The sequence below is a fragment of the Antechinus flavipes genome, chromosome 4 (assembly GCF_016432865.1).
Source record: "Antechinus flavipes isolate AdamAnt ecotype Samford, QLD, Australia chromosome 4, AdamAnt_v2, whole genome shotgun sequence".
NCBI classification, from domain to species: domain Eukaryota; kingdom Metazoa; phylum Chordata; class Mammalia; order Dasyuromorphia; family Dasyuridae; genus Antechinus; species Antechinus flavipes.
Genome location: NC_067401.1, coordinates 219,427,723 through 219,571,901, shown reverse-complemented (window position 1 = coordinate 219,571,901; position 144,179 = coordinate 219,427,723). Strand labels below are relative to the sequence as shown.

The 144,179-nt window shown below is 34.8% G+C and overlaps 1 protein-coding gene across 4 annotated transcripts; it reads left to right on the top strand.

Annotated features, from left to right (window-relative positions):
• The first annotated feature begins 67,571 nt into the window (after positions 1 to 67,571).
• Positions 67,572 to 142,171, top strand: GCLC (glutamate-cysteine ligase catalytic subunit). 4 transcript variants are annotated; one of them, XM_051997163.1, is made up of 17 exons: positions 67,572 to 67,725; positions 103,357 to 103,469; positions 104,633 to 104,815; positions 110,367 to 110,480; positions 113,123 to 113,181; positions 113,350 to 113,483; positions 124,871 to 124,945; positions 125,464 to 125,580; positions 126,960 to 127,098; positions 129,649 to 129,761; positions 130,740 to 130,832; positions 131,476 to 131,580; positions 134,218 to 134,317; positions 134,398 to 134,501; positions 134,592 to 134,712; positions 137,291 to 137,550; positions 140,574 to 142,171. In XM_051997163.1, exons 1-16 carry the CDS (start codon positions 67,576 to 67,578, stop codon positions 137,500 to 137,502), a joined length of 1,932 nt encoding a protein of 643 aa, XP_051853123.1. In that variant the 5' UTR covers positions 67,572 to 67,575; the 3' UTR covers positions 137,503 to 137,550; positions 140,574 to 142,171. The 4 variants fall into 4 exon arrangements, with proteins under 4 accessions (XP_051853123.1, XP_051853122.1, XP_051853124.1 ...); XM_051997162.1 differs by lacking the exon at positions 137,291 to 137,550 and having other exon boundaries at positions 140,313 to 142,171; XM_051997164.1 differs by lacking the exon at positions 140,574 to 142,171 and having other exon boundaries at positions 134,218 to 134,299; positions 137,291 to 139,152.
• The last annotated feature ends 2,008 nt before the right edge of the window (positions 142,172 to 144,179 follow it).

The window sequence follows — 144,179 nt, the reverse complement described above, 5'->3', positions numbered from 1 at the left end:
GGGATCAACAATCAGCCTCAGTGATATATAAATCCAAGTGGACGAACTACATCATTAGTTGCATGTCCTTAATCAAGATACTCATTTCCCATTCTATTCATTAATTTTGCAAAAGTTTTTGCTGAATGTCAGATCTGATAATGTCATTCCTCTACTCAATAAACTCCAAATATTCCCTTTTGTCCCTAGGACAAAATACAAACCTGTATGTTTGGCTTTTAAAGTCCTTTCTCATAGCCTGATTGTGCAATACCCCCCTTTCTATTTTCTAAGCTCCAAACAGGTTTTTTCTCTTCTTCACACACCTTAGAGTCAACTTCTACCTTCTGTCTCTACACCCTTGTACTGACCTAGAATTCATTCCCTCTTTACTTCTATCTCCACATCCTTACTTAGGTACCAACTTCTACATGAAGTCTTTCTTGATCCTCTCATCTGTTAGTGACCCATCTCTTGAAATATTTTGCATTAATTTTGTTTTTATTCCATAATATTTAAATATGTATATGTGGTTTACCCTAGTAGAATCTAAGTTCATTGAGGACAAAGTGTTCTTTCAATTTTTCTTTATATCCCCAGTATTTAGTATAGTATCAACACATAGCAAGCATTAAATAAATGTTTATTGATTGATTAATTGATCTTGTTACCACTGGGGTCAACACACTGATTTCCTAAATTGAAAAGTGATTCAGAAGGCCCACCAGCACTAACCCCAAATAAAAAGACTAACTAAATATTGTTGTCTCATTCCCAGAATCCATCCATATCAACTGGGAAGAAAACTTGACATTAGTGTTTCCCTCCACACTTGCATTTTTTTAACTATTTTTCCTTGGTGAAAGCCCAGATTCATGCTGTTTAATCCTGGCAGCCCATCCAGATGATTGACTGCTCATACCAGTTGGATGAAATTTTATTCTTTCTAACTAGATGGAGGACTATCAGGACTGTTCTGCCTCTATACCTTCCACCCCATAGCACTGTCATTTGACCTATTGATATAATCTAAGGACTCTTCAATCTTACCATTAAGGGTTTTATCATACTCCTGAGATTTGCAAGCCTTTTCATTTGTCCAGAAGCTGAATTTTCTTTTACAAGCTACTTCCCCCAATTAAAATGTAATGTCCTTGAGGGCAGGGACTAGCTCACTTACCTTTTTTGCATCCCCAGGGTTTAACTCACACTTGACACATAGTGAGCATTGGAAAAAAAAAAGCTTTACTATTCTGCATTCATTCATTGAACACAGCAGACTGCCCTGAGGTAAAAGGTCCTTCCAGGTATGAGTGTAGTAAGAGATTTTGAATGAAGGCACACATGAAGATCCATCAACAAAGACTCAGAAAGATCAGGTCATTGTGCTGCAATGAATATATGATACAAGATTCCCTATTTAGTTCAAATTCACAGACTACATAAAGATATGTACTAAGAATTGACTCTATAAGACCCTCTTGTTTGCATTGATAAGACCAATAGTATAGTTAGGTGTGATTATAAAGCACAGAATTGGAAGGGACTTGTAGTACAGTGGAGAGAGAGCTGGGCCTTCAGTCAGAAAAATTTTGAGTTTGAAACTGACCTCAGACACTTACTAACTCTGTGACCCTGGCTAAATCACTTAAGCATTGTCTGCCTCAGTTTCCTCAACTGGAAAAACAGGGATAATAATAATACCTACCAACCTCATAAGTTTGTTGTAAAAATTAAAAGAGATATTAGTCGGTTTGGTTTTTTTTAAGTGCTCATCACAGTATTCAGTACATGTTACTAACTATATTAATGCTAGTTAGTCTTATAAATTGAGGTAATATTTGTAAAGCATTTAGTAAAGTACCTGGAACAGAATAGATATTCTATAAATGCTTATTCTCTCTCTCTCTCTCTCTCAACTTCTTCTTCAGATATTTTTTAGTCCAATCCCCCATAACATTCTTTTATTGAACTAGAATCAGCATTCCTCTAACTGCCATCTATTGATCACTGTTCTTTCTTGAACCAAACAGGTTGCTTAGTATTAAAGTATGGTACTTTTTCATAATTATATTAACTAGTACTTACATATCACCTTAATGTTTATGAAATACTTTATGTATACTCTCATTTAATCCTCACAACAACCCTGTGAGGTAAGTATTATTGTTCTCCCCATTTTATAGATAAAGAAACTGAGACTAAGAGGTTAAGTCAGTCAACTAACATTTATTAAGTGCAGACTATGTGCCAAGCACTGAACTAAGTGCTAGAAATACAAATAAAGGCAAAAACAAGCACTCACAAAGCTCACAATCTGATGGTGGAGACAAGCAGAAAAAAAACTATGTACAAACAAAAGTTATATTGTGTAATTGTGGGTAGTCTCAGAGGAGTGTTGCTAAGATTAAGTAAGACTGAGAATATTTTCTTGCAACAGGTGGGACTTTAGCTGAAACTTGAATGATCTCAATGAAGCCAGGAGACAAGATGAAGAGAGAGAGAGCATTCCAGGCTGGGGAACAGCCAATGGAAATGCATGGAACCAAGAGATGGAGTGTTTACTTTCTCAGGTTCATACTCCTGGTATATGAAGCAGGATTGAAACTCAATTCTTCCAGATCTGGGATCCTATCTACTGTCCCACCTAGTTGCCTTTATCTATTCCAGAATAAAATGTATAGATAATAAAGTGGATGGCCCAACTAAAATCCCTTCTTTTACAAGAGGCCTTTCCTAATTCCTCTAAATTCCAGTGCCTTCCCTCTGTTAATTATTTCGTGTATATAACTTCCTTTGAATATATTAGTTTGCATGTTGTTTCCCCCCATTAAATTATAAGCTCCTGTAAGGTACAGATTGTCTTTTTTTTATTCCTTAGCATAGACTGGCACATATAGCCACTTAATAATAAGAATAGGCACTTAATTGATTGTCTTTATATGGATCTATTTCATTTGATCCTCAAACTATCTGTTAAAATATCTCTAGATCTCAGTTTCTCCATCTGTAAAATGAAGAAGTTGAATTGGCTGATCTTTTAAGGTCATTTTTAGTTCTAAATCCCATGACTAAAAAAGTCAATATTGCATAGTGGAAACATCTCTTGATTTAAATTTTGGGCGTTTGGGTTTCTGGTTCTGTCACTTATTAGCTACATGACCTTGAGGATATGTCTTAAATTCTCTGAACCTCAGTTTCTCCATATTCAAAATGAGGAAAATAGTGTCTGCTATTACTGACCTCACAAGGTTATTACAAAGATCAAATAAACTACACACACACACACATACATACATGTAAGTGCTTTGTAAAATGTAGAGCACAACTAAGATTTATATGCCTTTTTTTCCCCCTTTCCCCTCCACTTTAAAAAAAAAAAAAAAAAAAGATGTTTTCCTAGTAATAAGTGGTTTAAAGGGAAACCATTAAGGAAACCACAAAAGAAGATTGGACTTGCCAACAAAGAGCATGGGAAATCCCAGTGGCCCAGAGGGTGGTGGCAATGACTCTGCAGAAACAGCTTGTTTTATCAGAAGCCAAAATATCTCTCAGTCTCTTCTTCCATGGTGAATACGCCTTCATCTCCTTCCACTCCAGAATTATAGGAAGCTTACTTACTTGAGCCCCATACTTTTGACAACCCCAGCCTCCTTCATCATGCAAAGTCTCCTTTACCAGTCAAGAGACCCATATCCAGCCCTATACCTGTAGTAGCATTCTATCTTGTACCTAACTCTTTACTTTGATGCAGTCCCTTTTGTATCTTTATCTGTTTCTCTCCCAGGCATCTTTGCTCTAAATGAAGTTGACATAAGAGGGAGAAATAGGAGAGGCAGATTGGCAGATTATAAGAAGACACACTCACACATATATAAATCCAGATCTTTTTCTTTTTTTCCCCTTCACTACACCACTTTTCCTCTTTATTTCCTAAGAGAAGTAGAAGGGATCTTAGAAATTATCTAATGCACCCCTATTATTTTATAGGTAAGGGTACTGAGACCTAACAGGCCAAATGATTTGCCTAAAATCATATAGGTAGTTTAGTAGTAAAGCAGGGATTTGAACTCACTCATTCTGATTACAAATCTCAAATTGAAATTGTTGTGGGGGTTTTTTGTTTGTTTGATTAGTGATATTAATTATATTAAGTAAACCAGATTATGATAGGGTAAAACCAAATTTGTGTCCAATTTTCATGTGAATAACCCTACTGAAATTGAGGATTAGAAACACAAATTAGCACAGAATTTAAAGATGATTTTTTTTTTTCTGCTCAATTGAAGGTTTAAAAAAATGACCTTCTAATTTAGATTCTACCATAATAATAATAATAGCTAACATTTATATTGCATTTTTAATGTTTACAAAACTTTGTATATATGTTAATTCTCACAATAACTCCATGAGGTAGGCATTGTTCTCTCCATTTTGTTGATGAAGTAAATTGATTTGCTCAAGATCACATAACTAGCTAATGAGACAAAAATTTGAACTCAGGTCTTCCTGACTCCAAATTCAGCATTCTGAATCACCATCCCTAATAGCCTCCAAGTATTTATTGTGTGCCATAATGGTTATTCCACAGGGAATAAGAAGAGGGAAGTGACCTGGATTTGGAAAGATGAGGAGGAATTGGATTAGCAGTTGAGAAAATAGAGGATATTCCAGATAGAGTTAAGACCATGAGCAAAGAGTACAGAGAAGTAAAAGAGAACCATGTATTCAGAAGATAATAAATACACTACCACTTTTATTCAGTCCAATTAATTTCAATTCAATTCAACAAGCACTTATTAAATGGTTGCTATGGAAGAACCATTAGGAAAGGTACTAGGGATTTTTTTTTTTAAATGAATATTTCCTGTTCTCAAAGAACATACAGTCTAGTGGGGATTTCACATGTACACTACAAAATAGGTATACTGCAAGGTGGATTGTTATAGGAACAGAAGAGAGCCGAAGTGATCTACTATAAGAAATTTGTAAGGAAATTTTTCTCTTTTTTTTTTTTTTTTTTTGGGGGGGGGGGGCTGGGGAGGGAAGAAAAGTTTTCCTGATGAATGTGCCATATCTAATGGACATTGAATAACAGAGATTTGAAAAGGAGATACTTAGAGAGTCTTCCAAAGATACATAATGACATAATGTGACCAGAGAAAGGGATCTGGTGATTGGATTAAGGTTGGTGAGATAAATAAATTCAATTATGCAGACACTCATTTAACCTCTTTCTGGCAAGATCATGGAAGATTTGGCATTTGTGACTTGACTAGTAATTTCATTCTTCAAAAGAGTAGAAAAATCAATAATAAAACTAATGATAACTAGCACTTATAAAGTATTTTAAGATTTGCAAAGTGCTTTAAAAATATAATCTAATATAATTAATATGGAAATTTAAAAAAATTAATTCTGACCAAAAAGGATCTTGTTGATGAAGTATAAACTCTTCTTGGAGGTGAGTAACTATTCTATTAGGAGAACAGAGAAACAAAAAGAGGCAGTAGGGACTCTGATTTTTGCAATAGCTCATTAGAGAGTTCATTTGAGAGTTCTCCTGAGCAAATTCCCCAGTTGTGCTGGGGAATTCAGTCTAAAAGGGACAGAGACAAAAATAAGGGATAGAGAACTCACAAGAATAAAATTTTGAAAAGTCAAGCATAAACAGTTCTGCTAAAGAGGAAAGGGGGAGCATCTAAAAAATCTAAATATAGCTATATTGGGATTTTAATACCTTTCTTTTCCAAAAACGATACCTTCCATTCCTAAAACATTTTAAAATTATTGCTTAATGAGAATTATTAGAAGAGAAGAGAATGTAATAACTGGTCACCATGAAGTTCATTCTTCTACTATTTCCTGTTACACAATAAGATGGGAGAAGAATCATGGAATAATAACTACAAGATTAGCCTTGGAAAAAGAGAGAGATTCATGTCATGCCTCCTATTAATATATCATCTGTGTGACTAGGGGCAAGTCACTTAGCCTAAGATTCTAAATTATAGATGAGTCATTGATTTTCATTGATGGAAAGAATTTCTATATTAAGAATTGTCTACATTAATAAAAATCTTTAATTCACACACACACACTACCTCAAAACAATAATAAGGCAAGTGTTTGGATGATTTATTTACTTATAACAATGGTAATATTTACTAAAGTCCTATTTTGATGTCTCGTCTTGGTGTGGCAATGACCCTGAATTCTTTTTTTTTAATATTATTTTATTTTTCCAAACATATGCAGATATTTTTCAACATTTACCTTTGTAAAACCTTGTATTCCAAATTTTTTTCCTTCTCTCCCACTCCCCTCCCCAAGACAGTAAGAAATCTAATATAGATTAAACATGTGCAGTTCTTCTAAATATATTTCCTTATTCATCGTGCTGTGTAAGAAACTCAGATCAAAAGTGAAAAAAAATGAGAAAAAAAAAGTGAAAATACTCTATTTTGATCCACATTCAGTCTCCATAGTTCTATCTCCATATGCAGATGACTCTTTCCATCACAAATCCATTGGAATGGGCTTGAATCACCTCACTGTTGAAAATAAACATATCTATCACAGTTGTTCATAACATAATCTTGTTGTATGCATTGTCCTTTTCCCTCCTTTAAGATCTCTTTGTGATATAAGCCCAGTAGAAATATTGCTGGGTCAAAGGGTATGCACAGTTTAATAGCTCTTTGGGCATAATTCCAAATTGCCCTCTAGAATGGTTTAATCAGTTTACAACTCCACCAACAATGTATTAGTGTTCCAGTTTTCCCGCATCCCCTCCAACATTCAGCATTATCTTTCCCTGTCATTCTAGCCAATCTGACAGGTGTGTAGTGGTATCTCAGAGTTGTCTTAATTTGCATTTCTCTAATAAAGAGTGATTTAGAGCATTTTTTCACATGATTAGGAATATGACCCTGAATTCTTAAAGACCTATGTGGGAGTAGTACTTGTACAAGTACAAGTAGGACTTGGATAGTCTCCACCAAGCTAGAAAGGCTTCCAACATGGGAGTGATGGTAGAATACATGTCTCAAGTCCAAGAATCAGCTAAGTTGGGGAAATCTCAAAAGCTGAACAATTTTTTGCTCATGCAACTCTTAAAAACCACCTAATAAATCACAGAAGAATTGTGACTTTGCATCACTGGAAGGAGTAAAAAAACTGATGAAATCATGAGGATTATAGGTGTCTTATGTTATGAGTAAATACAGTAAAATTAAATGTTTACATTTATCTAAGTCAACAGGGTACAATATGTTCCGCTGCTGGTATTGTATCTGCTAAAAATAACACTAGTACAATATTGGGATCCAAAGCTCTAAGATTATTCAACTCCATTCACTTCAGTGGGCATTTATTTTTATTTATCTTTTAAATTTTATTTTTTGCATTGACAAGCACTTGCTTTTTTTTTTTTCCTTTCCACCTACCACTCTCACTAGAAAAAAAAAGGAAAAAAACAAAAACAAAATCTTTGACAAATGTGTATGGTCAAGCAAAACAATATGACTCATTCTAAATCTTGAGAATCTCAAATCCCTCCCAGGAGCAGAGTGCATGTTTCATTATCAATCCCCCAGAAATGTGGTTATTCATGGTGTTGATCAAAGTTCTTAAATTTTCCCCAGTTATTTGTCTTTTTATAATCCTGCTATATAAATTGTCTTATTAGTTCTGCTCACTTCCTATAAGTCTTCCAAGTTTTCTCCATCATCAGTGTAGTAGTACTGTATTTATATATCATATACCATAATTTGTTCAGCCCAATACCAATTGAAGGATGCCACACTAGGTTTCCAGTTCTTTGCCACTGCAAAAAGACATGCTTTAAGTATTTTTCTACATACTGATTCTCTTTCTTTGATCTCTGAAGTAATAGGGTTATTAGTGGCATCTCTGGGTTAAATGATATATACAGTTTTGTAACTGGAGCATAGTTTGTAATTTGGGGCATAGTTTCAAATTGCTTTCCAGAATGGATGGACCAATTCACATCTTCATTAATAATGCAATGAAATGTTCACTAATCATTATATAAGTACTTGTTATGTACCAGAAAGTAGTTCTGGATTTTGGGAATACAATAACAAAAATGAAAATAATTCCTTCCCTCTAGGAATATAATTCTCCTGGGAGTGGAAAAGGAAGATCATGAAGAGAGGAGAGGTAATATGTACATAGTTAAGTAAATACAGTATATATTTTAAATAATTCCAGGAAGAGAGAGAGCTTCATGAGCCTTAACACTCATGAGGGACCCAGAAAAGTTGTGAGTTCCCAAGATGACAAAGTGCATTCATTAGTAAAGGAGTTGGGAATAGAACAGAATTCTCCTGATTCTATCTACTATGTTTTACACAATCCCATGCTAACTCTCCCAATTAAAGGAGAATATCAAAAAAAGAATTTTATCTAACATTAGTCCCCAAAGAAAGATAAGCCTTTCTACCTTTTGCTATGAGGCAATATTTAATTGGTTTACTTTTGGGGCTGTCATTAATAAGGAAGGAACATAATATTATGAGGTAATGATGCTTCCTTCCACAGCTCCCTGCTTTCTTAAGTTATACTTGGCATTTATATTGGAAAAACACCTAGAGTCTTGAATTTTTTTATTCAGTACTAATTATAGTGGCCCTAAGGAAGCAATCCATAAAAGTCATCTATAAAATCCAAGCCTGTGATTAAGGAATTTTAGCTATGTAGTTAGTACATCTGGCTCAAACAAAAGCAAGTTTGAATCTTTCACAGACTTAGAGTTGATGACATCTGCTTTGCCTAAAGTGCCCCATCCAGTTTATAAAAGAGCCTTTCTAATAGTAGAAGACATTTTAGTGGTTAAGATTTTGTTAATTCATTGTGATGTTGAAAGTTCATTCCAAACAGAAAAGAACTTTTGAGGGGTACCATGGTGAAATAGTATTGGGATTAGAATCAGAAAGATCTAAATTCCATATCAGTAATAATTAGAGAAATCCTAATTAAAACAATTATTAAAATGAGAAATGTTGAAGGGAGTGAAGGAAAAGAGTCAAATCAATATACTGGTGATGGAGCTTTGAAATAATCTATTTTGAAAAGTAATTTGAAACCATAACCCAAAAGTTATTAAAATGTGCATCCTAAATCAACAAAAATACTAAAACTATTAACCCCAAAGAGATCAAAGAAAGAAGAAAAGATCCATATTCATAGTGCTCTTTTTGTGATGACAAAGAACTAGGAACTAAGGAGATGCCCATCAACTGGGAAATGGCTAAACAAATTATAGTTTATGAGTATAATGGAATGCTATCGTAAGAAATGGTAAGAGGGATCTTTTCAGAAATACCTAGGAAGACTTGTATGAAGATAGCAGAGTGAAAAAATCAGACAAAGAACAATTTATATAATAATTATGACATTATATAGACAAATAATTTCGAAAGACAAGAACTTTGATAAACACAATGACTAACCAAAATTTCAAAGAACCTTAAAATATTATCCTTCTCCTAAAAGATAGATGATGAACTCAAGGTAAAAAAATTAGATCTAAACTATTCAAAAATGACCAATTTAGTAAGCTTTATTTGATTATGCCTATTTTCAGTAAGGATTTGTTAATATTTGTCTTTTTTTTTCAAGAAGAGAAAAGAAACAAAAGACATTTGATTTTTGTTCTTTGAAAAATTAAATTTTTAAATGATTCTTTAAAAAGATACAAAACATTCATATTTTTGAAACATTTTTAAACATTTCAAAACACATAAAATTTTTAAAAGTATTAAAATGATCATAACTTTTCACTTCATTATCCTGCCACTAGGCATATACCTCTAGAAAGGTCAAAGAGAGAAGGAAAGTATCATTATACAGAAAAACACTCAAAATAGCACTTCTTTTGATGGCAAAAAGAAAAAAATGAAACAAGGTAAGTATTCATTCACTGGAGAAGAGTCAAACTAATAATAGTAGTTAAAGGTAAGAAAATGGTAGGCAGTTGGGGGATATAATGAATGGAGCTCTCAGTCTAGGATGAGGAAGACCTGAGTTCAAATGTGACCTCTAACATTTACTAGTTTTGTGACCTTGGGAAATTCATTTAATTTCTATCTGCCTCAGTTTCCTCAAACAAGGGTATAATAATAGAAAGAGTGTAATAATAGAAACTACTTTCCAAGGCAGTTGTAAAGATCAAATGAGATATTTGTAAGGTATTTAGTGCATAGTTGACATTTAATATTTGTTTCCTTTTTTTTCCTGTAATACAATAAAGAATGATAAATATAATAGCTAATATTTGTATATAGTACTTTAAAGTTTATAAAGCATGCATTATATTTTATCTCATTTGATTTCAAATTATGTGAAGTAAATGCTATTTTTATATCCATTTTGCAAGTAAGGTTACCAAGGTAAGAAAGGTTAAATTAGGTGGTACTGTGGGTGGAGTGCTGAACATGAAATGGGAAAGAATTTGAGTCAAATTTGGCTTGTCATTTAACTTTTGTATGCCTCTGTTTTCTAATCTGTAAAATAAGTATAATTATCTATTCTTCAAGATTTTTTGAGTACCAAATGATATCAAATCATATATATAATCAAAATTATATGTATAAAGCATTTTGAAATCTTCAAGCTATATAAATTCACTTCCTCCTTTTCTTCATCTAATTTCCTACCTAGTTTTAATTACTTAATGGTCATTTCTTCCATCAGACCAAGATCTCCGAAAGTCTCCCATTGCATTTGGGACTATCTCATCCTGATGTTATGATCCTCTTTGAGAATGAAGGATAAACAACATAAATTCAGAGAAAAATCTAAAGTAGGTATTCATTTATTTTAAGTAATTATAATTTTAAATAATTAATTTTAAAGTAATTTTAAATAATTAAGTAATGAGGTCAGTTTGGAACTTAGACTAGTTCTTTAGCCTAAGGCTATTTTAGCCCATTCCAATAATATTTCTTGGTTGGAACTGTGGCTATTGCACTGGGCTTAATTAAATCTACAATGAAAAGTAAACTTATGCATGCAACCATCAGCAACAACTTTACTCCACCAGTAATTTATAAAAGGGTTCATTAAATACTTAGGTGTAGTCAAAGTCTGATGGTCCACTTAGTCTTGCTTCCTTTGTCATTTTGCATTATGTCATCTAGATCTGGATATGGACTTTATACATATAATCCAGATAGCTGGGTTTTCTTTGATAATATAGCAATTAATTACTATTGCTTTTTTATTCTATGTGTGTACCTCATATCATTTACTAAATTTTTTTTAAGGATGTATCCTCTAAAATTACATGCAATTAATTTCTGTTTTCATCCATGATGGGAGGAGATGTGGAATGGAAAGCTGAATCGAATTCTCCCTCTGACACATGTTGGCTGTGTGGTCCTGGGCTAGTCATATAACTTTCAGATGTAAAGAGAGTGCCAACCTGAGAAAAGTTCCTCACCAATAAAATCACAAGTCCAGTCCTTCTTAGTACTTGGTTGGTATAAAACAATTTACATATTGCACAGAGCAAGGTAGAAGAAGGAAGAATTATAAATTTATTATCTACTGTGCTCCAAATACTAGGTACACAAATACAAAGTGAGACAGTTCTTATTCTGAAAAAGCATGTATTCTAATGGGGAAGACAAAAAATGGAGAATGATGGTCGGATCTATTAATAAGTGAACTGTCCTGGGGTCACGCAGATAATGTCTAAAGCAATTTTCCTAGCATTCTATTCAATGTGCTACAAGAAATTTGCATAAGGGGTAAAATAAATGGCACCTTTTAAAGCTTTGGTCTAAGTCACAGAGATGGCAAGTGATTTAAAAGTCAATCAACTGGCACACCTTCTCCAGTAGCAATGGCAGTTGTGATTTGATTGCTATTTCCAGAACAAGAGGCAAACTATGGTGAGATGAGAGTGATAATACATGCAGAGTGGTAGCAAAAATGGAAACATGCCAGGATCGGCCAAGGAACCTGGTGGATGGATAGATGGGACATGGTACAGAGCAATAATTCCCATTTTTAAGATGGAGAAATGAAGGCAATAATTATACTTGTCAATTCACCACTAAATTTAGAGTTTAATAAGTTAGCATTTAGTCATCCTCATGTGTCTGATTTCATAGTAAATCTATGAAAGCCATAGCTTGTTTACTAAATTCCCCTGAATTGAAAATATTCTCTGTCTCTTCCAGTCCTTATAAAGTACCAGTGTTCTCTGGACTTCTATCTCTATCACAGTATTCAGCACCTAGTAAACAATTAATAAATGCTTGTTGCCAATGAGAGCTGAATTTGAAATTAGAGAACCTGAATTCAAATCCCAGCTTTGCTACTTGTGTGATCCTGGACAAGACATTTGGACTTATTTCCCAAGTGGGCCTCGGTTTTCTTGGTTTCTCAATGAGAAGGTTGGGCAGAATGGCCTCTGAAGTTCATTATGGATCAAAATCTACAATCTATGATTCATCACCCATCCATACACTTTGATGCAAGAAATTTGCTGATTTTGTATCAAAGGAAAGCCTCTGTTTTCGGTTACTTTTGAGACTAAAAAAGCAAACAGAATTTGTGGGGGCTTTCTCTTTAACTGTGATTCATATGAAACCAGTTAAAAATAACATGTTTTTATGTAGATTTATTTAATATTTCACATTTTAGATTAGCTCCTAAGGCACGACAGTTTCTTAAGGGGATGAATATGCCAAACCAGAGTAATTACCTTCGAAAATTCAATATTCTCTACTTTTGAAAGAATGAATTGTGCTATTTGTTGACAGATTTCATGAATGTCTCTTTTAGTATAAGAAAACTCCAATTCCTAAACCAGAAAGTAAATTGAAGCTATCAGATCCAAAAATCTACTTTTGAAAGAAATTCTGACTTTATATGTTTTCTGCTGGTTACTACCACTTTCATGTAAATATCTTTAAACTCCTAGTCTGTATTGTTCAATACAGGACCATTTCACCTTTAAAGAATTTGTATATCATCAAATGGGATGTCCAAAGTCTACTTTGCACCACAGAACTAGTTCTAGAAAAATCCAACATGGTATTCTACTCATATACATTGTCCATGGATATCCATGTTACTAGGCAATGTACCAACATAGAGAAATTATTTTTAACTCTATTTTACTCTATATTTACTTTGAATGTTGGCATAAATTAAACTATAAGTTCATTGGCAGTAAAAATTGTTTCTTTGTACTTGGATTCACAGTACCAAACCCAGTGGCAGGCACATAGTAGGTACTTAAAGCACTTAACACAGTGCCTGGAATACCGTAGGTACTATGTACATGTTAGCTATTATTATTATTATGTGATTATAATATAATTATATTGTATTAACATATAAATAATTGCAATATTTTTGTAATACATTACAATATATAATATAAAATTATTATAATATGATGATAAATATTTAAAGGTTTTATTCATTGATTGACTGATAGTTTCATTTCATAGGCTAGGGAACTCCCAGTAATGAAACTCTTCCTACCAATCCATGTCCTCAACTGTTCTGAAACTCTGTAGTATTAAAGAGCCATCTGGGGAAGTGAGAAGTTAAGGAACTTGTTCAGGGTCTCACAGACAACATGGATGAGAGTTGGTATTTAAATCCATGTCATATTAACTTTTAAAGCTCTCTACTCACTGTACTTCTCCCCTACTAATCTATTAATCTTAAGTATAAATACATTGTAAGGTTATATTTTCAATGACCCACATAGTATACTCCACTTATTGTCATAACACTTAAAGTCACCCTATACAGTCAAATACATTGTTTTGTTCAGCTTTGACTGAGTTTCCCAAGAAGTAAATACAGAACTCTCATGGAGTCACCTGAAAGACTTTAGTCAAATTACTTAATGTCTTTGATCCTTGGTTTGTACCCGTCAACTCCCCTAGGAAACTTCTTAGATTTTTTGCCTGCTCTAAATGGGAAAATGTGAACAGAGACCCTGTGATTCCAAAACTATCACATTTTCCACTGAGCCATCTAAAGTTCTCTATAGACACCTGATCACAGTATAGAGTAAACTTTTTTTTTTAATTTTTATTTAATAATTACTTTATATTGACACTCATTTCTGTTCCAATTTTTTTTTTCCCTCTCTCCCTCCACCCCCTCCCCTAGATGGCAAGCAGTCCTTTATATGTTGGATATGTTGCAGTATATCCTAGATACAATATATGTTTGCAGAACCGAACAGTTCTCTTGTTGCATAGGGAGAATTGGATTCAGAAGGTATAAATAACCCGGGAAGAAAAACAAAAATGCAGATAGTTCACATTCGTTTCCCAGTGTTCTTTCTTTGGGTGTAGCTGCTTTTGTCCGTCATTTATCAATTGAAATAGAGTAAACTTTTTTATCCTGGTCTGAATATACCTGGTGAGATGTAGCCTCACCTTTTGGTTCTCATTTACAAACATTAAATACATACATAAATACATTCAAAAAATACAAACATTAAACTTTGTGGATGTGGAGAGGAGGAGGATGTGTTCTTGCTCTTTCTCTAGGCTATTTCTTATTTTTTAGACAGTGGATTTTCATACATCCATGGTCAGTCCCCATTCATTTGGGGAAAAGTATAAATGCTTTTTCTCAACTTTGTCTTGATATGTGTACCCCTTGGACCTTTACTACTCTACTAAAATACTTCTGAGTAGGTTATAACCCTTTGTGTTATTTTGCATGCTGCTTTCATGAGACTGTAAACATACTGGTTTCCTTTTGATGTTTAGCTTGCAAATAATTTCAAGAAATAATAATAAGAAAGACAAAATTATTTCTCCTTGATTTTTTTGAAGCAAACTATGAACATATTTTATTTACCCTTTCAATACTGCATCTCAACAAAAATAGAAAATATATAAGTATATATTTGTGAGTGGGTATATATATATATATATATATATATATACATACAAACATAACAACCTTGGGGAGTAAGTGCTATTACTAACCCCATTTTATGGAGGAAAAAATTGAAGCAGACATAGGTCACACTGCTAGTAAATTCTGAGACTGGATTTAAACTCAAGTTTTCTGACTCCACATCCAGCACTCTATCCATTGTGCTACCTAGCTAGTTATTAGCCATGGGATAGTAGGAAAATTTTATTTATAAAATAATTTTATTAAAGATATATTAAAAGTAATCCTCACACCCAAAAAAATTGGGAACCACTGCTGCAAAAGAAGGAACACTAAATTAGGAATCAGAAGATTCTTGTTCTAGCTTCATTACAAATTCATTGCTTATCTTGAGACAAGCCACTTCACTTCATATTAGTCAGTATATCATCTGTAAAATGGTCAATATCTTATCTTCCTTACCTTTTTCACAAGGTTACTTAGAGAAGCAGATGATTAAGGTTTTGAAAAGTACAAGGCTAAATAGGAATAATAACCCTGTTCAAGGCTTGCTTTATGGAAGAACTGTATTTTGAAAACATAATTTAGAAACCTTCAGTCTCCAATTTATAGACCTCAAGCCTCAGCCATTTGTGCATACATAAATAAATTAGGCTTCAGTCTCTGCTCTAACAAGGGCATAAAAACAAATCAAGGAAGGCACTTCAGAAAAAATAATGCTCAAAATGGGAGAAAGAAAAGGAAGGGAAAAAATATGAGAAAATCTGGAAAAAGGCTCAACTGAAAAGACAGGCAGTTTGTGCAGCCCTATATAACAAGATAGATGACATACTCCATTAAAATGCTAGCTGTTAAAGACTAGATACTATGTTTTGTACATTTTCTTGATCCAAAGTTAACACATTCTAAAAGTGTTATACATTTTTAATAATAACTTGCTGTCCACTTCTGACCTATTTCAGTTTCTCTTTTCAATGAAGCCTCTTGGTTTCCTTCTGGTGTGTAGCTTGCAAATAATTCCAAAAATCTATCCAAGATAAAGAAAATCAGTAGTTCCTTTAGTGGTTTAAGTAAGGAATGAAAACTCAAATTGAAGAAAGATGATATATACAAAATATTTATTACAGTTAAATTGATTGGCTTACCTATAGGAGAACCAAACAGCAAATGGCTGACAAGAAGGAAGGAAGAACGGAAAGAAGAAAGGAAGGAAGGAAGGAAGGAAGGAAAGAAATATTTTGATTATAGAAGATGGCAAAACATTTTATATATAAATAAAAATCAACATCAATGCCACAATAATGCAAGATTTTATGATCAACTATGATAGACTTAGTTCTTCTCAGCAATACAGTGATCCAAGACAATTCCAAGTCTTGGGATGGAAATTGCTATTAGCTTTCAGAGAAAGAATTATGGAGATTGAATGTGGATGGAAGCATCCTATTTTCATTTTTTTCTTTTTGTGAATTTTCCCTTTTGTTCTTATTTTTCTTTCCCAGCATGGCTAATGTGAAAATATGTTAAAAATGATTGTACATGTATAACCTGTCACAGATTGCTTGCTGCCTTGGGGAGGGGGGAGGTAAGGCAGGCAGGGAAAAAAATTTGGAACTCAGAATCTTACAAAAATGAATGTTGAAAATTATCTCTTACAAATAATTGGAAAAATAAAATACTATTAAAATGAAAAACAAAACATCAGTGCCAGTCCATAGCTGCAGTCACTTTTCTTCAATTCTTATCCCACATGAGGAATGTCTTTCTATGGCTAACATTTGCTTCATGATTGATGATTCATCCTCTCTCTCCCCCTCCCTCCTCCCTGCTTCTCTTTCTCTCTCCCTCTCTCTCTTCTTCTCTCTCCTCCTTCTCTCTTTTCTTCCCTCTCCCTCCTCTGGCTCCCACACCCCAAGCAGAACAGAAATAGAAAATAATTATTGTTTGAGAAAGAGAGAAGGACTGTGAGCTAAGCTCCCTTTAACAAATTGAAGGTGGGAGGGGTGTAGGAGAGCAGGTTAGGAAGCCAAGGAATACCTGCTATTCACTTTTATCCAATGTAGATGATTCAGACTCCCAGTCCCCTATTCTTTGGCTTGACCAAGTAAACACAGATTTTCTTCATATTGCTTTCCTGCATCCTGAACACCAAGGTCACTGATATAAGTCTTACGAACTCTGGGTAAAACTCTGAGTTGCCATGGTTACTTCTAGCATTCTGATTCTCCCTGGTAACCAAGCTGGGGATACATATAGGTATCAAAACTTTCATAAGAAACTAAATTCAATCCAAAAATGCATTTATTCATCATCTTGTACCATCTGCAAAGCACTGTGCTTGATGCTTGGATGGAGGGGAGAACTAAGAGAGAATTTTAAAAAGGGAAAAATTCAGTATTCTACTCAGTAGAAAGCAAGCATCATGAGGATAAGTACGGCATTTACTTTTGTATTACTGATTTTTAGTACAGAGACAAACACACAATAGATGTGTTTCAATTGAAATTCTCATTGAATTCTGAGAAGTCATTGTACAAGTCAATTGGCAGACTTTCATTTTTTTTTCCCCAAAGACTTTTAGGATCTTTGGAAAGCATTTATACAAACAAAGTTTTATGTTAAGTATAAAAGGCAGTACATGACTTCTAGGTCATATAACTCACACGACAGAAGAAGAGATTTTCTCTAAACCCTATGACCTCTTAAAATTCTCCAAAATGTGAATTATATGCCAGAGATAAAGCAATTCCAATTATTTTCACAGCCTAGGTCACCACAAACAAAAAAGATTAAAATCCCATGAGTCCCATAATGTTTCCCATCACTCACAAGGCTCCCAGCAATACCTCAATCCACCAATTTACAAAAAAAATTCAGCCTCACCTCCAGTTCTCTTTCCCCCATCTCTTTCTAATGCCATAGAGTTCCAACTCAAAACTGCAGAAATTTTCTAATATCATGGAAGGATTGTAGAGGACCTGAGGAAATGGGACATGACACATATCTGGACTTGTAATAAAGCTCACAACTTAACTACACTGTCTCCTCCTCCCTCAACCTTACTTATCACTATCTTATTAGCAGCAGAAGAATGTATGGTCTCCAGAAATAATTAATGAGTTCAGGCATCTCTGAATAAATATTGTAAAACAAAGGAAAATAATTCAACATTTGATGAGGACCCTGTGGAACTTGAGGGGAACATGAAACCACAATATATTGTTGTATATGAATTAAAAGAAAAAATGAAAATTATGATAGCAGAATATATGACCTGTAGAGCAGAATTAAATTTGAATTAAAAAACATGAATCCACAATGGTAAGACTCACCAAGAAACAAATTAGAAGACAAATGATTGGGAATTCAAATACACAGGAATGAAAAGCAGTTTAGAAGAAGAGAAGCAAAAGGCAATAACATTAAAGGAAAATATACTGTCTATACAAAGCAGTTTGATCTTAATGACAACCTAAGATTCACTAGAAAAACATAAATCAAAAAACCTAAACCTCACAATACAAGAAAATGTAAAGAAAATTACCTAGAAATTCTAAACACAGAAAACAAGTACCAATTGAAAGAATCCATAGATTGCCTATAGAAAAAAAGAAACCCAAGGTTGGAACTCCAAGACACATATTGGTTGAATTAACAATTCCATGAAGAAAAAACAAATTCTGCAAGGAACTGGAAAAGGCTTTCAAATACAAAGGAAAGGAAATTTGAATAATACTTGAAAATGTCAAAGGAAGTGGAATATGTTCCAAAGAGCAAAGGAGCTTAAGATTCAAGGTGTTCTACCCTTCAAATTGGAGCTTAACCATAAATTTTAAAAGATGAATGTTCAATAATAATAAATAACAAAAAGGCACCCAAAACATCATTAAGGAACCCCTATTTTTTTTCAATGAAGGCAAATAGAAAAGATATTATTTGCTTTGCAAACATCTCAGACAACAGAAAAGAGGCTAACTAGCCAAAGACAGCAACAGCAATAAAGTTAACAACAAAGAGATCTTTAATAGTGTAAGTGTACTTAAAGAGACAGGGATGAAAATGAAAGTTAAATAGTAATGATAATGGAGAAGCCAGCCTGAGGCATTATGGACTGAACCACAGAACACATCATCTAGAAGTGGTGCAGAGAGGGGTTTTTGTTTGTTTTTACTTTTATGAAAGAAAAAACAAAACATACATATTTAACCCAGTTTGACTGCAAATTCCTTAGCTTCTACCTTTTCCATCTTGGTAGGACAAGTCACTAATTTTGGACTCAAAACATTGCCAATGATGAGAGATCTCTTCTTATCTGTTATTGTCATTGATTTTGATGCTGTCCTTGTCTAGCCAGGTTCCTTTATCTTAAGGTTAATTCCTATGAAGGCAATGCTTGTACAGATCTTTTTGTGAACTAAGCCATCCCACATGACTTCACCTTTCATAATATATTAAGGAACCCCTATTTTTTTTCAGCTGAAGGCAAGTAGAAAAACTTAAAAGTATCTGAAGAGACATAGTGCTATATTTACAATAAAGGGGGGGTAATCTTTTTTTTTAATCTTTAAATGTGAATAGATTAAACAATTCAATGAAATGAAATAGAATAATAGATTGGTAAGAAATAAAAATTTCACAGTCTATTGCTTATGAGAAACATATTTTAAAAACAAAGACATAAACAGAATAAAACTAAGGAACTGGAGGAAAAAATACTTTCCATCAGGTAAATCCAAAAAAGCAAAAGTTGCAATCAAGCTGACAAAGCAAAAACAAACATTCAAAAAATAAAATAAGAATAAACAAAGGAACTAAATTATTCTGAAAAGTACCATGAGGTAACAAACCAATATCAGTATTAAACTTAGATGCTCCAAATGCCCTATTATTCAAATGAAGGAAACATTACCTGAGCTACAATAACATATAGACAGCATTACTTGATAGTGACAAGAGATTTCAATGGTCATCTCTCAGTTTTGGATAGTTAACAGAAAAGTAAACAAAAGGGAAAATATAGAATTAAGCAAATTTCTAGAAAAACTACAGTTAAAAATATTAAGGCATCTTCTAAATAGGATGGTAAAAGGAGATACATATTTTTAACATCACATTTTTAAAAATTATTTGGTATTAAAACAGATTTTTCAAACAAATGAAAAAAAGGTAGAAATAATAAATACATACTTTCAGACCATAATGCAATAAAAATAGTCATTGGTTCAAGGACCACAAGCAAGATACATCCCCATATGGAAACTTAATAATGAAATCCTAAATAATAAATATACCAAAGAACAACTGATAAAAACAGTTAATATTTATGTGAAAGGAAATTATAATGATGATACAATATCATCATATTTCCTGGGATGCAACTAAAGCAGTTTTCACGGAGGAAATCATATCCTACAAACATACATTTATAAAGAGGAAAAAAAAGAATAATTAATTGAATATGCGCTTTAAAAAATTAGAAATTCAGCAAATAAACAAACCTAAGATTCAGTGACAAAATACATATACCTCCTCAGAAACCCTTGCTGGAGAGCCCTTCCCTTTCTCTAATTAGAGAGTATGGCAGGAGGCTTTGTAGAGCTCATTCCAGATTTTCCACTCCTTCCCTTTTCAGTTTCTTTGTGTGTGTGTGTGTGTGTGTGTGTGTGTGTGTGTGTGTCTGTGTGTGTCTGTGTGTGTCTGTGTGTGTCTGTGTGTGTGTGTATGCGTGTGTTGTCTTCCTCTATTATATTGTGAACTCTTTATGAGTAAAGACTGTCATATATATATGCCTAGCACATAACTGGTGCTTAAAAAATATTTATTAATTCTGACTAAGATGCCTTATAAAAATAAAGAACAACTTAACTAGAAGAATATTCAGTATTCATAGTTGAGCCCTGATAATATGATAAAAATGGCAATGCCAGCAAGGCTAGTTCACATTTTAATGCTATACAACTAAAATTGCCAAAGGGTCATTTTATAAAGTGTGATTAAAAAATAAAAATAATTTTATTTGGAAAAATAAATAGAATATCAAGAGAAATTATGAAATTATAAAAAGAGGTAGGGATTATGAAGAAATAGCACTTCCATATCTCAAACTATATTATGAAGTAGCCATCATTAAAACCATTTGGTATTCACTAAAAGTAGAGTCTAAAAAAAAATCATTGAAATAGCATCAACAAAAAAATAAAAATCTAACATTTATATTGGGCCTATATTGTGCTTAGTGCTTTACAACTGACCCTCACAATAACCATGGGAGATAGATATTATAATTATCCCCATTTTACAGAAGAGAAAATTGAGGCAAACAGAGGTTAAGAAACTTTCCTGGGGTCATTGTACCTACTTATTACCTGGGCTAGGCAAGAAAAAGAAACAACAAACTAAATGATCCAGTGTTCAATAAAGCAGAAAACATAATTTATCTAGGAAAGCAGAAATTAGGCTTAGACCAGCACCCTACACCATACTCGGCAATCTAAATGGATTCATGACCTTAATACTAAAGAGCATACTATTAGAAAATTAGAATCATATTCCTCCCACAAGAGATATATTCTTAATCAAAAAAAAAAAAAAAAGGATAGAAGCAATTTCAAAAGATAAAAGAGGCAAATTTGAAGACATGAAAGTGAAAAGCTTCTGCACAGACAAAATTAATGCGCCTTAGATGAAAAGGGAAACCATTGAATTAGGGGGAAAATTGCATCATTTCTCTGATAAGTGTTTGATGTCCAAAATATAGGACCAAAAAATAGCAGTGTGAGACTCCCAGGAAGGAGTTGGGGAAATTTTTTATTTTTTGTTTTTACTTTGGTAGTGCTTTTAACTTGGAGCTTTATACTGATAAAGATCTAGACAGAGGAGTCCAAAGATAGCAAGGATTGATGAGGGAAAGCTAAAAGATTTTTTGTTACTTCAAAATTAGATGGATTCTTTTTAAATTAAATGCCAAAGCTAAAATTTAAATCTTGAGAACTGTTTTTGTCTTCTTCCTGCCAGAATATATCAAACATCAAGGCATTGTGTTTAAAACTGTACAAAATAAGCTTTTTTGTCTTTTAATACATTTTGATTGGGATCAGGGCTTTTACATCATAGCTTTGAATGCAATCACTTTAGGATTTCAGTGACTTTTAAATATATATATGTGTGTGTGTGTGTGTGTGTGTGTGTGTGTGTATACATTGTAAAAGCCATTTTCTCTTTTATGAGGATGTGAAAGAAATAAAGCTCTTGATTTGTAAATTATTAAGTCTCCATAGATTCTAAAAGGTACAGAGAAACGGGGGGAAAGTGATGGTGAATATGATTTTTAATTTTAAAAAATTGTCAAAAATGTATTAGGTATATACTGCAACATATCTAACATATATAGGACTGCTTGTCATCTAGGGGAGGGGGTGGAGGGAGGGAGGGGAAAAATCGGAACAGAAGCGAGTGCAAGGGATAATGTTGTAAAAAAATTTACCCTGGCATGGATTCTGTCAATATAAAGTTATTATAAAATAAAATAAAATATTTTTTTAAAATGTATTAGGTAGGCAGTCAAGCCTTTGTAATGGTTTTGAAAGATTAGGAAAGAGAAATAAAGGCTTGAATGAAAGTCCATCTTCAGATGGTTTAAGCATGTTGAGAGGGAGTAAGGAAGTTGTTTTAAGTAGAAAGACAGAATAAAAATCTTGTAGCTTAATTTAGAAAGTCAAAATAGAGGACATCTCATAGCCAATTTCTATTATCAAGATAGGCAAAGAATGAAAATTTGCTATTGCAATACTGACTTATTAGTTGCTAGAATAATACTAAGGCAGCTAAATTACTGTAACAATCTGTAAGTGGAAAAGATCTCACTGTTTTGAGCTGAATTTGTTGTCATTCCATGGCTTAGGCAAGAGTTAAATCAATATTTGAACTTGTCATTTATAAAGGATTCATTTCATGAAATATCCCACTTTTTCAGAATGATTTGAGTATAATTAGACCAGGGATGGGGAAAATCCAATCCTCAAGTCACATAAGGCCCATAAAATCATTTCTTAAGACAACCTCAGTAAATGATGAACTGAAAATTAGGTATAACAAGTTACCATTGCTTGAGTTCTATAAGTTGATAATTTTGTATGACTCACAAATGATATTATAAAATCAAAATGGCCCTTGCAGGAAAAAAAAAGGTTCCCCATCCCTGAATTAAACAAGCAAATTAGTGAAACAATGGTGAAAATTTATTAAGTTGTGAGGTTTTAAGGAATAGGATTTCAATATGGACAGTTATGTTAGTGAAGAGTAATAATTTATGTCTTGTGTCATCTTAATGGGATTTATGTTTGTTATTTGATCTGGAGTTCAAACATGTAGAATTGCATGTAAATACTTGGATTTTAGGAGCAGTAATCTATATTTATGTTCCTTAGAACATGATTAATTGAATATGTTTTACTATAGACAATTTTTTCACAAAATCTGTTCCTTATACAATTTAGAATTCTTATATTTATACATCCCAACATCTTAAAGCAAAACCATTTGTGTAAAGTTGAATTTAAAATCATCAACTTAAAACAAACACTAGCTAAATCAACATAAGTTGTGAATTTTCTGTGGTGAATCTTTTTCTGTTACTAATATAAGATTATATGGTCAATCTAAGATATGTGATCTCCAAAAGCTGAACCCACCTGAGGCTCTTATTATTGGAACTTGCTATTTTGGAACTTAAAGAACTATTAACAGATATTCTGTGTCTGACTCCAAATATGATCTTCAAAGAATACTTTTCAGACATGGATCTGTGATATCAACAACCCTATGGGATTTTATATCCATAAACCATAGGTGGAGATGGGAAAAGTTAGGAGAAATGACTGTTGACATAAGCTGAGATAAAATTCTCCTGACTCAGTTTCCCCAATATGACATATCCCACTAATTTACTTAAATCTGGTTCAATGCAATTGGCCATTTACATAACTTTTGCCCAGAACTGACATCCAAATAAGAGAATACTTTCTCTTATGTCCCATTCTTTCATAGCAAATTTCTACAATCCCTCTTGCCCCCTCATGAAATCCTGATCAGGAAGCCCAAGAATTCCTTCCAGAACCACCTCCTTATCAAGGTCCAGACCTTATATTCAAAATATTTCTTCAACTCAGTTTCCCATGGGTCTCCTGTACCTTCATCTCTTAAGCTGGATTCTAAAACCTCCCAGCCCCTGCTCCTCAGTCTCATACAAAGAGGGGGATCCCTTTTTCTCTCCTTTAGAATCCTGATTCAGCCACTCATTCTAAACTCTTCCCATTGAAAGAAGTACTATACCATAGAGGGAAAAGAGAAAATTGGGGATCTAGCCCAGAAATTTGGAGATGATATGACTAAGTCCTCTTCCTCCCTTGGTAGATAACTACAGGGACTATTGCTATCCTAATGACAAACCCCTGGTGGGATTATTAGGAGGGAAGCAGAGTCAGAGAGTTATTTTCTAATTTGTCTCATTGAACACATGAAGAAGGGAATTAAGAAGCAGATTAATTATGAAAAACTTAGGGAAGTCAGTTAGGAAAATTCTGCACCTTGTAAGGGCACCTTGTAGGCTCTAAAGAAATACACAACCTAGACCCCACTTCTCCAGAGGGGACCACTACCCTCAGCATGCATTGTATTGATCATTCAGAAGAAGCTGCAGAGGTTAACCACCGGTCCTCAAACTCCCCACACACAGCTGTAGGAAATAGCCTTTGGAGTTTTCAATAATAGGGATCAATCTCCGGCAGAGGACAAGAAGGCAGAGCCCAGGCTCAAATTTTAACTGCTGCTGTATCTCAGAACATGTGCCTCAGATGCCACACCCAGAGCTATAGGTCCTTAGAGGAATCCCCCAGGCCCATGCCCGAGGTGCACATAGGAAGGCATTGGAAGGGAGACCCCTGTAATAGGGTCAAGGGCCTCTCCCCAATGCCCTGTCCTCTGGTCTCCTCAGGACCAGAAGCGACGGTACCCAAGATTTGGACAAGTTTCCCCTTCTTCCATCATGACGCCTGAACCAGAGAAACTTTGGATGTGGCAAGTAAATCCACTGACACAGGGGAGGAGGGGGCACTTGTATTTCATCTTACTCCAGTACTCTCATAGGGTGATGAGAATTGAAGGAAAACTTAGGAACTGTTTTGAGATCTTCCCTCTGTCTTGTCAGTATGTTGACCTATTATTCAAACACTCTTTTCTGATCATTTCCTTCTTTCCTGGCCTTTATTTGGGGCTTGACTTAATGATGAAATTGGGGACTCAATTTTCCCTTCTCAGACTTCCAGATGCACTTTTTGTGCTTCTCTCAAAGCTCTCCCATATTCCATCTGAAATCTAGGAGGACGCAGATTCCTCTCTTTGTGACCAAGGAGGTTACTCATGCCCCCCAGCTTTAGTGCACCTCTGGGATGCCAGTGTGTTCCCTCATAGGCACCCAGTACCCAATGAAGCCAGAGGCCAGAGAGGGATTACAATCCCTGATTGAAAAATTTCTTAAGCATGAGCTTTTAGTTCCTTGTCAGTCTCTCCTGTGATACTCCTGTCCTCCCCATTAAAAAATTAAATGGGGAGTTCCATATGGTACAGGATGTCTATTCAAGCCCTGACACACTTCCCTTGGACTGGGGCCCTGATCAGGCCAAGGCTTTTAAAACCCTGAGAGCTAAAGTGACCTCTACCCCCATCTTAGCCCTCCTTAAAACCTTGTACTCGGTATGTTGATGAAAGGCGGGAACAGGTCCTGGGGGTCTTGACTCAATTCTGATCTGATCCCAGGTCTTTTGCTTACTTCTCAAAACCACTTGAATAAGTATCCTTGGGGTGGTCCTCCTGCCTTAGAGCAGGAGCTGCTATAGCCCTTTTAATTAAGGATACTTCACTTTCTCCAAGTAAATTACTTTCTCTCCCACTATTTGTGAGCTTTGTATCTTCCAGACTCCGGCCATGAACTTCCCAACCTATCACCGGCTACCTAATGCTGACTCAACACCCCTTGAATGCTGTTGCTATAACCATCAAGTGCCCCTTCCGCAATCTGAACCCCTCTGGGCAGGGCCAGCTCTACACCCCTTGTCAGCCTGAAGCAGCTCCAGAAGATGAGACCTTTGTCCCTTTGTCCCAAGTGAATTTAGATTTCTATTGTTTGGGGGGAATAATAAGATGTAGTTCCTGGAGAGAATGTAGCAACTCCTGAGAAACCCTAAGGCTCTCCAGCCATAGGAGTGCCGCAAACAATGCTGGCTGTCAGAGAACAATCTGTGAGTCAGTCAACCATAGAATTCAATGGTGAAAGTTGCTCTACCTTTAAGCCATAGAATTCAATGATGGGAATTGCTCCACCCTTATGACTCCTCAATTGTACCTCTAAGCCACAAAATTAGCCTATCAGTAACTTGAATGTAATCTTTATTTCTCTTTCCTATAAAATTACCTTCTTACTTTTGACTTTTGGAACTTTAGCCTTCTGTCAAGCAGCAGGATAAATCTTTCCTTCTTAATTTGGAGACAAACTGAGTTTGCAAATTCTTTCTTTTGCCATATTTGTGATACCAACCTGTTAGTGGAGCTGTGAATTAGTACATTTCAGAAAGTTATTTAGAATTAGGCAAACAATCTTAACTACAGAATAAATATTCAATGACTTAGCGATTCCATGACTGAGTTTATATCCCAAAGAATACTTTGATTAAATAAAAAAGATCCCCATATACACCAAAATATTTATAGCAGCAATTTCTCTTACTAACAAAGAATCAGAAATAAAGTAGATGCCCATCAGCTGGGGAATGGCTAAACAAATTGTGGTATATGAATAGATTGAATATTACTGTGATGTAAGAAATGAGAAATGTAATGAATACAGGGAATCATAGACAGATTTAAATGAAATGATGCAAAGTGAAGCAAGTAGTAGTGAAGCAATATATATAATTAATTATATATATTTATATAATTTATATATATAGTGAATTATCTACACTGAATATAGTTATCAGGTTTTCCTTGTGTCTTCTTTTGATTAAGCAAACCCAATATTTTAAAGATTTCTTCATAAAAACTATTTTCCATCATGTGGATGACTTGTTTTTTTAACCTTCAGTTTTTCTATCTCCTTCTAAAAATATACTAGGGACCTAATGGAATTATAAATTTGGGAGAACCAGATTTTTATTTAGTACAACCAGCATCAGAAAAATAACCCTTCTAAAAGCATCCCTGGGAAATGATCATCAGCCACTAGAGGAAGAGTTCCACAGTTGGAGAACCCACTATCTCAGAAAACAATCCATTAGACTTAAAGAATTCTAATTGTTAGAAAATTCTTAAGAGACTGGAACTTAAATCTGTCTACCTCTCAAAAGGTTCTTGAATGTTAATTAATTAGAAGTAACTGCTCTTTTTCTGCATATCACTATACAATGGTCAGGATTTCTGAGCAATAATCAGTCTTTTATCTCTTTGAAATGCAAATGAAGTGATTAGCCTGTGATCACAGATCTTCAATTCCTCTTTATCAGGAAAGCTTTAGCAACACAATTCTGAATGGAATAACCACTGTGATGATCAATAGTAGGAACATTACTTTCTTCTAGGAAACAAACTTGTTAAATACAACCCCATACTCAATCTGAATAAACATCAACAATTCTTATTTTTAACTTTTAAGTAAGCTATTACTACCAACTCTTTTTCTCTGTAATTGTCTTCCCAATTATTCTAACAAAACATTCCCATCCAATAAGTATTTGTTAAATCTGGTTCTGTTCAAGGCACTAAGCTAAGCTTTAGGGAAACAAAGACAAATCAAAACAAAATAATAATAATTCCAATCACTCTTTAAAAGGAGATTGTGAAGAAGGGACCCCAAAACTCTAAAAATCCTTTAAGGAGAAAATCTCCTTCAACTCTGCCTCAGTGAGGGACCCCACCCGAGGTAAACAAGACAAACAGTTTCATTTTATTATCTAGGTGGGGTTGGTTTGAATTTCAACCCTATTCAATTAAAGAAACTCAATTCTACTCAAATTCCAGCTCAAGCTGAAACTCAGCTTGTAGATGAGCCAACTTGGGACTCCTTCCATGAACCCCCTTCAGCTTGTAGCCAAAACTCCTATTATAAAAGAGCCAATCTAAAATCCTCTCTTTGCAGAGGTTCTAAACATGTCATGCTATGCCAAGAAAGCTTCTGCCCACTGGAATAATATTCTTTTCCAGTGTTATCCTATTTTTATCCCCACCTAGTTCCCTAACCAGACTTAAAGCCCCTCTGTCAGGATTTCAAACCTTACTTCCCAATCCCTGTAATAAACCTCTTTTATCAGTCTAGGTTTTCGGATTTATAAATTCCTTTACAGAGAATCCCTATGCCAGAAGGGGGTTCCCCAAAATTCCCTATCCTTGTGCTGAATCTTAAGGGGTACAGGGGAGCCAAACCTCTCCATTTGGTTCTCTGAACCCCAAACCTGCCACTAGACATTATTTAACTCCCTGACCACCAGAAACCCTAATCGCATTTTGTTTCCCTAAATCTAGAGCTTATCATTTGATTCCCTACTAAAGGAAACCCCAAAACCTAAACCTCATCATATTTTTGGTTCCCATACCGGGAGCTCCAAAAACTAGAGGTTCACCTCATCAATTGTACTAAGGAGATATAATATATAAATAAAAACAAACTAAGTTGAAGAAGTAAAGGAACAACATTTAGGGATACCAGATAAGGCTTTCAGTAGAAATCAATACCTGAGTTGAACATTGAAGAAAATTAAAGATTCTCAGAAGTAGAGAACATTTCAGGCATAGAGGTTATACTAAAAGAGAAAATGGAATACTAAGTTACTAATAGAGAATAGGCCATTCAGGCTGGAATGTATCATGCGTAAAGGAAATTAATATGGATTAAACTGGGACAGTATACTAGAGAAGATTCTGAGTAACTTTAACTGTCAAGACAATTGTATTTTTTTTTTTTTTGGAGGGGGATTATGTCTGATTCTTTGTGACCCCATTTGGGAGTTTTCTTGGCAAAGATACTGAAGTAGTTTGTCATTTTTTCTCCAGTTCATTTTGCAGAAGAGGAAACAGGGTCCAGGGTCACACAGCTAGTGTCTGCAGCCAGATTTGATTTCTTCTTGACTCCAAGCTTGGCACTATATCCACTGCACCACCTAGTATTAATAGGAAAATGCTAATACCTTGAGTAGAGAGTGAGATGCTTGGATTTACAATATAGAAGATGAATTAGAAAGAAGAGAATCTGGAATCTGACATTTTGATTAGAAAGCTATTGTAATAATCCAGACAAGGAGTGATAAGGACCTGAATTAGAGTATTGTCTATAGCTTTCTTCTACATTTCTTGTGTCTTATTAAGTTTTTCCCCAATTTGGAATTGCAATGACAACTAATTGAAAAACAATTCAATCGATATGTTTCATTGTCAGAGAGATAACTAGGCAAGAAAAAAGTCAATAAGTATGTATTAAGAAACAGCTATATTCAGATACTATGCTAAGTGTGAGGAATGCGAAAAGAGACAAAAGAAGAAACTCACAAGCTAATGGGGGAAGTCAACAAAGCAAACAAATATGTACGAACAAGCTATATAAAAGGAAAATGCTGGAAAAGACTTGCTAAAGACTTCCTGTAGAAAGTGGAATTTTAGGTGGGACTTGAAGGAAAGCAGAAATGAAGAGGTATATAGCATTCTACATATAGGGGATAATAAAGGAGACTGCCCAGAGCAGAGAAATGGAGTGTCTTATTTGTGAAAAACAAGATTTGTGTCAATGCTGAAAGTATATGTGCTGAAGAGTAAAGTATAAGAAAACTGGAAAGGTAAGGGGAGTGAGAGTTAGGTTTAAAAAAAGTCTTAGAACACCAATTTTCAAAAAATTTTATCCTGCAGGTGACAGGGAGTCCCTGAAGTTGCAAGTCTGGGGGACTAAGGGAAATTTGGAATAGTGTAGGGGTGATGATAATGAGTGTGGTTTTGGACTTGTTGAGTTTAAAATATATAATGGATATTCAATTCATTATTATGAAAAGGCATACTGATGTGAGATGAGACTGTGAGGTCAGATGAGGTCATTTAATATGAGCCCCTTACAGCAGGGGAGACTCCTAAGATCTCTCTTATCCCTGTGAAATTCTGGCATGATCCCAGGGAATAGTACAGGAGCTGGTTCTGCTAGCTCAGACCCACTCTTCTATTCACCTTACCTTACAAAGTCAGCAAGATACAGAAACAGATTCATCAAGGAAACCTTATTCTCTGACCATGGAGCCAAGATCATTAATTCTGATTTATTTTGCCCCAATAGAAGATAAATTCATTAATGACAGGGATATCTCTAGTTATGATCTCATCAGGATTAAACATAGGAGAATTAATCTTAGATTTCCTATGTGGTGTACCATTGATTTATTTCAGTATCACAGGTATTTGAACTTTCAACATGGCCACTTCCTTCTTAATTCATGCTTAACGTTGGTTAATCCAAAATACCAGCGTTGTTTCTTGCTTATGATTGAATGTACTTGCAGTTTTTGCTCTATGTACATCAACAACTACCTATCAAGTATAAGGTTAATTAACTGAAGTTATGTCATATTTATGATGATGTCAACAAATCTCAAATGAATAAAGTTTCAGATATTTGTTCTATATTTAAATTTTCTATGATAAAAAAGTTTAATACAAAATGTATTGAATGTAATGAAAATGTAATGAAAAATCTTCTTTCTGAACATAAAGATAACTTTGATAAACAATACTCCAGTAGGGTTTGGAGTTTTGCTTTTAAAAAATTCATCTCTAAACATGTTGTAAATAGCTTGAAGAATAATTTTCAGTAGCAATAAGATAATATTTCATAGCCAAGGGAAAAAGAGAATGGTCTCATTTTTCTGTTAAAGAGCTTACTAGGTATTTAATGAGGTCATCCTTTCATACTGCCAAAGCCTCATTTTATCCTCAACAAAAAAATTCTGTCCAGTCTTGTAGCAAATGCAAATGACCTATTGTACTTGTCACAAAATATTTCTGAGTTGTGCAAGCATGCTTTGGAAATGAGAACACATTTTTCAGACCAAAGAAACTTCATTTTTAAGAAACTGAACCTTTAAGTCTTGAAAAGTCTTGTTAGTATATGTTAAGCATTAGTTCATTAAACATCACCTATTGTGTAGATCTGGGAAAGAAAATAATCCCATGACAAAACAAGAATAATTTCATCTATAATCTAGGAAATCATTTCAATTAAATCAAGGTAATACCAGAACAATGACTTGTTCAACTTGAGGTAAAGCATTTATAAGTTAATTGTATGACAACAATTGAGCTCACCCAAACAGTAACAAAAGATCAGTGATGAGTGTGAATATGGTTCTAGTAAAGCTATGATTTCTGGGAAGAATCACAGTAAATTCATACACATTCAACAATAATAAATGCAGTATCTTTTCACCATACAAGATAAAGATATATGAGTATACACACATCTGAAGAGTTATATGAGTTAACTCTTCCTTTAACATCAATTTGCAAATATTTCAGAAACCAAACAGAATTTACCTAATTTTGTAGCATTTAAATAGAATAAATTTTTGAAAAATTTAGTACAGTAATAAGTATATTGAAATGACAGTACATTAGCTAAAATTCTGTGCAACTAGGTGGCAAAGTGAAAAGAGCACTGGGTTTGAAATTAGGAAAACTCATCTTCATGAATTCAAATTTGACCTCAAACACTTACTAGCTTTGTGACTCTGAATAACTCACTTATCCTTCAGTTCCTCATCTATTTAACAAAAAAAAAAAAAAAAACCTAGAGAAGTAAATGGCAAACTATTCCAGTACCTTTGCCAAAAAAAAAAAACAAAAGGGTCATGAAGAGTCCGACATGACTTAAAGAGCTGAACAGCAACACAAGATTCTAAGATAGGAAGCAATCAATCATTCAGTCAAAATTTTCACATAACTATGTTAGAATATCAATACAAAAATTAGACAGTTCTGCCTTTATGGACCTTACATTCTGCTATGATACAGAGAATTCATTCTAATAACCTAATCCTAGTGAAGTCCCTAATTCCTGTCAGATCAATTCAACAAACATTTATTAATCGAAGGAGACAACAGATATAAAGCACTTTGCAAACCATAAAGCATTATAAATGTCAATGCTGCTACTGCTGAGGAGGAGGAGGAGGAGCAAAAGGAAGAAGAGGAGAAGGAGAAGGAGAACAAAGACAAAATAAATAAATAAATAAGACAGTACCTACCTTCAAGGGGCTACATTACTGAAAGAAACTATAGAAATCGAGATCAGCAAATACAAAATATATACAAAGTTAAATGATTTGAGAGGGAAGATACTAAAAACTGAGGGAACAGGAAATCACCTGCCTCAAAGGAAGTGTAGAATATTGGAGGGAAGAAAGAGGCTAGGGCTGTGCTAGAATAGCAGAGCCCATCCTTGCCACTAAAGTTCTAGATGACTGCTATAATTGTCCTGAGTGGCTTTGAAATTTCAAACTTCATCTTGTTCAGACATAGTAGCCAACTTTTGCAGAACAATAGTAAATAACATAGAATTGAATCATTTCCCCACCATATATTTGCTTCACTCACATCCCCTCCATTACTTCATTATGGTGCACATGGGACACTGATTCTTAAAAGCTATACCAATAATGTACAAACTGTGGAAGGAGCCTGACCAAGTTGAAAAGACTTTAAAAAATTAATTTAACTGATTGTGGTTCACAACATAGTATTTTCATCTTTTTTGTTTTCTTTCTCACTTTTTTTTTCTTTGATCTGACTTTTTTGTGTGTGCAGCATGATAATTCTGGAAATACGTATATATATTTTGAAAATAAAAAGCAATTTTTTAAAATATAACTGGGGAAATAGTAAATTAAAATTTTTTAAATAAAAAAATTTTAACTTATTTATTTTACTAATTTATTTTAATTATGTTTTATCAATTGACAAAATCTATCATCTTTTTCTCCCAACACCACTCCACTTTGGAGAAAAAAAAACAACAAAGCTTATAATAAATATGCATCATCAAGCTAAATAAATTCACACCTTGGCCATGTTGAAACATGTACATTCCATTCTGCACTCTTAGTTCATCATCTCTTTGTCAGAAACTGAGTAGTATACTTCATCATTAGCCTTCTGAAATTAAGAGGTTTGTTCACCTGCTTTTTCAGCTTCCATATTGCCTTCCCCATAGAATGCAAGTTCCTTGAGGTCAGACTCTATCTCTGTTTGTATTCTCAGCCCTTAGCACAGTGCCTGGCTTAATAAACACATGTAGACTGACATTTCTTAGCTTCCCTCCATTCACCTTTTCAAAGTGGGAATCTATTAAACTTGTTGGTTTCCAAACTAATTCAATTTTCTGCAGCTGTCCCTGACAACAGGAGAGCAATACTGGACAGCATCAGTAGGAAAATAATGTGCCAAACATTGTTCTTGGTTTCTGTAGCAACTACTAAGACCAGGAGGAAGCAAAAGATAATGGTGGAGGTTTCCGGCCAGAAGCATTTGTGCTGAAGCAATTTATTCACAGACACCGCAGAGGTAGCCCTGTTGCTATCACTTAGGCACTTTGCTCTATTCTAGGGGATGAGGGATGGAGAGAGAGAGAAGATTGCTTTTAGCGAGGAGAAGGAGGAAGAGGGATGCAAGATCCCTATTTCTCACCTGTAGTTCTGGAAGTCTCTTATCCCAAAATTGTATATCACCCAATTGTTTCATAGCAGGCATGTATGAGCTGCTAACCCTGATACCAAATAAACTAGCTGTCTTTATATTTTAACCTTATTTTGCTGACTCAATTAATTCAGTATCTCCAAGGGTAATGAAATATCTGAGATATGCCAACTCACATGTTTTATGACATGCATACAATTCCCCTACTTTTACTATATCATGTCCCTCTCCTACAAAAGATCAGAGCATCAGAATACTCCATAAAATGCCCCATGTGAAAAAGTATTTATTTGCTTTTCACTTTTCCCCATCTCAAGAGAATTGAGAACCACGTATTGTGTTTTTTCATTATAGGACTATTACTCTGATGGATTTATAATCTCTCTCCTTCCAGTAAAACAGATTACAATTCATCTGTACCTGCCCCATCCTATGTAACTCCCACCAACATTCTAGATATCTTTCTCATTTTATATTGATATTGAAGAATGTCAATGGAGCTCTAGTTATATGACAGTCTAGTATGGGAGAGAAAGCCCTGGCTCTGCCATGAGATGACTTGAATTCAAATCCTACCTCTGTTTACTACCATGTAATTTTAGGCATGTCACGTCGCTTAATTCCTTGAGACTCAATTACCCCATCTGTAAAATAAGAGATTTAGCATGCATGGCCTTTGACTTCTTATTTTAAAAATAATAATAGCTTTTTATTTTTCAAAATACATGCAAAAAGTTTTCAACATTCACCTTTGTAAAACCTTGTGTTCCAAATTTTTCTCCTCTCCTCACCTACCTTCTCCTCTAGACAGCAAGTTATCCAATATAGGTTAAGCATGTACAATTGTTTTAAACATATTTCCACATCTATCATGTTGCACAGAAATCAGATCAAAAGGGGAAAAATGAAAAAAAAAACCCCAAGAAAACAAACAAAAAGGTGAAAATACAATGTTATGATCTACATTCAGTCCACATAGTCCTCTCTATGGAAGTAGATGGCTCTCTCTATCACGAGACTATTGGAATTGGTCTGAATCACTCCATTGCTAATAAGAGCCAAATACATCAGAATTGATCATCATATAATCTTGCTATTGTATTGTATAATGTTCTCCTGGTTTTATTCACTTTATTTAGCATCTATTCATGTAAGGCTCTCTAGGTCTTTTTGAAATCAGCCTGCTGATCATTTCTTATAGAATAGTAATATTCCATTACATTCATATACAATAACTTATTCAGCAATTTCCCAATTGATGGGCATCCACTTTGGCCTTTTAATTCTTTTCTTGATCTTTGAACCTTTTACTAATCTATCTTCTTTTTTTCTTCATACACATGTAGGGAAGTTGACCTTTAACCAATTGTTCTCCCTTCTCCCATCCAGCAAACCCAGAATATAATCACTGAAAGTAAAGGTCAGATAATGAGATTTTAAACTAACTGTAAAAGTGAAGCCATTCCTGGTGATGTTTTAAATGAAGAATGAGCAGGGTCCCTGACTTAATTAAAAAGAGAGGCTGACTAATGGTAAGTCAATGACTAGATGGGCTCCTGGGGCACTCAAAAAATAATCAAACATATCATGCGATTTAAAGTTGGGTGAAATCTCATTACATATCTAATCCAACCCATACATGAAAAGAATCCTTCTTATAACATCTTGGGCACTGTTTAGGAGGAAGATCCAATTAGCCGGGGCTGGAAGCAATCTATGATCTTTGCACCTAAACTATAGGGCAACATTGGAGAATTCCTTTTTCTCCTCCTCTGCAGTCAGTCTTGACATCTAGGAGCAGAACTGCATTTCTAGTTGGATACACCCTATTCAGCAATTGAGAAATTATCAGTTCAAAAGTATATGAGTCACAATGAAAGTACAGACATAGAGAGAATGATTTGGGGGAGGATGTGATTTCAAGGAGAGTGATCCCTGGCAACAAAAAAGAGAGAGGATCTTGGATTCAGGGAAGAACTACCCTTGGTAAAATGTCTAACTGAAGAGCAAAGTCTGGAACCCCAGAAGAACAAAAGAATTCTAAGCAATGCTATACCCAGGAAGGAACTTTATGATGACTCATCAAAGAAAGGATTACCAACCTTGACACATTCAATATAGTACTTTGAATACATATTTGTTTTATTGAATGATTAATAATATATTTATATAATACTTTAGTGTTTTCAAAATGCTTTATTCACAATTATGTAAAACAATATGGGATAAGAGTACTGGAATCAGAAGATTCACTTATAAATCCAATTTACTACTCCTATGACCATAAGTATTTTACTAATCTCTTGGGTAAAATGAAGGGATTGAACTAAGTCTTTCTAACATCCATTTCAATTCTAAATCATATGATTTAGTTAGTATAAGAATCATTATTCTCATTTTATAGATAAGAAAACTGAGGCTAAGAAAGCTTTTTAATTGACTCAGCCAAGGTCACAGAACTATTAAGTGGTAGGGATCCATATCTTTTTATGTGGCCACAATGCTTTTAGGTTCAATATATATGGTATTAATTTTGTTTTTGTTATTTTTCCACATTCTAAATGATTGATTTATGTATATTTGGTCTAATCATTTTTACTATTTTGAATTTTAAATCTTAAAAAAAAAAACTGTTAAGAGATAATCCGAACACCAGGATCCTGTCAGTTCAGATTCAATATCAGAAGGAAATGAAGAAATTGAAAGTCAATGAACAGTTTTAAAAAGGTCATTTTTTAACCCAAACACAGAAAGGATATGCAAAGTATATAGTGGCATTTAGTTCCTGCCTATTTCCCTATAGAAATGTCTAATAAGCAAGGCAGGATATAATGATTAGAATGATCTTCCAAAACCTAGCAAGCTATAGGCTGAGACTAATCAAGTCTCACAGATAGCTTTGTGTACTTTTGGGGAAAATTAATTCCCATGCCAGGGAAAATGGGAAACCTTGGTCTTACCACAATAACCATTATTTTACAAAATAGTTTTTCTTTTCCCCCATGTACTAAATTTCCTTAGATAGATGTGTCAGCTCAACAGTTCCATTAATCTATCCACTGGTGAAACTTACAATCTGTTAAAAACTTCTTTTACTTGACTTATCTAGCCATAAGTTTTCCATAGATGCTCTTGTTCTTTTATTATCTAAACTAGACCAATGAAGTACTATGATTATCTAACTATTGCTTCTCATTCTTGCTACAAGCCCTGTTAACCTCCCTCCCTAGTCTTACTTTTTTTACATATATATCTATACTATATCTATTGATAAATAGATATAGTTATAGATATCTTTTAAACCACCTCTCATCAACAGATCATTATTTGTAACATGCCATAGCCTTCTCATTCCACCATATCTTTTCATTTTCCTTTAGGCTAAACATTACTCTGGCCTCTTAGTCTTCCATAAAGCTTATAGTCACATAGTATTAAAAGATGTGCTTCTGTGGGAACAAGCAGGACTTAAATTTTTTAAGAGTCATGCTTTCATTAATCATGTAACAACATGTTAACTGAATTTAATTGGGAAGCGATTTTTAACAGCTGTGTTCAATTAAATCAAATTTTTGGAGACTTACATTAGCCACCTTTTTCCCTATAAAATAAACTTCCTTATAATTATCTGGATGAAAAAATATGCCAAATCTGTAGGTATTTAGACTCAACAGCACTGGAACAGAACTTTTCTTTACTTGTAAACTCCTTCCTTTTTTGAACTTCCCTATTTCTGTTGAAAGGGTCACTATTTTTCTAGTTTCTCGAGTTCTGAACCTAGAAAATCCAATCTTACTAGATCATAGATCTAGTCTAATTACTTAATTTTGTAGATAGTGATTTGTTAAGTGTTTGTCCAAAGACCCAGGGGTAGCATAAGAGGCAATATTTAAACCCAGGTGTTCTCAGTCTAGAACTTGTATTCTTTCCTCTGTGTTATTCTGTCTCCCTGGGAATTATTCTCAATTCTTTACTTTCCCCCACCATTAAAATCAGTCCTCAAATCTTGGTGATTCTGCCTTCACAATATCACTCACATCATCTTCTCCCAATTCACATGGGTCAGTGCTCTAGGTCAGTACCTCATTATCTCTTGCCTGAACTATGATAATAGTATTGTAATTAGTTTCTCTGTCCAAACTTCTTCCTTCTCCAATCCATCTTCCATTCAAATGCCAAATTGAGATTTCTAAAAGATAACTCAGACTATGTGATTCCATGATAAAATACAAACTCCTCTGTCTGGCATTTAAAGCCCTTGAAATTGTGACTCCAACCTATTGTTAATTTTTTCATTTCCTTCTCCAACTCACAGATGAAGAACTGAAAGCAAAAAGGTTTAAGTGACTTGGTCATCATCACAGTAAATGGATGAGAACAGATTTGAACTCACAAAAGGTAAATCTTCCTGACTACAAAAAAAGCCTGCCTGGCTTTCTTCATATATTATTATCTTCCATCTCCACGGCTTTATACAGACTATTCCTCCAACCCCGGAAAGTGCTCAAAAGGGCCCCTGAGGAAATTGTTATGAAATACTTTCTCAGTAGTTGCCTCTGGAGCACATACATAAAAATTGGAACAATACAGAGATTATGAGGATTACATTCAAGTTTTTGAGTGTTCCATATTTTTCTTTAAAACACTCAAGAACACTGTGAACTGACCCAACCGTTCTGGTGAGTAATTTGAAACTATACCCAAAAGACCATCAAATTGTGCATACCCTGGCAGAAATTAGGCATGGACCCACACAACACCGTATACCAAGATAAGATGGGTCCAGGATTTAGGCATAAAGAATGAGATTATAAATAAATTAGAGAAACATAGGATAGTTTATCTCTCAGACTTGTGGAGGAAGAAGAAATTTGTGACTAAAGATGAACTAGAGACCATTATTGATCACAAAATAGAAAATTTTGATTACATCAAATTAAAAAGCCTTTGTACAAACAAAACTAATGCAAACAAGATTAGAAGGGAAGCAACAAACTGGGAAAACATCTTCACAGTTAAAGGTTCTGATAAAGGCCTCATTTCCAAAATATATAGAGAATTGACTCTAATTTATAAGAAATCAAGACATTCTCCAGTTGATAAATGGTCAAAGGATATGAACAGACAATTTTCAGATGATAAAATTGAAACTATTTTCCACTCATATGAAAGAGTGTTCCAAATCACTATTGATCAGAGAAATGCAAATTAAGACAACTCTGAGATACCACTACACATCTGTCAGATTGGCTAAGATGACAGGAAAAAATAATGATGAATGTTGGGGGGGATGCGGGAAAACTGGGACACTGATGCATTGTTGGTGGAGTTGTGAACACATCCAACCATTCTGAAGAGCAATCTGGAATTATGCCCAAAAAGTTATCAAACTGTGCATACCCTTTGATCCAGCAGTACTACTACTGGGCTTATACCCCAAAGAGATATAAAGAAGGGAAAGGGACCTGTATGTGCCAAAATGTTTGTGGCAGCCCTGTTTGTAGGGGTAAAGCACTGGAAATTAAGTGGATGCCCATCAGTTGGAGAATGGCTGAATAAGTTATGGTATATGAATGTTATGAAATATTAGTGTTTTATAAGAAACAATCATCAGAATGATTTCAGAGAGGCCTGATGCTAAATGAAGTGAGTAGTACCAGAAGAACACTGTACACGGCAATAGCAAGATTATACAATAATCAATTCTGGCCCTTTTCAACAGTGAGGTGATTCAGGTCAGTTACAATAAACTCATGAAGGAGAGAGCCATCTGCCTCCACAGAGATGACTATGGGGACTGAATGTGGATCACAATATAGTATTTTCACCTTTTATTGTTGTTGTTGTTATTTGATTGCTTTGGGTTTTTTTCTCATTTTTTCCCTTTTATTTCTGATTTCTGTGCAGCATAATAAATGTGGAAATGTGTTTAGAAGAATTACACATATTTAACCTGTATTAGATTATTAGCTGTCTAGGGAAGGGAAGAGAAGGGGAAGGGAAAGGAAGGAGAAATCTGGAATATAAGGTTTTGCAAAGGTGAATGTTGAAAACTATCTTTGTATGTACTTTGAAAAATAAAAGCTATTATTATTTTTTTAAAAATACTCAAGAATTCTGATCACCACAAAGACCAATCACAAGTCCAGAGGACCAACAAAGAAATATGCTACCCAACTAACATACTAAAAAATCTATTTGGGGGATATAACCAATAGAGGAACTTGCTTTATTTGAGTAGGAATATTTGTTATAAAGGTTTTAGTCAGGGAGTAAGGTTCCCCAATTGGGAGAGAAAGAGGAAATACATTTTTGTTCACTGAAAAAATAAAATTAAATCTATGAACAAAATCTGTGAATAAAAAAGGATTCTTCTCAGATGGTTTCCAGTACTAAATTCCGTTGGTTTAACTATATCTAAATGGAAAGACCCTTCAAAGGAGAGGTTAAGTGATAATTGCATTTGAGAGGGTCTGAAAGTGGCAAAGAATAGTAAGAAGTATGTTGACTCTCTCTGGATATTGGTGGAAGGGAGGCAAGAAATGAAAATGTAACTGATATAAAAAAGAATGGCCAGTAATATAATTATTTTTTTCCCTCAGACATACCAAATATTTGAGAGTGCTAGGGGAAGGATAATGAAGAAGATTTAATATAATACAATAATTACAGAGGATAGAAGGCAGAAGGGAAAGTATAGAAAAACTTGGATTGAGACATGGGGTCCAAAGTTGAGGGAAGAAGGAAATTGATGATGATGAGAGAATGAGGAATCATGACAGAGAAGGGAGGCAATGGGAATTCTATATCAGTTGAATTAGAAGTATAAAAGGATGAAAATTTGCTAGCCATAAGAAATGAAATACTATTTGACTGGGACTAATAAACTCAGGAGTCCTATGAATAGGAGCTAGGTGGTAGAGAGAGCACCAGGCCTGATTTCAAATAATGCCTCAGACACTTATTAGCTGTGTGACCCTGACCAGGTTATTTAATCTCTGTTTGCTTCAGTTTTCTCATCTGTAAAATGGGGGATCAAACTATCTTCTAGGATTATTGTGAGGGTCAAATGAGATAATTATAAAGAGCTTATCACAAAGCTTGGCACATGATATAGTCATATACATATGACACATATACACATACACACATACTTATGTAAAGTGCTATATAAATATTAGTTATTATTTGTATTATTATCATTTTTAAAAAATTAATGCTATGGTTGTCAATCATGGAAAACCACATTATACAAAGAACTAAAAATATGGATGACGTAAAGAACAAGGAAGAAGTGTAGTAGGAATAAGTAGGTTATGGCACATTTTACATCTGGCAACAGCCATCCCATAGAACAGGTCCTAGTTCTGGTGACCATATGGAAGTTTTGTGAATCCTCACATTTTAAAGATACACACATAGTTTTTGAGAAAGCAGACTGAAAGGAATGACAGGGAGACTACATCAGCTGAGTAGGGCACATGGAGAAAATACCAATCTCTTTACCAATTTCTTCTCCATGCTTACCTAATAAGTGGAACTATAATGTTAATCACAGCTAACACTTATTCAACACTTTAAAATTTGCAAAGCTCTTTATAAATGTTATATAACTTGATTCTCACAAGAAACCTAGGAGATAGATACTATTATTATCCCCTTTTTTATAGATGGAAACTGAGGCATATAGACATTAAATGACTCGTCCAGGGTCACATAGCTATAACTGGATTTGACTCAGATCTACCTGACTTTAGGTCCAGCATTCTATCAACTAAGTCACTGCAATAAATTTTGTTTTTGTTTTTGTTTTTTAACCTAAGTAATTCCTATATCTTGATTCCTACTCCAAATATAAAGAAGTCAGTGATTAGCTGAAAATATATAAAATTTAAATTAGGACAAAGAAAGACAAATCTCTGACTCAATGATAAGAATTTTCCTAATCTGGGGTTCTGAACTATTTGATTATATTTTCAACTGGTATAAATTCCGTAAAATAGCAGACCAAGGGAACATGTGACCTTTACTCCTAGGCTAAATGTGAGCTAATTGTGAAATTAGACTAGCTAACTAAATTTCCATTTTCTAACATGAGAATGTAAGAAAGGAAGGAGGGTAGAAACATAGATGGGACTAAGCTTTGTGTCTTCCAAAAGAAAGAACATTGAGGATCAAGTCAAAACATAGATGGGATTCAGCTTTTGCCTTCCAGCAGGAAAAACATAAAGGATAAGTACCTCACCACAATGGAGTGTATTACAAGAGATTATAGATCTAGAACTGGGAAGGACATCAGAGGCCACCTAGGATATCCTCTTTTTTAAATGGGTGAGGAAACTGAGACCCCATATAGTTGAGTGGCTTGCCAAAGTCACAGAAGCAGTCACTGGCAGAGCCAAAATTTAAAACCAAATCCTCACACCGCAGAGCCAGAGCTATTTTATAAGATCCTTCCCAATTTATACCAGTCAAGGCCTACTTAATGAAAATATGACAGTTTTACTCCTTTCTATAGCAGGTCACATTTTCAAAAAAGTGACTGAAAGAGACAGAGAATATAAACTCAGTTGTGTTTGTTTATTAATTACAAAATGGCATTTGATTCAATGAACTAAAATGCAGCCTTGAAGGTTGCTGTTTTCCAACGAGGCATTTCCCATGCATATTTTAAAACCACATTATAGGGATTTCCAGATCATGTGAGCAACATAAAGAAGGATTAGATATTTTCTCTGATTGCCACAATCTCTTAAACCTCTCTAAACCAGAAATGATGCACCAAAGATAAAGAAAAATCCAACAAAAAGCTTTATTAAAAAAAAAAACTGAAACCCATGAATTCACTTACTCTGAGTTCACTCAGCACCCCTCCCACATCTTCCATGCTACCCAAACCAAGACTGTATCAGTAGCCCAAGGACAAAACACGGACTTAGAACAAAATCTACCCTCATACCCTGGTTCCCCCTCTCTTCTCCAGGGCCATGAAAACCCTGAATCCAGGCTGCAGAAAAGTCTGCAATCTGCAGAAATTTGCCCTGGCAGCTGGCCTCTAGTTCCTGATTCCCTAAAACTTGAAAGTAGTTTGGTATTCAGTGTTAACCACAATATTCCCAAAGGGTAAGAAGAAAAGCTCATAAAAACTCTCTTTAATAGAGTTTTGATGATACCCATTTTCATGTCATTCACATCATAGCTAAACAGGAAACTTTGCCAAAGACCACAACCCCATAGCACCAGTATTGCAAAACTGAATGGCCAGCGTCATTCAGGACAGTAACATCAGAACAAGGAACAGTACAGAATATCAGAATAGGATATCAAGTATAGGGAGAGGAAGAACGGAGAGGAATGAACCATGAATTGCCCAGAGTGGGAAGAAGCAGAAAACTACTTCCTTGAGGTATTAATCGTAAAAAGAGAGTCAGAAAGTGAGCAATAGCAGGAAATAAAGGGATAAAGCAAAAGATTGAAATTACCAAAGATTTTAGGAAAGAAAAAAAAAGACCTTAGCAGATGAATAAATAGGGAAAACAGTAACAATAGTAGGAAATATGACCTCCAATCTATTGAACAAATTCACACACTTATTCAGGTATGAACACATATTGGGGAAAAAATCCAACATTTGATGAAATAAAGGACCCTGTGAAATTTAAAGAGAACATGGAACCATGAAATCATACTATCAGAGCTCAGGCTTAGATAAAGCTTTAAAATTTTCAACCAGCTTTACAAAGATAATCTCCTTGGATTTTAAAATTACAACTTTCTTTGCATCTTTAATATTAAAAAAAATCAACATAGTAATAAGGCAAAATGAAAGGCAGAGATATTAAAGATGGACCTCAAGAAAAAGAATATTTAGGAGGTAGTAAGCTTGTAGTGACAGAAAGTGAGCAAAAATCATGATATGCCTTTTCATTTCAGTACAGTTATTGAAACAGGAAAAAAAAAAGTCAACCATGAATATTAAACATTTTGGATTTTCCTCCAGTCTGCTCCAAATCAAATATGCTCAGTCTAGAATATATGAAAGGCTTTATATCTAAATAATCATATCCTGGATTTAGGAGTCTCAGACTACAAGTACCGGTTTATGTCAGCTTAATAGTCAACACTGGCAGGGGTTAAAAAAAGCACACATAAGAGAATAATTGTCATGGAGAGGACCAACCAAAATATCTCCTTTTATTTTTTGAGGGTAAAAAAAACTTTAGATGTGTAATTTTGACAAGTGAGCTGCATGCTGTTCTTTCAGCTTACAAAGGTAATAATTTGTAGAAACACAGGTGCCTAAGAGTTATGTCTGCAGGGGGAAAATACTCTCCTCCCACATATCAACTTGAAGGGGCCCAGCTAGCCTAATCCACTGGCAAACAATCAAGAGTAGTGGTTATAGTCAAACACTAGCAATAATAATTATTATTCATATTTATATAATGCTTTAAGTTTTGCAAAGCATTTTCCTTTACAACTAACTCTGTGAGACAAGTGCTATAACCATCTCATTTTACAGATGAGGAAACTGAGGCTGAGAGTTTAACTTAAGCATGAGCAAACAGATAAGTATCAGAGATGGAATCATCACATGACTCCATATCCTGTGCTTAAAGTTGGAAAGTCCTGCTGGGTTCAAATCTGGCTTCAAATTGTGTGGGACAGTAACCCCTACCCAAATTAAAATCAGAAACTCTCAAGGTAAAAAGCAAAAAAGGATTTATTAAGATTTTGTGATAAAGGGCAACTCCCAACAAAGAGAAGTGCAAAGCACAAACTTCAAAACACAAGATTATATAAACCCTAATGCACAAACCTCCATCCCCTTTCTGACCTTTTTTCCCTTTAGCTAGGGCAGTCCAGGCTGACATCCTAATGTGGTCATCTAGCCCAGAGACAAAGAATACTAATCAATAACATACTCTTTACTTTATTAGGTATTTAAATGCTAATGAAAAGGTAAGGGAGGGAGACTGGAGGAGAAAGTAAGTTTATCTAAGATAATGGAACACCTGCAGCTTTTACCTATAGGTCAACTTTCCGCAACCCCCCCTTCTCAGGCAGTTGGGATTAACTGACTTGCCCAGGGTCCCATAGCTAGGAAGTATTAAGTGTTTGAGACCGATTTGAACTCAGATCCTCCTTAATTCAGGGCTGGTGCTCTAGCCTCTGTGCTATATAGGTGCTTCGTATAGCTCAACTTATTATGGCAAAGTCCCAAGCTATAATTAGGGCATAGGTGAAGGCCGCATTCTTATGAGAGGTCTTCACTCAGTTTATCCCACTCCATACTTCTTATTTATTAACCTTTGAAAACCTCTCACACTTTTCTTGATAAATTTCCTCAGTCATCTTGTCCTCAGTCTCCAATCCCTCCGGGGCTAGTCTGCTAACAAATCCTGTACCTTAATTATTCTGGAGTCTAGTGAGCCTATTTAGCAAATAAGTTGGGGATCTGTACCCCCAACTCCCATCAGGGGCCACCTATACCTCAACTATTTGCATCCGTAATTAGAGTAGGTAATCCTTCACAAATAAAGATGTCTTATGAAAGTCAGCACCAACAGAAATCTGAAAAGAAACAAATAGAAATGTATTAAGCAACAGATAGATGACTAGAACAAAATACTCCTTTACCTACTTAGTTGGATATAATGATCACATATTTTCAGATAGGAAACTGCAAGATCGTATGGTGAATTGTGCTCATAGCTTCTACTGACTATTTGTTCTGATTTAGCTATAAGAGGAAAAAGTAGGGCTATTATTATAATCAAAAACTGGTCCTTCAGGACAGGTATGTGCCTGAGCACATCATGACAGGATAAAGCATCATTACCTCAGTTTAACTTTAGGTAATTGCATACAATAACAATTCTACCTTATAGCCAGACTCAGGAAAAATCAGATGGAGACTTATTCAAAGGAACACCGCTGGAAACTGAGTCAGAAGAATCCCACCTTAAGCAGAGGCCAAGTTTGTCCTCCCAACTTTTGCCCGGATACTACCCTCTACCTGTAACATTTCAGGATCACATTACTCTGAGTAGCTTGTGGCATATTCCTTCAGTGATGGATTACTGGCTTGATGATGCATCAGACAATCATACTGAATTCAAAACTCCAAATAATATCAGCTACAGTCCCAAGAAATGGTATCTCAAACAGCAAGTTTCATTAATCAAAGCTTTAGGTGAATTTAGCTCTCCAGGATCATATATTTTCTATAAGTATTAACTATAATTTTATGTTGATAACAGTAAAATATTCATCCTAGAAAGTTCACAGCTTATCTTTATATTTAGATAGATGGTTTTAAATTCAACATTATACAAATCATTTTACCTTAAAATGCTCAATAACCAATTTATATCAAAACATGTTCAGGTATTAATCATGTTCAAAAGGACAAAGACAAAAGAAAAAAAAAACTGTTCTCAGAATCTCCCTAAATAATGGGGATAGCTTTAAGATGACTCACATTGTATATAGAATATGGAATATAAAAATGGTGGGGCTGTCCTAATTTTACATTAAAGACAGAATTTATATTAATAATTTCTTCACAAAAAATGTTAATTCAACTTCTTCCAATCGAGGAGTCCCTATAAGTAACAGATACAACACCAACATTGTTAAAATTCCTCTAAACACAATTAATCTCCCTTCCCTCCAAAACATTCTCATTTGCCCTTGTGCAAAATCAATTTTAGAGGTTATAAATAGTCCTTAATAATCCATTCTTGAGGTTCCCCCGCAGCCCCTTTAACCCTGATGTTCTCAGCCTCTAGACGGCAGTCTCAGTCATCTGTAAGATCTGATAAGATCTTCCCACTCTGCTTCTTCCAGGATTTAAGCACCCACTCTCCTGGAACTGCAAACTCCAAAGATGTTGTCTGGACCAGCAATCTTTGCTTCCTAAGGGCTGACAGATATGAGAACACTGCCAGTATATACTTCCTTAAAAACTTATCCTTTGTTTCAAAAAAAGGGTATTTCCCTTTCTCCTCTCAATTTAAATAAACTAAATAGCATCTCATATGGGGAAAGTCCCAGGTCACTTCTGGGATAGTTCTAATTTTTTTTTTTTTTTTGGGGGGGGGTGGTGTGGTTGGAATCTTTACAAACTGTTAAGTCATTAGAGTTGATAGAGACAATGATTATCTAATTTAGCATGGTTCAGTATCCTTGATCTAATCTTACAAGGAGATGTTTTGGGCCAGAACCTGAAACAAGGTACTAAGTAGAACTAATTGATACAATGCTTGTGTTCACACTTTTTCTCGTCGGAGTTCAAACATTTGGGAGATTTCAGAGTTTAGTATGAGATATCCGAATTCACACCTCCCTTGAAGCTTTTAGGGCCAGAGAGCACTATGGGAGAAAACCCATAATCCCACTCTCTGATATATAAGAAGAAAGTAGAGGCCCAGTTAAGAGAGTTCAGCTGAATTAGATGGGAGAGAGCACTCTGGGAGATTGAGAGCCAGAAGCCCTTTCTCAGCTAACCAGGCTATTTTGGAAGGAGAAAATAAATGTTTGCATTTTTACCAGCTGGCTGCATTTGGGTGATTATTACCTTTGACTGAAACTAAGGCTGCCTCCAGAAAACCTTCCTGAGAAACCTGCTCTCACCCAGAGAAAACCATCTATAAATTATATATTTTAAAGAAGAAAAAGAGCACCAGCGGGGAGGGGGGGAATGGGAGGGTAGGGGTGGGAAGTGTCTTTATTTTTTTTTTTAAATCTTTTTATTTTCAAAACATATGCATGGATAATTTTTCTTTTTTTCTTTTTAATTTTTTTATTATAGCTTTTTATTTACAAGATATATGCATGGGTAATTTTTCAGCATTGACAATTGCAAAACCTTTTGTTCCAGTTTTTCCCTTCCTTTCTCCTACCCCCTCCCCCAGATGGCAGGTAGACTAATACATGTTAAATATATTAAAGTATATGTTAAATATAATATATATGTATACATATCCATACAGTTATATTGCTGCACAAGAAGAATCGGACTTTGAAACAACATACAATTAGCCTGTGAAGAAAATAAAAAATACAGGTGGACAAAAATAGAGGGCTTGGAGAGACAATGTAGTGGTCCACACTCATTTCCCAGAGTTCTTTCACTGGGTGTAGATGGTTCTATTTGTTACTGAACAAATGGAACTGATTTGCTTGCATGGATAATTTTTCAACACTGATCCTTGCCATAACCTTGTGTTCCAGATTTTCCCCTCCTTCCCCCCATCATCTCCTTAGATGGCAAGCAATCCAATATATGTTATACATGTTAAAATATATGTTAAATTCAATATGTGTAAACATATTTATACAATTCTCTTGTTGCACAAGAAAAATCAGATCAAAAAGGAAAGAAAATGAATGAGAAAACAAAATGCAAGGGCAGTTCTAATTCTTTTTGCTTAGGCAACTGGGGTTAAGTGACTTGCCCAGGGTCACATAGTTAGGAAGTGTTAAAAGTGTCTGAAATCACATTTGAACTCAGATCCTCCTGACTTCAGGACTGGAGCTCTATCCACTGTACCACATAGCTCTCCCCACCCCACCCCAACTGCCTTTCCCGGAGTTTTAATTCTTTAACAAGGCAATAATCAAAGCAATTTAGTCTCTAACATCAATTTAGTAGTCTGTTAAGAACCTAATTCATTCTTTCCACTTTCTCTGATAAGGGCACTTGCCCAGGTGCATGAAATTATCATTCAATTTGCAATCCCTCCCCATTATTTCTTATAAAATCTAAGAAGTAAACTATGTTCCATTATCAGAATCAATAGGCTTTACAATCCATACTTAGGTACAATTTGTTCCAATATTATTCCACTAATCCTCTCAAGGTAGCAGATCTCAGAGGAAAGCTTCCACCCATTCTATCAAATAGTTCACTATAACTAGTAAATATCTCAGTTTTCTCATTGGTGTTATTTCAGTAAACTTAATTTGAATATTCTGGAGCCAGGATCCCTCCCTCTGAAGGGACACCTCCTCAATACCTTCTTATTTATCTTTAAACATATTACATACCTTTCAGATACAATCTGTTTTGCAATTCTCTCTCTCTATGTCACATTTTTTTGCTTTTATTTCTTTGTTAAAGGGAAAAAGCAAGACAAATCTTAAGATTCAGAATATAGATAATATCTAAATAACTTTGGACCAAATTATACTACATATCCAGCAGGGCTGACAAAATGTTAAAGCATAGCTCATACAATTTTTACAAATTGCCCAATATACAATTTAGAAAGCAACATGGTCATCTGTTTAGGAGATAAAAACATGTAACCTCCTTAGGTAAGTTACCAGAGAACTTTGTTTTAATACTCAATTTTTTAAAATGCATAATCAAATCAAATGCAGATTTAAACTTCTAGTAACAATACTGCAATATTAATGCACACATATTTCTAGAATTTTATACCAGAATAAACCAGCTCACAATTTTAGCACACACTGGTTAATAGTAATTGTCTCATTAAAGATGTTTGGTCACCAGGGCAAACCCTAAAGAAATCGAGGTCAGCTAGGGTCTCCAGGCTATCCAGGGCAGTTTTCAACAAGCCTCTCTAAGGGAGAGAAGCATGGAAAATCCCATAGAGGATAGTTTATTGTTGTTGTTGTTTTTAGTTTTTCTGTAAGCCTCAGGTTCAGGCCCTTAGAAGGGTTTTAATCATATAAATTAAGCCTACTTAAAAATGTATTAGATTAACTCATGTTAGTTGACTGAGAGGCAGTATCAAGCAACTTAATGATGGATCTCAAAAACCTCAGAATCTGCTAAAATGTTTTAGCAGTCCTATAATTTTAACTACTTCTACAGACCTAAATTGGCCAATTCTAGGTGCACAGAAATACTTCGTTTTTTTTTTTTTTTTTTTTTTTTGTTTTTTTTTTTTGTCTTTTTTTGCTAAGGCAATTGGGGTTAAGTGACTTGCCCAGTGTTACACAGGTAGGAGGAATTAAGTGTTGAAGATAGATTTGAACTCAGGTCCTTCTGACTTCAGGGCTGGTGCTCTCTCCACTGAACCAATGAGCTGGCTCAGTTCTTTTTTTTTCTTTTTGAAGTAGCAGTTAAAAGCTTTCACTGTTTCAGAACTAGTCCTTCTCTAACTAAAAGCTATTTGCATAAACCCAATTATGTATGAAACAAGTGCTTTTAAATCCCAAATAGCCAGATCTTTTCTTTTGTAATTCAGCTGATAGAGAGAAATATAAAAAAGAAAACACAGACTCACATAGACACACAAAGATAAACTTTTTTTTCCTAAATCAATTAAGCTCTCATTCTCAGCCCCTCCTTGCAGCAGAATCCAGGAGAGGAGTTTCAGAGCTGAAGTCTCAGGAGCAGGCAGGTTGGGGGAATGCATACAAATTATCCTGTAGTCAGCAACTACAAGGCTGAATAGTCACTCTTCTTTAGTATTAAAAGCTCCTTTTAATTTAGATTCAGCCCTGGGGAATCAACAGATCCCCCTGCCCCCAAAACATATTTAAGCAGTATTTAATAATTTTCTTTTTCTCCTTCCCTGTAAATTTTGGTTGTCATCCCAATTTTTCCTAAAGAGCTATCTTCCACGGACACTAGATAGTTTTTTAAAGCCAGCTACCTTAGATTGTTCCTTTCCCATGGTTCACAGTATATTTTGTCCTCTTTGATGGAGGATTCACCTGATTTTACCAAAGGGAAACAGGAGCACTCTTATAGATTCTAACTGTTTAAAATCTCTCCCACTCCAATCACCAAGGTGGCTCAAAGGGAAAGTACTCTTAGAGACTTTAACGGCTTAGAGTCTCTCTGCCCTACCCTTCCCCCCCCCCCCCCCCCTCCTAATTTCTTGTCCTCCTTAGGTTATACACAATGAATCAGTCAGATACATTTCAAACTTTTCTCTGCTGGCTTATTTCCTGAGCCCAACTAATGCTTGCTAGCCCACTTACCTCCATTTTTGCTTTTTCCCATTGTCTCTTTTTGGGAATTTTCCTGATCAGAGAGGGAGAGACGCCCTCATGAACATGAAATATCCCAGTGGGCCCATCAAAAGATATATTTTAAAATTTTTCTAATGATAAAAAGGATTTACTTTAGTCATTAGACATTTTTCCTCTACTTACTAATGGCAGAAAAATGCAATGTTAATATAAGCATAATTTTAGATGCTGTGTTTGTGATAAGAATTTTACACAAATACTTAGATATACCAGTTTTTTTTTTAAAGATGTACTTTAGATAATGTAGATCATAGTCATGTCTATTGGCTTAATTTTATATTTATATATTATTATGTATTGTATATCACATTATGAAATATTTCATATGTCATAATGTTTCTTATTTTTATATTTCTATTCTTTAAATTAATTTTTAAAGTTTGTTTGGTTAGTCTCAAAGCCTATCACTTGATCTACATGACTCTGACTCTCAAAAATAACTTTCCTTTCTAAATTTGGGCTTTACATTATCAAACTAATCTTTGTTGCTTCTGGTTATGTGGGTAGTTTACTGCAGTATTTTAACTAACCTTTAACTTATTTAAAATGGAAAGCCTTTGATAATGAATTTTCCTCTATAGTTAGTGAAAATAAGAAAAATATATTACTTGTGTATAATTTAGATCATAATTTATATATGTATAACTGAGATAAAAAGAGAAAAATGTTTAGTTTTAATTACAAGTTCCTCTCTTTCAAAATCCTTCATATTTATAAGTACAATCTCTTTAAATCCTGAATTTTTCTTAATTCCATACAGTGCAATGTCACTTTCCTATGACAATGTAAGCAATGGAATATTTCATGATCATGGAAACATCTAGTATTCATTTACTAAATTTACTTTTATTTTCCTAGAATCAGGGAAAGGGATTTTCTTGTACTGTGTGGGTCAGAAACCATTCATAAAAAAAACTGGATAGATCTCTAGAAGCAAAGTTTGTTATATGTTCTCGAGAATGGGCGTCCCACCCATTGAGGAGACAATTGAAGGGAGGAAGCACCATTGGGGGCAGGGTCCACCCTTTTAATCCCTAAAGCAAATTCTCCTCCCACTGACCCTCATCCTTATTGGCTGAGGATCTTTCATTCTAAATGCAGGAACTATCCAAGAAATTGAACTTGAACAATAAGTACATATTTGGCTGAAATAGGGAGGATAACAAGAAGGGGACTTTTAAGTATGCCCTTAGGGGGATAACAGGGAGGGGATAGCAGGGAGGAGACTTTAAGTATGCCCCTGACTTAATGCTTAAAGGCCTTCAGGCCTACTCAAACTTTGAAATAAATGAAGCCTTACTCGATTTTCACAACTGTCTTGAAAAATCTCACCTTATCTCGTTCAGTACTGAGTCTAAGTTATCACTGTACAAAAAACTTCTTTCCTTGTTTTTTTTTTTTTTTCAATTCTAATACATTTAAAATATGTGGTTCTTTAAACAGTGAATGACAAAGCACAGTGGCACTAATTTAGAGAGTGATGATACTGCACAGATATCACCAAAATAATATTACTTTACTCAAAATGATTTGGCTTTTTTGCTATGCTTTTTATCTGAAAATGCAACTTGATAAGGAATTTCCTTCTCCCTGCCCCTTGCCCCAAGGCAATTGGGGTTAAGTAACTTGCCCAGGGTCACACAGCCAGGAAGTGTTTAGTATCTGAGGCCATATTTGAACTCAGTTCTCCTGACTTCAGGGCTTGTGCTCTATCCACTACACTAAAGGAATTTGCTCTTAAAAGAAATATTCTCTGGGCAAGTCACTTAACCCCAATTGCCTCAGCAAAAAAAAAAAAAAAAAGAAAAAAAGAAAAAAAGAAAGAAATATTCTGTCAGGTGCTTTAGAGCTAAAGTAGCTCTTTAGGTCATCTCTCTCAAAGTTGACTAAAAATATATAGTTGCAATAAAGAAGCTGTTATTATACCCATATGCAGATGAGACTAAGGCAACTATGTAATATGGTGGCTAGGGTACCTGGCCTGGAATCAAAAAGACTAATATTCCTGATTTCAAATCTGGCCTCAAACACTTACCAACTGTGTATTCCTGGATAAGTCATTTATTCCTGCTTGCTTTGGTTTGTCTCTTCATTTGGAAAATGATCTGGAGAAGGAAATTGCAAACCACTCCTGCATCTTTGCCAGGAAAACTCCAAATGGGATCACAAAAAGTAAGATATAACATAAATGATTGAATAAAATAGATGAGAACCCTGAGACAAAAAAAAGACTAAGTTATTTGCGCTGTATCATACAACCACTAAATACTTGAGGAAGGATTCAAACTCAAGTCTTTCTGATTTCAAATTATTCCTATATTTATAGTTCTAAGAATATCCTTTTGTTGTTTTTTTTTTAAATCATTCTCCACTTATCTTCATTTTGCTATGCTGAACATTCATTATTCTATAATGAGTAAAAACATTATTTTATATCTTATAAATAATATCTAAAACAAATATAACATGGACAAAGATGTTAATGATTTGAATCGGGAATGCCTACCAGGCATTGGGTAAAGATAAAAATGAAAACAGCCTTTATCCTTAATGGAGCCCACATTCTTACTGGAGAGAAATAAATATATACAGACAGAAAAAGATTATTATATATCAACAATTCGAAGAATAGAACTGAGGAGAACCTCTGGAATTTTGGGTAATCTAGCCCCAATGTCTCTAGTGCAGAGGGCTATTTCATTTTAAAGCTGCATCGAGAGAAGTTTGTTTTTTATTTTGCTGAGGCAATTGGGGTTAAGTGACTTGCCCAGGGTCACATAGCCAGGAAGTTAAGTGCCTGAGGTCAAATTTGAACTCAGGTCGTCAGGGCTGGTGCTCTACCCACTGCACCACCTAGCTGCCCCATCAAGAAAAGTTTTATAACCTGCCTTAGCAGCTTATTTTAATATGTAGTATTCTTCCATTAGAATAATCAGTCAATAAGCATGAAAGACCTACTATGTCTATAGTCATGTGTATATATATATGTCTATATATAGACTATAGTCAATATATAGCACTATAGTGCCTGTTAGTCAATAAATTAATCTTTAGATGATATAAAATAATTAGATTTGGTGGCACACACATACAATCCCTATTCTTGATAGAGACTAAGGCTGGTAGATTTCTTGATTTGGGGAGTTTGGAGCTATAAATGGTGATTTAGGGAATTCTGGAGTATAAAAAGGGCTAAAGCCAATCAGATGTTTGCATAAATATGGTAATTTCCCTGACAGCAGAGGGTCAACAGATTGCCTAAGTAGGGGTGAACTGATCCATCTCTGAAAGCGGGACTCCATTAAGAGGTTTCTCCTTGGTCTGGCGTCAGACACTCAAATTAAATTAAACTTGGGATTGAGCTTGTCCTCTAGACAGAAGTAAAGCTATTTTCCTCCTCATGCTCTGTGGTTTTCCCCAAAAAGCAGGGGGAGGGAAGGTTCTTGATATACAATACAAATCAGGGATAGGGAAACTATTTTCTCCACACAGAAGAAAGATTTGTGCTGGACCTGAGTCACCCTGGTGAAATGATGTCTTGGTCAATTTTCCTCCCATACTAGTCTTTTAAAATTAAATTTCTCATTTTAAATTTGTAATCAATGCTAAAAAAGTTACTAAAATGCTGTTTCCTTTGACTAAGAGATTCCAGAGTAGGTATATATATCTCCCTTCTGGGGATGTAGGAAGAAAGCTCCCAGGTGCATCAAAATATTTTATAGTAATACTTTTTGTAGTTGCAAAGAATTGGAAACAAAGTAGATACCCAAAGATAAGGAAATAGCTAAATAAATGTTGATGTGTGAATGTAATGGAATATTTTTATTCCATAGAAAACAATGAATATGAAGAATTCAGAGAAGCTTGGGAAGACATATGAAATGATGCAGAGTGGAGTAAGCAAATTCAGGAAAACACAATGACTCTAAGAAAGTACATGTAAAAACCAAACCAAACCAAACAACATGAAAAACAAACTTAGTATACTATAATTGTCATGATTAAATTTGACCCTGAAGAAAAAAGAAATAAATACATCATTCTTTATTTCTTTGCAGAATTGGGAATGATGGTAAAAAGAGTGGAGTGGAACACTCAGAATGGAGCATTGCAGATTTGTTGATGTGCTAGTTATTTTGCTCTACTGTTTCTGGTTTCTTTTCTTTTCTTTTCTTTTGCTCTTTTTTATTTTTTTATTTTTTGCTACTAGGAATGATACTGAGGGGTGCTGAAATAAAATTAATAATAGCCCGAGAAATTTTTAGAAAAATTTATTTAGGTTAATTTTTTTTAATTGGGATTATGATGAAATAATTAAGCACAGCTATACTTTTATATCATTTAGGGGGGCATCATGATATATTGGATAGAGCATAAAACTTAAAGATTGAGGAAGGGTTATATTCAAACCTTACCTCAGACACTTACTTTGGACAAGTTGATTAATCTTACTTTCTTTCTGTCTCAGTTCCTGATTATATAAATAAATTGGAAGGGATTCTTGGTACCTTGCAGCTCTAAATCTACAATACTGTAATTTTATTTAATTGAGCATAATTCTCACTTGGAGGGCCACAGTGAATGCTGAAGAAAGTGAAGGAAAAAAAAAAGTTGAATCAAGTTATCAAATATTTTCTAGGAGACACCAAGACTATTCCCCTGAAGGCTTATGCATACGATAAAGGAATGTACTCCTCTTCAGGCCCAGAGAAAGCAGTTTAATTAGTCTTGGTGCCAATACTAAATAAACCTCTGAAGAAGTAATGGCTGGGTTGTGCCCAGAATTGAGCTATCAGCCAAGTAACAATGGTGAGTGAAAATTACATATTTTTAGATCATAGATTAAGAGTTAGAAGGGATGTTTAATCTGATTCAACTCTTTCATTTGGAGCAAAATTAACAAAAAACTTTTCCAAAGTTCACACAGGTATTCAGTGGCATAGCTAGAACTTGAATTCAGGTCATCTAATTACACTCCAGCTCATTCTTTCCACTCTGCCATCCAACATGAGGACAGACTATCAGGGTATCCTTGCTAAAATTTTGTTAAGAGGAGACACTATGGATTAAAGTGGGGGAGAGGGGTTGACTGGCTTCTTCACCTTTGGAAGACCTAACTTCAATCTCAGTTGTGACATTTACTTTTGAACCTTAGGTAAATCAATCCATTTCTCTTAGTTTTGGTTTCCTCGCGTACAAAATGAAAGTAATAATTCTTTCACTATCCACTACTGTGTTGTGAAGAAAGAGCTTTATAACTTTCTGTACGATGTAGATTTGATGTTATGTGAATTATTGTTCTATAAGAAACGATCGGCAGGATGATTTTGGAAAGGCCTGGAGAGACTTAAATGAATTGATGCTAAGTGAAATGAGCAGAACCAGGAGATCATTGTACCTAGCAAGGACAAGATTATACAATGATCAATTCTGATGGACGTGGCTCTTTTCAACACTGAGATGATTCAGGCCAGTTCCAATGATCTTGTGATAAAGAGAACCACCTACACGAAGATAAAGAACTGTGGGAACTGAGTATGGATCACAACTTTTTTGTTGTTGTTTGCTTGGATTTTGTTTTCTTTCTCATTTTTTTCCTTCTTGATCTGATTTTTCTTGCGTAGCATAATTGTAAAAATTGTAAAAAAAAAAAAAAAAAGGATTGTACATGTTTATCATATATTGGATTACTTACCATGTAGGAGAGGGGGTGGGGGGAAGGAAAATTTGGAACACAAGGTTTTGCATTACCCATGCATATATATGTCTTAAAAATAAAAAAGCTTTAATAAAGAAAAAACACTGGGAAAATTAAATTAAATTAAAATTTTTAAAAAAGAAAGCCTCAAAAAAAAAAAGATATAGATTTGAATTGTTTGACTTTGCTATTGAATCATTTTAGTCATGTCCAATTTTTCACAACTCCATTTTGGGGTTTTCTTGGCAAAGATACTGGAGTGGTTTGCCATTCCCTTCTCCAGTTCATTTTACAGATGAGAAAACTAAAATGAAGAGGGTAAAATAATTTGACCAGGATCACATTTGTCTGAGGTCATCTCTGAACTCAGATCTTCTTAAGTTCAGGTCTGACTCTCTCTCCACTCCAGTATCTAGCTGCAAATTGTTTGACTACTATCTCTTAAATAAAAATGATAACTAACATGTGGCTGAATTCAGATAAAACTGAAATCTTGATCACAGAAAACATGACCAAACATACTTCTCCAGTAGCATGCTAGTTCTGTAGTTAGTTCAAATACTATTCCACTGTGGGTAAGTCACTTTAATCTGTCTGCTTCAATTTCCTCAATTGTAAAGGGGGAATAAAAGCAGCACCTACCCCCTCAGGGTTGTTGTGAGAACCAAAGGAGATAATAATTGTATCCTAGCACATCGGAAGCACTAATAAATGTTAGCTATTATTATTATTATTATTATTTAATAAATGCTTATTCCCTTTTATGCTTATTGGAGTTTGACTTCAGTGAGATTTTTAATGATTTAAAATTTACAATACTAAATTACAACCTAAATGGCAAAATGGAGGTATTAAAATGATGATAACTATACATTTAAAAAAATCTTTAGAAATCGACATATTGATTTTGCTTTTCACATTTTTTAGAACTTAGTCTACCCCAAGCAGAAGTACCCAACACTGTACATACCTTTAATATTTAGAGATATTTGTGATTAGCACTTTCTCTCTTTGTTCTCTGTCTGTCTGTCTCTCTTCTCTCTCTCTTTCTCTCTCTCCCTCCTTTCTTTCTCTCTCTCTTTTTCTGAGGCAATTAGGGTTAAGTGACTTGCTCGGGGTCTCACAGTTGGTGCTCTATCCACTGCCACCTAACTGCCACTAGTTTCTCTTATCTAAGAATGATTTGAGACTTTTGACAATCCAGGGACATTATCTTATCTGGAATGCTATTAACATACCAAAGAAGCCTAATTGAGATGAAAGGGAAGGAATGTAAGTGCATTGCAGAGAAGAACAGAAAAAACAGATGTGAAACTTTGTAAAAGTCAATACTTTCCAAAAAACAAAACAAAACAAAACTAGGTCCTTATGTTTACATTAATCACACATTTTCAGATCAGTGCTTGAATTTCACATTATTAGGACCTACTTCCCAAGCTTGTTAAATGAGACCAAGTATTTTGCAAACTTCAAAGCATTTTATGAATACTAGTTATTATTACTGTTAGCATTTGAGTTACTCACAATATGCATCAAAATAATAAAAATGACTGGGTAAACTTTATCTTTTCCAAGTTTCAAACTACTAGATACTGGGATAATCTTCCCTTAGAAGGGAAAATTCCTACTTCACAAGATATTTCATGTCACAGATGTGAAAAAAGACCTGAAGCATTCCACCTTCTTTAAGATCTAGGGACAACTAAGTGGTACAGTAGATAATAATAGTGTCTATCTCCCGGATTTATTATCATCAGCATTCTACAGTTGAGGAAAATGAGGCAAAGAAAGGTTAAGTGACTATACCATTAGTATCTGAGGTCTTCCCGACTCCAAATGTTCTGTTGTACCACCTAGCTATCTCAGATCCTGGGAAAGGTGGAATGCTTGGGGTATTTTTTTTTTTTTTCCTGCTCTGTAATTTGAAATAAGAGAAGATTTAGAAGTGATGTAGGAAGTCATAATAATAGCACTTATTTCCCAGGATAGGGGCAGCTACGTGGCTGAGTGGATAGAATGCGGCTAGGAGCCAAGAAGACATCTTCCTGAGTTCAAATCTGACCTGTGACTCTAGCCAAATCATTTAATCCTATTTGTCTCAGTTTCCTCATCTGTCAAATGAACTAGAGAAGGAAATGGCAAACCACGCCAACATCTTTGCAAAAAACAAAACAAAACAAACAAAAAACAAATGGAGTCACAAAGAGTCAGACACGACTGAAAAAAACGATACTACAATTAAAAAAAAAATCTCAGGATTATTGTGAGGATCAAATGAGATAATAATTGTAAGACACTTATTTAGCACAATACCTGGGACATAGCAGCTTATTAAATGGTTGTTGATTAATTGACGCCTTCCCCAACCCCTCTAAAGTCCAGTGCCTTCTCTCTATATATTATTTCCTATTATGTATGTAACTTGCTTTGAATACTGTGTATTAGCTTGCATGCTGTGTCCCCCTTTAACACATTGAGCTCCATCTTTTTCTCTTTTGTATTTCCAAGGCTTAGTTAGCATTGTACTAAGTAGATTTTTGATAAAATGTTGATGGAATGGAATTGATCGATATTTAGGAACACACGTGTATATATAGCTTCTTCCACTGATTATCACTTGCATATCTCTGTGTTTAGTGAATTCAGTGCAAAGGGACTGGGACTTTTTCAACTGATTTAGGAAAGGAATACATTTTCTGGCAGAAAAAATTTACAAAGTGGCCCTCTCTCAGCTCACCTCTCCACTCCCTTCATCTACTTAACTCGGGGATCCGACTTCCTTAAAAGAGAGCAACGACCCATATCTGCATATGCACATTTAAAAGGAGAAGGGGAGAGTCTGTGTGTTTATAAAAGCCTTGCCTTCCAGGTGGTCGGCTGCCCAACCCAGCTTCGGGGGAAGGCTTGGGGAGGAGGAGAAGGACATGACAGACAGCCCTGGGGGGCTGGGAGGCAGGTGCCACCTCGGAGCTGGGAGTCTCGGCGGCAGCTGCGGCGGACTTTGCTCCCCCGGCCGCAACCTACAGCGCTGCACTCTCACCCCAGCCTCCCGAAGAAAGTGCTGAGTCACCGCGGGAAGGGAAAAAGGGGGAGGGAAGAAAAGGGGGGCGGTCCGGGAAGGGGGCGGGGTTTAGGGGCAGTCACATGCTACGCTGTGGATAACAACAACCGGCCGGGCATGGAGCGCCGCTTTAGCCGCCCCTCGCTGGCTTCCGACTTGCGACCAAAACCTGTTCCCTGAGCATGCTCAGCTCGGCTGCCGGAGCCTCCTGGCGGACATCGGCGCTGCATTCCAGTGAGCCGGGTTTTAGCGGCGGCCAGAGAGGGAGGAAAGACTATAGACGCTCTCCTCTGGACTCATCTAATAGGATAGTGACCTGAACGTGGACTGTGTGGTCAAGATTTATTCGGTTCAAGTTCTTGGACCCAGGGAATTTTTTAGGTGGAGAGAAGAATGGGAAATTTGGAAAACCATCCTTGATGGGAGAATAAAAGATGTTGTATTGATTTTAATTTAACCTTTCCAGGTTTCTTCTAGACAGTCCTGCCTCATTTTCCTCTTCTGTCAAATGGGGATAATTAATCAAAAGCCTATATCATAGTCTCTGCTAGGAATCGTGCTATACCACCTACTTCATAAGGAATGTATATAAATTGGAATACCTAAATATTAAGGTTTGCAAAAGGAAAGGCCCCAGCATCAAAAGAGATAAAGAAAGGCTTCCTGTGGAAGGTAAATTTTAGCTAGGAAAGATTTGAACTTAAATAAGTTAAGCTTTTTATAGTTTAAAACTGCACCAGGAATTTTGGAACATTCCATGTGACAGTAGGATTATAATTATTCTATTCCAAATAACCTAATAAAGATAGAAATTATTAAAAATCTGTTATAGTGTAGAATTTCTCTGGATCTTATTTTCCCCATCTGTCAAATGGAGGAGTTGAATTGGATCCAGGACTTAAAATCAATCTCTCTTTACGTTCTTCTGGTTTATTCAAACAGTGAGTGAGGGAAGGGTGGATTAACTAGTATTTCAACTACTTTCTCCCATCGGCTCTTTGCAAAGTGGCAAATAAGTATCACTGAGAGATACCTCCAGGCATAGACTCAAATCTGTATGATTTAGATTTAAAGTTCAAATGAACTCGAATTCATCTAGCCCAAAGTTTCTTAAACTGTGGGTCTTGACCTCAGATGGAGTTGTGTAACTAAATATGGGGGAGGAGGGGTCACGAAAAATTTGGCTACAGTAAAAGGTTTTTAAACACAGCGACCAAAAATTAATTCAAAGTCAAATGCATAATGAATCCAAGACGTTTGTCAGTGTTTGCCCAAATTGCAGCTGTGGTTCCAAACATACAACATGTGAACTTTGCTCTAGGAGTGCAAGAACACTGCCAGAAACACCTCAGCTCAGATTTCAGACAAGGTCATGTAAAAATTTCTAGGGCAAAAAGGGATCTAGTGGAAAAGGTTTAAGAAACCCTGATTTAACCCACAACCCACCATCTTCTTTGTAAATGAGGAAGCAGGCTGAATGTAACACAGGTGATAAACCCCAGGGAAGCTGCGTTTCCTAGAAGGTTCACAAAGTGAGACCAAAGTGTTATTGAGCATTGTGAAAGTTTAGTAATAAGAGAAATAGAATGTATCACCATCCTTCTAATCACCAGGCAAGAAACATTGATATCATCCTTAACTCTTCACTCCCTTACCCTATAAGTAATCAGCTGCCAAATCCTATGGCTTCTTCTTCCTCATATCTCTTATAGATGAAGCTACCTCTTTCCTCTGACATTATCACCATTGTGGTGCAATATTGCAATTATTTGCTAGTTGGTCACTACCTTGTCTCTCCCTAGTCCAATCTATTTTCCATCCAGCCATCAATTGATTTTCCTAAAGTACAGGTTTGGCCATGTCCTTCCCCTTCCCCTTAGTCAATAAACTCCAATGGCTTCCCATTACCTTTATGATCAAATATAAAATCCTTTCTTTGTTCTGTGTTTAAAGCTTTTTATAACATAGCCTTTCCTATCTTCCCAGTCTTCTTATATGTTATTTGTCTATATCTATTCTGCAGTTCAGTGACTTTGGCCTCCTAGTTGTTCCTTACCCAAAATATTTCATCTCCTGATTCTCTGCAAGAATTTTTACTAACTGTCCCCCACACTTGTATTTCTCAACTCCTCATCTCTATCTCATGCTTTCTAGGTCTTCCTTCAAATTGCAGATAAAATCCCACCTTTAAAGGCAGCCTTTCCAAAAATCCTAGTACCTTCCTTCTGTTGAATATATGTCATATTTGTACAGGATATAAATATACATGATTTAAATATACACATATTTATGTACACACACACATATTTGCATGTATATATCTTGTTTGTAAACAGTTTTCATGTCTGAGTTCTTTCAGAACAAAAATAAGTTTTCACTTATCACAAAGTGCCAGGTACATAGTAGTATCTTAATAAATTACTACTGAATAAACTTGACTAGAAAAATAGTGATAGATGTTTTAGCCCAAAAAAAGAATATCAAGAAGTGAAGAACCAACTGCAAAAGTAGTCAATGAAAAATACTGATAGTGCTTCAAGGCTGCCATTTTTTTTCCCTATTGACTAGTCAAGCTGCTAAAACTCAGGCAGCCAAATGAAGCATCAGAAGATACAATTGTATCTTCTAACACATAATGACTAATGTACATAATGCCTACAAGAATATCAATGAAAAGTGCATTTTAATGACCAGTCTTGGTCCTAGAGAACAAATAATTGAACATATCTGCCTTCTTTCGAAAGAGAAATGGAAGATTAAAGGACATAGTTTATACAGTGTCCGAGAATCATGGAATCAATTATTTTTGTTTAATTGTTTTTCTCTATTACAAAGGAGGACTACCTTGAGGTAGGGAAGCACAACCATGAATAACCGATATACAAACAGATGACACCAAAACAATTAAAAATAATTGTCTTTTTAAAAAATGTATTTCTGGGGCAGCTAGGTGGTGTAGTGGATAGAGCACTAGCCCTGAAATCAGGAGGACCTGAGTTCAAATCTGTCTTCAGACACTTAACATTTCCTAGCTGTATGACCCTGGGTAAGTTACTTAACCCCAATTGCCTCAGCAAAAGGAAAAAAAAAAGTATTTCCTCCACTTATTGAGAAGGCATAAAATGTAATATCCATTTACATATGAAGCCACCAAAACATATTTCACCATTTGTCATATTGCTGGGGAAGGGAGGTTATAGAAAGCAAGGAAAAGAAAGTGAAAGAAAAATTTGCTTCAATGTGCACTCAGAGTTCATCAGTTTTCTGTCTGAAGATAGCATTTTTCATCATGAATCCTTTGGACTTGTCTTATATGATTGTATTGATAGATCATTGTATTGAGCAGAGAAGGTAAGTCTTTCACAGTTGATCATCATTGTCATATTGCTATGCAATGTCTTCCTGGTTCTACTCACTTCATTTTACATTAACTTGCATAAGTATTCCCAGGTTTTTCCAAGGCTATCCCCCTCACCATTTCCATCATAATCACATATCACATCTTGTTCAGCCATTTCCTAATCGATGGGCATTCCATCAGTTCCAATTTCTTTGCTGTGACAGACAAAAAGAACAGAGTTAAGTATTTTTTTGTACATATGGGTCCTTTTCCTTTTTCTTTGATCTTTTTGGGGTATAGACCAAGTAGTGATATTTCTGTATCATAAAATAAAAATAACTTTCTAGAAGACAAAGCATATAATAAATTTCCAGGTTGCCAGCTGACTCCTTTTTCAGATACTTCCAAAGTTCCTAGGATTAACTGAGTATACTGTGACAACATTACTTGAGAAAGGTGGGATGGGAGAAGGAGGTTGATAGGGTAACAAGTGGAGGAAGGTCCTGTTCTTTGGGTTTGGATCAGGCCTTATCAGCCATTCCTTCACTTAATAAATATTTATTAAGTTCCTTCTTTGTCCAGAATATCGGGTTGACTCAGGGAGAAATAAAAAGTTTAGATAATGTACTGTACAATCCTTTCACTCAAGGAGTCTATAGATAACTACAATATACAACATTACAGTGATAATTTATCAGAAATTTGCAAAAAAAAAAAAAAAAAGAAAATGATATGCAAGAATAATGAGGTTAGAATGTCATCTCTCTCCTGAATCGTGTTTACTTTGAGTTCTAAGTCCTATAAAAGCTTAAAATATATCTCTTAATCTTAAAGTTTAAAATTAGCTTCAGCTTCCTCATCCGTTAAAAAAAAACTAACATAATTCATTGGATTACTCTGAGGAGAAAATGCAATTTACATATTTAAAGTATTTTGAAAAGTATAAAGTGCTTTGTAAATGTAAATGTAATATATAATATAAAATAAAATATAAATATACCATGTACAAATATTGGAATATGTGAGGAATTTTCTCCATTAATCTAAGATATTTAGATGTTTCCTTAAAGAGACTAAGGGTAGTGTTGTTGTTTTTTTCCCCTCATATTGAAATTCAGTGTCAGAAGTAGGATTTGGAATGGGAAATTAAAAGAATGGTTATCAATTTGGGGAATAAACTAAACAAATTATGGTATGTGAATTTGATGTAACACTATTGTACTACAAAAAATTAAGGGGAATGGCTTCGGAATAACCTAAAAAGATTTGTATGAACTGAAATAAAATGACATGAACAAAACCAGGAGAAAAATTAATAACACAATAAACAACTTCGAAAGATTTAAGAATTTCCATCAACTCAGAGATCAATTCTGATTCTAGAGGATTCATGATGAGTCACACTATTCACCTCTAGAAAGAGAGGTGATGGATTCAAAATGTAGATTGAGACATATTTGGGGGGAAATATAGTCGATGCAGGAATTGTTTTGTTTTACTATATATATTTGCAATAGGAATTTTGTTTTTTACTGCTTTCTCAAAGGAGGAAAGTAGGAGAGAGAGAAAGCAAGAGTTTCATTGAAAACAAAAAGAAAATTTCTGTTGTTAATTCACTCAACATATATTTATGGATTGCTCAATATGTGGTTTGAATTGTACAAGATGTTCTTGGAGAAGTAAAAAATTATAGCATTAAGTATTCACCCTTTATTCTCCCCAATACTAAATTGAGAGAAGGCAAGATGGGACATTTGTGCTCTCTCCATGTGTTAATAAATTTGACCATTTATAATAATACATGCAACTTGAGTAATCATAAAATGAATACTTGCTTTACAAAGGGAGTGAAATTTTCTAATGCTGAAAATATGCGCACTTCAGGAAAAAAAAAGCAAAGGTCCTTATTGCAACTCTTTCCCCATGTTGGACCTTTAAGCAATTATCCTAGAACGGCCTTGATCTCATATAATCATATCTGTTATTTCTTTTTCCTATGGGAATATTAGGATGATAACTGAGAGCCAAAATAGAATTGATCTGAGTTAGAAGATCCCACGAGACCACCAAAACCCAGATGTAAATCAGATTTATAATTTTAGAGATCATAGAAAAACTGAGACATTAAGGTGATCACTTTAATCATCTTTGGAGTTAATTGCCTAATATACAAATAACAAATATATTTTCTCATTTGAGATGTAGACCAGAAGACTTTTACATATCTTTGGTTGGCCTAACTGCCACCTACTAAGCCTCTGGCTCAGAGAAATAAGCCTATACACTTTTATACTCCTACAAAGTTAAGTTTTATCCAAGTAAAAATATTTCAAACTCCAGAGGGTCCACAGGATCTACAAAAATTTTATATTGAAATAGATAGTCTGGTCTCCATCAAAATTATCTACCTAGTACTCTTCCCACTCCCCTTTGGGTGAAGGGGTTGATTTAAGGAGCCTGTAACAATCCAGGTATCTCTCATCTTCTTAAAGTAACCACAATACTTACAAATTAGGGAACATTTTCAAGTTCTGACCATAAATCATTCTAAATATCTGTCATCTTTGGATGAATGATTGATTATTTTTCAAGGAAATTAGGTATGAGTCATGGAGTGAAAAAGACCTGACTTTAACTCCTGCCCCAAATATTTACCACCTAGCTAATCTTGGGCATGTCACTTTATTTCCATCAGTTTACATAAGTATTAGCCAGCATCACTGAGGGCAGAGCCTTTGCTCTACTTGAACGACTCCACCAATGATGGTAGCCATGGAATTGGGGGAAATGGCACTAATATAACACAAAGTCCATGTCACCAAAAGTTGTAATATGAAGAATATTCTTAAACAAGAGAGAACATGTGAATATTACTGAGCCACAAGAAATGGTAAAGATGGAAGAACACACAATGACTATAATATAAATAAAAAGAACCCCAACAAAAAGAAATAGAGCTCTGGGTAATTTTAATTATTAATCTTGGCCCTGAGAAAAAAAGGTGCTTTATTCTTTGTTACAAGGAGTGAATCTCTAGGAAGAAAAAAAGGGAAGATATTAGAAAATAAAGATAACATGAAAATAACATCACATTAAAATATGTCTAATCATACCTCTTACTTTGGGGGTCTCTGATTTTAATTGTAGATATTCCCCTAAGGTGAAGATGGCAATACAGTCTTACTTTCTCACCTTGGTCAGTTTTTGTCCAACTCCTCCCAGAAATCTTCCATAGAGGGTACATATATTTTTAGTATACTATATACTTTACAAAGAACACTGGTTCTACAAAGAATGAGCTCAAATCTTAGCTTTGCCTTTCACTTTCTTTGTATTCTTGAGCAAATCTTAATCTCTCTGTACAGTGTCCTCATTTATAAAATTAATTAGAGACTGGATACCTCTGTCTTTTCTTCCTATGATCCCACAAACTTGTTGCATAAATTAATCTCCTGGCAAATTCATTAGCAACTTATCTAACCTTTTCCTCCAGCCCTCTATTATCTGATGGAAAGATAACTAGACCATACTAAGGAATGTGGGTTCTGTCACTTATTAGCACTCTGACTTTGGACAAGTCACTTAAATGCTCTTGGGGGAGTGTTTCCTCTCCCTCCCCCTCCACCCTCCTCCTTTTGAAACAGGTAATATTCACTTACATACCACGCACCTCCTAAGGTTGTTATGAAGACAAAATGAGTTAATGTTTGTAAATAGATTTGCAAAACTTAAAGTAAATGTCTGTTATTACTGTTATTATTATTGCAGTACATATGTTCACAGCCATCTGCAGTATGGCAGAAAGATTGAGTGAAGTCAAATTCTGGTTCTACCGCTACCTATGCAAGCTTGGCTACCTATGTGAATTCACCTCATCTGTAAAAATGAGATAAAATGAACTAGAGGGCGGAACTATGTGTAAAGGGCCTGGCACATAGTCGGTGCTATATAAATGTTAACTAGGATTAAAGCAATAATTCAAGTTCTTCCGTTTCTAGATATAGTACAATTCTCATTATACCTAATTTGCCTATGAAATATTCTAGGTTTGTTTTCTGTTTTGTTCTCAATAAATATGGATTTGCATAAATTGGATTTTTTAGAGGGTGACCTAACGTTCTTCCACGGGACAGCCCTTCCCACCCCGTTCTAGTCTATAACCCCTCCTTCTCCTTTTGAAGTCAGTTTCAGCTCCGCCCTCTTCCTCGCCTGCCCTCTTCAGGCCCCTCCCCTTCACCACCTCCCTTCCCCCGCCCCCGCCCATTCGCCCTCCCGCCGTCTTTAAAACCCGGAGGGACGGATTTTGCACTGGAGTTTTATTCTAAGCAGGGTCGGGTACTGGGCATGCTCCGCGGCGCCGCAGGTTTTGGTCACAAGTAGGAAGCGGCTTGTGCACGACAACCGGCAAAGGGGAGAGGTTGCTGTTGCAGCCGACGACGTCGGGACGCGGGACGGCTTGGAGAGGCTGCTGTGGCCGGAGAAGGAGGTGGGTAGGGCGCAAGGAAGCCACCGAAGAAAGAGAAGGAAGAAGAGAAAAAGCCTGCCCCGGAGCCTCCCTTTCTCCATTCCCTCCTTCCCTCTCGTGGGTGGTCGAACGCCGGGGTCCCATTACCTGGCCGGGAGGGGAGCCCGGGCCCGGAGCCCCAAAGCACGGAGCAGCAGCCCCATCATCCAGGAGCTGCCTGGAGAGGCGTCCGCTTTGCTTCTCTTCTCTGAGCGGCAGCCGCAGCCCGGGAAGGCGAGGAGGCGGCTGCGGCAGCAGCAGCAGCAGCAAGAGCAGCAGCACCGGGGGCAGCCATGGGACTCCTGTCCCAGGGCTCGCCGCTTAGCTGGGAAGAGACCAAGCGCCACGCGGACCATGTGCGGCGGCACGGGATCCTCCAGTTTCTGCATATCTACCACGCCGTCAAGGAGCGGCACAAAGACGTGCTCAAGTGGGGCGATGAGGTGAGAGCAGCCGAGTAACCTCGGGTGGGGTCCTTCTTTAGGGTATTGATCGCCCCCTTTACTTTAACACCCCCTTTCCCACTGCGGAGCACCTCGAGCCTGCGTCCTGCCATCTTAAGCCCCTTACCTAACCCAATTCAATGCAACAAGCATTTATTAAGCGCCTACGATATGCCTTGTACTATTCTAGATGTCTGGTTGGGGGGCGGGAGGGGAAGACACAAAAGGCAACAAAACCCAAGCCTTGCCCTGCAGGGCACAGAGACTGTGGAGAAAAGTGGTTTGTGATTCCTCGGTCCCTGGCCACTTTGGCCTCTACCACCCCTATCTACCTCTGTCCTTATCTTCTTTGTTCTGTGAAGGTGGCATCTGTTGGCTCAACTCTTCCCGGACACCTCCGAGGATAAGTAGGTGAGCCCAGCCCCTCGTCTGGCCTGTAGCATTACAGCCTCTGTTATGATCTTTTCTTGTTCATGCATGTGTGTCTAGGTGCAATAGTGAGTGTAAGTGCGTATACACTTTCCCCCCTTGAGAGTGAAGGAGGCTTGTAGGTCTTCCCCTACCGCTTCTTCTGGCCGCCTTTCCAAAACAGTTCCTTAGGGCAAGTCATGAAAGGGTTAAGCCTTCGGCTTAGCGTTAAGTTTGGTAAGGTGATTAACTTTTTCTGAATGTGAACCTCTGTGTTCGTAGTAAAAACCTTGTGATATGTAGAGATGTACTTTCTAACGGGCATTCTTAGAATTCTTCACACACTATATTAAAAATAAAAACAGATAAACACTTAGCTGGGCTTTCCTTCAGTCCCAGCAGAACTCGAGGGGAGGGGGCGGGAGCGGACCAGCTAACCCCAAGAGACAACTTTGCTATAAGCCTATCTCAGAAGTCGCCTCCTAAATACAATAAAATGGGGTCTGACTGGGCAAGTATTATCATGATGCCATGGATGCCAGGAAAGGACACTAAAGGTTATTTGATGCCATGAACCAGTTCATTTCTTTTTGACCCTTCTTGCTATCTTCATTCAATTTTGTGTCCCTTTGTGACAGAATAAATTCAGCTCTCTCCATCCACTAAAAACTTCTTCCCCTGCCTGCTTTTCTTCTTTTTTTATTAGTTTGCTATCATTTGTGTTCTGATAGAAACCGAAGTAACATTGGCTTCAGCCTTCAAAAAAGTTAAAAAAAAAAAAAACTTAGGAAAGAGGGCCCATATTTTAAGGCAGATATGACTAGATAACTTGGTTTTTCTGGAAAGATGGGGTATTTCCTACCTTTAGTCTTTAAGGTTCAGTTATAGTGCTTGTAAATATCAAGTTTGTGTGGATTTTCCTGAGATAATATTTATCTGTTAATATCAAGCGTTCTAACAGTTCATACTGTAATTTCACTTAATGACACATTTGGGAACTAATTTGGCCCTTCTTAGAAACTTGGTTGAGTTCATTTTCAATCAGTTACAAGAAGTGAATCACTTTCATAACAAACAGAACTGGTTGGCCATACTCCTTGAATTGTAAAATGTTCAAATTTGGGTTTGGAATTGAAACTATGTCTTGGAGGTGCACCACTTGAAATAATAAACCCTTTCGTTGTTTGTTTGTTTGTTTGTTTTTTAACAACCAAAATGTGAAACCTGATTTTATCAGTCTATTTGAAATGCAGCTTAGTCTACCCTTCCCCTCCCCCCCAAAAAAATTGCATTTGGCTTACTCTTTGGGGATTTTTTTTTTTTTTTTTTAATGCAAATGTTGCCTAGCTTATGTTAAAAAGGATGGTTTGGAACTCCTGCATCTCTTGTAACAACTGTTCTGGACTAAACTAAAAGATTGTAACATTTTGATGCCCCACCTACTCCAACCTTGTGAAACTGACTATTTTTGGCCAATTTGCTGCAAACCTATAGCAGTTTTAATCTTAAGAAATTTCATGTATTTATTCTTTCTGCTCTGAAGGAGAAGAAAAAGTTCATCATACTAAAGTAAGAAACATAGTTATTTGTTCTTATTTGTGTGATACTCCTTAATTGGAGTCTTGTGAGTGATTGCTGGGGAAAAACTCATATTGTTTGGTTTTTTCCCCTTTGGGTATGGAGGAGAGAGTAAATATTGGAGTAATTGGAAATACTTTTAGGAATTTTAAAAATAAGGAATATTAGCATTAGAGTATAAACAATACATAGAAGCCAAACACACTGAATTATAAATTTCTAAGCTTTCTCAAAAACAATTGCATTATACAACTTTTTTTTTTACACTATTGACGCCAATTTTGAGGAAAAAAATACCAGGGTATGGCAGATGCACTTGCAAATTGTTGATTTCACATAGTCTCTTCAGTATTCATAGTCTTCAAATTGGGAGAGAGGGAAGAGAAACTTAGATTTATGATGTTTTACCAGAAATGGCTATTCTGGCCTCTATTGACACTATCATTCCCCTTCCCTTATTCTTCTCTTCCCCTCTCCTCCCCCCCAATAATTTTTCCATTAACAAACCAATTTCATTAGCGTTGTAAGCTTAGAAATGAACATAAATAACTTCTTGAGAAGAGGGAAGAGGAGTAGAAGGAAAGTGTTTGTTTTAGTTTAATGGGCTTCTTTACTCCTTGCTAATAATATAGCTTTGTTTCAGTTTCTCTTTAAGTGATATTATTTGATGGTGGGCTTTCAGAATTGGAACTCTAGTCCACCTAACACCCTATTTATAAACCTTCCACAGCTTTTCCCTAGGGCAAAGGGTATTCTCTATTCTCTGAGACCTGTTACTAAGAGCATATTGTCTATTCCCATTTTTTTGGATTTCTTCAAGTTAGGAAACTTAGTTGAGATGAAATATGGCTTTTGTCATTTCTCTACCCCTTGGATCTAGTTCTTCCTGAAGTCAGGCAAGATTAGTTCATTCTGGGTTTTTTTTTCCCCCCTTTTTAAAAAAATGAGACAATCTTTCAATCATTGATTCTCCTCTGCTTCTCTTTTTCTTTCCCTTTCTCAGGTTAAACATGTCTCAGTTTCTTCAACCATTCTTCATGTGACCTGGTTTTTAAACCCTTTTATCTTCTTGGTCGACCTCTACTGGCCATACTCCTTCCAGTTTGTCAATATTTATAGAGTGCAGTGCCTGGTTCAGATGTTTTCATCAATGCTCTTCTGCCCATGGGTCTCTCCAACTTCCCTTCTGGGCATTTTATTATAGGGTATACCCAAAGTCCTTGTGCAATTAAGTATTTTATAGATTTTTTAAAAAATCTATCAAATGCAGTTAAGGTAATTGATTTGAATCTTTTTTTTAATGAATAAGTGGATTTGTTCTTTTTAAAAAAAAAAATTTCCCATATGGAGCAAAATAGTTTTAATGATAAAAAAAATTGGGTTATATTCTGATTAAACTAAGTCTATAACAGTGTTACAACTGTTTAACAACCTGAAAAACTAAAATATACTTATCAAAGCCTTGCTCTTTGAATGAACTTTTTGCAAGAATTTTTGGTGTGATCAGTGCCAAAGCTAAGGATAACTTCATAATATGTTCATTATGATAATTAGCATTTTCAACTTTACATGCATTTTATGCAACCTAATTCATCATCTGTTAATTCCATTATTCTTATAAAGTATAGCTCTCTAGTCCTTCTCTACTGTAACCCAATTAGGACCTATTCCTTCAAGGGTCATAGTTGTACAGTTGAATTTTTTAAAGTCAATAGAAATGGGCAGCTAAGTGGCGTAGTGGATAGAATACCAGCCTAGTCCTGAAGTCAGGAGGACCTGAGTTCAAATATGGTCTCAGACATTTAAGGCTTCCTAGCTGTGTGACCCTGGGAAAGTCACTTAACCCCAATTGCCTCAGCAAAAAAAAAAAAAAAAAAAGTCATTGGAAAGCTTTGCATTGTTTGAGGAATTGAGGGTGCTGCTATGAATAGATAAAGCTGGACCTGGAATTAGAAAGATTCAAATGCTGCCTCAGACACTTTGCAGCATGATCTTAGACAAATTACTTGCCCCCCTTTTCATCCTCAGTTACCTCATAATAATAGCATCTATCTCATGCAGTTATTTTGAGGATTAAATAAAATAATGATAAGAATCTTTGAAACTGAAAATTCTATATAAATATTAGTTTATTATCCCTATTAAATTTTATGTTAAAATGAAATCATATCCATTATTCAGTTCTCCGAAGACCTTAAAGTATGAGTTTCTCATTTTGTATATTAGTGATCCCTCCTAATCTGCACCATTCACCATTCTGATAAGAAGACCATATCTGTTTTAAAGTCACTGAAACTATGGTCAGAATATTATCTATGGCTTACACTTATTTAGAAATACATGCTAGCTGTGGAGTTAAGTTTAAAAAATTAGTGCTCATGCTCAAGAAATTCCTACTCTAGGGGGGAAAATGAAGCTTACTTAAGATATCCTTGATTGGCCAGGACAAGGAAAACATTTCTCTTCTCTTCTCTTCTCTTCTCTCTTCTCTTCTCTTCTCTTCTCTTCTCTTCTCTTCTCTTCTCTTCTCTTCTCTTCTCTTCTCTTCTCTTCTCTTCTCTTCTCTTCTCTTCTCTCTCTGTCTCTTCCTTTTTTCCTCATAAAACTAGACTAGAAACTCACATTTTCACAGTGACTGATTCTTCTTCTTCTTTTCTACTCTATTATATACTGCCCTTGATCTATATGATGGAAACATCATCATGTTTTCATGCAGTAGTTTAATTGTAGCTATTCTATATATCTTGTATGTTTATCTCATTGATCACAAATTGTAGAGAGGATGTCATAAGGTGAATATTATTCTATCTGGCAGTAGCTCAAGCAACACTTAAACCATTTCTGATGAGGAAAAACCTTATGGAAAGGGCACTTTATTTGGAATCAAGGAATCTGAACTTGAACTTAGGCTCTGCTTCTCACTTATATGGCCTTAACTTTCACTAGCTGTTGTGTCATCTGTAAAACAGAAGAATTATGTTATCAGGGGTTTTTAGTCTGGAAGCCACAAACTTGGACAAAATTGATAGAGCCTTAGACTTGAAATCAGGAAGACTTGTTTTCCTGAGTTCAAATCTAGCTTCAGACACTTTCTAGCTATATGACTCTGAGCAAGTCACTTAACTCAATTCCTCATCTGTAAAATGAACTGAAGAAAGAAATGGTAAAACAATACAAAAAAACTCCAAATGGGATCATAAAGAGTTAGATAGAACTGATTGTTTTGAGGATTATATTTCAATATAATTGGTTTCCTTTGTGGTCCTATATATTTAATTTTATGCATTTTAAAGCATTATTCTGAGGAGAGGTTTATGACATAAAGATATAAATCTTGATTGTATCCTTTGTCCAAACTATATTTATAATGCAGGGTTAAACAAGGAAGCCTTCCTAGATGGTAGTTTTTGTGGAGAAGAGAAATATTCCAAAGGTATCAAACTAGGGATAGAGGTATATGTGGAGAGAAGGCCGTGACTTGCTTGAGGTCTCTCCCAAATCTTTCCAAATACGTTTAAAATACCATTCAATTGTTGGAGTGGCAGAAACTACAAAAGATGAAGAGAAATAAATTTTTAGCCAAAGACAACTTAGAAGGTCAGCAAGAAAGGTCTGTTGCACCTGGATAAGAGTGGAGCATTATCCAGTGCAAGCTGCATCAGTGCAGATCAGGCTCTAGCAGACCAATAGCCAGGCCCAATAGCTATATCAGTAGTAGCAGCTGCTGCTTCCAAAGTAGACAGGGGTCAGTCTGATCAGAAGGAGTTTACAGGGGTCCCTTTGCTGGCACTAGAGTCCGAACTCTGTGGATTTGCCCATACTAGGATCTGGGTTCATAGTCCTGGCTAGTGGCAATCCCAGGATGAGGAGGAATTATAGAACACCAGAGTTCGTGGCCATAGTGGAACAGAGACCTTCAGCATAGTTTCAGGTCAGAAAAGTGATTGTAGTCTCTCACAGACTAGTATCCACAGGTCTGGACAATAGGAAGCACACCTTTCTTTAGATCACACCATCTTGGAAGAACCTAAAACTTACATGTCCTTAGAAGTATTTTTGAAAATAACCGCTAAAACTTGGGACAATGTGTCTTTTATCCTGGAAGCAGAACCCCACTATAACAAAGAATTACATCAAGAAATAGACTAAAAAAAATGAGGTAGTGACAATGAAGACCCAAAGCACCAACACTCAGTGTCCCCAGGAAAAAAAAATATGAATTGATCTTAGGCCATAGGAAAACTCAAAAGGAATTTTGAAATTGAGTTAGAAAAAAACTTGGGAAGAGAAATGAGTGATGTAAGAAAATCACCAAAAAAAGTCAACAAATTGGTAAAGGAAGCACAAAAAAATTACTGAAGAAGATAACATCTTAAAAAACAGAATAGGCTAAATGATAAAAGAGATACAAAAAGTTATTGAGGAGAAGAAGAATGTCTTAAAAAGCTGAATTGACAAAATGGAAAAAAAACATAAATTCAGTGAAGGAAAAAAATCCATAAGTAGAATTGGCAAATGCAAAAGAAAATGAAAAACTCACTGAAGAAAATAAGTTCTTAAATTAGAATTGAGCAAATAGAAATTAGTGACTATGAGAAATCAAGAAATTGGCACTATGGGCAGTAATTCAGTTTTAAAAATTTGGAGTTCACTCATGAGCTTGGCAGGAGAAGTTATTGGGAAGTAAAGAGACGTGAGGTTGGTGAGATAAAGAGAAGGCAGGAGGAGTGTTGGAGAGATGAAGGGAAGCTATGTTCAGTGTTGATATGGTTAACTGGTTCTGCATGAAAACAAGACGATTCCCACTGGATTTTTTTTTTTTTTTTTTTGGTAATTGTATCTATAAGGCCATAAAATTATAAATAAAAATGAATATTAATGTGATCAACTACTATTTCCCCTCTTAGCATCAAGACAAATCAGAAAATTTTATCTTCTGTACATATCATAGATAATGATTAATGTCTAATGTAATCAGGATAAATTGTTGTTAAAATCTCAGTGATGATTGGTTAATAGAAGCTGTTAATTTTAAAAGATGATTTTTCAGGCGGCTTCAAACATAGAAACAATTTATGTAAGTCAGGGATTTTGCTTTTTTTTTTTTCTTTTGGGCCTGGGGACTAATTTTCCCATAGCAACCATATTATAAATAATTATCAGGTTCCCAGAGAAACATATAACAGCCTTATTAACCCAGAATACTTCCCTAGAAGTTGACAAGCTAAAAGAATGAGGGTACAGTCTATATAGCAATATTTATTTTATATATTTTGTCTTTGTTACATGTTAATTAGTTTAAAAATATTCATTTGACCTCTTGGCTCTTTCATTTGTGAGCCATATAATCTTGGATAAGTTAACTTTTGGTTTTTTTTTCCCTCTCCCTCCACTTTTGAGGTTATAGTGGCAGCTGTAAGGGTAATGATAGTTAACATTTGCATAGCACTTAATGGGTGTAAATGCACCATGCTGAGTGCTTTATGATTATTATTTCATTTGAACCTCATAGCAACTTCACAGCAAGGTAGGTACTGTTGTTAGCCCCATTTTACAGATGGGAAAATTGAGGCAAATAAAAGTTAAATGACTTGACCAGGATCACATATCTAGTGTCTGAGGCTAGTTTGAACTCATGTGTTCCTAACTCCAGGCTTGTTGCTCTATGCTCTATCCAGTATCTGCTTGCCTGCTTTTTGGAGTATAAGAAGGTAGTATTATATTTATTAATGATAATAGTACTGATAATTTAACTATTATTAACTATAGTCTATGGGTAATGCATTGGGCATATTTTTGAGAAGACATGCATTTGAGTTTTGCCTCAGATACTTAAAAGCTGTCTAAATCTGGGCAATTTACTTAACATTTTTCAGTCAGTTTCCTTATCTGTAAAATGAGGATAATAATAGTTCAGGGGGTTGTAGTGTGACATAGTGAACATTAATGTGCTTTATTAAATCTAAAAGTAATATATAAATGCTTCTTACAACAAATGAGAGTTTCTGTGGGGAAGTGTGTGTGTGTGTGTGTGTGTGTGTGTGTGTGTGTGTGTGTGTGTACACATACATATTTATTCATTCATTTATTTAATTGAAGCCAAGATGCCAAAGAAATTCCTTTTTTTCATCCCTGTCACTTGGAAAGAATGTGACTTTTTTCCCCCAGCTGAGATTTTGTAACTTTTTATTAGAAACCTTTCTGAAATACATTGTTCATTGTCTTTCATTGGTAATTATAAAGATGACCCTATTGCATTTTTTTATTGAATGTGTATACACATACATACACACATAGTATAATTTTACATTCTTGCATTTGAATTTTTCTGTCTTCAGTGCTGTCACGATGACAAGCTGCTGTTTTCACTGTTGTCATTATACTCACTTCTCTTTTTAAAAATCCAGTTCTGAAATCACAAAATGACAGAACTTTGAGTTGGAACAGACTAGAAAGGCAAAAAGAATTTCCTATTACAACATGCCTCTCCGTGAACCTTGTGAGATAATCTTGGGACTTTTGGTCTAGATTTTTTTCTTAAGGACTGCACCTTAAACCCAAATCACTTTGGCTTTTATTGATTGGTAACTATAGCTCCCAGGCCAAGTCCAACTTAGTCATTGCTTGAGCCTTCATTGGGTCTGTGAAAATAAATAGCAATTGTTTCTGTTTTGTCTACAAAGTCTTCCCCTCCCAGACTTTTTGACTAGGTAAAAGAGGCCATTTTCTTACCTACCCTTAATCACTGAATGGACATTGCCTAAATCAAACTGAGATCTGTTAAAGATCTTAGCTTAAAAAGACCACGGTCTCCCTCTGCATCCACGGTCATCTCCAGTCTGCCTCATCTATGTCTGAGCAATGGACCCAGATGGCTCTGGAGGGGAAAATGAGGCAGGCAACCTTGCACAGCCCTTCCTTAATGAAATTCATTTCACTTGCATATCATGGCATCATCTCCTTGATGTCATGACCCTCTTGGAGAATGAAGGACAAGCAACAATTATCAGGAAGACTTTGGTGACTTCAAACCTACTTGCAGCCTCCCTTAATTGTTCCTGGTTTTTGCCTTCTAGGGCCAAGCAAAATTAGCTCAATCCTTTTACGTGAAAACTCTCAAATATTTGACTTTGTCCTATTTGTAGTTTTCTTTGTATATATTTATTTGTATGTTGTTTTCTCCATTAGATTATAAACTATTAGACGCAGGGACTTTTGAAGACTTCAGTATTGTTGTTTATTATTTTTCATTTTATTAGATTCAGCCCAATATTCTGGGTTTTCTATAAGTGCAAAAGCCAGAAAGGTTATCTGTCTAACTCAGATTAGAACATTGCCTGTTCCTTCATCCAGATTATTGACTCAAATGTCACATTGGGGCATTCCACTTGAGACCTCCTTCCAAGTTGAGACAGAACTATTAATAACTTTTTGCATTCAACATGTTCTACATTTTTCTAATAGGGACTATTATTTAAACCAGTGGTATCAAATTCAGATAGAAATGGAGGCCACTAAATCCTCCATAAGGATCCTTGTGGATACATATAGACTTGAGCATTAACTTAGAAAACCACGTAATAACATTGTCAGTGTTCTATTGTATTTTTATTTAATTGGATAAATATTTCCCAGTTATATTTTAATCAGATTTGGGAGTGATGATGTAATTGATCTTTTTTTCCCCCTCATAAAAAGAGTGAGTTTCTGTGTCATTCTTTGCTGAAATTTGGGTAGGCTACGCCATGAGGCAGAGAGGCTAGGTGACATGATAGATATAGCAATGGAGCTAGACTCAATGAGACCTGAATTTGAGTACTAGCTGTGTGACCCTGGGCAAGTTACTTTATCCTGTTTCCCTCAGTTTCCTCCTCATCTATAAAATGAGCTCGAGAAGGAAATGGAAAACCATTTCTGCATCGTTTGCCAAAGAAAACTCCAAATGGGATCACAAAAGTCTAAAACGACTGAACAACAGTGGCTTGGAAGAGAAGATAATGTAGTGGGAATATTAATTAAAATGATAATCTCACATTTTTCCATATTTTGAAGATTTGAAAAACTTTCAAAGTACTTGTGTTATATAAATACTAAGTATAATTATTATTAATCATTTAAAGTTCGGGTTTTTTTGTTGGGGGGGGTTGCTTTTTTCACCCGCGGTCATTTATTTATTTATTTTTTTTTTGGGCAGAGAAAACCTGCAGGATAAAGAGAGAGCAACTCTGCCTTCTCTGTCTTTTTTGATCCTCTTTCCTCAATATATCTTTTTTTAAAAAATCTTTTTTGTTATACATAGCTTTTTTTTCCCCCACCAGCTTCAGCTGATTCCAAATTTTAGGACTGCTGACACTATTCTTAAAAAGGACTGTGACATGCCTTTATATTCACCCTCTATCTGGAACATTTTTTTTTTTTAATCCGAAGTTTGTTGAGCAGTCTTTGATTCCTCCACATCTTCAGATAAGTTCAGTTTATATTCATCAGAATTGTGTTTTTTATATCTCCAGCATTAAATTCTTGCATTTTCTATTCTTTCTGGACTGATTTTTTTTTCTTTTAGAATTTTAATTCTATCTATATTTTCTTCTGAGCTCCTTGACAGCTACTCTTCCCAAATAAAAAGTACATGCAAGATTGTGCGTAAGTTTCCTTTCCTTCTCTATTACAGATTCTTAAATGAAGTAGTCACTTTTACCTTAGCAGTTGTAAGATTGTGCTTAGGTTTCCTTTCCTTCTCTATTACAGATTCTTAAATGAGGTAGTCACTTTTACCTTAGCAGTGTCCTCTTAACTGTAAGTGAGAATCAGATCCAGAATAGGATTTCTTCAGCAACCATATTTATTAAGCACTTACTACACATCTGGTGGAGTCACAAAGAGTCTGAACTGACCAAATAACAACAACATGTTCCTGGTACTATGCTAAATAATGAGAATACAAAAAACAAGGAAAAAAACAATCCCATAAGCAGTTTATTTTCTAATAGAGAAAGTCAGGACATATGAGGGAGGGAGAATGGCACTCATATGGGATCATGGTAAAGAAAAAATCCACAAAGGTAGACATGATGCCCACAGAGGAATAGAAGAATTAATGGCTGGCCTGGGCATTTCCTTTAAAACAGGCTCTACCATTTACACTAGACTGCCCTAGAATCACCGTTTTTCCAAGGTGAAAAGACTGCTGAGAAGTAGAGAAAAAAAGGAGTCCAGACACTAAGCAGTGGGATGCAGAGAGGAATGTGGGAGTTCCTGGTTTTCTTTCTTTAAGAAGTTGTTAGACCCATTCTACTTTTGAGAGAGTGAGCACTAATAGATGTCTGATTTGATAAAGGAAGTCCAATGAGTCTATATCAATGAGTATTGCAAGTTTACAATCCATTTCCCAAAAACTCTTCATCTGTTTTTTATTTCTGTGAAGGTGGTCTTTAATTATAATATAAGAATTAGCACTTGTATTGAGCCTACTATTTTCTAGGCACTATACAAATTTTGTATTTTTTGATCCTTACAACAAGAATGGAAGGTAGGAATTACCATTATCACTATTTTATGGTTGGGAAAATTGAGACAAAAACACTCTCCCATGGTCACACTGCTAGTTAAGTGTTTAAGGTTTTCCTGACTCCAAGTTCAGCCCTCTAGGTACCTATAATACATTCCCGTGATAAAATTCTTTCTATTCTTCCTGTCTTTGATTCACCCCAATTCTCTTTCTCAGCCCCCCAATCTAAAAACTGTCTCCGTATGTTTTTCCCCTCTGGCTTTATTTCCTCACATGAAGATAGCACACTATGTAGTGCTACCTCTCCTCCCCCTTTTTACCTATCTTATTTCAGTAGTATGAATGATAAGAGATTCATCCAGAGCTAACATTTCAATTTTGCAATTCAACAAAACCTACAAGCAGTTCAAATTTCTCCCCTTTGTGTCAGGCTATCAAATTATTTTCCTTATCTAAATCTTGGATATTTGTGCATAGTTAATTTATTTATTTATTTTTTGAGGACAATGGTTTTTGTTTATGTTCCTTTCCTAGATTTTGTTTACTAGTGAATTTTGGGGTATCTCAATTCCTATTGTTTTATTCATAGCTACTGTTAATAGCAGGAATTCTTAACCATTTTTTTGTGTGAGTCATTGACCTTGTGGTGGTGTGGGGAAGGAAGCCAATAGATTTATCCATTCTAAGAATGTTTTAAAATGTATGAATATAAACATAGGTTTTCAAAGGAAATCAGTTATATTGAGATAAGAATTCCTTTCCCCACTCACCCCCCCCAAAAAAAAAACCCCAACTCTAACCCCTTAAATAAATATCTAGGCAGTTTTCTTACCTCCCAGGCACACATACAGAATAAGAGGCCACAGAGCTAGGTTTAAGTCCTACCTGTGATATATTCTATCTGAGTAATAATCCTCTCAATTCTCTAGACAACTGTGTAGACAGTTTACAGTTTACAGAAAAGGTGCCAACCTCTATTATTAATAAAGGGCTTTCTTTATGTGGGAGATATTATGCCAATGAAATCACAGGTCCATTCTATCCCTCTAAGGCAGTGGTTCCCAACTTTTTTGTTCCATGAACTCCTTTCAATAATAATAATAATATGTTGTGAACACCTGGGTGATTTAATATACTACTCATAATATTCTTTTAGATTTATTCATTAAATACTTACAGTAAGTACTTTTTGTACTTACAGTACATATTACAGTAATAATTTTTTGTAGAAAAACTTCCAGGTTAAAATTTCTATAATTATAAAATACAAAATTACATTCTACCTATAATTATGAAAGTTCTAAATAATAAAATTATAAAATAATTGAGTATCTTAAGTGAAATTCTATATTAAAAGAAGTAATCCAGCAAGATATCCTATATGCTTATAATTATCTGTAAGACTGCATATTATTTTGTTTTGCAAAGTTTGTTGAATGTAAATATTTTAATAAAATTATAACTGGAGAGATGCCCAACAAAAATAACAGTTACATGTAGATTTAGTTTCAGTGTTGGACATTTTTAATTGAACAATGTTTTACGATATTTTGGCTCAACACCAGACGGTCTTAAATCTGGTTGGTTCTTCATTGAGTTTATTTCTGTAGCTTGATTTAAAATGGGGATAAAAGTGAAAATGTTTGCCTGCACAAATATGTGGTGTAAAAAAACAAAGGAGAGTATTACAAGTTCTTTTCCTGAGAGATGAAAAAAATCTCTAAAGATGCAATGTTCTTCTTTGTTAGCTATCATACCAGCTACACAATTAGAGAAATTACTGTGAATGATCTTTCAACCAGTTCATTTGAAAGTCCGCCAGGTAGAAGAATAGTAACATAATAGTAATATAAACAGAGGGATAAGTTTAAATGGGAAAATAGACAGAAGCGCAGTATATTTGTTTCCTTAAAATGGCTCTTAATGTACATGCCTAACTAGTTTTTCAAATTGTCTGGTATTTGTGTTACTAGAATAAAAAGGTTCATAGATTAAATGATTACAAGTAACAGCAACAAGGGAGTCTCTCTGATACAGTGTATAGGACACAAATGAGGATTCTGCCTAAAAGATCTAAGAAATAAGTATTTTTTTAACTTGAGTGATATCTTATTCCTTGAAACATAATTTCAATATGTTAAAATATTGACTAGGGTTGACTATGAAGGACTAGATTATGAGGGGCATTTAAACAGAGGGATTTGGATTTTAGTGGCAATAGGGAACTATAGAAAATTCTTGAGCAGAAGAGTAAGATCTATGGTCAGACTTGTGGCTTAGGAACTGTACTCAGTAATCTTTCTTTTATAAGGGTGAAATTAAAATGTATGTATCAAAATTCAGTTATAGTATTGGTGATCATTGGCTATTAAAGTGATTTTAAAAAGTGTCTAATCTTATTGAAATTGACAGAATTATTAGTAAGGTCTCAAAAAAAGTTTTTATTTACTCCATGAAGGTTTATGCAAGTATGTCCCTTTTTCCATGTAAATGCTCTTATTGGTATTTTTCCTGAGGACTTGACTTAACTAATATAAAAACTTTAGAATAAGAAATTTTAGTATGGTAGCAATCCTAAGTATTATGTTAGACATTGTAAATACCTGAATAATTCTGTGTCTAGTTCAAGATTGGTAGAATTCATGAATAGAAATACTTGAGACTATGAAAAGAAATTATGAAATGTCATAGTCTGTCCTAATGGCAGGGAGATAGCTAGCTGAGAGCTCGCTGCTTATTAATAAATAATTGTTAGATTAATGAAAACAAATTCAGAAGTTGTAAAAGTTCTGCCAGAGAAAATTGAAGATAAAATATCACCTTACATTTTTAAATAGTACTTTGTGGTTTACAAAGATACTTTTCTCAGAATAACCTTTTGAGATAATCTGGTAGAATATTATCTCCATTTTACGATGGAGGGTAATAATCAGAGAGATTAAATCATTTGCTCAAGTTTACCTTGATAGAAAGTGGGCAAGAATACTGGAATTTAAACCCAGGTGTTCTCATTCTCTTCCCTCTCTGTTAGAAGAATTAATTTTTTTGGCAAATTAATTTCTCTGCCAGTGAATTAGCACACCCAGTGGACAATCAGATCAAGTTAACAAGTATTTCTTCATTACTTACTTTTGTGCTAAATGTTGAGATTATAGAGAAAGATAGGAAAGGATACCCTAGTCCCTACTCTCAAGAGAAGAAAGGGAGGGAGCTACTATGTCCCTTTTGAGCAAGGAAGAAAATAGGCTTCAAAATTATCAGCTTGTGATCTTTTTTTATTATTATTTTTTAATACGAAGTACTTAATCTAGCAACATCCTCACTAATCTGGATACTGTTCATCTGGCCACACAATTGAGAACCATAATAAAGGGTAAAAAATGTCCTGAGCAAAGGAAGATGTCACAAAGTCCATGTCCTGGAAGCTCATTTATTTGAATCATAGGAAACAGTTCTGTTTTAGGTTCTCCCCGAAACTGTTTCCTCTTCTTTCCCACAGTTTTAACAAACTTTATTGTTGGGTTTATTGAATTCTCAGCAAATTAGAGGAGAGAATACAGTATAACCCACAGAGCTGGGACTGGGGTGTGGCAGGATAGGTCAGAGTTGGGCTCTGTAAAAAACAGATCTTGCAGCTTTAAGAAACAGTCTACCAGCAAAGAAAAAAACAGAAATTTTAGGGAGTCTTGGAAAAAACCTCAGAGTCTATTCAGCTTAATTTGTATCTGTTTATTGCCCCTCAAATGGCCACCCAGACATCACTGGAAAACCTCCAGGGGTAAAAGGATTTTACTACTTTCTGACTAATTCTTGGGAGGTTTTCTCCTTTAATCTCAGGAAAAGGGATTCCAGATAACTTATTGATTTCACTATAAAATCAGTTGGTTTAGGCCAAATGAATAGACTATAAATCAAAAGAGAGGTTTTGTTGTAGCAAACATCTTGGTTCTGAACTCTGTGTCTTGCATGAAAAAAAATCTACATACTTCTTTTAAAAAAAATTAATTGCAATGATTGAAAATCTGTGCCTTCCATCCATTGTTGCTAGTTCTGTCCCTCAGAAACAAAATAAAGCTAATTAATTTCTACTTGTCAATTCTCCAAGTAGTTTAAGATTATAACCACTGTCTTCTCAATTGATGCTAAATAAAGCTTGGGGATACAAAAGCAGACAAAAAAATAGCTCCTGCCTTCAACAACTTTGCAATCTAACATGCAAATAAATATATATAAGCAAGATATAAACAGGATTAATAGTAAATAATTAACAGAGGGAAAGCTAGAATTAAGAGGAACTGGAGATGTAAAAGTTAGGAATTTGATTTTTAAAGGAATCAGTAGAAGAAGCAGAGGGAGGGAGGGAGATCATTCTATACATAAGGGACAGCCAGAGAAAATGCCAGTGTGTCCCAAGTCATTGGACCCCCTATCTTCTCTAAGCTAACCATCCTTACTTCTTTCAGACCATCCTTGGTATGTTTTGCTGCCAGTTTCCTCACCAAAGCAAATACAATTAGAAAATGATAGTACAAGATTTTCTTTAAAGAGTCTTATAAAGGACAAAAACCCTACACATATCCAAAGCAAAGCTCCAAAGAATTTTTATCAAAGTATATTATAACATAATGATTGATGGCATAATGATGACCTGAGGTTTCTTTTTTCAAGTTATGCTTTTTGTAGTTGAAATGTGAAATATTTTTAGAAAGATTTCCAACCATACTAGTTAGAAATTTTTAAAGTCATATAATGTCCCATACTAAGGACTCCAGCTAGCCAAGAGTGTTTGTTGCAACAAAAAGCTCTCTTGATTTAGAGGCTTTCTGTCTACCAAATTTATTTGACAGAATACAAAATGAAAATCAAGAGATGCTCTGGAATCTTATTTAGTAGAGTTGTAGAGTTGTAGGTCAAGAAAAAAATGAATGTGGTTAGTTGTAATCTGTTATATAAACATGATAACCATGTTTGCAGTCCCAGTAGACCAAGAGAGCCATGCAAATTCTGAGTATTGTATTTATGGTGTAACATTTTAATATAGGAATTGGAGGTCTAGGAAGGCAGGACTTTGAGCTTGGAACTTATTGATAATAGTTGTGATGTTAATAATAAAGAGTTTGACTTTTCCACCCTTCCTTATTTATCTTTAAAAAACAAACTCTAGTAATCTTAGATAGTCATATATGTTCTTAATAATTTCTTTTGTTTTTCACTGCAACTTCTTTTGTGTTTTTGTAAAAGCCTTACTGAGACATAAGATTAAAAGGGGCCTAAAGAAGTCATCTGTATGGTTTCCTTTAGTTTCCTATTTGGATTTCAAAACACTGGTTTTGTGAAAGGAGGTAAGAAGGAGAGTCAAATGGAATCATTTTCATGAGTGTCTCTCTCTCTCTCTCTCTCTAAATAATATATGTATAATATGTGGATATGTAATATAGATATATAATATATATTATAATATATATAGCTCTAATAAGTATAGATAAATCTAATAGGTATGTGTAGATAATATAATATATATGTATATATAGAGAGCAAACTTTTCAGACAGCTTTAATCAATCTGTTCATCTCTCTTCCCCGTCATTAAAACTATATGATAGCCCCTCCCTAATTGTTTTGACCCCTAGCAATTTCATCCTTGTGAATGTAGCAGGGAGCCAGCCAGAAGTCATAAAAGGTCTGAATAAATAGTCTAGATGTTAGAGTTCATAAGAGAAGCACTCATTAGACTTGCCCACAGTAATCACATGTTGTAGGCTCACTGGAGGTCTAAGCCCCGATTTCTAAATCTATGACAGCATGGTGTGCCCTCATCAGAGAAGGTACTGTGCTCTATAAGCAATTATTGAATTAGCTCAGAAGAAATTCAAGATGCACCAAGTTAAAGACACCATTCCAAATATTCATAGGGACTCTTTGTGTCCGACCTATGGCAGAGCATCCTGAGCTTGTTTTGGTCTAATCAGCTAGTCATACACATTGTAACTCAACTCTAGCTTAGTGATGTCATTTTGGTCCTTCAAAGAGGTAGGACAACAGCCAGCCGAGCAAATTCATGACAAATTAGAAGGAGCAATTAGGGAATAGGCAGCAAGTTTATGAGAGGCAGGCATAAAGCTTTTTTTTTTTTGCTTAAGGGCAAAAACAATGAATTTTATTTTAACCATTTTGGTTTGAGTACTACTCTAATGTCTTATCATGGCCTGGGAATGATCTTGGTTTTTTTTTTTTGTTTGTTTGTTTTTTTTTTAAATAGCTCTTTATTGACAGAACATATGCATGAGTAATTTTTCAACATTGACCCTTGCAATCACTTCTGTTCCAACTTTTCCCTTCCTTTCCTCTACCCTCTCCTTTAGATGGCAGGCAGTCCCTTACATGTTAAACATGTTAAAGTATATCTTAAATACAATATATGTGTACATATTTATACAGTTTTCTTGTTACACAAGAAAAATTGGATTTAGAAAGGTAAAAATAATCTGGGGGGAAAAAAAACAAAAATGCAAGCAGTCCACACTCATTTCCCAGTGTTCTTTCACTGAGTGTAGCTGGTTCTGTTCATCACTGATCAATTGGAACTGAATTGGATCCTCTCATTGCCATTATCATCAGAATTGATCCTCATACAGTATCGTTGTTGAAATGTATAATGATCTGGTTCTGCTCATTTCATTCAACATCAGTTCATGTAAGTCTCTCCAAGCCTCTCTGAAATCATCTTGCTGGTCATTTCTTACAGAACAATAATATTCCATAACATTCATATACCACAATTTACCCAACCATTCTCCAATTGATGGACATCCATTCAATTTCCAGTTTCTTGACACTATGAAAAGATTGAAAAGGGAAAGGGACCTGGGTTCTTTTAATGCTGTTGTTCTGTTTTCTCAATTGTATTTGACTGACTCCATTTGGGATTTTCTTGGCAAAGATGTGGCAGAGAGTGGCTTGCCATTTTCTTCTCCAGATCATTTTACTGATGAATTGTAGAGTAAGTGATTTGCCCAAAGTCACAGCTAGTAAGTGTCTGATTCCAGAATTGTACTCTGGAAAATGAATCTTCCTCACTTTAAGCCCCTGCACACTACCTACCCATTAACATGGGGCAGTCAACTCTAGACACCTCAGTAAGTTCTGAAGATATCACTATATTGCATGTTCATTTTTGGAATGGAAAGTCACTAAAATACATTAAGTTGTATTCTGAATTTAACTCATTTTTTCAAAGACATCATCTGAAGTATATTGGGGAGGTTATTTTGGGGGTTAAGTGGATACATTTTAGTTACTTTAGAAAATTGACTTTGAGTGTCCACCAATTGGAAGTCCCAATAAGATCTTGCCAAAGGGCATAGAGGATGGATGTGACAGAAGAATGTTCTAGAGTGAGAAAAATTCAGAGGTAGATGTAACAGGACAAGCAGACTCCAGGTGCTGAGGTGAGTTCTAGGATTAGGTGTAGTATAATATATTGTTTAAAAGCTATGCTATAGTTTTGAAATCTGGAAAGCTAGGAGTAGAGCGTGGAAGAGGGACGTGCTGGATTTTGAGTTAGAGAATTTGATTTCTGCCTCTTATTAGCTCAGGATGTCCCTGGGAGATTTACATAATCTTAACCTCTCTGGGCCTTGGTTTCTACAGCTATAAAATTGTGGGGTGGGGGGAGGGATGATGGAGTTAGGTTAGCCTAAATTAGGGCTCCTTAAACTTTTTCTACTTGTAGCCCCTTTTCGTCTGAGAAATTTTTACGCAACTCTGTCTTGAATCTGAGTTGAGGTGTTTTCTGGGAGTGTTCCTACGTGTTCAGTGCAAAATATGCATGTTGGGTGTTTGGAACCATGGCTGTGATAAAGTTGTGTGAGACAGCACAGGCAGCCGCTGCTAGAAACACCTTAGATTCATTACAAATTGATTTTTTAATTGATTTTTGGTTGTTGCATTCAGAAACCTTTTACTGTTGCCAGTTTTTTTCGGGACCCCCACATTCAGTTATGTAACTTCTATATGGGGTCCCAATCCACAATTTAAGAAGCTTTGGACTATATGATTTAAAGTCCCTTCCCCACTTTAAATCTGCATGCCTATCTAATTATTCCCTATGTTCTTATAGTGCTAGAATATAGGTATCAGGACAATAAGAAAAGTTGAGAAAGTTTAGTTTCCCAGGAGGTTATAAATTATCACAAGGGAAATGAGCGTTTCTGAATATCCATTTAAAAAAAAAAAATCAGGAAATGTGTGCATCTTAAAGAATAAAATATAGAATTTGAAGTTTCAGCTAGTTCATTGGTACCTCTTCTTAACTGTCTTTTATTGAATGAAATACTGGGAAGTGTTAATTGTAACACTGAGCCTGTTCCATAAACTTTTCTTGGTCAGCAGGCCTACTTGAATAATTTGACTGAATTGTCTTGACACTGTTAATCTGATGTTGGCAAGCAAGTCCAGGGGAAAGAGCCTTGCATTTTTTCCCCCCCAAACAAGGCTGAGGCTTTTAAATGAAAATCTAGTTGATATCACTGGTTATGTAGTCTTTATGGAAACTCATTTTCTGCTTAGGATCACAACTTCCTCTGCTGGTAGTTTTCATTCATCCCTTCAAACTTGGGGTCCAGGAAAGCATTTACTTCAGATGGTATAAGAGAGAGACTTCAAAATGAAAGCTCTGACTTTGGACAAAATTTGATTTCTTTGAAGTGGATTCTATGCTGGTGCATTCATTGTAGTTGGATGTTTAACATTAATTTTGTCTTCTACGTTTAAGTGAAACTGAGAGGTATTTTTACAGGTTTAAAGATGGTAGTAAGGGCAACGAGGTGATAAAATGAATAGAGCACTGGACTTGGAATAAGGAAGACCTCGTTTCCTGAGTTCAAATGTGGTCTCAGATACTTGTTGGTTTTGTAATGCTGGGTAACTTGTTTAATCCTGTGTGCCTCAGTTCCATTTCTGGAAAATGAGCTGGAGAAAGAAATGGCAAATCACTCTTTGCCTAAAAATGGATTCATGAAGAATCAGACATGACTGAATAGAAATAAAAAACGGAAATAAAAATGGATAGGATAATTAGGACTTAAAGATGCTGTACTTGGCAAATGCTAAATTATTGGAGGTTCGATTTATCCAATTCAAATCTGGTATATAATCTTTTTTTCAGGTGAACAGGTTCCTGACAATTAGCATTAGTTATTTTATACACACACACACACACCCATATGTGTGTGTGTATATTTATAACTCGAGGGTTATGAAACTTATACAATCTATAATAATATGAATCATAATTCAAAATCTAATTAATTCAAGAGTTCAAGATCAGCCTTACATTGGCGAAGAGCCTTTTATCAAGCATCTAGTTACATACATTGTGTGATGCACAGTTTTTCAAAGTAGGCTTGTCAGTTACATGCCTTCCTTTATGCAGTACATGTGCCAGACTTTGCAGTGTTTCTAATATTATGATAATCTCAAGACTTTCAGGAAATAAATTTAAATCTCCGTTTGATAAGTAGAGTCAGACCATTAATTCTATTTTGAAAAATTATCATTTTAGATAATTAGAATGCATTTTTAGTTTCAGCTTTTTGTTTGCTGCACTTAAATTCTAGTCTTTAATTTTACAAATATTGAGGAAATCGTCTCATTTTGTTTTTGATGGTGCATGAATAGAAATGATACTAGTTTGTGGCATTTGATGACAAGGAATCAACAAATTTGTTTTATTAATAAAATAAAAATTATTTAACAAACTGAAGCCCAAAGCTTTTTCTTTATAATTTTTATTCATTGTTCTTGTCCCTTAATGAAATATCTTAATATCCTCTCTAGAACAGAAAAAAAAAACATTGGACATGGAGTCCTTTTTTGTTTTTGTTTTTGTTTTTTTTAGCTGAGGCAATTGGGGCTAAGTGACTTGCCCAGAGTCACATAGTTAGGAAGTGTTAGGTGTCTGAGGTCACATTTGAACTCAGGTCTTCTTGACTTCAGGGCTGGTGCTCTATCCATTGTACCACCTATCTGCTCCATTGAGTCCTTTTAAGGTAAACATGAGGCCAGAGAATCAGGTGAAGTGACTTGTAACAAATGAGTTAGCCTGGATTCAAACTCCAGTGCTTTTGACTCCAAATACAGTATTCTTTCAGCCACCTAAAACTAGGGAATTGTTTTCAGTATCATCTATGACCTATCTTTTCTAAAAGGATGCTGGTTTTTTGAATTTCAATTTTCTTTCCCCATTTAAAGATGTAGTTTATGTTCTTAGAGTGGAAAGCCCCAGGGCCTTTTCTGTGTGTAAAACATAGTCATTTTCTATTGGGAACTTAGTTCATCTCTGGTTGATATGACTGTAAAAACTCCCATCAATTGCCTTTTCATTTTCTACAAGTGAAGTTGTTCCTCATTTTGCTCTCTGAGACCAAGAAGACCCAATCTTATCCCCTTTGTACGTGTCGGCTTTCCTACTTCCTTTCTTCATTAGAAATGTGTTTCAGTATGCTTCTCCTTTATGCTTTTCCTTCACCCTGCAGTTAACCATATCCTGATTCACCACCCCCTCTCCCCTCTGCCATCTGATACTAAAGCTACCATTTCTACTATCTTATTACTCACCATCTATTCTCTGAATAAGGAGCCCCCCACCTATTCACCTTGTAAACCTTGCTTCCTACATCCTTGGAGCCATGATTCCATGACCCCAACCTGCCTCTTTAAGAGACTTTTTCCATTTGATGTGTAAGGAAGAAAGAGTAATTTCTTGGTACTTCATGTAATGAGGAGAAAAGAGGGGAGGTAGGAAGAAGGGAGCAGAGTTGGAAAGAAGGGACATGTTTGTGGCCTTTTTCTAAGGAACCCCTTTTTAATGTATATTAAGATTTTGCCTTTTTGGGAATGGAGTACTTCAATTAGGGTTCCTTTCAAACATAGTTCTTGATGATAGAAATAATCAAAACTAGTGATGGTGAGCTCTTCCTTCTTCCTTGTTTGTTTATTTTTTAAAATAGCATTTCTCCTTGAATATGTAAGGTATAGGTGGCCATGTTTATTTATATATATATAGATACATAATTTGAGTACTGCTTAATATTAAATGCTATATTTTTGTCTAACCTTTGTCTTAACCTCACTTTTATAAACTTTAAAATGATATGTGAAAATTATTGGGTTTTTAATTTTTATCCAATATATTCATTGGACGAGGAGGGTCCAGGTTCTGGAGGGACCAGAGTTCATAGCTATTCTTCACTTTTTCTGACAAGCCTTACACTTATTTGGTAGATATACATTAGGCCACATGATGGTGCTCATTGAAGAATACAGTAGAGTACAAAGGGCTCTAAACTTTGACTAAAAAGTCTTGGGTTTGAATCCTGACATTGGACTCAGATTACCTCAAAATCAGCTTCCTTTTTTCCATAAAATTGATGAGTCAGTAATCTTCTCTGCTCTAAAACACTATGATCCTATGTTTCTATCATCTTCTACCAAGACTTTCTACCAAGACTCACTGCTCTATAGAAAAAATGAATAGCCTTATATTCAAGATAGTCCTATGGACTTTTATGGGCCAGAGGGAACCTGAGCGCTTTTAGTAACTAGGTTAACCATTAGTGACATCATTTCTGTGGAAAGATGTGTTCAGGGTAGCAAAAAGCCAACTTGCAGTCCATATTTTGGATTGTTAGTTGAGATATTACCTTGAATCCATCACACAATAGAAAGAATAATTCTAGAATTGAGAGAAATCTGAGTTCCCATCCTATCTCTGATGCTTATTCCTTCATGATTTTAGGCAAGGTCAGTTTACTTCCTTGGGCATCCTGTTCCTCATCTCTTAAAATGAGAGAATTGAATTTGATCATCTTAAATTGCTTCTAGATCTCTTATCTGTGATTTTAAAATTTATTAGTTCATTTTCTCCCTTAGCTATTTATTTACTATTGATAGTTTTAGCTGATCAGAATATTCTTAAAGTACATTCAAGACACACAGCAAGGTAAACACAATGGTGAAATTTATCATAGCACCTTAATATAGCACTCATGATATGTGGCAAGAAGTTCTAAAGAAATAAAAAAGAAGGACCCCAGGAGTATAATTGCCTGATAAGAAGAACTGATATTTGTGTAGGATTTTAAGATTTAATAGGTACTTTCTTTATAATAGCCATGATGTAATTCCAGCATAGGCTGAGAGATTAATTGACCTGCCCTGATGATCAGTTAACTACTATATTTTTTAGAACCAGGATTTATATCGAGATATCCTGACTCCAAGTTTAGAACTCGTTCCAATAGGACAGAATGCTTATATCTAGTGTTCTTTTTAAAAAAAAAAAAAAAAAAACAGTTCAAAGAAAATTAATTCCATCAATCGGCCTAGAAAAATCACTTTTTTTGTATTACCTGGGATTAGAACTCCTGCTTTGAAAGAACATTAGTAGCTAGCTTCATCTCTAATTATTAGTGTTAATGATTTTAGTGTACACTGGATTTAAGTTCATCAGTGAAAGTGAGTTACTTTCTGATAAATTTAAATTGGTATGTAAAATATAATATTACTGACCATAGAATTATGCTCTTAATGAATATATAATTCATTTACAGATTTAGGACTCCTTATATTCTTCATGTACTTTTAATGCAAGTGGTGGCTGTCTTTTTTTTTCTTCTTCAATTTTTTTCCTTCAGAATTTTCAATTAGACTTTTAGTTTTTAATAATTTAGATACATAAAAATGGTTTAGCTTCCCCCCTCAATATTATTCAAGCTGTCGATCTGAATTTCACAGAAACTTTTTAGAACTGTAAGAGATCTGAGAATATGTCGTCTCCCTTTTCAAGATTAGGAGACTGAGACATTGAAAGGTGAGATGACTTATCCAAATTCACTTGGTTATTTGGTGGCAGAGCTGGACTAGAACTTTTCTCTCTTTTACTCCCCCTACCCCCCAAAAAAAACCTGGAAAAAATTTTAAAACAATTTTTTTCTTTTTTGTTATGGAATTAATAATCAACAAACATTTCACTATGGGAATAACAAGAGGATTATATATGAATTTGAGAATTTCTGTAACATATATATTGTTTTTAAAGTATAGATTAAATTTAACAAAGTAATTCCAAAATTACATTTTTTTTCTTATATGTCTTTTTTCATTTGAAGACCCTTTCCATTCAAGTTTTTGTTATATGATCCCATATATATATATAAATGTATATAAAATAGATATATAAACCAAACATTTACTGATAATAAATCATAAAGAAATATATTTTAAAACAATTCCTTGGTAAACACATAATTTTATTATTTATTGAAGATGAAAGCCAGTTTGTATACTAATGAAATGAATGTACTTGTTTATTTTTCCATAAAATATTATGGGCCAGAACTTGAAACAAGGTGCTTAGTCAGTGGAATTGATAGAGACATTGGTTATTTAGCATGGTCCTTTACAGTTCTCTAGTTCAGTACATGTACTTAGTACTTACTATATAGATCTACAAGATTCACACCTTTAAGAGAGCATATTTAAGCTAGAAGCCTCAACCAGGATTCAGTCGGGGAGAACTAGGAAAGACAGAGAAGTGGTGTCAGTCCTCCTGCCTCCCCGACAGAAATCAAGACACAGTCAGAAGGACCTCGAGAAGCTGGCAGAAGCCTAGAAGATAAAGGACTGGTGGCAGGAGCTTAAGCTCTCGGAACCAAGGAGAGAGAGAGGCCTCTAAGAAAGCTAACCAGGCGCCAAGAAAGGAGACAAGACTTCGAAAGAGACAATAAAGGATTTGGACTTTAACACCTGGTTGCATTTGGGGTGATTTCTGAACTGAAACTAAGGCTGCCTCCAGAAGCCCCCAAGAAACCTGCTCCCAGAGAACATTACATTTTAAAGAAGAATGTGACAATAAAGAATTAAAACCTTGGTGGAATATTTGATACATTTTACTGCTGCTGAATTTTTTGCTACCCTTATATTCAGTTATGGGGTTGTAGCCCAAATTTAAGAAACTTTGTTCTGAAGAACTATATATTGAACTGTAGTTTGCTACTGAGAGGATTTTCATTGAGATTCTTTTGAAAGACTATGGAAGAAAAATGATTGTGTTTTGGAGTTGGCATGTGGGATGAGTTTTTTAAATTATTAATCAGAGGGAAGAAAATGATTTGTGGCAAAGTTCTAGGACTAATCCATTCAATTTACGTCACTTTGTATATCCTCATTATTTTACATACATATAATGATTGGTTTACTTTGTTCATTCATTCAGTGCATGGCCAGCTCTTCGTAATTCTGTATTGAAGTTTTCTTGGCAAAGATAATGGAGTGATTTTCCATTTTATTCAGTTATTAGGCAAAGAGGTGATGTCTTACCCAGGGTCACACTAGTGAGTGTATGAGGCCCATTTTGAACACAGGTCTTTTGACTCCAGGCCCAGTGTTCTACCTATTATACTACTTACCTATCTCCCCAATCTGGCATATTGTTTATTTATTTATTTTTAATGCTTTTTAGTTGACTAAATATTGAGATTGAACTTTTTTTTTCCCTTTGAGGACAAAAAGAGCTTGGCAATCTGGCTTACTTTAATTCACCAATTTACTAAATAAGTTCATCTAAATGCCATATCTTTGCTGTCCAAATATCATCCAGGTAGAGGTGGTAGTAAGTAGCTGTAATTTGAGCTGGCTCTTAAAGAACTTGTACAATTTCAGTAAGCAAAGGAACTGATAAGGGGAGAGATTTATTTCAGTAGTTTCTTGAAAATGCTTGTGTACAAGTACAAGAGTGTAAGTTCCTTAAATTCAAGAATTAACTTGCTTTTTATACTTATAGTTTCAGTGCTATGAATCTGTAGTTTCATTTATATGTATACAACATATATAAATTTACACACACACACACACACACACACACACACACACACACATACACAGGCAGAGTATTCTATAATGGGAAGAGGAAAGGGTGGGATGGACAAAGGTGCAAAGGTAGGAAATCAAAACACCATTTAGAGAACAGGAAGTAGACCAGTGGCTAAATTATAAGGAAGTAATGGAAGAAGTTGGGGATAAATAGGTTTAAAAATTAATCTGGTGCCCTGACAGATGAATTAGGGTAAATAGTCTGTGAGCAGGGAAATAATTTGGTAATCCTCTGAGTTTTAAGGGCCTGTCCAAGGGATAAAAGAAATTTAAAAAAAGACAAGGTTTATATTTCAAATTGCTTTTCAGCCTTATAAAGAAACTAAGGTTTTTACTCTCTGTGGTATGGAAATGAGGAAATTTTGTATTACATGTTATACTATGGTTGAATCATTCCTAAACTCTAAATCCTCTAAAAGGAAACTCCATATCCTCTTGGCCTGTTAATGGAAAACAGTAGATATCAAACTAATTTATAGTATGCAATATTCCAGGCATCCTTAATTCCTTTGGTGTGGGTATTTTCTTTTGTGTAAATTACAACTTCTCTACAAGTTAGTAAAGGTATTTGGGGACTGTAGCTTTAATACTGAAACATCAACAACCGTTATCATTCAGTAGCCAACTGGCCTCTGAATTTAACTAGGCTCCTCCTTCTAAGATTAAACAGGCAGTTTTCCCTTGCTTGGGCCTTTTTGCACAAGCCCTCCTTTTTCACATCCCTTCCATAATGAGGCATTGAATTTGCATGGTACAAGATTTGGGTTCATAGACCCTGGATTAGAATCTTGCTTCTTCCTGGGGCTCATCACTTTGCTCTGTGAACACACACACACACACACACACACACACACACACTACTGAAACTATAATTTTGCTCTTCTGGACCTCAATTTTCTGATCTGATGAGGAAGTTGGACTAGCTGACCTGAGGTCTTTTCCTCAGCTTTAGATATCTGAGAGATAGTTGAATGATGAACTGTCTTGAACTTCATCCTGAATTCAGCAAGCATATTTTTAGTATCTGCTGAGTCCCTAACACTCTTCTAGGCACTATGTCTGTATTTAAAAGCATGCTTTAAATCTTACTGGCTAGCTTTATAGCAAGAATAAAGTTCTTAATGCTTGTTCAAGCATGCATTTAATTACTTTAGCTGTACTGTATGTCCAGATTATTGCTCCCAGCAACAGTATAATATGAAAAGCAAAATGGGATATGAAATGGTTTTACTTTAGCTGTACTGTATGTCCAGGTTATTGCTCCCAGCAACAGTATAATATGAAAAGCAAAGTGGGATGTGAAATGGTTTTGTATTTGCTTAGTGTCTTTTAATCTTGTCAGTATATCTCTAAGGTTTAAAGTCTCATCCTCATTAAAACAAAAAAATCAGTTCTTATCTTAGTTGTTTATGATATTATGTAGATATTGTATCAAATGTGATGAAAGAAAAATGAAGTTGAGACAATTTAAATTGTCTCAGGATGGCTAACATAGTCTTTGCTGAAATCTAACTACTGGAAGTATTGTTATGAGGAGGGATGAGGGATTAAGGTAATTTGTGCCCCTCCCCTTTGTCAGGAAAGTGGAAGAGTGTAATATTAGGAATGTTTGGCTGTGGAGCATTTGGAGTAAGAGACTGAATTTGTATTTTATGTGGTAGAGAGTAGAAAGTTGCTTTGCTTTTTGAGCTGAGGAGTGATCAGATCTGCGCATTAGGAAAAGGAGTGAGAATAATAGATTGGCAAAGAGAAACTGGATTCTAAAAGTCCAACTTGGTGGAAGTAAGGGATACTGAAAGTGACTAGTATCAACGAGAAGGAATAATTCAAGCATTTTTTTTTCCTTTTTTTTTGGTTGTTGTTAAGGACCTATGTTCTGCGTGCTAAGAATACAAAATCACATAAGAAACTTTTACTTCCTTCAAGGTACTAATAAGAGATAACATACCTATATAAATCTATACAAGGTCACCCTGGAGGGTATGTCCAAGTTCTGAGGAAGCCAGGAAAAAAAAAAAGTAGTCATGAAGAAAAGTAGTATTTGAGCTGTGTCTTGAAGGAAGCCAAGATTTCCCAGAGGCAAAGGTGGGTGTGCAGAGTATCAAAGTGGATGGAAGAAGCAGCAAATCAGTATACCAGCATAGAGTATCTAGAAGGGAATAATATGTAAGAAGCTAAAAAGTTAAGTTGTGAAGGGCTTTAAAGGTCAAACAGGGAAGTTTGTATCTAATCCTAAAGGTAATAAAAAGGAATGAATGAGAGATCTATGAAGTAAAAAAAAAGCAGGATTTATAGTTGATTGAATGTAATAGTAGGTAAAATGGAGATCGTTAGGAAGAGACAAGGGTGATTTAAAGTTTTCAACCTGGTTTATTAGAAAAGTGATTAGTGCCAGTGGCAGAAATGGGGAAATTAGGATGTGGAGTAAATTTTGAAAAACCTTTCACGGGAAAAAGAATTTTTATATTTTATACTCTTATACACAAAAGTATAAAAAGAGGACTGCAGATAGTGGGGAAACTCTGGGTGAGGTATAAGACCCTTTAGCCCAAAAGGTACCTGCTGACAATATCTGGTTTGGCTCCCCATGTCCCCTAAGGTCTCTCGGTCTTCCTGAGAAGTCAAGGAGGGTGTGACCATTTCCCTTTTGTGCTCTCATTCTTCCTGAGAAGTCTAGGAGGATATAATCACTGTGTTCTAGTAGAAATAAGGGCTACTTACAGTAAGGGGCATTTACATATCAATAGCAGAGTGCTTACAGTTAACAGATGTGCAGTGTGCTGTGGTGATGTAGTAATGTAATAGTTCTACATTTAGCACATGCTCATTGTGCTGTAGTGATATAATCCTGCTCAGGTATTTAAGGGCTGAGAGGACTTGAAATAAACACTCCATCTTTGACCATCCTCGTGAGTCTCCTGCCTCCTTCATTCCATGTTTAGAGACACTAAGACCAAGGACTGGGTTTGGTCCCGAGATCCTCCAGAGAACTAGTCTGGATGGTATATTTTGACACCCCAGCATGGGGGCTCTAGAAAGCAGGATATTTTAATCACTCTGATGTGGGGGCTCTAGAAAGCAGTGGTATGTTTTGTCACCCCCAACTTGGAAGCTCTAGAAAGCACACTACACAAAAGGAATTCACACTATAACATACTAGATAAGTAGCCATCTAACCCCCACCTGAAGACCTCTAACAAGGATTTAAATCCATTCTACTTTTGGACAACTCTACTTTGTCTTTAAACTCTAAACCTGATTCTTAGCAATTTCTATTCATTGGTCCTGGTTCTAACTTTTGGCACCCAAAAAAAGTCCAAGAGGAACAAGATCTATGTTCAGATTCTTTCCAACTCTGAAATTTTTCAATTATATGTTATAGACATAACCTGTAGTATAGACATAACCTGAAGATTTAGAATTAATTCTGAATCCATGAATCTCACAGCTTTCACAATTAAGCTATAGATAAGGTCTTCATAAGCTCAGATGAGCCCTTGAAAAGAAGCTTTGAAATAGCCACTTTGAGAAATATGAGAAGATTGAAGGAAGACAAAGAGACCACTCAATGACAACATGGTATTCTTTTCAAATTAATGCACTTAATTCACTGCTGAGAAATCATGGGACAGGGAAGGATGCTTCCATAAGGATGACTAATTCTAGTTCTGGTAGATATACAGATTCTTTTGCTGTTTTTATTCCCTTTCTGACTGTAGAAGGTTGGTTTTTAAAGACAAGTCTAATGTCTACCTTTTATGACTACTAGACTTTATTAGATTTAGTTCTTCAGGAGAATACCAATGTTCTCTTCTTCCCCTACCCTCCAATTAATAAGCACTTATTTTCACTCTCTCTAAAACAAGATTTTTGTAACAACTCTGTATAGTCAAGTAAAACAAATTCTCAACATTTGTTATGACCAAAAATGCTTGTAAAATTATACTGTAAATTGATCTCTTCACAGAGAAATATGTAGTATGTATTACTACTTCCTTGGGATCTCTTGGTGGGTCATTGAGTCATCAAAATCCTTATCTTTCAAATTTGTTTGCTTTTGCTGTGTTATTGCTATAGTATAAATTGTTCTTCTGGTTCTGTTAACTGTACTCTCTATCAGATCATGCAGGTCTCTCTGAAACCATCCATTTCATTTCTAAATTTCATCGTTTCAGTAGCATTTCATTATATTCATAGAACATTATTTGTTCATCTGTTACCTAGTTGATGGGTGCACTCATCTTATCCAGTTCTTTGTCTTTATAAAAATGACTGCTATAAATTTGTGCGTTTCTTCCCTCCTTTTGTGGTATTGGGAAATACCAATATTCTACATTTCAGCATGACCTTAGGTCGTGAAAGAACACTGTAGTCTCCAAATAATTAAAATTAAAAATCATGCCAAAGGCAACGAAGAAATCTTTGGTGGGCGTAGAAAGAATGAAAAATGTTGTACATGAAATTGCAAAGGAGTAGTGGAATAAAGGTTGACATAAAAGATTCATATGAATGAAGAATGTAGACTGGTCACATGGCAAGAATGAGAAATAAATCTTGGCAAACCTGTATGTATGCTTCATTGATATACTTGTAGGAAAGACCCTCGGCATATAGGATAATACCCTCCCTCTCTCTCTCTCTCTCTAGAGGTGGACATAAGAATCACATAGGATGGACTGGCATGGATTGTCCAGAGAGAATATCCTATCAATGGGGTCATTTGATTATTGGGGTAGTGATTCAGTCTTATTAAATTAACAGGTGTTCTGCTGTATATTCCCTTTTATTGGAATATTGTCTAATGAACAAATGTTCATTAGACACTTGAAGTTTCTCTTTGTGTACTCAGTCTAGTTAAATGTCAAGGTAAATTAAATTTTAGAAACCTATTGCCTTAGAGGAAGACTTTTAGTTACATAGGACCTTGTTGTTTTAGAGAACCGTTTCATGAGGAAGCTTTGTTTTTAGTTCTGCCCTTTACTCTTATACTAGTATTTTTTATGAGGATTTTTTTCCCCCTAATTGATGGGCTAAGGAAAGAAAAGGACCAAGGGGAAAGTAGTATCAGGAGATAGTTATAGTTTCATCAGTCAGACCCCTTTTTGCGTTGGCTTGGATTCTTAGCTCTAAAATTGGGAGGTCTTCCTAGATAATTTTTGTTTTATAGCTGTGGAAACACAGGCCCAAGATTGACTTGCCTAATGTCCCAAAGGTAGTACATATCAGGATGAGAATCCAGGACATTTTCTTGAAGATACAATATTTTTTTCCACTTGTGTCTTTTCCAGGCATCCTTGGTAGTATCTTGAATGTTTATTGTATACAGAGTACAAATACCTAAACATTTAATTATAAATTCAGATGGATGCTTACAAGAATTTTTTAGATAAATATTGTAAAAAGTAATTAGTTCTAAAAAGAATTTTTTCTTCCTTTCTTCCTTTCCTTAGGCAATTGGGGTTACGTGCCTTGCCCAAGGTCACACAGCCAGGAGGCATCTGAGGTCAAGTTTGAACTCAGGTCCTCTTGAATTCAGATCTGGTACTCTATCCATTGCACCACCTAGCTGCCTCAATGCTTTTTTTCTTATCTGAAATATTTTACAAAATCAAGTAAATTTCCAAAAATTGCTAGCTAGATCCATATCTGTTTATCTGAATGCATTTTTTCTTGTTTGGTTTATTTCTATTCTGAAGTCTTTGTTTTCTCATATTAACTCTTCTGAAATTAAAACAAATCCTGGTTTGTCATAATTATCACTTGATATCTATCTAGTGCTTTTAAAATTTATAAGCACCTTTTATACATTATTTTCTTGGAGCTTTATAAACAACCCTATGAAGTTTGTATTGTAGATAAAATGTGTTCCCCTTTTTACAGATGAGGTAACTGAGACTCATAAAAGAAAAGCAATTTACCCAAGAATCACACAGCTAGTAAATAGTGGGATAAAAAGAGATCTTTCCTGATTTTGAGACAACATTACAATGGACCAGTAATCAGATGGGGGTTTTTCTGTTTGGTCTGTATTTTGACTAATGAGCCAAGTTCAAGTTAAAATCAGATCCCACCCAGCTTAACTTTGAACTTTAGAGTGATTTAGGAAAATGAAGAATATTTCATAATGCTGACAAAATAGGAAACTAACCAACATTAGAGTCGAGAAGAGTTCTTCCTCCCAGGGAATACAAGGAAGCCACATAAAATAATTTGCATGATAAATGAGAACCTGGAGACCTACCATTCAGAGTAACTTTGGCTGGGTTCCAGACTATTGAAATTCCCCAGCTCTTTTACTGCTTGTATTTTTTATATATAGATAGATAGAGGAGGGGAGAAGGGGAAGGGGAGGGAGGAGGGAACAGAATGGGCAAGGGGAGGGGGGAGATGGATTTGTTTTGTTTTGTATTTTATCTGAGTGGAAGATGAGTGAGGAAGATAAAGGACTTGGGTAAAAGTCCCCTCCACAGATCATTTGACAAGTTAAAATTATCTGCTTGGGCAGTGACTACATACCTTTCTTAGGAGTGGTATTTCCAATAGAATCCCTCAATAATAAGGATTTTTTTTCTCTCCTAAAAAAAGTGGAGGAAAGGGGAAGGGAGATGAATAGGTACTTTCTGAAGGCCTTTCTAACTTCCAAACTATACCATCCTACAATACACAAAGTAACTAGACAAAATTGAGAATTATATTTTTAATTTAGAAAGTTCTGTCACTTAGCAGTAAGATGATTAGTCAAATGCTATACAGTCTTAAGAATAGCCTTATATCTCCTGTATAGGACCCTTACTTGTACTCTACTCTGTGTTGTCTTTCTTAGACAGTTTCTTCATTTTTAAAAATTTTTTCATTTACCTAGCTACATTTGCTCTCAACCTCTGCCTCACCCTTAATCAGATTCCAAACCTCCTTAAAAGGAATTATAATTCTTATAAAGATGGCCATAAAGAGATGCTATTAAACCACCTTGGTTTAGTAGGCACTTAAAATATAGAGACCAAGTCATTTACCTATTTTATTTATGATATCTTAATTGGATTACTATTGTGGAACTTGCATAAAGTTCAGCCATTGGTTTGAGTACATTTGATAATTTTTCATGTGGAAAATATATTTGCTTATTACATGTGCACACAGTCATGATGCTCTGTTAAATTAAAGTAGGGGCAGCTAGGTGGTACAATAGAGTGCTGGATCTGGAAGTTATCTTCCTGAGTTCAAACCTGGCCTCAGACACTAGCTATGTGGCCTTGAGCAAGTCACTTTACCCTGTTTTGTCTGTTTCTTCATCTATAAAATGAATTGGAAAAGGAAATGGCAAACCAATCTACTATCTTTGCCAAGAAAACCCTAAAATAGGATCACAGAGTTGGACCCGACTGAAAAATGACTGAACAATGGTCAAACCTGTTTGTTTTGGGGAGAAAGAGATTTAAAGCAATTTTTTTTTCTCTAGATGTATAATTTCATTTTTGTCCAGGGTTACACAGCCAGTATATTTGTTGAGGTGGAATTTGAACCTTTGAGGCCTGTTCTTTAACCATTCTGTCATAAGTCATTTGGGTAAATATTTTTTGGTCAATATTTCACTGATAGCATCTGTCTGTCTAACCAGCTTAGGTAAATATAGAGAAAATCATTACCAGCAGATTGGCTATTAGATGTTTGATTCTTCGGTCATGAAATCCACAGAAGAGAAAAAAACAGAAAATGGTCTTCAGCTTTGCATATCCCTTTTCTGCTTCTACCATGATGGTTCCTGAATGATAGAATTGGATTTAGGGATGTTATGAAGCTAACATTTAGACCTTCTATAAATGTTTAATTACTAATCTTCTAAACGTAAGCCCTTTGTCTAGAGGCCTATATGAAGATAGACGATTGGAGGAAATAAACCATGTCAATAATCATTTCAGACATTCATGCTACAAATGAAACTGTAAGACTAGGAAACTAGGCAAATGGAAATGTTTTGGAAAGGCAAATAAAATACATAATATAGTAGAGTAGGTTTCATCATGCACCCAAAGATTATTATAAAACAATTTTAGGGCATGTTTTAGTCATCTTACCATGGAAATCTCATGGTTGATATCTATATATTTGTATCCATAAAGACTTATACAACTTAATGTGCTAAAAATCTGCAAAAGACAAAGTAGCAAAAGTCTAGGAATAACTTGATAATCAGTGGCTTTAATGTGAAAATAGACATAGGAGAAGAGGGCATTAAAAAAAAAAGTGTTACTAAATACAATTTAGTTTTGTTTTTGTTTTTTTAAAGAAAATATTCCCAATGATGTCTAGGTTTTTGGTTAGCTTAGATTTTCCTGGATAAAATATTTTTACCTATGTATTCATTATCAGCCATGTATTTCAGAGAAAGCAACAGAATTTTGTTTTCTTAAATTCAGAGTCACTCTCTTGGTTATATGGACACTTTTGCTGTTCTGTATACAAAACAGAGTAGCTGTTAATTCATTATTTTAAAGTTACTTACAAACTATAGTATAATTAAAAGCATAGGAAGAGTTTAGTTTGAGTATTTGGAAATGTTCAGTATTATTGTAAAGAAAACTGCGTAGCCAGAAGATTTGCTACAGGTTAGTACTTTGAAAAGAGTATTTCCCTAATACATTTTTATCTATAGGCTCCTGAAAAATAACTGATAAGAATTATCAACTTTGCCCTGGCAGTCAATTTTCTAATACATTTAAAGCAATTTCACAACATGTTATAAGATAAAAGATTATTACTCTTTGCATGACCAGTTCTTGAAGCAGGCTAGTTTGGAAGATATCTGCTAAAGCTGGTATCCTGACTAGAATGTATAATTCCTAATATTTATTGTTTTCCACTGTCTGATACTATTAAGTAGAAGAAGAAAAATGTATATTGGAGAGTAAAAATTCAGATTATTATTAAAGGTTTCAGAAAGAGTGATTAACTGGGGAGATATTTTAGTCATAAAATTTTACATGATCTTTGTATATTTTCATATTATGAAAAACAAGTAGGCATTCTGTTTCAGCAGAAATGGCAACTCCTTGACTTTGAGCAAAGTAGTCTGTCCTTCTCAAACCAGCATATCCCCCGAGCATTTTTTTTAATCAATTCATTGAAAGAGTAAAAGTGCAGGTACTATGACCAGTTTGGAAGAATGTTAATTTGTCTTTCTTTTCTCAACTTCTTTATTTCATATAGGTGGAATACATGTTGGTAGCTTTTGATCACCAAAATAAAAAAGTACGTGTGGTCCTGAAAGGAGAGGAAATCCTTGAAGCATTGCAAGAAAAAGGAGAAAGAAAAAACCCAAAGTAAGCAGTTTACAATTGACATGCTTAGTGCTTACTATTACAGTCATGCAGTTGAATTAAGTTCATTAATTGTTTGGTGCATTTGACTAAAGTTATTTTAGGCCATATTCTTTTCCCCTTTAAAAAAAAATAATAACACTGTATGGGAGGGATAGAACTTGATTTCTGAAGACAATGATAAAACTTATCTCCCTCTTCTGCAATCAGATGGTGGTGCATAAATACAAAATGAGGAATATATTGACCCATCAAAGATGGGTTGGTTTATTTTGTTAATTTATTAAAAGAGCGAGTGACTTTGCAAAAAGAAATAATCACTTAGGAGCAACAGTTGTTATGGGAGAAATGTGTCCTTTTTTGAGTTTCTGTAATAGGTTACTGCTGCTGAATAAACCTATCACAACACAGAAGTCATAAAGATAAAAGCTTAGGGTTTAATTATACTGCAGGTTCAGGAGTGGAGGGGAGTAGAAGTGTGGGTCTGGGGTGGGGGAGTGGGGAAGGGATTCTGAACCTAGATTGGAGTTTCAGGTAAGCCTTTTTTAGAGAAAATAATGCCAGAGGAAGAAATAATTCTTTTGCATGTTAAAATCTCTTTTGTATTTATAGTATTTACCATACTATACAGCTGTATTTTTAAGGTAGTCACTATTGACCTAATCAGGAGGGAAAAGAATTTACATGTCACAAAGATAACCAAAAAAACAAATAACTTTGGAAAGCTCAAACTCCCTTTTGGCCACTTTTCCGATGAATGTCAAAGTCTTGCCTTTAATACTTTATTCCATGAATCAGATTTTAGGTAGGTGAGAGTAATATTAACAGAAGACAGTATTTAATTTACCAAATGTTACAGGAAAAATAGCAAAATAAAAATTAATAAAGTAAATAAAAATTGTCACAGTGATATTGATTATATTTGGTGATGAAGGGCACTTTGTGTAATTGGTGTTCTGGTGTGCAGTTTTAGAATTTTATTATTTCTGAATGCATAGTTTCAAAAGTTTGTGTAATTAAAGATCTGTGGAAAATAAACTCTCCAAAGCTTTTTATGCTCTTTTTTTCTTGTGGCATATAATAATATGCTAGAAAATTTTTTATTAAAATTGAGCAGATTTTACTTAAGAATAAAAACTAAACAATAATTTTTCTCCATCAATTAGCCATCCAACACTTTGGAGACCAGAATATGGGAGCTATATGATTGAAGGGACACCAGGACAGCCATATGGAGGAACAATGTCAGAATTTAACACAGTTGAAGACAACATGAGGAAACGTAGGCAGGAGGCTTCATCTCTTTTAAAAGAAAATGAGGCTTTATGCACGATCACGTCGTTTCCCAGGTAAGTTAGTTAATGAGTTAAGAGATCCCAAAAGTTAAAAATCAAGCAGTAGAATCATTTTAGAAATGATTTTTTGCTGCATGGGGTCATATAGTTATTCTCACTTTTAGCTGTAGTACATTTCTTTAAACTCAAAGCACACTGTTTTAGAGTGAATTGTATTTTCCCAGAGGAATAACATTATAAATGAGGCTTTTGTTCTTGACTGAGAAATCTACATCAAATAAATTAAAATTACTATTTACATATGCCACTAAGCAAAGATATACTAATATACTATCTTTATAATAGCCTATAAAATGCAAGCTTTTCAAAGACCAGACTGTTTCATTTTTTAATTTGTATGTATGTAATAATTATATGTATGCATAAATTGTATGTATGTAAAATGTATGTATACTGGCACATAGTAGTTACTTAATAAATGTTTTTTGAAGTGAATAATGATTTAAAGTATTTCAAATCAGACTTCTGATCTTACAGGTGTAGGGAACTCCCAGTAAAGAAATTCCCTCTTAACAGATAAATACCTGCTCTGGTAAATAGGCTTAGTGAGTTGCTAAGTGAGTAGAGAATTTAAGTGACTTCTTGCCTAGTCAAGATGTCAGGTGGGACTTGGCATGATAATACCATACCATATTACAAAATCATTGTATATCATAGAGATATACATGTAATATGTGTTTTGATTATATAATGGGTTTGGATATATTAATATAATAAACAAAAAATATAACTCTACTCCATTTAGTAGAGTTTTTAAAACCCTGCTAATCTGGGGTTTTCCTAGATGTTCATAGATGTAAAAGAATAATTCAGAAAGATTTTATTGTCTTTTGTGTACAAAACACTACATAAGGGCTAGAGATATAAAGATGAAAAATTGCATATAGTCTTTGTCTTTAGGGAACTTTAGCATGATACAAAGAAGAGATAATTATTACTTGGAGAAGATCACAAAAAATTACTAGAGAAAAGCATAACTACTTAATTCCTATCCTGCTATCATTTTTTCTTATCTAACAGAAAAACCTATAGCTTGAAAAAAGATAAAACAAATCTGATTTTTAAAAGATCTGAATGAAACCTACGGCAGATGATGAGAAAATTTAAGAGATTTATCTTTTATAAACAAACATGTTAACTTCTGGGCTATTGAAGGAATTAATGAGTGTTATTTCTAAAGTATCACTGATAACCAATGAAAAATAATAGTTTAGAATGATGGAGAATTCAGGGGACAGAAAATAGATATGGGAAAAGGGGTTGATTCTAAAAACTGTAGAATCATCTTATTTATCAGTTAGTGAATTCTAAGAAATGAAGATTGTTATTATTAGACTTCACAGGTTTATAACCAAACCTTTTTTGTTAGATTACTATCTTGTTTCTCCACTAAAATCCTAGTTCTATGCCTTATTGTGGTATGAGAGTCATTCTAAGTTCTTGAAGGTTGTTCTGGTGGAACATTGTTTCTGATCGATCCTGCCAAGGTGAAAGGTCTTCAGATATATTATACCAGTTGTCCAAGCACCAGTCTAACTAAATTTGGAGAAAATCATTAATAAATTTTTAGTCACAGCAACTCATAAATCCCATCTTCAAAGGACTTAGGGAGGTTTGCAATGTGTATTGCTAAATAGCATACCAGGAAAACAGATCTTTAAGGCATTAAATTAAATACAAGGTGATTTTTTTTTTAGAAAGTTAATTAACAGTTTCACTGTTCTTGTAGATAAGCAAAACATAGGTAAAATCGAATAATGATATTCTCAGTGTTAAATTAAATAGATGACATTTTAATTATCGGGTAACTAATTGAATCCTTGGGGGAAGACCCCTTGTGGATAATTATCGGACATTAATTAAATATCTCTTGACCCAGACATTGAAGATAAAAATACAAAATCAAAATGACCCCTGCTCTCAAGGATTATACTTTCTATTGGGGGACACAAATGTGCATATAAAAGTGTATACAAAATACATAAAATATTTTGGAGACGGCATTAACATCTAGGAGTATGGGGAAAAGAGAAAGTATACTTTTACAATCTGGCCCCTCCAACTTAACTTTCTGGAGTGATTTAACTCCATTCCTCTTCCTTCACTCTATGGTCTAATTATCTCCCATTTCCATATTTTTTAATGGCCTTTTCCCAATTTCTGTCATGAACTAGAAAGACATTACTTTCATGGTCATCTTTAGTATCCAATTAAACATTTTGTTCAGTAATTTGGATAGATATAGAGTTTTGTTTTTTTTTTTACTTTTTCCCCAAAATTTGTAGATGACACAAATTTGAAGGAAGAGTTAATAGGTTAGATTATAGAATCAGAATCCCCAAAGAGCTTGTTGGTCAAGAATTGTGGTCAGAATTTAATAAAAGATAATTATCAAGGCTTGTACTGAATTAAGAAAAGTAAATAAACTTTATAGGTATAAGATTATAAACAGAATCAGATTTGTAGGAAAAAGTCAAAAGTTTTTTAATTAATCATAAACACAGCAGTATTATTTAATTACCCAAAGAGTTAATATAGTTTTTGACTATGTCCTAAGCAATGATATAATGTATTGCATTTGGAAAATTGTAATTATGTTTGGGGTGACACTTAGGAGGCTCTCTGCAAACCGGACTGTAATTAAAGAATATAATTCTTTGGTGGTAGGAATTCATTTATTTATTTTTTGGGGGGAGGAGGGGAGTATCCAGTTCTTTGCATAGAACAAATGTTTAATAAATGCCTAGTGAGTGATTAATGAAAGATGGGAAGAATAGTTGGAGAAAATAGAGATGTTTATCTTAGGACAGAAGGCTTATTAATATACACTTGATAACTTCTTCAGGTGCTTTTTGTATAGAATTCAGACCAAAGAGTAGAACTTAAGAAAGAAGAATTTTGTTCCATTAAGAGAAAGGTTTTGTGAAAGACCTATTCAGTAGTGGAATAGACTGCTTTGTGCAGTAGTGACTAGAGCCTTAAACATTATAAGTATTCAATCAGTCTTGTTGATTACTTGTCAAAAAATATGTAGAGGAAATTCTGGAATTGGGAATCATGTTAGACTAAGATCTTGACAGTCCCTTTGAATTCTAAGGGACTATAATTCTATACATTTGGACCTAAGATATTAATGAAGTTAAGTATAGTAAATATCAATTGACCATTTAACAGTTATTTCCTACCTTAAAATTTAGGACATTTTGCTGATGATTTTGATAAATGTCTGTGTCCCTATCTTGTTCTTTTCACTTCTCTCTCTTCCCCCTCCTCTATCTAGTTCATTATTTGGTCTTTGATTTACCAAAACAAAATTGTTAAAGGAAGTTTCAGCAAATATTTGTTTTTTCCCTGAATAACTTCCAGCTGGTGGGGATGATGTGCTTCTCCCTCAAAAAAAGACATTTTTAAAAATCAGGGCCAAGCCAACCTTCCTCCTCTTTATTCCTGTTCTTATACTTACCATTTATTCAAAGGGCTGTTAACAAACTAAGCAATTCTCTGAGATTTTATTTGCACTTAATTGGGAAGCTAGAAAACAATTGCCATGAAATTTTTTTTTAAGGATATTGTAAACAGCTCTTATAGATTAGTTAAGTGACTATAGAGTATATAACCAAGAACTACCCTCTATTCCCAAAAGATTGAACTCCATGAAATTTATATTATTAATGGTGACTATTTCAACATTTTTTCATGTTTGGTGGTTATATAAAGAGACTTTACTTCAAGTGGATAAAGTGACATAGGAAGACAGTCAGCAAGTATTTGCTAGGCAGTTGCTATGTGCCAAAAATTGTAAGGGGATAAAAGCAGAAAGAATGAAAGAATTCTTACTTTTCGAGGAGATTATTTTCTCATGTTGCCAAGTAATAGGAAATGTGACATTGTAAGTTTAGAGGAAGATCTCTTTGATTTGGAGACATTTCACTAACAGAATTAAGGTGTTTGCTTCCCTAAATGTCATCAGTAAGTAACCATCTTGAAACTGAAGTTTCAGAGGGACTTAAACTTTTCATGTAATGCTCCTCTAAAGAGTAGGCCCCAAGAATAGCATTAAAATAGACAACAAAAATGGCACACAGGAAAGTTAGTGTCACCAGGGCTGTGGAAAAAGTTGGAACAAAGGTTAAATTTCTGTTATCTTCGCATGCTTTTTAAATCCCTCCCTTTTAATCATTTACCCCTGTTGATCATTATCATTATACAGCCTTCCAGTTGTGCAAAGGCCCATATATACCACCCGAGGCTATACCTACTCTGGAATCACTCATTTTTTTCAGAATTTTTTAATAGCTACTTCCTTCCCATATAATCAAAACTTATATTCCAACTAAGAAGAAAGGAGGTTGCTTTAGTTTTGTTCATACTAAAATATAAATATCAGTAAACATTTATTAAGCCCTTACTATGTACCAGGCATTATACTAAGCACCAAGGATTCAAAAAGTAGCAAAAGGCAATCCAGACTTTAGAAGTTTCCAAAATAATTGAGGAGATAACATGTAAAGAGATACATACAAAGCAAGTTATATATAAAACTTGGATATAAGTAGGAAGTAATAAATAAAAGAGCAAAGCACTGAAATTGAGAGGGATTCTGGAAGGTTTCTTGTAAAAGATGGATTCAGTCCCCTCTCTGATCTTCAGCTTCCTCATCTATAAGAAGTAGTGGAGGAGAATGTGCACTAAACGCTTAACAATTGTGATCTCATTTGATCCTTCCAACAACCCTCCAAGGTAGGCTCCTCTTAAGTTCTAGGATCTAGGCATCCTTTGTATTGCCAGACTTAATTCTTGCCTCACATATTCATTCCTAGTTCCTTAAAGAAAGTCAAGGAGGATTAACTTTTAGAATTATTTCGTTTTAGGAGAGTATCGTAAATGAAGATATAAGTGAGGGATGTTTTTTAGCTATCTCCTCCATCCTCTATTCCAAATGATACTTTTTCCTGCTTTCTATTATGCTTATGGTGTAGCAAGTAACCAATGTACATTCATTAAGCACTTACTACAAGAATGTGCAAGTACTCTGTGGGATGCCAGAGTACAACAATGAATAGTGCTGACCTTCTGGGAACTTACATTCTACTTAGAGGAGACATTCACAGCTATAAATTTCAGAACATACAGTGATTGGGAAGGCATTATTAAAATAACTGGAAACAGGAAAGGCCTCTTTAAGGCATTGTCACTTAATTAGCATTCTGAATGGACCTCAGGATTCTAACAGATATGAGAGACAGCATTTCCAGGTATGAGAGTCACAACCTGTGCTAAGGCATAGAGGGTAGGCCATGAAATGTCATCCAGAGATTAACTAACAAGCTTGTTTGGCAAGATTGCAGACTGGGTGAATAGAGGCCATCTATAGTCAGCTTGGAAGGATAAACTGAAGCTTTAAATGCCATTCAATGATTTGTATTTTAACCTAAAGACAATGAAGGAGGCACTGAGGCTTTTTGATCACATTGTTTTTCTCTATTCAAAGTTTAGCCTGGAATTCTGGTGCTGTATATATGTTTAACTCTCCAATCTCTTGTAGATTAGGCTGCCCTGGGTTTACGATACCCGACTACAAACCTACACCAGTTGAAGGAGGTGCTTCAAAATCCCTGTTCTTTCCAGATGAGGCAATAAACAAACATCCCAGATTCAGGTTTGTACATTTTAGTGTTTACATACATTTTGATAATGTAAATCTGTTAAATCTGATCTCTTTTGCTCATTCACACCTTTTATTATGTCCTTATTGTCCACCTTCCCTCACAAATGCTCTTTTTGGACTGGCCTTTAGATAATTTTCTGAATGACGTTATGGCAGACCCAGGGTGGGATATGCTTGCTATCAACTTGACCCTTCATTCATTCTTGCTATGTGACCAATCTCCCTCTTTTTATCTTTTACATCACTTTTTTTGTAAAATTCATTATTGATAATCTAGACTAAGCTCATCATTTATTCTTCCATTGCCTCTAGGTGACCTGTGATTTTGATTCTATAATGATTGGAATTCTTACATCATCTTTAAAACTTCTGTTTATTTCTCACATTCATAATAATAACAACTTGCATTTACATAACTGCTTGAAGGTTTGCAGAGTACCTTATAGAGACTGTTTCATTTGGTCCTCAAAACAACTGTGTGAGCTACTTTTATCACCCCCATTTTGAAGTTGAGGAAACTGGAGCTAGGTCAAGTTTGACCTTTGCCCAAGATCATATAGCTAGTAAGGATCTGAAGCAGGACTTGAACTCTGGTCTTCCCAATCCTAAGTCCCAAAGCTCTATGCACTGTGCTACTTAACTGCCTTCTGTGAGCTCTAAAAAAAAAAAAGTGATTTATTTGTGGGAGGAAGATAAATACTTTTGTATTTGTATAAATACTTTTGTATAGACTTCTCAGTGTTTTAACCAGTCTTTGCTTCCAGAGTTCCAGAGTGCTGCCTGCCTCCCAAACAGTTATCATTGGCCCAGGTGAAATTAGATAGCTCTAATTTGCTTCCCTAATCTGAGAGCTGGGTTTTCTAGCTTTCCAAAATAGTGCCCAGAAAATTGTACCAGATTGGAAAAAACATCTATTCTATAAAAACCATCTACATAGGGATATCCTTGAATCTAAGAATGGCCTGGTAGCCCTGGGAATCATTCCCATTGTCCCAGCAAACAAAAGTACTTGGGCACTGTTTAAAAGTTTTCTGCTTGCTTGGTTTTAATTGTGTCATTTCATATTTCCAAGCTGTCATGCAAAGCCTCAGTGAAAGGGACCTGTCTCTGATTTTATTTCCTTGAGGTGTAACTGAATTCCAGATCCAGGCTAACATGTACAATAGAGTAAATTGGAATAATTGGTGTTGAAAACTTAGTGGGAGGAGAAAAGTTATTTCCTCCACAGGAACCTGAATTTTTCCATCAGCACTTTCTTTTTGTTTGTTGATTCTGTATTGAAGCCTATAATCCTTTGGTTAGAGAACTCTGAGAGACAGAAATGGAACTACAGAATTTTAGTATTGTTATTGGAAAAAAATAGGAATAAGAGCTAAGAGTGTCCAGCAGGTACTTAGGATTCCTAATAGCTTCTTCATCTTCTCAGAAATTCCTGTCCTCCAAGTTCTTGGAACACCAGGGTTCATTATTGACTAAAATGAAAGCAGAGAATACCAAAGGCAGTCAACAATATCTTGATAGGATAAAGGAACCCATCTCATGACTGAGATGCTTTGAACCTTTTTGTTCATGAGAAGCCAGAGCAACTATAAAGACTGCCTCATTTAAGTATTTTTAATACTATTTGCTCTCACACATGTTCTTTTCCTGTGATAAACAAAATCTGTGTTGGAAGGAACTGAAGACTGATCTTGTCTAAACTCATACTCAGGAACCTTGGCAGGTGGACATCTACCCTTTGCTTTAAAATGTCCAGAGCCTACCTTTTATTCAGCGAAGGGAACCACCTTTTGAGAAATATCTTGCCTACTTTGGGACCTCTCTTATTGTTAATATTTTTCCTGACATGAAGCCTAATTTTACCTCTCCACAATGTCATACCATTGGCTCCTGAATCTGCCGAACAGAATGAAATAGCCCTTTAAAAACTTGAAGACAGCCAAACGACCCTTAGTCCTCTCTTTTCGATTCTAAACCTCCCTAATTCTTCTCCTCTGGACGTTCCCCAGCTTATCTTTTTTTGTTTCCTAAAACATGGCAACAGTTCAACACTGTTCAACTTTGTTGGAATGTTAAGTTAGTAAGATTAAAAGCTGCATTAAAAAAAAAAAAAAAACTTTTAAAACCCCATCACGACTACCTATGAAAGACACACTTCTTTCTCTCTGTTTATCTAATGTTTGTTTTCTTGACTTTCTTATAGAAAGTTGAAAATCATTTTCCATTCAACCATTAACTTAGCCAAAAGCAGAAATGAATTAGGTGAAGCAAATGAGCTTGCACTATATTCTTTGGGTAAGATTCTAAATTTATTAGTGCAATTGTTGTTGATACATATTGCTTCCTGCAAAACATACCTGTAGTACTTCATGACTAAAGTCTCGTCTATCTGAGGCATTCTGGCAAGATATCAATGCCTCTGTGGAGTTTTAATTGCTCAGCAAACTTAACCACCTTATTGACTTAATCTGATCATATATTCAGTATATTGGCTCAACTCTGCTATTGATGGAAGAAAAGTATGTTTTCTCCACTTCTATCACAACATAAAGACTGGTGGTTATCCTTTTTATTTATTTATTTTTGACTTCATGGTGAATTTACCCAATTAAATGTTTTTCTTTCCATTTTAGTACTTTAACAAGGAATATCCGACATAGGAGAGGAGAAAAAGTTGTTATCAATGTACCAAGTAAGTGATGGGGGAAGAATGGGGAAGTGTTTGTGTGTGCATGTCTGTCTGTCTTTGTTGAGGAGGGCCAGGGAGAGAATGGAATGAATTAAGGGAAGAATTTTTTCAAGAGGTTCGTATTTATTTTCTTAACTCTTGATTCTCATTTGTCTTCCTTTTTAAATACAGTCTTTAAGGACAAGAATACTCCATTTCCATTTATAGAAACATTTCCTCAGGATGATGAAGCCACACAAGCAGCTCAACCAAATCATATTTATATGGATGCTATGGGATTTGGGATGGGCAATTGCTGCCTTCAGGTATTGTTTTGAAAGTATCAGAAATATAAATGCACTATACATGGCTATCTTAATCTATTCATATTTACTGACCCTCTACTTTCTTATTAAGTACTCTTAATCTTAAACTTTCTTCTAAAAGTTAAATTTTTATCTTAGGATGAGTCTAAAAAAAATTGTGCCTTTCCATAAAAGAAATTTAAAAATTATTTTTGTCATTAAAAGTACTTTTTTAGTTGCCTGAAATTTCTTTAGAAATTGAAGTAGCCATAGAATTAACTAGTAAATTTTTTTAAATAAAGTTTTTTATTTTCAAAACATATTCATGAATAATTTGACAACATTGACTTTTACATAGCCTTGTGTTTCAGATTTTTCCTTCCTCCCCATCCCCTCCCCTAGATGGCAAGTAATTCAATATATGTTAAACATGTTAAAATATTTAACTAATGAATTCTTAATCAAAATAACAAGTAATCTAGATCTTCTCTTCTTTGCTATAAAAAGCTCTGATTTTTTTTCCCCTTTTAAAATTTTCTTTTTTTTTTCTGTAGAGTTAGAAATTTTGGAATCAGGGATCATAAGGTCAAATTTTGGTTCTGCCGCTTATTACCTGTATGATCTTGGTCAGTCTCTTAACTTCTCAGGATCTCATTTTCTTCATTTGTAAAATGGAGGGAATTGAACTAATTTTCTGAAGTTCTAAACTTCTAGCCTTAAATCTCTGACTCCGGAGTCAGCCTGAACTGGCGATGGCCTTTCTGTGATATAGTTACAAATTTATCTTAGTCCTTTCTTAGTCCATGCATTCTTTAAAGTGATGAAGCTGCCTTGCTTAGTTGACTTAGGTCTATTATCTAATGGGCAATGAGGGGGAAAAAACACTCAGTATCCTGAAAAACTTATTTTGAAGATGATTCTCCTCCTTTGGACTGGATCATATAGCTCAGGCTATAAGTGCAGCTCTCGCTCATAGATCCAATCCCACTATTAATTGGTCCAAAAAACTTGCTCTGTTTCTAATCTGAGAAGTTCATCCCCTCCTTGGGCAACCTGGTGGCTCCCCAACTCTTAGCGCTCATCATATTGAAGCTGGAATTAGTGCCTGCTAATCAATATCAAATGGTCAACATTAGCCTTACTGCAGCTGAGATTAAGCAATCCAACTGCCTCAGGCCCCCCAGCAACAGGTGCAGGACCCCACAGGTATTGAATCGCCACCTCCAACTTGAAAATGAATTCTTAACAAAAACTGCAGTGTTGGTTTGCTTCCGTAGCATTTTAAGACTGGCAGAACTTTCTGACACAAGGGGAAAAGGCTTCTATATGGTTTGTGCCTAGAGAATTAAATCTCACAATTTCATAGACTAATATTTTTAGGCAGGTTTGTAAGCATTTACTAAACCCTTAGTAGCACTCTGCTTATCCCCTGCTCTTATTTCTATTCTGAGCCACAATATGAATTGTGACTGGGCCTGAAGGAACCCAAATATCTGACTAGAATGGCTCCATTTTTGTCAGGTAAGTCTGGATTCAAATCCTGCCCCACACACAATCCCAGCAGGCCTCAGTCTCCCTAACTGCAAAATACAAGTATAGACTTGATGACCTGATGTCCCTTCCAGATCTGAATCTGTGGTGCTATCTTAGCACTTCAGAAGTACCATGATATTTGGCAAAAGAATACTAAAGTTTTAGACCTGTATTCTCCATTGATCATTGTAATCTTAGGCAAGACACAATACTCTGTACTTCAGTTTTCTCTTCTGTAAAACTGAAGTAAATTTGTAAAGTCTCTTTCAGCGCTTAAATTGTGTGAGCAAAATTGATATACATTTTATATTACCAAGAATACTTGTTCAACCCCTTAATGGTCTGACTCCTATCCAAAAGATTAAAGTGAGAGTAAATATTGCTCAGGTTGTTTGTTTTTTTTCCCCTGTGGCTAAATGTTGGAGATTAAATGAAATTGGTCAGATAATCGATTAAGGAATCTTCTGTCAGACTGTTTTTGATTAGTCCTACTTATCTTAGCTAGGTAGAAATATGTCCAGAAACATGGTAATATTGCCTCTTCACCATCCCTGCCTTGCTCAAAAGAAAGAATACTACAGTCTTCCTAATTTTACTCTACCTGTCTCTCCCCTACCTAGAGCTGCCAAAGAGCCCACTGACAACACATAAACCTTTATGTCCTTGAATATGTGACTTGTTTTTCTATTTAAAAACAGTTCTAATCTACTAAATGTATAAGAATTTCTTTTCTATCAAGACTTTTCCTTCTGCCCAGAATTTTTCACTTTAAAGAGACTGGTTTGGGATGGATATAGATAGAGTTGAGAATCATTCTGGACTTAATCACTGATCTAGGCAAATTATTTATGAAGCTTCTGAAACATAACTTTGATGATTAAATTACCTTAAGTAAGTACTCACTTTAGAAAATAGGACTTTTTTTAGGACAAGAGAATTGGAATTTCAGTTGCCTATCTAACATTTTGTATCTTGGTTCCAAAGACTAAGAGAACAGTTAAGCCCTTGAGCTTATTGGTTTTTAAATTAATTTTATGATATTGACAAAGATCTCATTGCTGTTCCTCTGTTTACCATTAACTATTCTAAGGTCTTTGGCCGGTGGCAACAGAATTTGGCCCTCCAACAGAGAGAATAGATGTCCAAAGAAAATGCAAATAAGCTTACTTTAATTATAATTTTGCTACTTACGGGGGACAATTTTCCATTCAGCTTAAACTTTAACACGGGCTTACAACTAATTGTTTTTCAGCTCCCTTTCGCCTTCTGCAAATAGTATCATGAAAAAATATTTATTGAGCATAGTTAATGTGTACACTGTATGAAAGAAAAAAATGAGAATAGAAAGCTATAGTCATCTCAGAAATGAAACATTTGTCATTTCTTTGCACAGCTTACTTAAGTAAGGCTTCCTTAAGTCCCAATTCTTACTCAGATTGGTAATTTAGTGCAAGGATTCAGAACCTATTTTGTGTCATAGACCTGTCTGGCAGTCTAGTAGAGCCTACAGACCCTTGTTTTTTAAATGTATAAGATAAAATTTGTAGTATTACATAGGGTTACAAAGAGTGTCTCAAAAGTCAAGCTTTAGTAGCTAAAAGTGGAACAGAGGGTTTATTTAATCATCTTGTATATTAAATAGTTACCAAAATTAACAAAAAAAATTTAGACCCCAGGTTAAGAAGCCCCCAGACTTAATATATCACTGGAATCTGGCATTTAATGCTTCTTAAGTTGAATTGCACAAATATCAATTTTTGAGTAATTCTGAGCTGTTGAAGAAAAATTACTTACCCCACGTATTTTTAATTGCAGTGCATTGATGAGCTATGGAAAGTCTTTTTAACCCAAGATTTTCTTTTTCTTTTCTTTTTTTTTTTTTTTTTGCTTTTTTGTTTTTGTTTCCAAGATTTTCTTTTCAGGAAAATAGACTGGTTTCTAAAATGTTATATAAATGGGGGTGAGAAGGAGGTTGTTTCTGTTTTTTGTTTTTAAAATTAAATTTTGAAGCAAGAACACAAAACTCCTGACTTTTACTTCCTTTTGTACTTGATTCCTTCATCTTTCCCACATTATTCTTTCTTGGTGACCATGTTGATCTTCCTCTTGTTTGCTGTACTTCTAACAGCATCAACAGTGTCCAAAGCTGTTCTGACCTTTTTAAGGTGCAGAAACTTTTTTTTCTTCCCCATCAATGAATGACATGGTCTGCAGTGATACTTCAACATGTCCTGGATTGGTGATCTCTACACCAGCATTGGAGTTAGGAATCCCTTTATTATTGGGTAGAAGAAAGGTAAATATGCCATGTTTCAGTGTTGACGCTCCCTCTATTTTATATAATGAATATTCTTAAGAACTCAAACTTTGAAACTGCTTTAGTATTTGTAGATAGCATGAACACAAGTATCAACCCTATAACAGCTGTCCACCATATGCAGGCTTATATCTAAGAATATAATTTTTTAAGCCCTCAAATGATTTTAGTATGAAATACATATAGTGAAATACTGACTGTAGGAATCACTTTATTATGCCAGAGATCATCTTTTGCTCTTACCTTTTTTGTAGAATTTTGTGTTATTTGTAAGGAATTACTTGTCAGTTAATATCTACTTTCTCTTTTAATTTAATAGTTCTCTAATATACTCATCCCTTGTTTTTGATCATTACTATTTTGGGGGCGATCCATGTGGTTTTTTTCCCTTTTCACGTTATTACCTTTCTTATTTTGCCTTAAAGTACTTTATATCATTTTCTAAAAATAATAACAATTCTTAGTAACTATCAGCAAGTCTTCAGTGTCAGTAATTAAGAACTAGAGTTTTTGCTTTCTAGGACTTAATAACTTTTCCAAATCTCCCTTCCTCCTGCATATGTGTGCAAATTTTTTTTTTGTATTCATTTTCTCATCATTTAACTTTTATTATAGAAACTGGAAGTATTAGAGCTGAGGGTCAGTAGAAGATTTGTAAGTGTGTGAGACCTAGTGACTTTTTTGTTTTGTTTTCTCTTAATATTATTATTATTATCCAGATAATGATTTCAAATTGACATTTAATCTCTGGAGAAGAAATGTAGTAAGGCGAAAAAGGATTCACTAGCATACTCTGTAGATTTCTTATAAAAATAGGGAAAGAAAGGAAGCAGGGAAATCTTTTTATTATTCTAAGTAAAAAGTTAAATGTAACTAGCTTAACTGGATGTCTCCCTGAAAGTGAGAGAAGTATATATGAGTGGGGTAGAAGAGAAAATAGTACCTTATAAAAAAGGCAACAAATAATATTGACAATTAGAAACAGAAGAATTAGTGACCAAATATTCACTATTCCCTAGGAAATCCCTAGGAAAGAAACATAACTGTAATTTTCACTTTCATCATCATGTTCATCATTATTAGGTCTGCTGCAGACTTGATAGTAAATGAAGGTTTGGGAGTTATCCAGTGAATTTGGGACAATATAACTGGAGAGAATTAGGGGGGATGTGGGAGGTTAGAGAAGGAATCTGTTTGGGCCTCACTTATTGGGTAGGAATCAAGGTCATAATTATCTAAGCTTCCTTGCTGCCCAAATTTATTGAGAAATTGTTAAAATTATACCATCTTCTCTAAAAACCTGTGTTCTTTCTTCTCTTTAACTATTTTCATTTAAAAAATTAACACCAAGAATTGGTATAAATTTTTTTTTCTGCTGGGGTGAGGTGGCGGAGTTGGGGGGTTGAGAAGTACAGCTAGAGCAGCAAAAAGAAATTTGAGTTGTGCTAAAGAATAAAATACATTTAGTGAGCAATCATCTAAAACCTGGATTGAGTATATCAATATTTAGGTAAAGTTAGTGAATAAACCAAATGTTAATTCTATTAAAACTAGTTGAGCAATAATAAGTAATAGTTTAGTTCATAAATCAAAGCTTTTTAGCAATCCAACCTAATTAAAAGATATCTAAATAATTCTTGATATCAAGTTTGAGAAGGATGTTAATTTAAACAATAAGACTGTTCTATCCTCATCATTTCTGTTAGAAAAGAATGCACTGAGCAAGATGGTTTGCTACACCTTATCCTATCATTCTCATCCATATAACCATGGGATTATATTAGCTTTGTTTCTTGGATAGAGACACTTATTAGATTCAAGTTAAGACTCAGGCCACTTTACACAGAAAAGGACTCATTCATCATCACTTCAGTTAACATTCTGGCAAATGGTTTCTTTTGGGAAAAAAGGAATGTTGGATATGGATGACTCAAAACGAATTTATCACATCAGGAGGGAGGAAAAACCAATTATCTAGATTTCCTATCGACAGTGGACCAGAAGCATAAATATTTTTCTTCACCTTACAGAAGCCAGCTTGATCAAGACATCTTATACTTCATCTTATCGTCTTCTCTTGTTTTCTGTTTCCCCTGAGGCCATGATAGCATCTTTCCTCTCTCTTCCCCAGTGGCGGGGAGGGGATGTTGTCTTTATTTCCCTATTAGACATCAGGATATACAAATCCAAGTGGAACATTGTTTGTCCTTTGCACTGAATTCAGAAATTCAGACTAAATCCTGACTACCACTGTTGGTGGACTTTTGTAAAATTGTCCACTAAAGAAAATATCTCCCTGATACCCAGATTTTCTATTTTTTATATCCCTTCTCCCCATTCATTGGTCTTTGCTTTTACCCCCACAACTATCCACTAATTTTGTATTCTATCCCCAAAACCTACTCTCATGAATAGACCGAGTGAATTCCATTTTAATTATGGGGCACATGGCTTAGAAAGCCTGGAATGAAGACTATTCCAGGGGGATTTGCATTTTAACATTTTAATAGAGCCTTAAGCCTGAGATAGAAATTATAGAATTTCAAGCATCATCAAGTTTGATGTAGGCAGTCTTTTAAAACATTTTTTTTAAATTGAACCAAGCCAGCCCCAGCTGCCACTAAAAATAGTAAACTTGAGTGGACCATTCACTTTGATTCTTATCACCAATTATGCTTTTTAACTCTCAGGCATTACAAAAAACTAACTAACTTATCCTATTTTCAAAGGATAATTTATAGTAATCTTAATTTTAAAAAGAAACATTTTCAAAAATAAAATATTAAAATTCACTACAAATTGTAAGCAATAGAAAGAAATCAAATCAGATTTTAATCTTCTTCACATTTCAATAATAGCCATCAGGGTTCTGGTTTCAAATATGAAAAGCAAGTCTAAAGAGATATTCAGTTTATAGCAACAAAATAGGGATTTTCCTTCCCATAAAGACCTTTGGAATTGTGAACTTAATTTATTTCTTCCTCTCTACTGTCTGTGTGTGTATGTGTGTGTATGTGTGTGTGTGTAAATATGCCCCCCTTTTTAAACTAAATAACTAACTTTTTAAACTAAATTTTAAACTACATAACTGTGATTCTCAAATGAAATAAAAATTGGAGTATCACATTGGAAGGAACTTCAACCAATGCCTAAAAGACCTATACCTGATGAGTGACTTTAGCCTTCACTTAAAGACTTTTTATAAAAGGGAACCCACTACCTCTTGAGTACAGAGGGGTACCCCAATTCTACTATTGGGTAGTTCTGTGAGCAAGTTTTTTTTCTAAACAGTAATTTTGGATTTCTTTGAAGCTTCCTCCTTTTGTTCCTAGTTCCTTCAAGCCAACCAGAACAAATATGTTTGCTCTTCTAAGTGATAATACCTTAAATTCTTGAAGATAACAAGTATTGCAGCCTTCCTAAATCATTTTATATCAAAGTTAAATGTTCCTAAGTCCTTCAGCCAGTTCTTCAATGGAATGAACTATAAAGGTCCTTTGCCATCCTGGTTACTTTGCTCTGGATACGGTTCATCTTAATAATGTCATTTTAAAAATGTGCTGCTCACACTATATACAATATATTCCAAGTATCATCAGATTTTGGTAAAAGGCATCAAGATTGTCATCTCGTTTTTCCTGGACTTATCTCATAATGGACCCAAGATTGATTGCATTAGTGATCTAGGCTGCCATTTTGCATCATTGACACATATTGAGTTTGTATTCCCCCAACACCACTTCCTTTCCTCATACCAATAGGCTCTTCTGTTTCATGAAGTACCAAGATCTTTTTGCCTCTAGACTGTTGGTCATTGAATTTAGGTATCCCATCTTCAATGCATTTGCTATCCTTTCCAGCTGAGTCAAATGCATATTTGAGCCTGCCATCTATACTTTTATCCAAATTATCAATAAACCACACAGGACCAAGAATAGGTCTCCAATGTACCTCATTGTACCATTAATGACTACTCTCGCCATTCATTCAGTGAATTCCTACCTCTCCTATCTGCAATTGCACTATTATCTAATTTACATCTCTCCATCCATAGAATAGAGACTTTGTCAGAAGCTTTTGATGTGATCTGAGGAAACTATCTACAATATTTTCTCAAATCTACCTAGCTAGTGACACTGTCAAAAAAGGAAGTTTAGACTAGCATGAACTTGCTCTTGTTCCTGAAGATTTTCAGTGCCCAAGTATCCTCATCTTTTCTAGATATTCACTCTTTTTACTAGTAAGTTCCAGAATTTTCTTAGGAATCAGGCAAGCTTCCTGGCTGAAGAACATTCTATGTAATGATTTAGACTTTCTTCATGTCTATAGTGTTTCTCCCTTTCTAAAGCAACAAATGTTGGCTAACATTCACATCTGCCAGTTCTTTTAGTGCACTGGAATTTAGTTCTTCTGAACAGGTGACTTGAATTCCTCCTTTGGGGAGTCAGCTCTTTATTAGTTTACTGTTCTGTCTCTTGCTGTTCAAAGGTCATTTTCCTTGACCGAAAAACGGTCAAAATAAGGGTGAGGTAGCTCAGCCTTCTCTGTAGTTGTTTTATGTTCCTCAAGCAACTATTTCTTCTTGGATACTTTCCCTTTCCTCACTATTTCTTTTTTTTTTTTTTTTTCCTCAAGAAAAACAATCTTTTCTTTCTTTCTTTCTTTCTTTCTTTCTTTCTTTCTTTCTTTCTTTCTTTCTTTCTTTCTTTCTTTCTTTCTTTCTTTCTGTCTTTCTGTCTTTCTGTCTTTCTGTCTTTCTGTCTTTCTGTCTTTCTGTCTTTCTGTCTTTCTGTCTTTCTGTCTTTCTGTCTTTCTGTCTTTCTGTCTTTCTGTCTTTCTTTCTGTCTTTCTGTCTTTCTTTCTGTCTTTCTGTCTTTCTGTCTTTCTGTCTTTCTGTCTTTCTTTCTTTCTGTCTTTCTTTCTTTCTGTCTTTCTTTCTTTCTGTCTTTCTTTCTTTCTGTCTTTCTTTCTTTCTGTCTTTCTTTCCCTGGCTGGGTTTTTTTTTTTTAAGCAGTTTCAAATTGTTCTGAACTTTAACTCTTTTGACAGTCAGAGCTATGTCATGATCTTGTATTCCTTCTCTTTTTCTAAAGGATTTTGCCTCCATCATTTGACTTTTTAAAATAAATAGGACAGTAAAGTATTCTGTGTATCTACCTCAGTCTCCTTAGACAACATCTCCTTTTGCTCTTAATAAGCATTGTTTTTCATTGTATTTTCAGAATTTTATCCTTGAGTTTCCCCTGTCCTGTAGGCTGACTTCCTCTGTAAAATCCAGGCCCTATATCCTTACAGGAATTCTTTATAAAACTTTCTCCCTCCCACCCCACCCTCCTCCAATCTAGGATATGAGTCAGACTACATCCAGCTCTCCTTTCCATCTCAGTGACAAATTCTGAGAGTCCTTTTCCTTCAAGATTTTTATCATTATCCCCCTCCTAACTAAGTCTCTGTTTTTGATAAAAATCTGATCTAGAAAAGAATGTTCCATTTTAATTCACCTACCTCTTTAAGGATGTTATTTTCCTTCGTATAAATTGAGAAGTTACTTCCTCTTCTGATTTGGGAGAATGTAAGTGTTCTTGCAAATGTTTGCCTAATTAAAATCCAACATTACTGCTATATCATGGTTCTGTATTGCACTTTGCAATCTGTGGCCCAGATTTCTCCTGGATAGTTCTCTCCCTCAATTTCTCTCTCCATTTTTTCCCCTTTCCCCTGCCCTCTCAGTCAATGGACACTTATCAATATCTAAGCCATTACATTAAAAGTATAAAAATTTTGGTTAAAATAACTTAGACATGTTCTCTACTTCCAAGAAAAAGAACTGATACTGTCTGAATACAGACTGAATCATACTGATTACTTTTATTTTTCTTTCTTCTCTCTCCCCCACCCTTTCCAGGTAATCCAAAATATTCTGTTGAGTTATTTTTGGATTTCTGCCTTAGAGCTTCTCTGATCTTTTAGACCAAGCTTTCCTTTTGGTTCTTGGGCCTCTTCACATGGGGCCTCTTCACATGATTCTGTCTACTTAAGATACAATGCTAATTTGTGCTGCCACCCCCTCACACCCCCTCCCCCCCATCTTTTATTTATCTGGTTCCTTTTAAATAGGGTAGTGTTCTTTCAGTGCAATATAGTGATCCTAGGTCTCATCCCACCAAGTCTCAGTGATACCAGTAAGATCAAATTTTCCTCCTTGTGCTAGGAGGTAGTCCTTGTGGATTGTGGCATGTGTTAAATGACAAGGAGAAGCTTAAAAATGCAGATATTATCAGAATAAAGGTCTACTATAATCAGCTTGGGAGAGTGTAAAGAATTTAAAAGACCTGGGGTTTTGTAAATTTAAGTGGGTTACTCAGTTTTTTCATCTGTTAAATGGCAACAACCAAAGTGGAGTAGGCAGAAGGGATAAAATGGAGAATAATATTAGCTTCTACCTCTCAGGGTTTGTGTATGGATCAAATAAGACACTGTAAAATGCCTGGCACGTAGCATTATATAAATTCTCACTGTTACTGTTATTACATCATCATTATTAAAATAGTTATAAGGAACATATTAGGTAATAAATACTATGAACAGATACAAAAACTATGATTTTTATGGGTATAAGATAACTCTTTGAGTGAAGAAACTCTTTTCCTGGATGCAGAATAGTATCAAAAGTGATACCTAATTTTAGAGAATTTGCAGTCCTTTTCTTAGGGCCATACTTGAGCCCCAGTCTTTCTGGCTTTGGGATCAGCACCTATCCACTATGTCAGTGTATGTTGGTCCCTTAATAATTGAAAATAAGTATAAAAGTGTGAAATGTTGCTATAGATAATATCACTAACTTGGGAAGTCTCAAGACTTATTTTCCAAGAATAAAAAACGATTTACCTTAGGAAGAGGCAGGCATATATAACCTTCAAATTTCTGCATCTTGAAAACTATGACCTTAAAAGGCTATCCCAATAGGATGCAAAACAAGTTCAGGGATTCAATTATTCCCCTAAATTAATAAGAATAACCAGTTTGCCTTTGACTGAACTAATTTGTTAATTAAATTAGGGGTAGGAGCTGAAGTAGGGGGAGAAAGGATTAATCTATCTGGGGTGTGTATATGCTTGTGTTTATGCACACATGTGTACATGTGCTTAAAAATGAAATTTTACTGCCTTTTTATTTCACAGAATCTATACCCTGTAAATATCTTCAAAACCCTTGCAAACAGAATTTTTCATTGCTAACTAACTGGAAAGAAGATTTAACCTATTGCTAGTAAATATGTTGGCAGAAGAGAATTTTTCTTTGCAACCTAACATGATTGTATTTCTGAAAATTTAACAAACTCTTCAGCTTAAATAAAAAATGTCAGGTTGTTTATTAGGACATGGGCACATCTGGTTTTCTATCCAATCTCCTGAATCATCTTTTAAATTTAAATACTAATTAGTCTCTGATTTTTTTGCTTAACCCTATGAAATAACACCATCTCTTATTCTTCTTTCCCTTCATTATGATACCTTGTAGGTTTGAAGATGTTAGTAATCTTCTGTTTTCTTAACAGGTGACATTCCAGGCTTGCAGTATATCTGAAGCCAGATACCTTTATGATCAGCTTGCTACTATTTGTCCAATTGTGGTAAGTAGAAAGTAGATTTTCCTGAAATGCACTTCTTTGAGTGTACGAAACAGATTTTGCATGGGAAAAACTATTGTCAGGGTGTCCTTTGTCTGCTCTGGACTTCAGTCAAAAACTAAACTTATATAAATCATATGCAGCCATTAAATCTATATTTAGAGTTCATGGGCTAAGTGAATGGGTAAGAGAAATTAAAATGGATTGGTGGCACTAAGACTACCTGATTTCTGAGTTTTAACTTAGCCCATTCTGACACTTTACTTCACTCCATCAATTATAAGAAATATTTCCTTTATAGAAAAATGAGTTCATTTGAATGAAAGCAAAATTATAACCTGTTTGTTTGAAGAATTTTAGGCATCTCAAATTGTTTTTCCAGGGGAGGGTAAACAAAGGATTAGTGGAAAAGTTGGTCAGTTTCAAGGGGGTTGGATAAGCATTAATCCTGTCTTTTAGCCTTGTTGACAAAAAAAGCAGATCTGCAAATGCTACTTTTTGTTGTTTTTGTTTGTTTTTAGATGGCTTTGAGTGCTTCATCTCCTTTCTACCGAGGCTATGTGTCAGATATTGATTGTCGCTGGGGAGTAATATCTGCATCTGTAGATGATAGAACTCGGGAGGAGAGAGGATTGGAGGTGTGAAAGCTTTTTTTAATAGCCTATTTAAATTAAGCAGGTAAAATGGGGATATTGTTTAAAGCAATATTCAAAATTTGTTTGAATTTTTCTATCTTGGGTAGCCAATAATACATCTCTTGTCTTTTTATGGGTTAGAATCTTCTATGCATCTTTGGGCCCTCTGATTTTAAAATTGACATTGGTCCTAATGGGAAGGAAATGCAAGATTGTCACAAGTGTCCGAAGTTGGAGCTTCCTTCCTTAGGAAGCAACCAAAATAACTCCAGAATAATTAAGGTGGAAAGAAGAGAGGGATATGGTTTCTAATCTTAATAATTTTGTAAAACTTGTACTTGTCTTAGCTATTTAATTAAGGGATTTATTAATTTTAAATACTTATTTATGCTTTGTGTTCCACAAGTTAGTGATCATAGCTTTTTTTTTTTAATCTTAAAAACTTAAATGTCTTTAGGATGACAGACTATCAGTGCTCTTGTGCGATGCTATTTGTTTTAAGAGAAACAAGCTTTTTTTCTAAGTCTTTGCCATTATAATAAAATACATTTTTATTTTGTTAAATGTATTTAATTACATTAAAATATCTTTTAATATTAATTTTTTAAATTGAGTTCTAAATTCCCTTGAAGAATTCAATATAAAATTGATTATATACATTTTCATCATTATTATTGATGAATACTAACATAGAAGTTTGTGAACTTTATGGTATGTTTATTAGCAAATAACATCATTTGTCTAAACTAAATACCTATCAAACAAAGTAGTGAATAATGAGCATGGTAGTAATTATTCTTTGTACCAGTAGAACTAAGTTTGGAAGTGAATGGTTGTTATGAGCTTGTTTTGAATTATGATTTGCATTGGAAAGTTATCCTTGCTTCCAAAGTAGGCTTTGTTCCTCCTGATATTTCATGAAAACCATAGGAGCTACTTCATGGGAAATGTTCTACTTAAAACATCTCAGAAAGCCATCATCTGCCCTTATTTTTTTCCTTTAATTTCAAATAATTTCTAGATTTCATGACTTCGATCATGCATCAAAGAGCTTTTAATTTTTAAGTTTTTTTAAATTTAATTTGGGTATTTTTAGTTATGTTGTAATTTCTGAACTTACTTCTTCCTTCCCCACCTTGTCCTAAAGAACACCATTTGATATAGATTAGATACAGAAATGTAAAACTTATATAATGTAAAACTATACTAATTTCTATTTATCAGAATAGATAGCATCTTCCTTCACATTTAGTTTCTACACAGTTATTCTTCAAAAAATATTGCTATTATCCCTTAAGTTTTAATGTTTCCTTTTTTGATTAGACTATCTTAAAAGTTTTATTTATGTGGCATTATTTATAATAAAATATATTCTATTTTAGCCTTTGAAGAACAACAGCTATAGAATTAGCAAATCTCGATATGATTCGATAGACAGTTATCTCTCTAAATGTGGTGAAAAATACAATGATATTGATTTGACAAAAGATAAAGAAATCTATGAACGCCTATTAAAGGAAGGTAAGTGTTTGCTCCTGGTATTCAAATTTATGCTCAATTTTTAGCTCTTCAAAACTCATTTTGACCATGTTTCCTAATTGGTTTTTATTAGTAGATTAAGTCTGTTAACTCTTAAAAGGTTGCTTGACTGTATGTCTAATACTGGGCATCTATAAAATGTTCTCAACTTTTAAAAATATTTTTACTTTGAATTTATTATCAATTCCCTCCAAGAGACAGAACATTTTCATGTACAAATTAGAACAGAAAAAAAAAGTTCAAATGTGAAACTATGAATTTCTACTATATTCAGCTTGCTTTAAAAAAAATGCACTTAATAAATTCAGTGTGTAACCCTAAAAGCTGTGTGTCTCTTGTGGTTTTCCTAAAAACTACATTCTTTAGAGGTGTATATCCAGGCCAAGGCTAGATGCACCCACAAGCCAAGTGGTTAAAAGTTTGCTATCATTTCAGAAGGCAGATCTACAAAACAGGAAACAGAAATTAACCAGTATCAGAAAACAAAATTAAATAAACTATAAATGAATTCCTTCTCAATACCTCCTTCCCCCCCCAAAAAAAAAAAAAATCCTAGAACCACACAGATTTTTTAATGAATTCTATCAAACAATCAAAGGACAATTAATTACAACATTACACCAATTGTTTTCAAAGAAAGGAACAAAAAAGAAATTAGAAAATTCCTTCTGTGATACAAATACAGTCTTGATACCTAAACAAAGGATAACTGAAACAGAGAAGGAAAATTGTAGGCTAATATTCCTTATGAATGTCAATGCAACCTTCAAATAAAATGTCAATAAGAGACTGTAGCAGTTTATCAAAAATTACACACAATAATCAGGTTAGTTTTATTCCAAGGAATTCTGGTTTGGTCTAGTAATAAGAAAAGTATTATCCTAACAGAACATATTAATAAAAAGAATTGGGGAGGGGGACCCTCATGATTATTTCAATAGATACAAAAAAAATTTATTTTCTTTTTTTTTTAAATCACTAAAAATGGGAATAAACATACCTTAATAGGGTAAATAGTATCTCTTTAAAAATAAGAACTGACATTTTATATCATGAAGATAAAATAGAGAACTTTCCAATAGGATCAGGGAAAAATCAAGGATGTCCATTATCATCATTGTTATTTAATATAATGCTAGAAATATTAGCTCTGGCAATAAACAAGAAAAAGAAATTGAGGAAATAAGCATAAATAGAGAGGAAATGAAATTATTTGTTGCAGATGGTATGATGACTTACTTAGAGAATCAACTAAAAATTATTTAGAAGCAATAATAAGCAAAGTGGCAGGATATAAGATAAATCATTCCTATTTCTATATTGTTTGTAAAACCTAGCAGAAAAGAAAAAGTCTACTCAAAATAACTGCATAAAAAATATTTGAGTCTATCAAGAAATCCATGGAAATTAAATGAATGTAACTATACCAAAGGGTACAAAGAGTACAAATATGAGAATACAGAATACTCTTAACAGAAATAAACCTAAAAGAACAGAAAAACCTTAATTGCCCCTGAGTAAGATGAGTCAATAAAGTAAAAATGACAGCATTACCTACATTAATTTTACTTTTTCAGGGTCGTACAGATCAAATTGCCAAAGAGTTGCTTTATAGAGTCAGGAAAAAATAACAATTCATCTAGAGGAACAAAAGGTCAAGAAACTCACGTAAAATAATGGGAAATAAAGTGGAAATGCAGGGGCTAGAAGTACTAGTTCTCAAAACTGTTACAAAGCAGTAAGCATCAAAAAAAATTAAATAGTAGCTTAAAAATAGAGGTTTGTCAATAGAACAGTTGAGATATTACAGAAGCAAACAAACCTAGTTAGCCTAATGTTTGATAAGTCTGAAGAACCCCACCTTCTGAGTTGAGCTCAATTTTTAACTAAAACTGTTAGGAAAACTAGAAACCACTTTGGAAAAAAATTAGATACAATTGAGCATCTCACTATATTCCATAAACTTCAAATGAATACATGCCTTAGAGATGCTGAATCAGACATATATTTTTGGCCATGGTGTATGTGGGAAATAGTATTGCTTACTTATGCATATTGGTTACAAAGTATGTGATTTTTCACCTGAGATAGAGTAAGAAGGAAAGGGAATTAAAGGCTCGTGCTGCCCTCTAAGAGAGGAACAAAAGAAGAAATTACAGGTAAACAGGAGAGGTTTGAAATTAACATGTTGAATTTATATAAAAAAAACAAGCAAGCTATACATAATAGAAATTCAGTTTTTTCAATCTCCATTTCTACAATGTAGGTGGAAATGGTCATTTCATTTGTTAGTTCATGTTCAAAAGAAAAGCAGAAGAGAAGAAACCCCTGATATGAGAAGGAAAACCAGGACAAAGTAGGAACATGGAACAAAGTAGCTCTTTGTAGAAAGAAGCTGTTGTCCCTTCAGTGTATTTTGTCTATGAGAATTAACTCTCCTTCACATTTGTAGAATTGTCTCATTCTCTGACTAGGCTGGTAAAATGAACAGTCTTACTACATATGAAATGAGTTTTGTGTGCTTTTCCGCAGGTATTGACCATCTCCTGGCCCAACATATTGCCCATCTCTTTATTAGAGACCCACTGACATTGTTTGAGGAAAAGATACACCTAGATGATGCTAATGAATCTGACCACTTTGAGGTATCCTTTTTCCTTTTTAATATGTTTACTTGTACAGGCTTATTTTCTCTTTATGTATTTGCTGTGACAGTAAAAGCAGCCCACATTACTAGGATGACAGCTATTTGTAGTTCATTACAACAAAGTAAGAGGCTAAGGAATATGAAGTCTGAAATATCCTGGTAAAGGAATTATAGTGCATCTTTGCCATAATTACTAAATTGGTCATATTACCACTGATGAGATGTTTTCTGTTACCCTCATAATTCTTTAGCTGGTAGCCAGGTCATTCAGATTTATTGTGAATGATCCAATCAGATATTCCACAGGGCAATAATTTCAAGATTATAATATAGCCCTAACAGTACAGATTTAGCTATCTATACTGATTAATAAAAAATTGTATGGGTGTGTAGATACAAAATATGTGTGTGTGTGTGTGTGTGTGTGTGTGTGTGTGTGTGTCTATATCTGGTATATTGTATATCAAAGCTGTTTTCATCATGCAACAAATATTAACCACTTACTATGTGTGTCAGACACTAGAAGTAGTGAAACAAAATGCAATTCTGCCCTCAAGGAATTATGTTCCAGTGGGAGGAACATATGTCAACAGATAGACATAAGATATGATCACTTAAGGAAAATGAGAACAAGTGAGGTGACCCTTGGGAAAAAAAAAAGTCAAGTTTTCTTAAGAAGCGAAAGTGAGAAGAGAATACATATTGTTCCTGGCATGAGATATTTGTAAAATGAATAAATAGCATACACATTTAATAACAGTTTCTTCCCATTCTTGTATTTTACATATTTCTATACACCTAAAATCAGGTGTATAAAATGTGTAAAATGTGTCAGTGATCTGTCTATTTGGATTAAATAAAATAGAGCTGGGTTGAAGGGTCTTCTTAGTGTACTTATCAAAACAAATTGAATAATTGTGTTTCCTACATAAAATGTTGAGTGCATATTTTGTTTATCATGTGTTGATTCTTATAGAATATTCAGTCTACAAATTGGCAGACCATGAGATTTAAACCCCCTCCTCCAAATTCGGACATTGGATGGAGAGTAGAATTCCGGCCTATGGAGGTAAGAATGTATTACCAAGTTACATCAGTGGGAGTTCGACAGAAGAATATTATCTTGTAGTTAATTTTGGAGATTTAAATAATTTAGTTAATGTAAAATTAAAGTAATTTTTAGAATCTAAAATATCCCAGGTTCTTAATCTAAGAATTAAAAAAAAAAATAATGTCCCTAACTATAGTTCAGTGTAATTGATTTCCTATGTAATCCTGTGTTTTTTGTTTTTGCATTTAAAGGCATTATTGTGAGAGACACTCTAAGACATGTTTTAGCTGGTCTTCAGACCCACATATGGAGTTTTAGAAAATCTGATTGTTACTATTAAGTAGGCCTCACAACTACAAAACTATAGGTGATTTGTTTTCTAGAGCACAGAATTAGGGATCAGACCTGAGTATCCATTCTGACCCCACTACTCTGTGTGATTCTAGGTTAGTCAGCTACTTTCTGTTTTGTTTTTGTTTGTTTCTCATATGGGGAGAATATAACCTACCTGCTTATTCTCAGGATAAAATGAGATGTCATAAAATGCTTTCAAAAGTTAAAAGCACCATGTATTGTATAAGTTAAGATTATTTTAAAGTGGTCGTTTTTGTGTTTGGAGTTTCATCAAAATTTTTAAACTTGTGGACATTTTATTGTCTAGGTTCAATTAACAGACTTTGAGAACTCTGCCTATGTGGTGTTTGTTGTCCTGTTAACCAGAGTAATCCTTTCATACAAGTTGGATTTTCTTATTCCTCTGTCAAAGGTAAGAGTGAATTTCTTGATATGTTGATCATAAATTTAAATCCCCCAAGTCTTCTAAAATGCTTGACAGTTTGCGAAATAAAATATGAGAACTTATAAAAATTCCTTGGGAAAGAAAGTACTTTCCCTTCCTGAATATATAGTTCTCTTGATTAGTACCTTCTGTTCAGTATTTTCTGGCCTGACACTTCATTACTGAAAGATCTTTGAGCAAGAAGTTTTTGATAGATCTCTAAATCAACTTTTTGGAAAGTCTTGGAATCACAAGAAACCATTCAGATGGCTTTTTAGAAATATTCTTAAGGAGCATCTTTTTAAAAAAATAAAATATAGTGAAATTTCATAGTTGGGAAGATGAGAGATATAGAAAAGTATTAGCTATGTCCCTTTAAGAGAAATTTTATTTGAGGAGTTAGTTTATTTCTTAGTATTTTATATTTAATAAACATGAAAATATTTAGAAACACAAGACCACATGTTTTTTGCTCAAACTTGGTAAATAGAATCTTGAAGTGGTTTACCTATAGGAAAAGTGACATTTGTTACAAAATAGTAAGTTGTATTTTAGTAGCTATAATGACTCGGAAGACCATTTAATAGATATAATACCTCATTTTTAGGGTCAGAACCTTTTTATTGAGGACTAAATACTGTTAAAAATTTCTGAGGGTAAATTTAAAGAAAACTTTAAAAGTGGGAAGTGTAATTCCTAGAAGGCAGCTGATAACCATTGGGTCAGATCCTGGAGTCGGACATTAATTAGCTCTGTGATCCTGGGCTGTGTGATCATTTAACCTTTTTTTTTAACCTCAGGTGCAAAAGGAAAAAAATGAGGATAATTATAGCAACAACCTCCCAGGTTTGAGAACCTCCCAGGTTCAAATGAGAAAATATTTGTAAAAGTGCTTAGCACATAGTAGCTACTTAACAAATGCTTTTCCCTTTCCTCCCCTATTACTAACTCACTGTGTAATCTCAGGCAGGTCATTTAATGTCAAATTTACCTCAGTTTCCTATAAAAATGAGAAGGTTGAATAGATGATCTCCAAAGTACATACCAGCCCTATTGTTTTAAGGATCATTAGTTATATTAAATATCCTTAAATATCCTTAAATAGTTATATTTAGAGGCAAGGTAGCATAGTATAAATGAGGTGGGGAGTGAGTGATCCAGGAAAACCTAAGTTCACATCCCTCTTCTGACACATTCTGGCTCTGTAATGATAAACAAGTCCCTTATTACCCTCAAACTTCCAAAAGATTAAGTTTCAGAGGAATTTCCTTGCTTAACAGTTTCCTCTTACACTTGATATCTCAGGCCTAGGCCCTATTCAGCTGCTGATACTGTGATGTTAAAATTTGCAATCAGCAGGTATGGTATTTTTCCAGCTTTATTCATCCTCCTCCTCCTCAGATGAACAAATAATTTATCAACTTTGTCTCAGCCTGGTGAGGCAGTGAAGTGATGGTAGCCTTGTATTGAATTTTATCTGAGAGAGTTAATTATTGGAAATAGTAGAACCATCTTGACAATATGAAGACCTCATGGCTATAGTTTGTTGATTCTATTTTTCAGAAGAATCTGAGATAACAGAAGTGTATGCAAGTTATCTAATGAATATTGGACACTAAAACTACATGTCATCTTTTGAATTAAGCAGAAAGCAATAGCAAATGCAAGGTTTTTTATTTTCAAATGCTTTTCAAATGTTTTTATTTATTTTTAACATTCTTAAAAAAAAAAAAAAGAACATTTCTATTTTAACCAAATTGCCAAAAAAAGGTAAGAAAGTAAAGAGAAAAAATTACATTTCAATTTGCACTGAGAGTTCATCAGATTTCCTCTCGAAGTAGATAGTGGTTTTTGACATGAGTACCTTGGAATTATCTTAGATCCTCATTACAATATTGCTATTACTGTATGCAATGATCTCTTAGTTCTGCTTATTTCACTGTACATCAATTGGTTTAAGTCTTACCAGGTTGTCATTTACATATCACAATAGTATTTCATCTCAATTATCTGTCACAACTTGTTCAGCCAGTCCCCAACTTGTGGGCATCCCCTCAATTTCTAGTTCTTTGCCACAACAAAAATATTTTTTAGCTGTTTTGCTGCTACAAATATTTATATATATGTATATATATAATTCTTTTTTTTCTTTTCCTTTTTTTAAAAAATCTTTTTGGGATACAGACTTAGAAGTGCTACTGCTGAATCAAAGGATATGTACAATTTTTTTCTTTTTTTTAAATACATGCAAAGATAGTTTTCAACATTCATGTTTGCAAATTTTTTAAAAATACATGCAAAGATAGTTTTCAACATTCGCGTTTGCAAAACCTCATGTTCCAAATTTTTCTCCTTCTCCTCCCCCTAGCCAACAAGCAATCCAATATAGGTTAAACATGAACGTGCAGCTTTATAACCCTATAGTTCGAAAATGTTCTTCAGAATGGCTGGGCCAGTTCACAGATCTACCAATACTGCATTACTGCCTTAGTATGTGTACTTTTCTACATCTCTTCTATACACAAATGCAGATTTCTTAAGAAAGTCCTTAACTCTTAGCACCTAAGAAATAATGACTGCCTAATTTGATGATATTTTTAAAACTTACTATTCCTTTTCTCTTAGGTTGATGAAAACATGAAAGTGGCTCAGAAACGAGATGCTGTCTTACATGGGCTATTTTATTTCAGGAAAGATATTTGCAAAGGTTCAAAACCTCTTTCCAGTAAGTTTAGACTTTTTAAAATCCAGTTTACAATAAAGATGAGTTACTTAATTTTCTTCTCTCTCTATCCCTTTCCTTAGGTGGCACTGCTGTGGTAGATGGCTGTAGTACAGCCCAGAATGGTACAGAGACAGACACTGAAGAATTCACATTGATGAGCATAGATACAATCATCAATGGGAAGGTAGAGTTGGTTGATTCGGCCATAAATTCAGTTTTGATGTGTTATCAAGAGGAAAAATAACAGCCATGTGATAATTTTTTTTTTTAATAGGAAGGTGTTTTTCCTGGCTTGATACCAATTCTAAACTCTTACTTGGAAAATATGGAAGTAGATGTAGACACAAGATGCAGCATACTAAATTACTTAAAGCTAATTAAGAAGAGAGCATCAGGTATATATGGTCTTTCTTATTTTTATTTTTCTTAAGCTGACATTTCACAAAAAAGAACTTGGTTATTGTGTTCAGAGTTTTTTATACTTTTTTTTGGCAAGGCAACCAGGACTTAGTGACCTATCCAAGATCACACAACTCTAGTAAGGTTAGGAGATGAGATTAGAACTCTGGTCCTCCTGACTCCAAGGCTAGTGCTCTATCCATTGTACCACCTAGCCTGTCTCTGTTGTACTATTCATCGTGCTTAGAAATCTGAAACCCATTGATATCTTTAAATTGGTTACTAATGGGTAGTATTAAATAACCTATGCCTGTCCCAATATGTATTGTGTGAATTTAGTTGATTTCCCCCCCTGTAGATGTGTAGTAAACATATAAATAACAAATATGCTTTTGATTAACAAGACAAATAAGAAATGTTCCTCTTTTAGATCATATTATAAATTTTCCCTCACGTTATTCAAATTGTTACCATGATAAGTCATGGAAAGTCATGTAATAAACATCTGCATTCTATTTGGGGAGAAAGTTTGGGTTTTTTCTCCTTTTCTTCTTAGGGCTGAACGTTTAAAAATAACTGGCTACAAACCTACCTTCTAATTAAGTCAACAATAACTATATGTTAAGCAATTACCATATGCCAGACACTGTGCCAAGTGTGGGAATACAAAATAAAAGCAAAGGACTCTTTGTCCTCAAGGTATTTACAGTCTTATGGAATAGACAGTGCAAGCAAATGTATAAAAAGTGAGCTATATACAGGAGGATAATAGTATATATGGTATTGAATATACTCTATATATTCATAATATAGTACATAATACACACACACACACACACACACACACACACACAAAATGTAGTATGGGGTCAAATGAGTTTGAAATTCAAGATTTGAATTTTCAAGTTATTCTTGTTGATACATTTTTCCAAAGGGAAAATGTGTTGTATACTGAATTAGCCTTTGAATTAGAAATAGGCAAGTTGGATTATGAGCTAAACCCTCTAGTCCCTAAATTCTCTCATTAAGTATGTTATCTGAAACATTTAGTTCATTTTGAATTCTCCATATAAGTTTACATCACCCTCATCTTAATACTTGGATTTGACCCTGCCATAATAATGAGAGCGAGCATCATGCAGGAGCCTGGTGAAAATGTATTGTGCTAAGTTTCAGTGACACCTGGAAGAATCCTGGCTGAGGACAGCAATTGTGGCTACTAAAATTGTGCCTGAAGCTAGATCACTGTTGGCACATTTGCTTGTAGGGTCAAATGTCTGTTCTCTCCCTTTCTCCTCCTTACCACCATCTATCAACCCACTGATCTAACTCTGGAAAGCATAAATATCAATAAGTATATTTTTTATTATTATTATGCCAAATTAGAATGCTTTCTGTTCTGTTCTCCAGCTTCCTTGGTCAAAAATCAGTCATTTGAAAAAACCTCAAGACATTTCCTTAGTGCATACATCAAAGAATATTTTCTCATGTGGACATTTTGTTCTCTCTGAGTTGCTGTTTTGATCGAAAGGATATTTTCAAGAGAAATATCCTAGCACACGTTAAAAATCTATCTTCATTTTTCTTTTGAAGGAAACTTCTCATTTCCCCAGAGATCTGTTTTTTCCATGACAACAGTAAAGGAAAAGAAGTTTTTATTGAGCCTTTAGTGTGTACTGAGCTCTGTAGGTAGAGACGGCCCTTTGTCCCAGGAAGCTCACATTCTATTTGGGGGAGGTGATACTTAAATGAGAATTTAGTTCATGGCCAGGTGGAGATGCCAGGTCGTATTGGTGACAGGAGAGATGGCAAGGCCTCAAGGCTCATGGGGAGCAAGGGATCTCCTACTAAGAGAGTAAAGGATTCAAGGGTTATGGTGGAAAGGATGTTGAGACACCTGTCAAAGAAAGGGATGGATAGATGTCAGCATCTAACCCTAACATAATACTTCCTTGCACCTTTTTAAAAAATATATCTTTTATTTGTGTTTTTTCTTCTTACAATACATTTTATCCTTAAGTCCCTTTTCCTCATTTCACAGAATCATAAATTTAGAGGCAGATGGGACCTCCGAGATCATCCAGCTTATTTTGCACTCAGAGGCTCAGGGAAATTAAGTGAATTTGCCCCAGATCCACAAGTTAGTAAGATGGCAAAGGCAAGCTTTGAACCCAGATCCTCTGAAACCAAGCTCCCTACAAATTCCATTATACAATGTTCCTTTCCCTGTTCCTCCCTTGTTTTAAAGGAAAATATTTAACCAAAGCCTATATGGAGAGTAAATCTGTCAACGTAAATCATATTCCACAACCAAAGTCCCACACCTTGTTTGGGTAAGGGTGTAATTTCATCATGTGTGATCTAGACAAAGATTAATTTTACAGTATATCGAAATTTAGTTGCTTTTTAATGTTTTCCTTTGCCTAATTATAGTTATTTTATGGTTTTGTCTTTTTTCTGCCCAGTTCTGCTTGTCTGCAACAAATTATACATGTCGTCCACTCTTTTAAACCATGTAATTCTTGACACTTGGATCTAATTGGATGTAAATGACCCTCTTTGATCTTTTTCCAGGAGAACTGATGACAGCTGCCCGATGGATGAGGGAGTTTGTTGCAAAGCATCCTGACTACAAGCAAGACAGTGTCATCACTGATGAAATCAATTATAGCCTTCTTTTGGAATGTAACAAGATTGCAAATGAATTAAGTGAATGCCCAGAATTGCTCGGCTCAGGATTTAAAAAAGCAAAATACAGTGGAACTAAAACTGGCTCTTCCAGTTAGGTATTTTGCTGCTTGTTCTCCCCCTTCTCCCTTAAAAAAAAAAAAAAAGTAGAATATCAGAGTTATATTATTTGAGAATTAGCTGCAAGCCCGTGACACTTAGCCCATTGGCAGGTGTGAAGACCAAAATAATGGTCCTGAGCTCTCAGATGGGCCAGTGACCTTGAAATTCACTTAGAGGCTTCAGAAATGGATTTAGAGTTTATATAGTATACATGTACATAGTGAAATATTTTTATGATCAACAATGTATTTTAATAACATTATATCTAAAGTCTTTGTGAACAGGCTTGTACATTTTTTTTAATCCTTACTCTGGGAGGAGCTGCTGTCCAAAACAGTTTTGTAAATGTAATGTATTGGTATCCATACATTATACATGCATTCCAGAGGCTGAGATGTTTACTGTACATTTTGTTGTCATTCTAAAGAATCTACCTTGTTTTAAAGAGAGAGAGAGACAGAGAGAAAGAGAGAGAGAAACAGATTTCATCCTTAGGACCTGATTCACTGAAATTTCTCTGTCACTTTATCCTCTTCTTGATTGTTTTGAATTAATTTTGTCATGCACATGAAATCATTTTTATAATTCAAAAATTAAATTACTTTGTAATTTTTGCTTTCTAGCACCTTATGTACTATGCTTCTTTTTAAAGGGAATAATTAAGTCAGGTCACTCTTTACCCAAACATTTGAAGCTAAATAAAATCCCACTGTGATCTATTGGTTTTTATAATGGAACTCAACCACTTTTTTTTTTTTTTTAAGCTTGCCAATCATTAAAAGCTGTTACAGATTGAAATTACAGAGACAAAAGGGTCTTAACTCGAATTTTTCCAGGTAACAAAACTTTCCTTTAAAAAGCACGAGTATATGCTTTCCCCCCTTTTTTTCTGTAAATACCAAGAAAACTGGAATTTAAAGTTGGGACTGCCAAATAATTCTGTACTTGAAAGGACTTGGATTTTTTTTTTTCCTTTTTGCTCCAAATGTCCATTTTCAGTAGTTCCATTTCTATAGATTTTTCCAATCAAATGTAGCATACAATCCAACTGAAGGCCCAGAATTTATCATTTGTCACTGGAGTTTTTGACTCTTGTCTATTTCTTCCTCCCCCATTTCTAACTAGCCCCTTTTTCCAGTAAGCATGTAGTCAAAGCTTTGCCTTCTAAAAGCCATTTACCCCACATTTTAGCTGGGGAAACATACTATGCACTGCTTACTTTCTAAAGGAAACTTCAAAGGAAATCATGGAATGCACTAAGTTTGTGAATCAGGACCCTATATATTAAATTGTAAATAATTAAAATTTAAGATAATTGTTAGTTGTCACTAGTTTGTTGTGGGGATTTTTAAAAAAATATAGTTACATTCATAATTGCTTCTAAAAATACAATGTATTGTAGATTATGCAAATCTTAATACAAATATATTTAAGTCGTAATGCTAATTTTAAAAGAAATTACAGTGAAGCTGCTCCTGGTAAAGCTGTTTATGTATAAATATTTGAATCTGTGCTCTATCCATAGACGTAATGTAGAGGATTAACACCGTTCTCATTTTCTTTTGCAATTGGCTTGTGCTAATCAGGTTGTAAATGACAGATAAGTTTGTGGTACCAAAAAAAATAAAATAATGGAATTTGCATAATATTGTGTGCCTCCTTAAGACTCTAAATAGTTTCTAGGACTTGGTGAATTATGGGCTAAAAAATTATGGGCTTTAAAAAACATTTAAAAAACCAGTAAGAAAAGGACATCCATTTTTACCTGGATTGTAAAAGGAAAATTTAGATAAAATGTAAATGTTGGGGGAAAGTTATAAACTGTCACATGGAAATATATATAAAATGGAACCAAAATGGTATTCTAAGTCCATAGGATTTTGTAACATACATAAGGAGTCAACAAGTATTTACTAAGTACTTACTAGGGGAAACTGGGTAGTACAGCAAATAGAGTGCTAGGCTGGGAGTCAGGAAGACCTGAATTCACATCCACACTCCGATGCTAGCTGTGTGACCCTGGACAAGTCACTTGAGGAAATCATCTGCTTCAATAAAACAGGGATAATAAATAGCACCTATCTCCCTGGATTGTTAAGATCAAATGTGAAAGCACATCACAGTGTGTGGTACTTAGTAATGTTGTGATATTCAATAGTTTGAGTCATGTCTGACTTTAAAAATATATATATTTTCAAAAAATATATCTTTTATTTGTGTTTTTTCTTCTTACAATACATTTTATCCTTAAGTCTCTTTTCCTCATTTCACAGAATCATAAATTTAGAGGCAGATGGGACCTCCGAGATCATCCAGCTTATTTTGCACTCAGAGGCTCAGGGAAATTAAGTGAATTTGCCCCAGATCCACAAGTTAGTAAGATGGCAAAGGCAAGCTTTGAACCCAGATCCTCTGAAACCAAGCTCCCTACAAATTCCATTATACAATGTTCCTTTCCCTGTTCCTCCCTTGTTTTAAAGGAAAATATTTAACCAAAGCCTATATGGAGAGTAAATCTGTCAACGTAAATCATATTCCACAACCAAAGTCCCACACCTTGTTTGGGTAAGGGTGTAATTTCATCATGTGTGATCTAGACAAAGATTAATTTTACAGTATATCGAAATTTAGTTGCTTTTTAATGTTTTCCTTTGCCTAATTATAGTTATTTTATGGTTTTGTTTTTTTTCTGCCCAGTTCTGCTTGTCTGCAACAAATTATACATGTCGTCCACTCTTTTAAACCATGCAATTCTTGACACTTGGATCTAATTGGATGTAAATGACCCTCTTTGATCTTTTTCCAGGAGAACTGATGACAGCTGCCCGATGGATGAGGGAGTTTGTTGCAAAGCATCCTGACTACAAGCAAGACAGTGTCATCACTGATGAAATCAATTATAGCCTTCTTTTGGAATGTAACAAGATTGCAAATGAATTAAGTGAATGCCCAGAATTGCTCGGCTCAGGATTTAAAAAAGCAAAATACAGTGGAACTAAAACTGGCTCTTCCAGTTAGGTATTTTGCTGCTTGTTCTCCCCCTTCTCCCTTTAAAAAAAAAAAAAAGTAGAATATCAGAGTTATATTATTTGAGAATTAGCTGCAAGCCCGTGACACTTAGCCCATTGGCAGGTGTGAAGACCAAAATAATGGTCCTGAGCTCTCAGATGGGCCAGTGAACCTTGAAATTCACTTAGAGGCTTCAGAAATGGATTTAGAGTTTATATAGTATACGTGTACATAGTGAAATATTTTTATGATCAACAATGTATTTTAATAACATTATATCTAAAGTCTTTGTGAACAGGCTTGTACATTTTTTTTAATCCTTACTCTGGGAGGAGCTGCTGTCCAAAACAGTTTTGTAAATGTAATGTATTGGTATCCATACATTATACATGCATTCCAGAGGCTGAGATGTTTACTGTACATTTTGTTGTCATTCTAAAGAATCTACCTTGTTTTAAAGAGAGAGAGAGACAGAGAGAAAGAGAGAAACAGATTTCATCCTTAGGACCTGATTCACTGAAATTTCTCTGTCACTTTATCCTCTTCTTGATTGTTTTGAATTAATTTTGTCATGCACATGAAATCATTTTTATAATTCAAAAATTAAATTACTTTGTAATTTTTGCTTTCTAGCACCTTATGTACTATGCTTCTTTTTAAAGGGAATAATTAAGTCAGGTCACTCTTTACCCAAACATTTGAAGCTAAATAAAATCCCACTGTGATCTATTGGTTTTTATAATGGAACTCAACCACTTTTTTTTTTTTTTAAGCTTGCCAATCATTAAAAGCTGTTACAGATTGAAATTACAGAGACAAAAGGGTCTTAACTCGAATTTTTCCAGGTAACAAAACTTTCCTTTAAAAAGCACGAGTATATGCTTTCCCCCCTTTTTTTCTGTAAATACCAAGAAAACTGGAATTTAAAGTTGGGACTGCCAAATAATTCTGTACTTGAAAGGACTTGGACTTTTTTTTTTTCCTTTTTGCTCCAAATGTCCATTTTCAGTAGTTCCATTTCTATAGATTTTTCCAATCAAATGTAGCATACAATCCAACTGAAGGCCCAGAATTTATCATTTGTCACTGGAGTTTTTGACTCTTGTCTACTTCTTCCTCCCCCATTTCTAACTAGCCCCTTTTTCCAGTAAGCATGTAGTCAAAGCTTTGCCTTCTAAAAGCCATTTACCCCACATTTTAGCTGGGGAAACATACTATGCACTGCTTACTTTCTAAAGGAAACTTCAAAGGAAATCATGGAATGCACTAAGTTTGTGAATCAGGACCCTATATATTAAATTGTAAATAATTAAAATTTAAGATAATTGTTAGTTGTCACTAGTTTGTTGTGGGGATTTTTTTAAAAATATAGTTACATTCATAATTGCTTCTGAAAATACAATGTATTGTAGATTATGCAAATCTTAATACAAATATATTTAAGTCGTAATGCTAATTTTAAAAGAAATTACAGTGAAGCTGCTCCTGGTAAAGCTGTTTATGTATAAATATTTGAATCTGTGCTCTATCCATAGATGTAATGTAGAGGATTAACACCGTTCTCATTTTCTTTTGCAATTGGCTTGTGCTAATCAGGTTGTAAATGACAGATAAGTTTGTGGTACCAAAAAAAATAAAATAATGGAATTTGCATAATATTGTGTGCCTCCTTAAGACTCTAAATAGTTTCTAGGACTTGGTGAATTATGGGCTAAAAAATTATGGGCTTTAAAAAACATTTAAAAAACCAGTAAGAAAAGGACATCCATTTTTACCTGGATTGTAAAAGGAAAATTTAGATAAAATGTAAATGTTGGGGGAAAGTTATAAACTGTCACATGGAAATATATATAAAATGGAACCAAAATGGTATTCTAAGTCCATAGGATTTTGTAACATACATAAGGAGTCAACAAGTATTTACTAAGTACTTACTAGGGGAAGCTGGGTAGTACAGCAAATAGAGTGCTAGGCTGGGAGTCAGGAAGACCTGAATTCACATCCACACTCCGATGCTAGCTGTGTGACCCTGGACAAGTCACTTGAGGAAATCATCTGCTTCAATAAAACAGGGATAATAAATAGCTATTTATTATCTCCCTGGATTGTTAAGATCAAATGTGAAAGCACATCACAGTGTGTGATACTTAGTAATGTTGTGATATTCAATAGTTTGAGTCATGTCTGACTTTAAAAATATATATATTTTCAAAATACATGATAATTTTCAATATTTACCCTTGCAAAACCTTTTGTTCCAAAATTTTCTTCCTCCCCTAGACAAATAAAACAATATAGATTAAACATGTGTAATTTTTAAAAACATATTTCCACATTTATCATGCTGCACAAGAAAAATCAGATCAAAAAGGGAAAAAAAAACAAGCAAGTAACAACAAATAATTGTGATCCCCATTCAGTAGCCATGGTCTTCTTTCTGGATGCACATGGCTCTCTCCATCACAAGTTTGTTGGAATTGGCTTGAAAAGAGCCACATCCACCAGAATTGATCATTGTACAATCTTGTTTTTGCCATGTATAATGATCTCCTTGTTCTACTCATTTCACTCAGCATTAGTTCATGTAGGCCTCTCTGTATTCATCCTGCTGGTCATTTCTTTTAGAACAATAATATTCCATAACATTCATTTACCATAAGTTATTCAGCCATTCTCCACCTGATGGGCATCATCAACTTCCAGTTTCTGGCCACTACAAACAGGGCTGCCACAAACATTTTGGCACATACAGGTCCCTTTCCCTTCTTTAAAATCTCTTTGGGATATAAACCCAGTAGAAACACTGCTGGATCAAAGGGTATGTACAGTTTGATAGCCGAGAGTGTTATCACTCTAGTTCTCTCTCCTTTCCTTCCACCCTCCCACAGAGACTGTAGCAATGGAGCAAATTAAGCAGTGACCCCGAGTGGTTTTAAAGTGTGATCAGGACCATACAAAGTCCATAGTGGTTCACCCCTTCCCCCCTTTTTTTTCTCATTTGAGCAAGAGGCAAGGGTAGAGTCTATTTGCAGGAAGGGAGGAAGTGGTATGGGGTAGAGGAGGGAGAGGAGGTTGAGAGGAGAATGAGCTTTGCACAGCAGATGAAAAGACTGAAAAACAAGTTTCTTTATTTTTTAATTTTTAAAATTATGCAATAACCATTGATTCAGCAGTGTTTCAGCTGAGCTTATATCCCAAAGAGATCTTAAAGAACTGAAAAGAACCCACATGTGCAAAAACGTTTGTGGCAGCCCTTTTTGTAGTGGCCAGAAATTGGAAACAATTGGAGAATGGCTGAATAAACTATAGCATATGAATATTATGGAATATTATTGTTCTATAAGGAACAATCAGCAGGATGGTTTCAGAAATGATGCTGAGTGAAATAAGCAGAACCAGGAGATCATTGTACACAGCAACAAGATTATATGATAATCAATTCTGATGGATGTGACTTCAGCAATGAGATGATTCAGACCAATTCCAATGATCTTGTGATGGAAATAGCCATCTACACCCAGAGACAGGACTGAGTGTGGATCACAACATAATATTTTGAGTTTGTTGTCGTTTGATTGTTTTTTGTTTTTCTCATTTTTTTTCCTTTTTGATCTGATTTTTCTTTTGCAGCATATTTGTGGAAATATGTATAGAAGAATTGCAC

Excerpts from the sequence above, each read along its gene's own strand:
- GCLC (XM_051997162.1), top strand. The coding sequence starts at position 67,576 with ATGGGACTCCTGTCCCAGGGCTCGCCGCTTAGCTGGGAAGAGACCAAG. Across the intron at positions 113,182-113,349 it reads AGTTGTTATCAATGTACCAA|TCTTTAAGGACAAGAATACT; the intron begins GTAAGTGATGGG and ends TTTTAAATACAG. Across the intron at positions 113,484-124,870 it reads TGGGCAATTGCTGCCTTCAG|GTGACATTCCAGGCTTGCAG; the intron begins GTATTGTTTTGA and ends TTTTCTTAACAG.